Source organism: Hirundo rustica, chromosome 5, assembly GCF_015227805.2.
Source record: "Hirundo rustica isolate bHirRus1 chromosome 5, bHirRus1.pri.v3, whole genome shotgun sequence".
Taxonomy (NCBI): domain Eukaryota; kingdom Metazoa; phylum Chordata; class Aves; order Passeriformes; family Hirundinidae; genus Hirundo; species Hirundo rustica.
In genome coordinates this window covers 35122959-35244854 of record NC_053454.1, presented here as the reverse complement: position 1 = coordinate 35244854, position 121896 = coordinate 35122959, and the positions used below count along the sequence as shown (strand labels likewise).

The following is a 121896-nucleotide window of genomic DNA, read 5'->3' as shown; positions in this document are numbered from 1 at the left end:
ATGGAATGTAGATTTTGTCCTGCCTTCACTTGTGCCCCTCTCCTTTATAACCACAAGTACATTTTTGATCTGTTAATAAGACACCTGCTCACTTAGGCTCTGTTCCTGGTACCAGATTGGGTTTGTCTTTCTTCTGCCTCTCTTCTGTATTGGATAGTGATAGAAATTTAAAATCTTCACCTACCAGTGTGGTGTGGTGGTGTTTTTTTGTTTTTGTTTTTTTTTTTTTCCCCTCAAGTCTTTATAAAACTATAGTGGTTTTGGTTTGCCAGTTTGAGTCACAGCAGTAATTCAATCTGTTATATAATTATTTCTTAAGGTATTTTAGGCTTCCTTTAAGCAGGTAATCTGCAGAAGTGGATGCTTGGATTTTTTAATACTGAATTAAGTTTGATCATTAATCTCTAGCTGTTATGTTGACATTGTCAATTTAGGCACTGGTGATTTGCATTGACTACTAACCCTACCGATGGGAAGTGTGAGTTGTTATAACAGCTGAAGTTGTACATCAATGTTAAATTGTCACCTACATTTCTACCTGCATTTGATTGCTGAAGCAATATAGTAATAAAGACATTGTTCAGTCTTTCCATGCCTAAACTTCACCCTGTTATCCTATTTGGATAATAAATAGCTGGCCTCTTAGGAAGAACACTGAGCATAGCAGGCAGACAGTGGTAAGTGTGAAGTCTCAAAGAAATTTCTCATCCTGTAAGACTGCCTCAACCCACGATGGGGACTGAGTAATCAAGAGGAACTTTCACTCAGTTTTAGGAACTATGAAGTACAAAAATTCTAGAAAAGCATCCCCTCCTGGCCAATGTCCTAGAATGTAATACTATTTTAATAATAACTTTTTAAGAACAGCTGTTTAGATCCAGCACAATTATTTTTACAGATCTGACCACTGCTGTCACAAAAATCTCACTTTGTAGCTTTGCTTATTCCACCCTGCACCCAACAAAGTTTCCACAAGTAAAGAATTTCCTTCCAACTTCTGATATATTTTAATTTTGAATAGATTGTCCCTCCCATACAAGTTAAAAATCTTACCTTGTTTTAAAACTGTAGATGTTTGATTTCACATTTTCTGAAAGAGATATTTTTAATATAGAAACTGTGCCAATCCACAGCAGACTGGTACAAGTGTTTTCATGTTCCCATTGGAATATATTTTTTTCCCTTTCAAAATATGTTTGCATCTGTATACATTGATCAAGAAATCTGATCGCCTACGTAAGGGTAAAGCTCATCAAAGCATTTTGAAATATTAGCTGTAAAATTTATAATGTAGCCTGTAACACTAAATAAAAAGCAGTGTTGGTATTTCTACTTTCATGCCAATAATCTTGAACAGACATAATTTTATATTTTTCCTTGGGAATGACACCAAGAAATAAAATAGGAGATGAATATATTGGAATGTGAGTAGTTGCTGCTGTGCTTTAAATATAGTCCTTACACTTGGCCAATGTACAGCATCTCCAGTGTACTCCTTGTTATTGATGGTACCTTCTTTGCTAGTTTCAGTCTAGAGACCGAAATACCACTGGCTCACAAAACCCTCAGTATAACGGTACTCCCAAATGGCAAACACAACAGGTACAAGAAAATGTCTGCAGCCTTTCTTCATAAAAGTGCTTTCTCCTTATTGCTTCTTTCCCTGTTAAGAATCCAGAAAATAGAGCTGCATCTGAGTTCCTTTTTAGACAGATGATTAAACATTCTCACCATTATATAATACGATTTCCATTTTATTTTAAACATATTTTGCATGATATAAAAATATTGATCACAGTGAGCTTTAACAATTGTTACTGCTATAAACAGAAATGCTGCACGATGGTTTTAGTGGAAATAAATTATATAGTCATTATCTCTTAAAAAAAAATCACAAGAAGGAGAACCTAGGCTGTTTGGTCATTGACAGAAAATAAGTCCTTATTGAGTTCTTTACAAAACGTGAGCCCCAGTTGTTTTCTACATTTGCTTTCCCCATCTTGAGAAAAGCACGTGTCTGTCTCTGAAAGCCCCACAGGGTCTCTGGTGAACATTTAATTCCAAATATTAGCAAAGTTTCTGTTGTTCTTTTGTTCTAATGGAAAAATGTACACCGACATGGCAAGTAGTGCTCTCGTTGCTAATTCATAAGTGGTCTTTTCCAGTATGTAGGTACACAGCGGCACACTTCTTCACTAAAGTAAAATCCAGCGTCGCAGCGTTTCGTCCGCACTGTGCACGGAGGTCTGTAACAACTAAAGAAAGGGAAAAGAAAGTGGGCATTAATATAACGTGATCATTTATATTTAACTGGAGCAGAAATTTGTGTACCTTCACATCGCCATTTCTCAATGGAACATTTAATTCCTACAAATACGCATATTTTAACTTTTTATGTTCTTGAATTCATTTTAGTTGAACTATCCTTCACGAAAGACAATGAAACAATAATGAATGATACTGAAATTATTCTATTGCAACAGATACATATGGACTTTTTTCTTTAACTGCTGGTTGTAGTAGCTTTCTAATCCTGAGTAGTATTTTTAAAAGTTTTTGTTTAAGAATAGGATATATTTCTGCACTCAAATTGTTTTGTTATAACCTACTGCATGCTGCAAAGGTGGAGGTGGCAATCCAGAGTCAGGTGATAACCAAATCTATCATCCTTCTACCCAGGCCTGTTTCTCATCTTACTGACTACTTCAATAAGCCTGAGAGAGGTTTGTCTACATATGTTACACTGTGGCTCTAATCTCGAAAATGAGAATATACTTCCTTTCAAGTTGCAAATTCCCACAGCCAGTCAGAATATATCTACGTTCATACTGCATCTGTGTGCATCCTGAAGAAAAATCAGAGCCTATTTATCACATTTCTGATACATGTTAATGGAAAAAGAACAGAATTAATGTCTACCCGATTAAAACAAGCTTAACAAAAATACAGCATTGAACCACAAATCACATCTCCTATGCAGCAGCAGAAGTTTTCCTCACCAATTCCTTGACTGGAAAATAGAACTTATACAAAGATAATATCTCTGGTTGTCCCTGAACCCTTCCTTTTCCTATTTAATTTTTCTATTAAAACAAGAACTTGACCCAAAATAACCTTACAATAACAATGCTAAATACTTTCTGGTGTATAATGGAGACAAAGTACAAGTCTGTGATTTTTTTCAGACACTGGCAATGAGTCAAAAGACAAAATTATATGCCTTGAATTTCAGCACAATTATATTTAAAACTTGTACTTAAATAATGTGTTCCTGTTTGTGAAACACTGATATTATGATTTATTACGATAACTCTTACTTACATATATACAGCATGCTAAATTCTGCAATGTCACTCTCCTCTTCCCTAGGTAGTTCTTATTTTAGGCTTGTGGCTACTCTAATTGTTGTTGCAAGTAAGTTAGTATGTTGTGTGCTTGTTTTGGATACTAAGTTACCACTTTGCAATCATTTGTTTATGATATGAGGTCTGCACTACAGTTACATTAATTCACACCATCTAGTTCAACCAATGAATATTGTTATGAGGAAAGAGATAAGGAATGAGGAAGACTGCAAATGGGATATTTATTAACTAGTCACATCATGTTCAGTGTTTTCAATGTCATTTATCATAGATTAGTTCACCACTGTGGTCTCTGTAATTAAGGGCGTAACATTATTTTTAATAGATATTTGAAATCAGTGTAGCAGCTCATGGGACTCTCTCAAAGCCCTACTGATCTATTCCCCCAAAAGTTTGGAAATAGCGGTAAAAGGCAACAAAAAGGTTTGTGAAAGGATCTAATATTGTGAGTGAATAGGGAACCGGCAGGAGATCTGTTCTGGGAAACAGGCACTCCACAGAGATGCAGTGGATGAAACACTGAACTCACATTTTGCTGTCTCTGCCATGAAGTTCAGACCACTTCATGTACTGAATGACGGTAAAATTAAATAAGAAGAAAAAGAGGGAAAGCCAAACTCTTCTACACACCCTAGGACTGTACACAATGAAAAGCAGTCACGCAGACATTAAGCATGAGGAGTTCACTTTGTTTAGGAGCCATGCCTCCTTCAACTTGCAGCTGGGAGTGCTATACCGCACCTCTCCCATGTGAGTTTGTGTCTAGCAGCAGTCAAGGTCAGGTTACTTCAGTCTTATCCTTATTTGGGACACTTCAACATAGCAAGAAAGTCCCTCTCCTCTTCTAAAGTGCTTAGCAGATGAAGTTCCTAGTTATCTGGCCCAGCCAAAACTGACCAAAATAAATTTTTGAGGTGGTAGAACAAGGTGAATAGCAGCAGAGTCATTGTAACTACATAAATGTGGTTTCCTTAGGAAACTGCTGAACAATAGACCAGGTCTTTCATGAGATTTGGTCTGAATGCTGTTTACAGAGTGGTTTCGTGTAACAGAGGTCTGTTTCAATGAGAATAATCTGAGCACGCTGGAGCTAAGACAGATGTTTAGTCGCTACTCATAGTGCTGGGCAAAGCAGCAGCAATTTTCTCTTTCTGGTCAATAATTGTGGGGGTTTTGCTGTGCAGAATGCCCAGATTGTCACTGTGGGCAGCCTAACAACTCCACAGATGAAATAAGTGTAAATGCTACTTCTTGGCCTGATAAACAGCATAACACCTTAAAAAGCAGTATGCTGAGAGCTTTTTTTATTCCCTTTCCATCCTGTGCTTTGTAGATGATTTTGTGTTCTTTTCATCTGAAGCAGGGTGTAAGACTAGAGGCAGAGGCATTTTAGGCACAATGCATAAAAATATTAGCACTTCAAAACCAGAAGCTACAAGCACTGCTTGTAGGACAGGCAGCTGCCTAGGACATGACTACAGGATAATGCTCACATCTAGGGCTCACAAGTCTAGCACAAAGCAAAAGAGAGTGGTACTTCTATTAATTTTTAATAATTTTGTATAATTATTATATTTTCTATTTTTTATTATACCAATTAAATTGTATAATTTATGCTGTTTTAAAGGAGCAAGGGATCATTCAGAGATAAAAAGGATGTTGCAGGATTTTTATTCCTTTTAGAGACAGCTTGTGCTGGACAGAGCCAAAATGTGAGAAACCTATACTAAGTTTTTTTTAAGAAGGAGAGATTGTCCCCTCTGTTTTCTTTGACAGTGCTAACATCTACAGGGCTATTGGCACTAGAGGTATAAAGAAACAACATATATAAACCTTTCTTTGTGCACTCAAAGACAAGAGAAAAACAGCTTAGAAAAAAGGTAAAAACATCCTCTATCATCCTGTCCTTGGAAGCGAGAAAGTGATTCAAACTCTATCGTATTCAACCACAACACAACAGAGAAAGCCTGGACTTAATTTCCTCCCTCAAATACAAGGTCTTTAAATCAACAGAGATATTGAAATCAACATCAGATATCTATTATGGCATTTCTTAGCCATAATTCTTTCTTAGCTTCTGCCTGACTTCTCTAGTTGTGAATATTTTAAAATGTAGGTGGTTTATATTTGTAGCACTGCTGGAAGTGAAACCTCTAGTGCAAAGGCTTTGCAATATGTAAAGCTTATGTAACTAGCCTTGTTTCTTTACCTTCACAAACATGAAATTGAAATTATTTGAGTTGAATTATAGAGAAGAAATAATTTCTGATGTTTCTAACAACTCTTCACTATTTCACTTAAAAGGCCAAATATTGGTAAACAAGTAATGCCAGTTAATAATCTTTTCCTTCATTTTACAGACTTAAACACAAGTGTCACTACTTATATCTGACATTTTTCATTATGAAGATGAACAAATGTATATATATACATCAATATATTTATTCCAACTAATTACATTTTAGATTAAATATTACATAAGGTTTATTTTTGATAAGCATCATACACAGATATTTAAATATCCCAATTTGCTATTTTCCATTTGCAGTGCCTGAATTGTCATTTGTCAGTCATATAATAGAAATACTTCCCCAATATTAGAAATAAGTGATCTTTCTACTCCAAATGGCATTGTTAAGGAATTTAAAAAAAAAAAAAAAATTAATTGAGAAATTTGTTCAAGAAATTTGCAAGATAACTTTACAGGAAATCTTTCCTCACATAATATACACAGCAAAAATAATACTATTTGTTTCTCAGAACTCGAAGTCATTTACATTTTTATACAGAGACTGCTAACGCTATGAGTGTAGTCACGAAATAAAAAACGGTTCTGGGGTATATAAAGAAATTGCAGAATTTTCTTCCTGACTAAATTTTATTTGAAATTGTGAATGTGGACAGTCTGTTTTATAGTTATGTATCATCCAGAGCTAGGTGATACCAAAATTTAGGAGGTGGAAATGAAAGATGTTATTTCCAGAACTAAGCACTGAAATCTAATTAGGAATATTTGAATTATCTGGATATTGAGTTACTTGAATTGCAATTTTCAGTTCTTGGAAAAAAAACAGAGTAGAATTTTATATACTATAAGACACAGGGAGCTTGAACTTAAGAGTTCATTTTCACCAGGAAAAAAAAGGAAAAGGAAGAAAAGTTCCAGGAAGCAGTCATAAGAGTACTAGAAACTAAACATGCTTTAGAATACTTACTACGCCTAGTAGCTTCCTTTTAGCGATTATAGAAGTCACAGAAGTCACAACTGAACTGACAACAGGCTTACTGTTGGCTTAAGACTACAAAGCAACTCAACGGGACAGCTAATGTCACAACCCAAATTTTTAGGCCCTGAACACAATAAAAGAAATAAAAAACTGTGGTTTTACCTGCATGTCTGGTGATGGAACCTTTTTCCTTTCAAGAAGCATTTATTGGGAGATTCTATACATTCACAGACGCATTTTGCAGGATTTAGTGGCTGATGTCTAGGACAGGTCTTTTTACATACACACTGGCACTTTTCTTCATCAAATTCCTTGTTGGGCCCGCAGGAAGCAGGGATAAGTTTGTTTTTGCACATGCACTGACACGATGATCTGTCTAATTCTTTGTGAGGTCCACAGCTCGAGGGCCGCACGCCTCCTTTGCAGACACATTGACAGGTTTCTTCATCCAGCTCCTTGTTCGGTCCACAAATATGGAATCCTTCAGATGTGTCTAGAAAAGCAGCAGAGAAGTTGCACTAGTACCAGAATTTTGTGTCTACTCTCTCACCTATTTTTATGTGAAAAAAAGAAGCAAATCCATACCCCTTTACGGCGTTTCAAAAACAAGCATATGTCAAAAGGAAGGCACCAACCAGTAGTAGCATTGATACAGAACAAGACACAAATAATTACTAAAACTTCTTGTCATTAGAATGACATTTGATGCTTTAAGGGAAAATGCTTACCAGAATCTCCAGGGTAAGAAGAGAAACCAAAATCATGCTGTGACAAACATCTGCAAATTTGATTATTCCAAATATGATTTTTCGGACAGGTCTTGTTTGCCACATGACACCTGTGAAATTGAAAAGGCTGTTGATATACTACCATAAGAACTCAAGAAGAAAAAAAACCCTATTTTAGCTGTTGATTGCTTTAGTTTCTCTCCATTGCAAATATCTTTCTAAGAGTGTCCGTGCATACATAATTTTACTTTTTATTCCTTTCAAATCTGTGACTGAAAGTTCTCCCCACTACAGAGATGTTCAACCATTCATTGAAGAAACCTTCTCACATTTTGAGTTTTAGCTCCACCTTCTAGAAGCTGATATTTGTACTTTGCTGATATTGTTTGGAAACAGACATAATCCTAGAACATAAGCCTCATATAGAAAGGTATAAAAATTCTTTTTGCACGCCATATACTAGTAACAGGCATCATTTTCCATGGTTTTTTTTAATTACAATTTTTTTTTTCAAATTTAAGAAGTCAAAAGACTGCAGATAATAGTTTCTGAATGAATGCTATAGGCAAAACTTAAAAAAAATAAAATCTGTTTAACAGATTCCGTTCCACTTCTCGTGAAAGTTATGTGCTATTAGCTGACACTTCCTCATCAGTCACTTATTCTGGTCAGCCTTCTCCAACCTAAAGATTTGGACTTCAGCAGAGATTCCTCTTCACTTTAGAAATAAAGACAGTAAAGAAGTTTAGTTTAGTCCTCTTTTTCTGCTACAGTTTGCAGCCAAGGTAGTGGTAGCAAAGAAAGCAAAAAATCCAAACAGCTGCTGTTGCCTTTTGAAAGAATGAGTGAACTGAGCTATCTGGTGAATCACTGATAGAATATTTATGTGTATTATCTCATTTTCCTTGCTCGCAATTTCTTTATCACCACAGCTGACATTACATCTTTGAACAAGTCAAGCCTAACTTCATGTATCCGGGCTCTGTCATTTATTCATTGTTTCTGTTCTAAAATCCCACTAATCTTTTAAGACAACACCTATATTACACACTTGATGCACTTTTCATTCCCCTGAGCACCATTACTCACACATTCAAAAATGCAGGTGCGGGGACATTCTTCCATGATCATCACTCAAGCAGACCATGCCCCTTCAACACAGTAAATCACTCAGTTTGTAAAGACTGCGGTGGTTTAACATCACCTTGCATTACCTCATGTTTTATCAGACTGGTGTTTCCTGATTTCACTCCACTAATGATCTCACTCTTGCTGCCTCACTTGGCATACCCCTCCTTTAGCCTGCCTTCCAATTCCACTTGAGAGATAGTACGGATAATTTACAGACATACTATTGTATTCTGTTAAGAAAACCCAAACCAACCAAATCAAACCAAACAACAACAAAAAAACCCCAAACCTGCCTGCCTGTTTCATTGTACAAAGCCATAGATTCTAAACTTAAAGACAGTAAGTAACAGTAGAGAAGACCTTTATATATTCTGATCTAGTATTATGTTGTCTTACCTCTGTGGAAGGAAACAGCACCTGTGAGTGCTGGTCCAAGTCTGGTATCTGTATTCTCACCTCCCTCAACTACAGGTAGCTGTTTCCTGGCTAGAATAAACTCTTGCACGCAAATTAAAGAAGGATATCTTCAACTATTTTAATAATTTAAAATCAGTTTTCTGGTGCCAGATTGTTCTGTGACGTTTTTCATTCAAAATAACACACACAAAAAAATCAATATGCTACTCCTGTGGAATGCCAATTAACCCTTTATTTTCCCCTTTCATTCTATTTTATGTGTACCTCTGGCATATGAAGATGTCGAAAAGATTTGTAAGTTAAAGAGTCCCGAAAAAACAAGACTTTTTTAAAAACACATTTAAAATCAGAAAATACAGATTGAGAGAAAAATGTTGTCTCTTAATTATTTACAAACACATTTTCAGCTTTTCTTTCAAAAAGAAATTTATTTTGTTGATGTTTTCTTTAAGCTTAATTAGATTGTAGCTCTTCCAGCAAATCCCACACACATTATTCTTCAGTTTTAAATCATATCTCTCCAGTTTATCTACTTGGTAAAAAGGTGCTGTTAATTTAGTAAAATTCTCTTTGTGTAAAATAACGGCAGCTCCCTTGCAGAATGTATTCTGCTACTGCTATGCACAGTTTGCCTATCCTAACTGTGAAAACTTCCCAGCAGTATTTTAAATCTGAATTACATAGGCTTGCTCATAATGTGAAAGGAAAGACAAGCCTCATACTTACTGAGTTTGTGCTGCTGGCAAGGAACGTCTTATGATGGAGTGGACTTGTCTGTAAACATCCAGCTTGGACATGCACCGGCAGGATGTGTGGTTGGCAAAACTGACCGTGACGGGCTTGGGGCCGTGGGACAGAGGTACCGTGATCTCAAACAGCTACAAAAGGCAAAGCAAAGCAAAAAACTTCTTTTACAGATCCAACTATAAATGTAAGGACATAGAAAAAACCTATCATGAATTTAAGTTCAGATTTTTTTGTTGTCTTCCAGCATTGAATTATATTGCTAAATAATTATTATGTTCAAAATTAATATGATAGCTGTGGCATGACAACTAAGATTTTTAATGTTAAACTCTGTTATGTGCCAATTTGCTTACTACAACATTTAATATACAAGAGAAAAATATTCAAAGAACTCATTTTTCTAGAGGCGACTTCAAATTAGCAGCATTAAAAAAAATTCCAAAATGAAACATTTGGAAGGTGCTTCAAAAAGCTAAATATCATAAAGAAGACAGTAACGAAGACCTAATACATCAGTTGCACAAATACAAAAGCTTAAGGGAAATAGCAGTATAGTGGACTTTGATCAAACCACTTCTGGATAAATAATGCTTGAACTACAGTATACTGCGTTTTTAAATTTTTCATTATTTGTATCTGCATGAGTTATATGCCTATCCTGATGGAATATATACTGAACTATTATTTTTTTCCAAAGTATTAAGAAATATCCACTACTGATAAAATAATCTGTATGTGAACTAACAAAATCTTAATTTTAGTGGGAATTATAGGTCGACTTATGAAAAAAGTCAACTTCAGTGATACCTTGTAGTAAAACTGAACAAGTGATAACAGAAAAACAGAGAGACTCATTTCAGTTTTCAGTTCAGGACATCAGCTTTATCAAATTAGGTAGGCTTTGCTGTAAAATGCAAGTCTCAATAATCTCGTGAAAAGTTAGGAAAAATACACTAGGTCAAAGTCTTAAAAACTGTTTTTTGATAGTGTTTAAGAAGGGAAACATTGCTGCCTTTTAGGTGTTCAGTCTTTCTTCCAAATACATTTAAGAACATTTCTGCATCTTCTGGGGACTTTACTACCTTTCAAAATGGTAGCTGGTTTTTATTCCAGTTCCAGTTGGTAAGATTGTATAAAAAGATTAATTTTTAGGTCAGATGTATTTGCAATGCTCTTTAAAAATCTGAAACTTTAGAGTATGCCATATACGCAGCATGCAAATCTAATCAGAATACTGGTAATTTTAAATGCTTCGAAATATAAAATACAGCATTACAGGATAAATTCACCTGCTTAGAAAGCTGATTCTTGGAAGATATCCATGAATCAATGGACAGAAAAAAGACTATGAACTTCATTACAATATTACACACATAAGGAGAATCTTGTTTTTTCTGTTATCTCGTGACAGCATTAACTTGTTTTTCTGAAGCTGAAATAAAGATCTGCTACAGAGAGAAGTGATGAATCCTAGAAAATGAAACAAGCACGAGTCTGTGAATGGACCTAAATGCAGCTGGAAAACAAGTGTATGCTCTTCCCATATTCTTGCAGTAGATCAATTTGCCATGCTGCAAAGCATTGCAGACTCCAGAGCACTGGAGATGGCAGCACAGAACAACTGCTACAATTCCGAGGTCCCGTCCCAACTACTGTCCTATTCAACTCCAGGAGATCACACTGATAGAAAACTGACACAAAAACCAGCTGAGATGTATCAATCATGGTAATAGAAATGGAAATGATGGTGAATATGAATTAATCTTAATTTGCATTTATCCCTCTGTCAAAGCTGTGAAAGGTATCAGTTTGGAGATGAATATTGCAAACAACTATTCTCATCAACACTTCAGTGGTGCAGTGAAAAAATATAAAGGTAGATTAGTTTCCTTGACCTCCTCAAATTTCCTTCAGTTTGTTCATATAAATTCTCTTAATAGAAATATATTTTACATCACCCAGGAGTTGCTACTGTTTACTCAGTGAAACTATTTAAGTGAATAAACTCTCAACATGCATAGGTTATGTTTGAATCTTCATCTAAATAAAACATTTCAGATTATGTAAAACCTGACCATAAGCAATGCTTTATGGTTTTGATAACATCCGTAATTTTTTTTTGCTCTCCTTCCTCATCCAACAGAACAATAAGCTCAACATCTGCTGTCACTATAGGGTATGTCTGGCAACACTTAACAGCCAAATATCAATACCTAAAAATGATATTTCTGTGAAAAATGCCGCGTAACATCTATATATGAGTCTGGTTCTCAGTTCTTTTTCTGGCACCATTGTTGGCTGTGGCTACTATTGTTGGTGCCCATGTGGCCCAAACGGGTAATTCTTGGAGACCAAATGGCTTATATTTCGGTTTGATCCCTTATTCCCTAAAAGACTAGATTTACTGCATTCTTAGAAGCCCAAATCTTCTCTTCCTTTCCAACTTTAAACTAAAATAAAAAACAGCCTAATTCACTCTAAAGGGAGAAGCCATTTCCTGCAGGTACCAATGCCTAAAGACAGGTATTTAGTAGCAAAGACTACAATGAATGAATGAGTCCCAGAAGAACATAGGATCTGATAGCAGTAGGGATTAGAGAAGTCTTCAAAAAGTGGAGAGCTTTTATTGCTCTGAAAAATGTTAGTAGTTATAATAAATAAATCAGCAATTTATGCCTATTGCTCCAGTCAGAGGCAAATAAAAGAAAAAAATAGCCTCAACTTGCCCATGCTGTCCTGTACCTTTTTGCCACCAATACTGTATTGTGAGGAAACCAGTGGAAAGCAACAACAGAAGCAATAAGCGATTGTATAACTAAACAGTAATATATATAACAAGAAAAAACCCAATCCCCCCCCCACTCCCCACACATAATCACAAAGCTCTATCTTCCTTTTTGAGAAGCTGCTAACTCTAAACATAAATCGGTAACACATTGTTAATCTCAGAGTACAGCATATAATAACAGAAGCTCTGTGTAATTGAAGAACAATTGAAAGCCATGAATAATTTATGCATTTAATAAGAATTCAACACCTGCAATTCAGCCAGTCTAAGGCTGTTTTATCACAGAAATCCAGATGGCAGGTCTTCCACTCTTTTGCACTATTTCTAGGGTTTCTCTTCCAAGTACTGTCCACAACCTAGAACTTCATATTATTCTAAATGTAGGGAAAAAAAAAAAATCTAACAGAAGATGGGAATCTCTGAATGTGTTGACAAAAAGTGCTAAAGGAACTCTTGAAAAAGCTATTTTGCATATATTCCTTCTCACTGATCCTTAGAATCATAGAATGGATTGGTTTGGAAAGGACCTTAGAGATCATCTAATCAGAGCGCCTCAGCCATGGGCAGGGACACCTTCCACTAGACCACGTTACTCAAAGCCCCGAAAGGCATGTAATTTTGAACCATGGCCCTGATGGCTTCTTCTTTACACTAGAAGGGTTTCATAGCGTACTTAACAGAAAAACTGAGGCTTTTTGTACAAAGTGTTTCTTTGCTTCAGTGACTAAATTAATCTATTCAGCACTAACATCATACGTGGCAATATCCATTGTATCAGCACACGTAAAATTATTATGCTCGCTGACTTCTGAAACATATTAAAACCATTATTATGTGGGAAGGCCATCATTCTAGGTATTTTCAAATACAGGATTTATGTATGTTTTTTTCCTAAGATTTAGATTAACTACCCCACGTTCTTCTGATGGCCCGTGGTTTATTTTGGCAAGTTTCCCTAAAACTGATTGAGTCTAAGTTTCCATCACTTGTGATCTTTGCACTTTCTAAAGTGTCAGTGAGGCCAGCCAAATATAACCAGTGTAACACAGTACAGTGTGTCTAGAGAGATTTTTAAACTAAGGACATAAGTCTATTTTCAAAACTAAACATCTCCATATTGAAAAGAACGAAAATAAACTATTTGAGAAATGGCACATCATCATTATTTTACTGTTGAACTTTCTTGAAAAACTATTTCACGGCTTATGTAGGATGTAACAACAGGTTTGATATAATAAATTCATATTTATTTAATATGCTTGGGTTCCTTATTCTATATTTTTCTATTTTAGTCCCTTTCTTTTCCCATAAATATTAACAAAAAACATTTGGAGCTTATATACCTCCCACTATTAAAAGTACCTACATTATCACTGCAATAATTAGTCTAACAGAAAAATGCAAAGGAAAAGGTAGAAATGGTAATGTTGAAAACAACTGAATATTCTTGCGGCATATCTCTGAATTGTGAAAAAGAGCACCATGTACAAACCAAATTGGGCAAGCAATTTCAAGATGTTAACTTGTTTCCTGTGACAAAATCTCCTCCAAATCTAATTTATATCTGCTTGGATAGATGTTTTCCTTTGAGGGACTATAACTGTAACCATGTAACAAGATGATTTAGGACGTTTACAACAAGTGATCTAAAAGAAGCTGAAAAAATGTCCTTCCTGACAGCCAAGAGGGAGAATGGGACGAAACAGCTCTTTGACATCTGCTCTCTGCTTCCCTTCAACCTGTAAGTGCGTCTAGGTGGGACATAAAAAAGTGCTGCTGAGGGACAGGCTACAGCTGCACCAGGTAGTTCCACAATGTTTGCAACCACTGCTGAAATATTTGTGACATGGAAACAGAGAACGGCTGTTTGATAACAAATCAGAGAAAAAACCCAAACAGCCACACCACAAAATGAAAACCCAACCAGTCATATTTCCACAGATCCTTACTAGCCAAGCCACCACTTACAAACTGGGCTACCACAGTCAAGAGAGGATCTACTGCGGTTTTTGAATTAGCCTAGGGAGTCTTCAAATATTGTCATAGATCTTGTACTGTATCTTAATTAAGAAGTTGTCTCATATCTCAATCCTGGTTGCAAAATCCCCTAGCAACTACAGAAACAGGTTTTGGGAAAAAATGGTATTAAAACCAAAGCAGAATAGTTTTCTACTTTTCTCTCAATAAAGTTAAGTAGTTAGAAAGGAGGAACACAGCCTGAACTAGAAAGCTATTGACCTTGCTCTGGACCACCACTGTGTTCCACAAGGCAATCTGGGAACATCTGACCTGGTCCATTCTCCTGGAAATCAATGATTTGCCCCCTATAAAAATAATTTCTGTACTTAGTTCTTTCATTTTTAATTAATTTTGATGAAAGCTGATATAATCTTTCTTTATGTTTTAATGTCTGGAATGCTAAAGATTGCCCTCACAGTAAGAACTCCAGCTGAAAAATTAATTTCCCATTAAGCACTTTCTCTGCAGGATGAAGAGTATGAAGTTATCTTACAGAGTTTATGCACCAAAAATAAAGCTAAAAAATGGTTAATTACGAGAAAACTATTTGTTCTTATCTCTTTCAGGAAAGGAGAGGAACTGCGGTAAAAATAGACATGTAGGGCACCCGAATTCCACATAAGATCTTGAATCCAGTAGTTTTTTTCTTCCTAATTCTCATCTGATTTGGGGTAAACTGTGGTCATATAATTTTAAAAAAATTGAGGTGGTGACAGAAGAAGAGATATAGCTATAGGTCTATTAAGGGTTTTTTGAAAACTGCATTCCATCAAGGATCAGATAAAACTGGAAATCAGAAGCAAGACAGAAAACTCATAGATACAATTGCTTGCTTTTACAGATAAAATAAGAAAACAAAATAGTGTTATTGCTTCTTCTTTCAAGTAAGACCTTTAAGATTTTCCTTTTCAAATCTTTAACTACTACTGTGTCATATAATCATCAATAACATCAAGAATTTCAAAAGGAAACTTAGTGCTAAACATTTTCTACTGGGTAAAAAACTACTTCACTCGATCGATGTGAACAGTAAGACGGAGAGAAACATGATTTAGCCCAACTGACATACTGCCCAAAAACTAGGAAATCTAGTTTATATCGTTATGTGGAACAGCTCTCTCTGTGATAAAATAATCCTTTATTTTGGTAAGCTAAACTTTACCAATACATTAAAAAAAAAAAAAAAGTCTCATTCCTTGGGTTTTAAATTGAAAGTTATATTTGCATTTTTCAAGCAAGTGGAATTGAGACAATAGTTTCTCCTAATAATGAGAGAAACAGTAAGGCTTGAACAAAGTCATTGTGGTAGTTGTCCTAATTTAAGCTATTTGAGCTACATTACTCCTGTCCTGTGTGGCTGTCTACCAATAGCCTAAATTTAGGATTGAAAATTCTTGGAAGGATATACCATTTCAGACAGACATATTGGGTGAGGAATAAGGGAAGAAAATGCACTCTACAAAATTAGTGGGTTTTGCTGTTTTCTTTACATTCCCTTTTCCTAATTTCCCCCAAAAAAGGCTCAGAGCACTCAGAAGTTTTATGATAAAAGAGTGACATTTCTAATGGCTTAAATTTTATAACTGGCTATACAGTTTTTGTTCTTCATTATATATATGTCCTGCATCTTCAGCTAGATGAATCCTCTCGAAAAAGGAAGCAAGATTTACACTAAAAAGTGAAAAAGCCCACAACAACAAAAACCCTAACAAGTACTATAATACCAGGAAAATACCCTAGGAAATGCTTTTAAGTATGATTATTTTTCTTGATTTTTGAGGGAAATGTTGAAAGATAATTTTGATAATTCCTGTATCTACTTAGAATAATGTAGTATATGCTGTTTTAAAGGCACCTCACAGGCTCCGTGCATGGTCTCTGCACACTCCTATCTGATCACTAACCCCAAACTTTAAGAAGAAAAGTTCTTTCTTACTTACTGTGCATACACCTGGAAGAAGATGCATTACAACAAAACAAATAGGTACATAATGCTAACATGTCTTAACATAGTAAAAAACCCTTCCTAAAGGGCTGTATTTGCAAGGAATACATGAACTGGAATAAAAGAGTGAGAACTTACTGTCTTGCTGATGTAATTTGTGCTGATATTCATACACTGAAGTCCTTCACTATTGCAGCAACCTCCACATCTGTAGATGGATACACATGGGGGTTTAAAGAAGGTGTTTGTAGTTGCTCCAAACTCTTTTCCCACATCCACACACACTTCACGTGGCATGCACTGAGTTTTTCTCCATTCAGTATCAATACCTGCCAAGTTACAGGGAATTTCACATGTTATAAAGTAACTGTTTAAAATCAAAACTATCCTGACGTAAATTAGGATTAGTTTTTAAACTTCAAAACCAGAATATGAATTTCTAGAGTCACACCATTCAGCCAGGGAAACACACTGTTACCTTCTAGCTGATTTTTCTTCTTCATCGGGACCTGACATATTATAATGGAGCAGATGAAAAGTCACAGTGGAGCTAAAAGGGAACCTAACAGGCAGAGGAGACCTTAAAGCATAGAATCATAGCCTGGTTTGTGTTGGAAAGGACCTTTAGAGGTCACCTGTCACCTAGTCCAACCCCCTCGTAATGAGCAAGGACATCTTCAAGCAGATGAGGTTGCTCAGAGCCCCATCCAAACTTGAATGGCCTTGAATGTTTCCAGGAATGGGGCATCTACCACCTCACGGGGCAACTTGTTCAGTAAATCACCATCCCTATAGTAAATTTTTTCCCCCTTTATCTAGTGTGAATCTACTTTCTTTAGTTTAAAATTATTACCCTTGTCCTATCACAACAGGACCTGCTAAAACCTCTCATCTTTCCCATAGACCCCCTTTAGGTTCTGGAAGTCTGCTAGAAGAACTCCCGGGAGTTTTCTCTTCTCCAGGCTGAGCAGCCCCAACTCTCTCAGCCCATCTTTGTAGGAGAGGTGCTCCAGCCCTCTGAACATCCTCACAGCCCTCTTCTGGACCTGCTCCAACAGACCCACATCCTTCTTGTGTTGGGGGCCCCTGAGCTGGACACTGTGGACACAGCACTGCTGATGGCATCTCACTAGAGCAGAGAGGGGCAGAATCACCTCCCTCAAACTGTTGGCCAGCAGCTAAAGCTGCACGTGACCTGGGGCAAGTCTCACCTTGAGTAAAGTCTGCACTCCAGCACTGCTCACTTCTGCAATGTAATTTTAACCAGCCCCACACAGTACTTCACTTGGATATATTAGAAATGTTAAAATTTATATTCTTAATGTGAAATTAATTTAAATACATGTTTAGTTTGTTAACTAGAAGGGCATAATTTAAAGCAAAAGCTTATTATTTAGCAATTATGTACAGAATGTGATTCAATCTGATGGATGATTTTTGTGCCCAGATTACCCACAGAAATTTGGGCAAAGACTTTGTATCATGTTATACAGCATTTTACTAAATATAATCTTGCACTAAACAGCCCCGAGACTTGCAGCTGCACAGGTCCTTTATTCCCTTTCGGCAGTAGGTTTTGGTAAGCTGTTCAACAAAAAATAGAAATTTTGCCTTATGTGTACTCTCCATTAAGGTACATGATTTCCAATATCATGTGAAAAAATACACCTGCTGCTATAAAGCCTGCATTTCTCTACCTACAAGCACTTGCTTAAACTGTAAGTTATTTTCATCCAAGCTATCTGAAACACTGAAAGGTATTCAAACACATTGGTTTGAAAACTGTTTTGCTTGTTTTAGCACAACCTCATTGAAACCTCATTCCTCTTGTAATATGAAAAAGTTACAAGTGGAATATTTGGTGTTCCAAAACCATAATGCATAAGAGAAGAAAGCATTACCAGCTGTGATGCAATTGCAGAAAATGTAGAGAAATAGTTAAATGAATCCAAATATTAGCATCCTCTTTGTTTTCTGCAAAATTGTTACAGCCTCTATAAAGTAGGATTCCTTATACATGAAGACAAACACTTCACTTTCTGTACTGAGCTGAGGAAGCACTTTCTTACAATGGACATACCTAAAATATGTCTGCAGAGTGATTTGTTTCATTATGAAAGGCTGACTATCAAAGATGTTATATCATAGACAAGACATCCTATCAGACTGCTAAGATTGGTTTACTGACAATGCTTAGCTTTTAGAATATTTTTACGCAATTAAAAAACCTTCAGATTTTCATTCATTGTGTGTTGGAACATGGATTGTGTCCTGTACTTACTTTTCAGGATCTCTGCATTATAGTGTGCTGCGGCAAATTTCAGGGAATCATCTGATCTTGTGTCAAAGCTGGAGTGTTCCCTGTTGTGTTGCCAACCTCCTCTCCTCAACTGACATTTGAACATTTTCCAGTATTCTGGGTAGAGTACTGTCATGAGTTCATCCACACTGGACACAGACCGCAACTGCTCTTCCAGGTCTCTGCTTCCATGAGCCTGCCAAAGTAACGTGCAAGATTAATTACCTTCTCTAACACAGAAGGTTTGCTGGAAACTGGTCTGAAATGCAACTCAAACATCGTAAAATAAAGGGATTCTCATAATAAAAACTGCTTCTGTCAGTCAATGCCAACATTACTATATTAACAAATAATGAAATGCTTTGCTTCTTCCAACATTTCTTTATTAGCCTTGCAGTTCAAAAGATCTCTGTGAGAATGGAGCTATAGAATTAGACCTATGCAAACAGTTTGCAGATTATTAAAAAAAAAGTATTTATTTTTATCCTGGAAAGATAGGGGATTTTTTGAATGCTTAATCCCCAAAATATTTAAATTATGTTCATATTATCTAATATCATATACCCCTAAAGTAACACCAAGTTTTTCCCATTTTCCCTTAGTTCCAGAAAATCAAAAAACCCAGAAATGCAAAAACAGGTAAACAAACAAACAAACAAACAAACCACCAAACTAAGAAACTAATTTATGCTATTTAGCACCTTTCTAGGGAAAATCTTAATAAGCAAATTCTATGATAAAGCACTAATCCCCAAATCAGCAGGACACGAGGACTTTGGTACCTTGAAGAATCTAAACCTCACGCTCCCTTGCTGTTTCAGGCGTAGCCTCAAACTCCGTAATCTTGCTTTCTTATTCTCTGGCCTTTATACAAACTCATCGCAACTGCAGTTTTCTAAACAAGTGAGATTTACTGAGATTCCAGTTTATCGTTTATCAGGAAGATTCCTCTGTTTCTCTTAGATGAAACATACTGCATCAAAAGACTGGTGTTTATCCTCTGCCCACCTTTCTCATCCATTAATTGCTGACTTCCCAAAGGTTAGGGCAGTATGGAGAAAGAAGAGTATTGAAGAACCTTTAGCCACCTTCTCAGCCTGCATGGCCCTTAGATGGCAGTATGAGACACAAAATATAGAAGTACACCTTGTACAAAATGCATCAGCTGGCTGGAGACTCCACAGCTTACTACAAAACTGTCGCTCTACTCAAAAAACAGGCTCTACACCAGGCTGTAAGCATGTAAAACATATCTAAATGCAGAAATACGAAACTACATGAACAGAAATTTACAGTTTCTTATCAGCCTCAACTACTAACAAAAAATAACTCTTTCAGTTCAATGATCTTGAACATTACGCGAGTAAAACAGGTTCAGAACTAGCCCACCTGAATCAAAACTGCTCCTTGTCTCACAAACAACAAGGGTATAAAATGGTTGCATTTTATGGTTACATCTACTCCCTTATCCAGTGTCAAGTACAGCAGAAACACCCCAGGATAAGGCAAATTCACAGAACTCATTTCTGTAAATACAGTTATATACAGAACCGTGAAGGGGATGAGGCACTGGAATAGTGCCACCCAGAGAAGTTGTGCATGTCCAACCCCCGGAATTGTTCAAGAGCAGGCTGGATGTAGCTCAGAGCCACCTGGTGTAGTGAAAGATGTACCTGTCCAAGGCAGGGGACCTGGAGCTGGATGATCTTTAAGGTTCCTTCCAACTCAGGCCATTCTGTGATTCTAATATTCTAATACCAACTTTAAATTTGTTTTGACAAAGCATTATGAAGTCAAAAAAATATTTTCACCGAAGCCTCGCTAACCACAGTGTCCTTGCAGACGACTGTCCTGGAAGGTTTCAACATTCAAGCTATTGTCTTGGAAATGTGTCCATGCAAGGTCTTCATCTCTTTCCCTTGCCACCACAGGAAGAGCCATCCCTGACCCAAGCCACGCATCAAGAAGTTTCTGAGAGATTTGCCTCCAAATTTAATGGTAACACTGAGAATTTTACTCGTCATCACCCCTGCTCTCCTTGCAGGATGCCACTCAGGCTCTCAATCAGTGGGTCACAGACAAAAATCCAAGCTTAACAAACAACTAATTAGGCTACTCGCTGCTTGCACCTCCTGAGAGGTGAGAAGTGCGAGATTTGTGCAACCTCGCTCCTGCCAAACTGTTTCCTGAGGGTGCTGCAGCACACGGCCCTTGAGTAATGGGAAGCAAGTTGCTGCACCGGCACAATGCCAGCGTCGCAGATGCATGTCTGCCACGTGATGGGAATACGCATGGCACAGCGAGTAGATCCTGTCACAAGGCTGGAAGCCAGTCTATTATGTAAAAGGCACAGGAACGAAACCTGTGGTTAGCCATCCAGTAGCTGACCCTAGGAAGTTCTAGCAGATTATGGGGGTAACATGGAAAGAGAATTCAACCAAAGCTTTGCACTTCTGATGAATCCTTAAAAGCCTGTACAGCTCACAGTAGACAGAACATTGGCTATAGCTGCCGCAGATATTCAAAGTACAGGCCTAGAGCATCAGGAAAATTAGTAATGAAACTCAGTATCACTTTGTTGATAAGAAGTCAGGCATGGAGAAGCAAAGTGAAAGTTTTGAAAATAATGCATGCTGATCAATTCCTCTTTCATCAGGCAATCAAGTCATGTCATTTCAGCTGGACACAAAATTTTTTATACACGTATTAAATATGTACGACTAAAACTTAAAATGTGAAGAAATTAATGGCTTTAATTAAGCATTGCATCAAATGTAATAAAGCAATGTTTTACCCTGGACATCCCATGGGCCATAGTGCCACATGCCTACAACCTTAGACAAGGCAGCCCCAGCTGTGTGTATTATCTTAGGGACAGAGAGGCTGGAGAGCAGTGCAATGGTAAGCTGAACATGAGTCAACAGTGCCCTGGCAGCCAGGAGGGCCAGCCCTGTCCTGGGGTCATCAGGCACAGCATCACAGCTAGGAAAGGGGAGGGGATTGTCCCGCTCTGCTCTGAGCTGGCCGGCTCCACCTTGAGTGCTGGGGGCGGCGCTGGGTGCCTCAATATAAAAACCAAAACAAACAGGCTATTAGGGAGTGTCCAAAGGAGGGCCTCAAAGTTGATGAAGGGTCTGAAGTGACTGAGAGCACTTGGTTTGTTCAGTCTAAAGGAGACTGAGGGGAGATCTCACTGTGGTCTTCAACATCCTCACAAAGGGAAGCAGAGGGGCAGATATTGATCTCATCAAAGACCAGTACAGTATTTGAGGAAATGGCATGAAGCTAAGTGGGGGGAGGTTTAGTTTGGATCTCAGGAAAAGGTTCTTCACCCAGAGGGTGGTAGGGCACTAGAACAGGCTCCCCAGGGAAGTGGTCACAGCACTAAGACTGAGTTCTAGGAGTATTTGGACAATGCTCTCAGGCACATGGCGTGACTCTTGGGGCTGCTGTTTATGGAGCCAGGAGCTGGACTTCAATGATCCTGATGGGTCTCTTCCAACTCAGCTTATTCTATGATTCTATGAGTACTTACTTAATACAAACAAAATGAAAACAATTTCTGGAGCAGATATATAAAATTACTTAAAAGAAAAAAACATCATTATGGCCTCTGAAATATTTTCTGCTCAGCTTAATAAAGCCATTTGCTTGTAAAGATGGCTTTAATTCAAATTTACACTGTGGGAAAACAATTTGATCACTAGACAACTTTTGTTCTCTCCCCTCTTCCAATTTTGAAAGGAAAGGAGAAGGAAATTCATATATCTGTACTAAATACACTACACCTAGTACCCAGAGTTAGGGAACAACAACAACAACAACAAATTGCGTTACATATATTATAAATATATGCTTACAGTGCTTGAGTTACAGATCAATGATCTCCTCATGTACGTCTACATATTTTTTAACTGCAGCAAATTAATCTCATCTGTGAAAAGCTGTTTAGAGGAACATTTGTTTAAGGAACTTAAGATTTAATTTTGTAAAACAGCCAAACATCTTGTTGACATGAACATCACATGAAATCTTAAGTTCTGGATCATTACAAGAGTGTGTCCTGCATATAGGATAAGCATCAGATCATTAGGGCTCTTTAGAAAGAGTTTCCTAATTTTTAAGGGAAGAATGAATCTGCTTCTATAAATATAATAGTAGCCTGGCAACGTTTTTGATTTTGTGCAAATTTTGGTAATTTCACAAAAATATACTGTTCTTGGTCCATATCTTTTATTCTTTGCTCTTTCCTTACTATGCACTGGCTTGTAGTGTAGGACGCTGGATTTCTATTGCAAAAAAAATTTTGAGACTTAAACACATATTTAGAACATATGACAACACAAAGTAACATCAACAAAAATGTACTAGAGATCAGAGGAGCTCTCATTTTTCATTTTTCTTATGCAAGTGCAGATTAGTGAAGTTCAGAAAGAAATATGGCTTGTAGCTGCAATTACTGTCACCAGGCTAGCAATTCCCAAATGTTAAGTTCAAAGGAAGAAAAAAAAACCCCAAGTAATAGAACATTAGAAAAGGTTGTAATAAGAGGAAATCTATGACTTTTAAGACTGAAGACAGCTTTTTGATAAATTTCAACAGACAGTTGATTTTCATATAATTACAGAGCACTCCTGATGAAATCGTGAACCAACTGCTTAATGTTTTACTGGTAATGCATCCTGGGATCTATGTTTTACATTAAGAAGGAAGCAGGAAATAGTGCCAAGAGTGATTGCGCAGTAAAGAGTTTTCTCTATCCCATACTTTCTATATTCTTGGCATTTTTAACTCATTTAAGGGATTGGGGTTTGAACTTTTATTTTTTTTTTAACCAGCACCACTCCCTTCATAAGTGTTTAACTCAATCCTCTGGCTGACCATTCCACTATTTTTTGTCATTTTTACCTATTATCAGTGTTATCCTGCATGAAAAAAAAAAATGCTAGAAGGCATAATCTGGAGAAAGATTCTGACTAATCTTTGACTAGCCAAATTCTACAAGATGATAGGTGATATTAAGCAAAATAACAACTTAAAAATACAAGTATGAATGGAAAATACAATAAAGATGCACTTCTCCATTACATTAATTTCACATTTTTCATGAGGAACACGGGAAATGACAAACACAAATAAATAAAGGTGTAAAGCTGATGACAAGTACTCTCTTGCTATTACTTACCTTCAGAACATTTTGCTCTATCAAAGTATGTTTTTCACAGTGTGGCTTTCCATTACATGGTATGTCCAGCTTTTAATAAAATTTTGGCTTGCAAGGGAAAGGGCAGGATACCAAATAGGCTCTATACCCATTAAAGAAGTCAAATGTATAATAGATTTTCCATGCATTACATTACTTATCTTTCATATGTCCCCAGTATTTGCGTCTATTATTAATAACAAAGGTCAGAACACTTAATAGTTGGCAGCATGCTTGACACATAATTGATAGTGCAATGTACTTTAATGGTAACTTATGTACCCAATACAGTTGTCAGCTCATTTCATTTTCAAGGATTTTGTGAACAATTCTTAGTAGGAAAATACTGTCTATAAGTGTCTTTAAATAGAGGGGTTTATATTCTGTATTTATTGATTGACTGAAATGGATTAAAATCAGGTATTTAAATCTAAATGTTGAAATTGCTTGTAAGCAAATGGAAATATTGCAAGAGAAAGTATTTATAAACACTTCACTTGCATAATAATTTATTGCAATTTTCATATATTTCAGTGCTAGTTTTTTTCAGAAGTTGATGCCAGTAAAAGAAAAAAATCTAATAAAGAATTGCAGCTATAGTTCAGAATTAAATTCAAATTTTATGCCCATTTATATGGTCTTACTAGAAAAGCCCTGACTGATTTCGATCTCCCATGCACCCATTTGTCACCAGCAAACTCGGATGACTGGAGTTGCAAACTTTTAAACTACCATTCAATAAAGTAACAAAACAGTGCCTTACAGAAGCCAAACAGTAACAGTGAACATAAATTTTATTTCACATCACTTCAAATAAGTAGAAAGACCACTGCAGTTAATGTGAACTAAATCAAAACATCATGACAACAGCAGAGATTAGAATCAGTCTCTGCTCCAAAGAGCTTACAAAGCATATCAGACAAACATAAAAAGTAAGAATAAGGTACAAAATAAATAAATAAAGGAGTTTGAACTATATTATGTTTTAAGTGATTTCTATTTACTATGGCATTTTAAAAACTAAGAATAACATCAGGGAAAGAAAACAAATAAATAGGAGGAGTGAAAGGAGAGAATGTACAAAGTAGATAGGCAAGGAAAAATAAATGAGTTTGGGAAGAATTTCAGAAGAGAATTTGCTAAGAAGTATGAAAAAGACATTGGCTATAAGGATAAATTTAAGACTACAGAAGTTCCACTTCTATATTATATATCATGTCTTCTTTTGACCATTTTTTGAGAAGAAGATGCATAAACTGCTAGAAAATCATCCTATGCTTATACTATTTAATATTGCTCTTCCTGTTTATAAGTACAAGTATTTAAGCTGAGGCAGCAGGTGATGTAAAATTTCCATGTTAAGGGAAATTCAATTTTATGCACATCAGCATTTTTAGGGCACTATTTTATTTATATAATCTTAGACAGTGCTGGAATATTTATCTAAGTTTATGGATCTGCACAAAGGTACTTATATTAAATCCTTTAGTCAAACATTTAGCTGCTGTAGACGTTCTGAAACATGCTTCTTGGCTGGTACTTGTTCTTCAAGTACCTGCATTCCTCAGTGGTTCTCAACCTTCACTAAAAAAATGCCAGTACTTTGATATATTCAATGGGAATTACTTATGAAAATACCCTCTTTTTAAAATCTCAGTTTGAGTTCCCTAGGAAGCAGAGAGAAAAGCAAAACAAAACAAACAAAAAAATCCTAGTTGCTTTCTAGAACAACTCTGTAGGCTGCTGCCTGATTGCTTCAGAAACTCATTTTGGAAAGCCAGTTCTCACAGCTTTCTGACTATAACAGAGAGCAGCTTTCAGAACAAGGATTTGTGGCACCTTAGCTAGACACCTTGTTTGGAAGCAATTTCACAACTAGGTTATAGTAACAGGAAAGGTTTTGTTCCCACACACTTCAACCTGATTTTTAAAATCTGCATTATTCCAAAGCAGCTCTTCAGTGTTCCTAAATCCCTGCAGACTATTTCTAGGAGTACTGAAAATTGTAATTGAAAAATAAAATACAAAAATCAAACCCATTATCAATAGACTTAATTCACTATTCGGGAGCTTTCACTAGATAAGCCCACAAAAAGGCTGAAGTCTGCAAATACGTGAGATAACCGTTTGCTGTCTAAGTGCAGCTGCATCTGGATTGTTTAATTGATTCAAAGGCTTGTACTGAAGCTTCCAGCTGGCATTACAGATAGATTTGGAATCAATAAGGATTTGGATTATTGCTGCTGAAAGGCTTACATGCGATTAAATCTTGGAGACATCAGGCAGTGCAATCTGTACCAGATGAAATCTGTGTATTATTTTCTTGGTCATCAGCAGCTCCAGTGACCAGTGGTGACAAATGTGCGGATCGCCATGCATGACCAGATGCATGACTAGAAGAAAGAGAAGCCCTTCGTAAGAAAAAAAACATTTGTAAAGTGAAAATAAAGGACAACACTGTGATGACTGCTGGGATATCAAGGTGATTAACAGACACAGAACCCTGCCAGAAAGGGGACAGCTAACAGAATGAGAATGCCAGTGCCCTCTGCAACGCAGCCACTGCAGCCACAAAGGTTCTAGTGCTGATTGTGTCTGCTCTGTCTTCAAGACATCTGGGTTGCAGCCACATGGCAGTTCTGTAGAATTTGACACATAAGAAAAACAATATGTTCATTTTGAATACTTTTAACCAACTTTTACCTCACGTTGACAAAAGCAAGGCACACAATTCTGAAAAGAAAAACTTGCACTCCTACTAGAAATCCTCCTCATTATAAGATCTTACTCTCTCAGAAAAAGATAAAATGCCAGTTTAGCTTTTTTTCTCTCTCTCTTTTTTTTTTTTAATATAGTCTGAATATTGCTATTCTTTCAAGATACCCTTCAACCTCTTGTTTTCCTTTCAGCAGTCACATGTATCCCATCAAAACCAGTACAAAAGAATAAACTATCAGGCCTTGCAAAGAAGGTTGCTTATTCACAATCTTTGCTTAGCTTTCACTGGCATTGCTTTTATTATAACTACCATTAGCTTTGTCAAAAAAAAAAAAAAAATCAAACAAATATAGAGTCCTTTTTTGAAGAAGATTATTAATGTGGTAGCACTGCAATGAGCCACCATCACCTGAGCAAGTGTAACACCAGCAGTGAGAATTAAAAACTTCCTCAATATCAAATTGAGAGTTACTAAGTGGAGAGGTAAGGGGCAGCCCCCTCATTTTAATGTGAATGCCAGCACATTCTGAGACGCTGCTTGAGCACAGTACCTGTGCTACATGAATACATCCCAGAGCCTAATTAGTCAGTGAGTGGGAGTTCTGGCTATGTATCAAGGGACTGGCTTCAAGAAGGCAGTAGGTAGTTTTTACGTCATGTTTTCTATTCAACACTTCAATCGTTCATTAAAAGTTTCACCAAGGGCAGGAATAATAAATTGCACATTTGTAAGAACACTTCTGAGTTATGCTGAACACATTCATTCTCACTGTGATGAAACTATTTAGTTTTCAATTCAACACTTTTGCTTATTCTTGAATTTTTGAAAAAGTAGTTATAGGAGGGAAATATTACATGAACACATCGTGTCTTATCATTGTTGCAGAATTTCTCTCATTACTAAGTAACTTTCCTTTTCACCAAGTTTTTAAAATCACTATTTGAAACACTGAGCAAACATAATTAATCCATGGTCTAAATATTTAGCAACAGGTCACAGAAATTTCTTGAATTAGTTATACTTTTAAAATGGTTCATAAAACAAATAATTTCACAGGCCATGAAACTAGATCATTGATTTTCAAAGACAAACTTGAACTTTATTCCTAAACAAATGTCTTAATCTACAAGGACATGATTTCTGTTTTTTTAAACAAATCTTGCGCAGTTTACAGATCTGTACAGAAATATTAATTACAAGACCACCTACTTTGTCACTTTTTAAAAGATATTCCAGCCATAAACACAACACACTACTTAAAATTCAACAAAACAACTAAAGAAAAATGAGCAACTTATAACACAGTAATTCTATTTTAAAAAAACCCTTAGTTTTAAATTATTACAAAAAGGTTTTGTATACATGAAAGAGGAAACACGTAAAGGGCCTCAGAAACCTGTGCATTTTATTGAGTGTTAGAGTTTTCAAGTATACACCATTAAAATTAAATTATTATTGGTTTATGCTATTTAGCATCATGTTTTTTCAGTTCATTTGACACAAGTCTATTTAATAAGCCAAAGTAATACACCAGACTAACATATCAGACAGGAAACCAAGGTATTAAGTTGTGGGATTTCATTAAAGAAAAAGTACCAGAAGAAGTTTGTATTTTTGTTATCGAGCTGTTACTTAAATATTTTATGTAAAGGATCTTTGCTAATCCAGAGAAATGAGAGATCACCTGAATTTTTTTAGCCTGAGTAGGTATACAATTCAGAGGACCTGCTACCCACAACCCACTTGTGTCTAACCCAATAATTTTTACTGGAAATTTGTTCTGCTCTGATTTCTGTGTGAAACATCCTTTGGACCACAATTTGACACCAGTTACAGAGAAGTTATGCAGAGACAAACCCACTTGTTTGGACATTGAGCCTGTAATTTTATTTTTTTTTTCCTTTTTGCTTTCCCTGATTGGCTAACTTCATTGCAAACTACAGTATAAAAATCAGTGGTTCTGTGGAGCTGTCACATCTGTTCTGAATGATGGGCAGAAAAAAATAATAAAAAATAAAAGGGTCTTTGATCACGAGAAGATAAATCTTGCTTGTGTATCACTGAAGGAGAAAGCTTATTGTACCATGTAAAACCTGACAGGTACGAAGTGATTTGCCAGCAAGGCATGAGAGATAGGGAAAGGCAAATGAAACCCTGAGAACGGCAAATCCAAGAACTAAATTGAGACTTGGTCACAATTCCCTTTCATGCAATTAAATCAGGAGAAATGTATGTTGCCCGTTATTTTTGGCTTACATTATTCTAAATAGTGCATTGTACAACAATGTTACTTAAAAAGGATCAAGGAACATCAGCAGTATTAACATAGATGCCAATTTATACTGACAGGACATAGAGTAATCCAATGCTGAACACAGTACACTATCAGAAGAGTTTTTGAATGAGGCAAACTTGACTGCAGAATGAAGTTATTGCATGAAGCGTGCCCTGAGGTATCAACTTCTATTGAATGGCAAGAAGACACCTCTGATGAAAGATACAACATTTCATCTTGAAATCTATTATAATTGCCATTCGTTGAAACTTGTCCTATACCACCTTGCTGAGCTGTCTCCATTCTTATCCAGAAAATAACGGAAAATAAAACAGATTTATATGGATTATATATATTAAAAGGAGGTATACAGAGAGAAAGAGAAAGGGAGAAAGAGGATCTAGTTATTCCAAGTCTGTGGAAAGATGTAAGGAAGATGTTTAAAACTAATTTTTTTATAAGCATAAACCTTACTGTTGTATTGAAATATTTACTCATGTTAAGCTTTTCATCTGCTCTTAGAAGTAAACAATATTTAATTTTTAAAAAAAAAGGGTTTGTATCATTCCATTTTGTAGTCACATGGTCACAAAGTCTTCAACAGAAGAACTATAGGTAAAGAAACCTAGCCAGGTTTGTGATATGAAAACAGGAATGGGAGAAGAGATAAGGGAGTTAAAGTGGGTTAGTACTATGACTATGCAACACCCAACTTGGAGCACCCTGAGATTTTATTCTTCAGCAGCGAAGGCACACATCTTGAGATGACAGGTTCTGATACAAAAAGAAGGGGAAAAAAAAATTATAAAAGCCTCTTGACTTTCTGAAAAAAAATAGATCCTACCATTTTCATCATCTTCAAAATCAAATGCTCTAGAGGTTTTCTTAGATTTTAGCAGAAGAAAGTGTCAAAGCACGAGAACTCATGCAGAGATAAATTTCAAATTCTCCAGCACTACTGGCAATCCTTCAGGAAGTGTTTTTCCGAACATACGAAACTACTTCCTAAAGAAATTCTGGAGAGATTACTTATAATGGTTTTCATATAAAACCGTGATGGAGTCATGCACACACAAAAATAACGCAGTAGAAGGATTCCTTTGACTTTTTTTCCCCAGCAGCTTATTGCACACACATGTATTTACAGGATTGCAGTCCTGGACACTGGAATTTTGGACACACACTTAGTAATACCAAGAGCCCATTGTAGTCACTGAGGTCACCATTTACAGGACCAGACCATGAAACAACTTCTGTTTGTTCTTGAATGTTTCTAACATCTCTTTTACAGAGAACTGCAATTTCCTTAATACTTTAACAGCAGCTCTTTTCAAACAAAGTAGATTCAGACACAAGGAACACGTCTCATTAGAGTAACTGGCAGTGAGAATGACATTTCTGGTATGCCGAATTAAATTTTGCTTCAAAAGGAAGTGTTTTGTTTATTTTCAAATTTATTTGAACCAGGATCACAAAAGAAAGAAAAACATAAATGGATGAATTTTAAGGATATTTTGTTTCATACTGAAATAGTTCTAAAACAATTTGGAGAGCGATTATTGATTTAACTTAATAAACATGTACGGCAGATGCTATTAGATATTTTTATTAATTTAACTAGAGGCTGTTTCAGACACCTCATACAATATTCTCCCATGCTCTTACCTTTAAGAAAAGTCAAATAGCTGCCACTCTCAATTATAAGTGGCAAAACTTGAGCAGTATCTATTAAATTTCTGGTTTTCCTGAGAAGGAAAAGAACAAAGAACACAGAACTTTCTGTTTCAAAAGACTAAGATTACAGATGTGTTGCCTTAATATGTCTCTTCGCAGTTATATGCATTTGTCATTTGGATCCATTAGAACTTACACTATGGCATAATTGTATTTCATTTTCAAGCTGTCATTAAAATTGACTGTGCCTTTAAACAAATGTGCCCAGATGCTCTGGGTACAGCTAATCACAGGCACAAAGGCCCAGTCAAGGTCAGGCTGCAACTTTGTCTCTAATTGCCTGGTTATACATTCCTTGTTCACGCAAATCTTCTACCGACTTCAATGGGATTTTTGTTTGGTGAGGATTACGGGATTCAGCCTCCTAGCTTAACTACTGCATCTATACATCACTGTGTGTAATATGCTCCAGTCCCTACGGTTACAGTAACTGTAGTTTTACTAGCCCTAAATATCATGTTGAGATTTTTAAGATTTTTACCATTTACCATTCCAAAGCCCTAAAATGCAGTTTCTGGTTTATCTCTCTCTCTCTTTTTTTTTTTTTTTTTTTTTTTTTTTTTTTTTTTTTTTTTTTTTTTTTTCTCCGTACATGGTCAACACTATTGGAATTTAAAAAATAGATACCTGGAAGCACATCTTTGTCTTACTGCTGCTGTAATTTTAATTTCAAACATTCTAATTTGCTTTCTAAACCTACTGACCTAACTACTATATCAGCCATTCTGCCAAAACACAAAGATAATATGTTTCCTACGTCAAAGTCTTTCTCTTAAATTCTTGGTTATATTTCAGGTCCTTATTAAAGCAATCTGGTGATTTTTACATGATCTTACCAATGCCCATAATAGCTTTTGTTGACTTCTCTAAACATTTTTGCTTGCCACAGCATATTTGCATGATTAAGTCTCAATTCCATTTTTTTTTTTCACATGTTTACATCAGGTTGCCTGCAGTCTTCCTAGTTCATAGTCTTCCACGACATATGTTCACAAACTGTTGGGGGTTTTTTTTGGTGTTTTTTTTTTTGTCATTATGCACACGCTACAATCTAGACAAAGCGCATGCCGTAATTTTTTATCAGTCCAGCTGTACAACTGAAAGACAAGCGTGTTTCTATGTTGTCAGTTCAGGCCTGTTGGTCTCTTCCTCATCCAAACTGAAGACATGAGGAAACCCAGACACAGCTGACATGACAGTTCACTCAAGCACCTGATTCTAACAGCACAAAACAAAACACCATGAGCTTGTCCCCAGCACAGCCCAGCTGCTCTAGAAACAAAAACACCCTTTTGCCACCTCTTGGGGCATGCAACCTGCAGTATCACACTACACAAAAACTGTTCCAATGGGCTGAAGCACATACTTTGACAAATGGAAATCCAAAATATACTCGAAAACCCCAAGAAAACCAAGTTTCTTTGAACTGTTGGGCCCTCCAAAGCAACAAAAACAGTAATTATGCCTCAGAGACATTGAACAGGAGCTGAGGGTACTGACAAAATGTTCTGATGTGTGTGTGCTCATCCTGCTCTGGGCAGCATTGACATTGGGACCCAAAACCAAGGGGCCTGAGGGCTCGAGTTTGCTCTCTACTACAGTCCACAAAGCCCACCTAGATGGAGAGTTTCCTTTCTTAAGAAATGCCGTGAACGTGAGATACATTTGGTGCAACACTTGTCAAAATCTTGATGAACTCCTAACACCCAAAGTAAAGCCTGGCACACAGATTCCCTGGAAAGTGAAAACAGATCAGTGAAACTAGAGGACAGCATATATAATTTACAACTCAGTAACTTCCCCATGCAAGTCGTATCACAAGGAAGCCAAGCAGCTTCAGGGGGATACAGTTTAAACAGCTTTATTGATGCATGTTAAATCCCTGTTGCATTTGTGTATAACTTTTTAAGATAAAGTTTTAGGAAATGGGCATTTCTCCATACTTCCTCCCCATGCAAGGTCTGTGTGGAAATGTAACTACCTCAAGCTCTCTGGCCCCTGTATTCTAAACTGTCTGCTAGATAAAAGAAAAAAGCATTTAATGCTGGAAGACCCTTTACATCACAAACTTAGCCTCTACCATTGCAAACATTTCAAGCAAAATACCAAAAATAACCCAAGCAAAGTTATCCAGGTAGAAAGCCAAGCACTTACTGGTCTGACCATAGCAAACATACATGATTGTCTCACATCCTCTGAACTCCACATTTGTAATGTTACCTTGGGTCATGTTATCTGTACTCATCTTCTCAGTGATATCATCTCTATTTTTGTATCACAATACTTTTGATAGAGATGTAAAAAAAAAATCTTATGTTAGAGAAATACACGCCTCTTTAATACATCATCAAGAAAAATGTAACTATGTTTTATTTCTATTGATTAGAAAGATGTGCTGGTGAGCACAAAATATTTTTATGTTAAACATTTAGATTTTTAAATCTATAGACTTTGTTTCTACCCAGGGCCATAGTCTTTAGTTGATGCGGGTCTTTGGATAATTTCATATGTCTCTGATAGCCTCAATTCCAAATATTAATTTCTGACTCGTGAGCAATATGTCAACTGTGAGCCACAGACTGAGAATCTGAGAGTTCACTGACTGATTTTTGTCTTATGAGAGGCCAATACTCCAACATGCTTTTAACAGCATTTTACTATAATTTGAACAAAATTTCTTGAGCAGCAGATAAAAGATGAAGAACTGCTTACATGAAGATCAGAAGCATAAAGTGACACACCGGGTAAAGCATATTCATTTAGTTAAAAAGTCTCTAGGGACTAGCAAGCAGCAGCAAATACATAATTGCTGCCCAAGGTTTGCAGTTTCTGCGACATTACTATATGAGTGATAAGAATACAATTTAATGGAGTCCACTTTCAAGGTTACCTTATGTACCAATAGAGTTCGAAACAGTCACTGCCAAATGACATACAAACTGTATTTTTCATGCTTGAAAGGCACATGCTAGTCAAAAGATTTTATCAGCTATTTACTTTAAATGCAAAAGGGCACTTAACTCCCACTGACAAAAAAGGGATGCAAACTCAGTAAGTTTAGGACACTGCTAGCAGGTGCTAGACTCATACGCAGAAAGAATAGTTAACTTCTGGGGCTCGAGCACCAGCCTGACCATCGTACTCTTTTCTTTCCGGTATATATAGTCGCCGTAAAGAGCACAGCTAATTGCCAGATGAGGAACAGATCAGCCTGTGGGCTTTGCACAAGGACTTCTTAGTCTTCTTCAGTACCACTGTACTCTGTCCCATCAAATAAGGGAGGCTGGATAACCCAGCAGAGTGATGCAGTTCAAAGTCTAGACTGCCGTAATTTAAATGAAAGTGCTATCTCACCATCCTCTCTGTAAGCAACATGAAGCACACACATGGAGAGTATGAATTAGAACTGGACAACCCAATTTTGTAAGGTAACAAAGTGCATGTTACCCAGCCAATAAGCACGTGTTTTTAAACTAAACTCAAAACCATGTCTTTTCTGTGAATTGAAATTCTTGTGTGTCTTATTTTGACCTTCTTTCAGTAAAGCCTGAACTACGTCATGGTACTTTGCAGCCTGCCCTCAGAACAGAAAAAAATTCTCGGAAGTGTCCAGATACATAGTTTCCATTCTCAGCCTTTTTCAGATTTTCAACAAATACTCAGTAAACGGATGGATCCCTGTTCTCTGCAACCACATGTGGCTGGCTTCCTGAGCTCAATGCCAACATTTCCTTAGAGCATTCCTTACGTGAGTTGCCTAAAACTTCTCACCACCATCTTTAATACCAAATGACACATCCATTAAATGACCCGGCTCCGACTGTCAAAGTTATTTGTGCTTACTGATTCTACCCACAGATAGACCCCAGTGCCACCAGATTCAGCACCCTTCTTAAGGTAAGTGATCCCTCTTAGGGCTAAACACACTTGAAGGTAGTTTTGAAGAGCACAAGGATGTTCCTTATATGAACATAAATATTTCATTGTATTTTCCCTGTACAAGATTAGTACAAAATTCACACAATAATCACATTAGTACAGAATCACACAGAAACTGCAGGAAACACATGGAAAGGGGAGCAATAAGTCTTCAGTTCCTAGGGCTTTGCCCAGTGCCAGCACACACTAAAGCCCCATATGAATTCTTTGAGCTAGCCAAGTTGGCAAACATCACTAGTAGGCAAAATTATACCTATTTTGCAGTACTTCCAAATTTAAAGCCACAGAACTTCCGGGGAAAACAGAAAGAGGTCCTTAACTGACTATACCAATATTCCTGACAAAAGGCCTTATATCCACTAATAAAAGGTAGCAGATACACATGGTATCATACCCTGAATCAGAAGGTATAATATATAAAAAAGATGTTGATTTGCCATTATATTTGAAGTGATTGCCTCAGGATTTATACTTAATCTGGTTTTCAGAAAACATGTGTTATTCTAGATAGAAACAGATGTCAGCAAATGCATTGGCAGACAGAAAATATGGCACTTTATTCTAAATAAAAAGCTTGCTTATGGTTTTTTTTTTTTCCCAAAGAAAAATTTAAAAGACAATGCAGTGTAGTCACATCCAGCAAAGGTATAAATGGCATAAAAATAAAGGGGAGAAGGTGTGGGGTTTTTCCCTCCCCCCCGTGTTTTTTGTTTGTTTGTTTGGGGGGGGGGGGGGGGGGGTATGTTGGTGGTGTTTTGTTGTTGTTATTGTTGTTGTTGTTGTTGTTTTTTGCTTATGGCCAACTAGCACTAGTCACTTTTTAATCCTCCTAGAAAAACAGATTGGAAAGGTCCCCAACAGCCATCGAGTCCAACATCCCTATCAAACTTATAAAGACAAAATAATTCAGTCTCTCAACAAAACTAGTTCTATTTCTTAATCATAGAAAATAAATTTTTCCCCCTTATATCTTTTGGAAGCCTCTCCTGTTTCAACATATGATCATTGTCTTTTGTTTTAAGTCTGTGAACCTCAGTGAAAAGCCTGGTTCCACATCTGAAGATCACGACTTGGTCCAGTCCTCTCAGACCCTTCTCACAGGGCAGATGTTTCAGCCCATCTTGGTGGCCTACCACTGCTAGACTCAGGCAAATTTATTAACATTTTTCATGGGTTTTTTTTCCCTTTTTCCTGAAAACCAAGCACACTATTCCACATGTGGTTAAACAGTCAAGTAGAGGAGAACCACTTTGCTCAATTTACTGGCCACGTTCCTCTTGAGGGAGCCCTGGACTCTGTCAGTCTGCGTGGCTGAAAGGGCATAATACTGGCTGATGTTCAGCTTAACTGCCCACCAGGAACTCTAAGCCCTTTCCCACAGAGCTGCTTCCCAACCACTGAGCCTCAGTCTCTACCATTGCAAGGAGCTCTTCCATCCCAGGCTTGCATTTGTCGCTATTGAATCTCATCAGATTCCAGTCAGTTCTTTTTTCCAGTGTAGCTGAGTCCCACTGAACAGCAAACCTCCAAGGAAGTCTGTCAGCTTCACTGCCTCCACACCTCCAGTTTGTAGCTATACGAAAACCATATGAGGGCTTTTGTATGAGGTACTCTGTCTCACCACCATGTACCTTCTTCTCCTGTAACTCTCAAGGATATAAAAGGTAGTTAGAGCACAGTAACACCAAAGTTGTGTCTTTGATACCTGTATGGGTCATTCACTTAAGAGTTGAACTCAACAATCCTTGTGGGTCTCTTCCAACCCAGAACAACATGTGAATCTGTGACTGTAGTAAAACAGGACAAATCCCAGGAGAGGGCTCTCATCAGCAAGCCTAGTAATTTCATCAGAGATTGTGATCAGATTAGTCAAGCATAATTTACCCTTGGCATTCACAGTCTGACTCCAAAGATATCCCATTTACCAGTTCTCTAATTAAACCCAAAGTTGGTTCTTTTCAACAGCAGGATGATATTCTGCTACTTGAATTGCTCACATGAGCTTCAGTAATTCATGGTTGCTACAAGCCAAGGCTGTCTTTGATTACTGCCTTCTTGGCCAGCTCTTTCTTTGTGAGGACTCTCTCACTCAGATATATTGCACCCTCATTAGCATCCTTTTGACAGTCTCCAGAAACATCCTGGGCTGCTTTTATGCACGGCATTTCCAGCAGGCAGGAGGGAGGCTAAAGTCTATCCCAAGAACAAGGGTCTCAGACTTGCTTAAATATGTTATCCTTTTCTCATATTAAGTAAGTGATCCCTAAAATATGCTCACCATTATGTCACTTATACCTGTGCCTCCTCTGATCCTAATTAACAAGAAACCCATCCGCTCAAACGGCTACTTGCAAAGGAAAACCCCCACTCCTTTCTTCCCTGCCAGTCTTCTTCCATCCATTCATCATAGTTGTTCCAACAATGCCTTATTGATGGGTCTGCATGCAGAGGTCTGTCTCCTCCTGATTGATTCCTAGGTTGTGTGCATCTCTCTGCAGGCAATTCTTCCCTGACAGTCTATAAACCAGAAGATTTATGTTTTGCTTTGGAGTTGTTCTTACTCAGATTTGACCATCTGCTGATAGCACTTCTCTGTCATCCAAATTTTGATTTTTTTTCCAACAAATTTCTTTTCCTTCTCTTTAAAATCTGTGTCCATGCCTCTCAATTCCAGTAACAAAACATTAATTAAAAAGTGCGTACAGACTATCTCGCAAAGTTTGTCTGTCAGCTATCACACTTTCAAATTAGCACTGCTGTTTCGGGAGAAGCTGTACTGCTGTAAATTAAAACTGTGAAAAACCTGTAGAAGTCTATGCAATAACGTGTTCAATAACAGTATCACATACGTAGGCATTGGGAGGAAAAGTTTTATCCTAACCATACAGGATAAAATCTCATCTAACTCTACGAGTTTATATACCAGAACCGAATACAGAAAATATTATCTGGAATTGAGCAAACAGCCACACAAGTACAGTTATCTTGCACTGGTACTCCAACCACCTCCTTTAAAAGTTACCCTAGGAATATCTACAGATTGCAGAGCTGAGACTGCCTAACTCGATTTCATCTGGCATAGGATACACTCTATGTCAGAACACAGGCACCCTAGCTGGGAGGTGCAGTTGACTCTCTTGATGGACAAGAGGCCTTGACAGAAAACATTTCCTAAGACAAAAAAAATCAGCAGGGCCTCAGTTCTGCTGAGGATATTGACCAGCAAGACACTGAAACATTAATCAACAGTGAGGATCACCGGCCTCGCATCTTGAACTACAATTCCACTTCCTTGGCTAAGCCTGCAGAAGAGCTTTAGAGAACAATAATACATGCTACCATTCGTAAGAAGTGTAGGCAGTTTCTCTACCAGCAAGTCAACTGACTGATGGTAATTTAATATTTGTTTAGCAAATGGAAGTCACTTAAAAAACCAAGATGTCATTGACCCCTACAGTTAGTTCAAAAAACCTCTGAGAAGATGAATAGACACACAATTTAATGTGCTGGAAAAAAAAGTGTTAATGTTGACTACTGAATGAAAACTCTTACCAAACAACTCCCACTGATGGGTTATTGCTATAATACTGTAAAACATGTAGATCACTTGCAGTTCCTCCTAAATAAAATACTCACAACCCAAATTTCCAGTTGAGAATCTTCTTTCACCCAGACTTGATTCTGAGCACATCTTTTTTTAATTAAACAAAGGAGATAGTCCTCAACGTAAAAATAGGATGATAAAAACATCTGTAGGGCTGGAGTACAGATTAGTCTTAATTTTAAATTTATTTTTGAAAAAAGCTTTCTATTACTAGGTGACTATTCCTATATTTATACAAACTCTTAAGCAACACCATGTCTAGTGTAATTTCCTATGTATTGCTTGGTTAGGGAAACTTTTTTTAGAAGCTAGATCACAGCACAGAAAATGCTACAGAAAAACCAAAGATGTAGGACCAAATAGGCTGTGTTCTTCACCATTCCACGACGGCTTTTTTAGAAATGCAGACAAAAGAAGGCTGTGTTCATCATAAAATTGCTAGACTAAAATTAAAAATGTTTCTATAGCTAAGTTCTGTCCATTCTTAAACCTGGAATGAAGAGGCAGCCCAACCCCTTTGCTAGAAGTGCCTGCAAATCAAAAAACATAATTGAAGGAGCTATTCTATCTTTCCGGCTTGTTGTGACCAGAGCTACACTGATTTTAGTGGAGTTGAGACTATTAATAGCAGCTGAAGATCTGGTCTTACAATTTAAATTCTGTCTTGACTTTGAGTAATTCTGTTGAGGTCACTAGAACAGGGTTACTCAGGACATAAATTTGCCCCAAGGGCTTTTGTTGCCTGAGATATATTTATATTACATTAATGTATAAACAGAAAATGCCTAGCAAGTTCCAGTAAAGCAATTAATGTAATTAGTTTGTAACTTGTGCTGAAGTCTCTCAAGGGTTACTGAGGGTCAAATTAGGGAAACATATTTCTGAAAAGCTCAGGTCCTAAAATAAACAAAGTTTCAGCTTACATCTCTAATACAGGTAGCACCTCTGTATTTTGACATCTAATAATCTTTTTAAAGAGTAAACAGATGCAAATGACAGAATAAAATACATCTGAAATGATGGAATGTCATATTTAAAAGCAAATTATACTTTTGTGTGTTTCCAGAAATAAAAATTCTTTAGTTAATTTCTATTTAAACTCCAGAACATTATAAAGATACAAATGATCACAAAAGTAATTTTTTATATATTCTATAACAGAAAAAATCAGGTGCAGACAAAAAGTGAGTATTGTCTACTTTTTACTATCTGTAACCTTTCCTCATCTGGAGTTTAAGGTTCAGTAAAACTTGCACACACAGAAGTTAGCAGAATTGGGCCTCAACATTAAACATCAGTGGACCACAGCAAACTGTTTAAGGAAACTGATGCCACTTGTCATACACATGAACCGAGCAGCAGTGTCTTTTACAAGCAGCAGCATGGTTTCATTAAAAAAGACAAAAGTTATGTAACTTGAAGGTTGAGAGACACTGTAAGACACTCATTATCTATAGGAATGTCAGGGAGAATATTTTTTTAATTAACTAAACCTGTCTGAGAACCCTAAACAGCCACTAAAATATAATTAAAATAAACTATCAAAGGTCACCATGGACCATTTGTTCATTTGGATAACAACACAGGCAGATAGCAGCCACTGATAACTTTCATTTATTGAATTTATTAACAAGCCGCAGGAATGTGCTTGTTGCATTACATGACTATGCATATTGAACAATTGTTTTATTTCAACTTTACTTTCTTCCATTTTACATAGTCCACAAACCTTTACACTATGCAAACACAACATTTTATTTTTAGATCCTGTTATGTCACACATGACATTTATCAACATATCAACTAGTTACAGAAAACTGAAAAGAAAGAGTACAGAAACTCTTAAGGGCTAAAGAGACCAGGTAAATCATGAGTTTATGACAACTACTTGTAGAATGTAGTTCACTGCATTTATTTGACAGTAAATCAAAATAATGAATTTTTTCAAGCCAAATATGTAAATCAGTTATTTAACAGTTGCCAACAAAGCAGGAACTTTCAAAGTGGAGATAAAAATGAATAGAATAGTTAAGTCTGTTTAAGTTCCATTAACAAAAACATGATGCTTCCATATACAGCTAGAGTACCAAGTGACGTGAGCAGCCAAAACCACATCAGCTTAAATGGAGAAAGACAGAAATACGTATTTCTGAAGCATGGGCACAAATGGAAAAGTGCTTTTGATCTAGCACATGAAGGAAAATAAACCCTGACAATACACATCTGGGATGCTGGTCTCAGGTTCCATTATACTATTACAGTGCAGTGTTTCTAATTTGTTTGTATAGATATATTTCTAATTTGTAACTGCAAATACAAAGTCCTTTGAATTAAAAAGGAATTCAAGCAAGTCAGATAGTTCACACTGAAATAAAAGGAAATATTATTGTTTCTGATTTACAGAGGAGTAGCAGCTGGCACTTATTATGCCTATGTACTACATCAATCACCAAAAACACAAACTCCAATAAATCTACCTTATGTCCTTATAAATATAAAGCTGTTTTTTCTTTCCTAGACCAGATTGCTAGCTTATGTAAAGTGGTACAGCTCTAAATCCAGCCCTCTATCTTATAATCAGTTCAAATTATGCACCAGACACAAATTTATCTAGTTTAGCTTTTACAGATGGGGGTGGATTTTGGTCTTTTTGTTGTTGTTGTTTTATGGGGGTTTTGTTTGTTTCTTTTTTTTTTAAACCAAGTGATTGACTTCCACAGAGAACACGAGACATGGTACCAGTAAATCAGAGTATCAGCATGTACTGTTGGTTGTTTTTTTTCAAAGCTCCATGTGCAATAGATGCCAATTTGTGCATCATTATCTCTAGTACAAAATGTGTTGTTTTTAAACAGACAATCCACTGCAACTGGATAGTGACAAGAATAAAAAGAATAAAGGCAGTGGAAAGAACGTTAACCACAGAAAGACGAGTAGGACTTGGCCCCTCATGATCCAACCACCCAATGTATGGGACATTAGTACTGAGAAACAAATGTCTTTTAACTCCCTTCTGACAAAGAAAGAATGAAGCAGAACAGATTGTCCAGCAAGCTTCTATTAGGTGCCTATCACAATTTTCTGTACAGAGGATAGAGCAAACCACTAGAGAACAAATATTTCTAAAGTCTACTCAAACTACACAGGAGGACTTAAGCCAGACTGTGAAGGAAATAATTTTCTATTAAATAGAGCATTGACCTTCAAAGGAAAGCAGAACTTCTACCTAATCAGGAGAGGAGCAACTTATAGACAGACGGTGATGAGAAGACATATTTATGTCTTTCAGCCTTTACATTCAGGTTTAAAAAAGGTCAGTTGTAACCAGGCAGCTGATACGGGTGAGAGTAACAAAGGGCTTCAACTACAACAGGGAAAGCATTTTCCTATGTGTTAATCCAGATGATTTAAAAATCAAATTATTTTGTCTAGTTTTCTCTAAGATACTTTCAATTTTGTCAGAAGGAACAACAGAGCTATTACTTGCCATCTTTGAGAACAACCAATCTGGAGGACTGGTGGTTTCAGGAGACTAGAAAAGAAAACGAGTTCCTACCCCAGGCTCAATTCCAATTGCACAAACACTAGAGCAAATGATAAACAAACAAGTTATTTGCAAGTTCTTAGGGAGGAAAATGAACAATCATCCTTATCCCTTACCCCCAAGAGATTGTAAACATCTGTTACAGCTGTGCAAAACACAGCAATCACATCAAATTAGTATCATTATCTTTTCCTGTTATGGCAGGGAAATGGTTCCCTGATAAGGAAGAAGCAATATGGATTAGATGAGTTAGGATAAACCTTCTACATGGCAATAAGCAGCATTGTTGCATTGCCACATGAAAAAGAGCCATAAATTCCCTCTACTTGCCTGCAACCCAGCCTCACTGCACCCAACACCCTTCTCCCAGCCTTGCACCACCTCTGCGTACAAATGTGGCCACAAGGCAGATCCAGATAGCCTCTGCTGCAAGACAGATCACACATACTTTTAAACTTACTATTACTGCAGCTTAAATAAAGTCAGAAACCAAAACCTGATATGGCTGCATGGGGTATCTGTATAACAGCTCCCCCAGCTCCTGCCCCCATGAGTGATATTGAGAGGTTCTGTGGTCAAAGGAACCCACTAAAAGATACTGATTAGCAAACTTGGCCCTTCCTCCAATGTGTTACACTGGTTAAGGACTACAAGAAATACAAACAGTTGTCATGGAGCTGCACTTCCTCTTACAATTATTCTTAAGGAAAAAAATCCGTGTAATTTTTTTCTGCCAGCTCAGTTTTCTTGGAAAGTTTGTGACCTCAGTGTAAATTACAAGTCACATCTTGTCCACTCTGTAATTTATTTTGACTTTAGTAAGGCCTTTTCCTTGATATTCTAAGACACAGGAAATATGTTCTAGAGGAAGTTACTACAAAGAGGGAAGCAAAACTGCTGGAAAACTGTACCCTACGTTGTTTGTCAATGTTTCACTGTCAAAGTGAACACAGCTGTGTTCTCCGTCAAAGTTAACACACTTGTTGCTGTGCAGTTGAACATACTCATTCTGGATTTGGGTAGCTGAAAAAGGGAGATGCTTACCAAAATATGCTTCCAACTGCTTAGTGGTATAGGACATAAAAAGTTTGGATGACAACATCAGAATTCAAAAGAAACTGTCAATATAGGAAATGCAGGGGGAGAAAGATGATGAGATTTTGTTAGGATACTCCTACTCTTCAGAATCTTTTAAGTTCAGTCCTTAAGCAAGAACAGTCAACTGGACAAACACAACTGAAGAAGTTCTAATTTTGTAGCAGCTCTCCAGTAAAGCCATCAATTAATCACAAGCTGAACATGTGTTAAAAACTAAAAAGAACACTCTGGAGACCAGTGTTTAATCTAAAGAAGAAGATTTTGGGGGAAGTTAAGAGCAAAATACAAGGAAAGGAAATAAGTAATATTCAATATCCACATGATCTTGGACAAAGAGTAACAGATTTACACTTACAGCATATACCATTTACACTGGATATTAGAAAAAAAATCTGCTGAATCAACTTCTTTTCTAGAGATTTATATGGGAAGCTGTATTAACCAAATTTTCCTTTTCTCTGTTAATAATCTCCCTTTGCTGTTCAACACAAACACTTTTTTTGAGGCTTTTTTTTTTTTTTTTTGCTTTGAATCTAGCCAGCATCTTGGATTCTGCCAGTCTTGTTATAAAACAGTACTGCCACAGCGGAAGTCGGGAAAGCAACCAAGACAAACTTCTCTAATGGAACTAGATGAGCATATCTCATTAGCAATTGTTGTAAATATTCCAAGTATATGCAACAAAATAAAGACATGTTGATTCAAAATTTCTTTTACTGTGCAGATCCAGTGGACCAAGTAACTCCTTCAAAATTCATGTGGACAGCTCTACATGTGAATCTAATTCCAAGAAAAAGTGTCCTTTTGTGCAGTTATATATATATTAGAAGGAAAACACGGTTGGTTGAAAATGCCCAAGAAACAATCCAATAGACTGATTTTTTCCTTAAAGGTGTTGGATACAACCAGTCAACAAAATCACCTTGTGAAAATACATAAAGTACTTTTAAAGTATTACATTGTGTTGCAGTTATAAAACAATCTAACAAATGTTGTTTGGACGTCTGTTCCAAAATCTGGACACTCTCTACCATATTGCCACCCAGTAGTTTAAGAGGATGGGGGAGAGGAAGGGAGTAAAAAGGAAATAGATCTTTTTCTGACTAATGGATCAACTCCAAACACTTTGAAATGCCAAAGCTTTTTTTGTTTTTTCTTTTGTTGTCTTAGTAGTTGTGCAAAATTTACAATGACTTTCACACAAAATACACTTCAACCTTGTAAGGCCATACATATGTCTATATAAAAGCAAACATGAAAAAAGGCAGAGACCTAATTAGGCTTTAAGGAGACAAGGGGAGTCACAACAGAAAAACACAATCTTTCAGTGAGCAGGACACATTGCTGACTGCCTTCCCCATTCATGAATTCAGATACAAGCCATCCATCCCTGCACTGCATCCATATAAAAATCAATCTATGGTTTAGCTACAAAACCTCCTTTGTAGGTTTGCATCATGCATTCACCAGAAGCCAATCCTTTGCGTAAGAGGCACTTGATCTACTTGACATGGTTGATTTTAAACCATAATTTTCTAATCAGAAAAACTGTTTTAAAGTTCTAAAATTTAGGAGTATGAATTAATCCCATCAAAACGTACTCAGTACTATATTATGGCTTTAATCTAAAGGAGGACTATGGAAATCAAATCATCAGTTTATTTGAATTGCGTGACAATTTACAGTAGGAGTCTTTTATAACCATAGAAGTCATAAGAAGCTGCAACATTTGGCTTTTCAGGAAGAATTTCCACCTATAATAAAGACATTACCATTGCAGCTTTGACTGAGGTTACATTTATGTAATTGAGCTCAAATATGTTTCTGTTTTAAACTACTTAGTTTTAGGGAGAATAAAAAAGAAAATTACTACTGGTCCCACTTTAAATACAGTTCAATTTTAACTTAAAGCAATTGCTAAAAGTTTTTAACTTGCCCAAACTCTTAAATACACAATTTTACGTTATCTCTGAAACAGCTCCATATTGAATCTTAACCCTAGCTAATTTCTAAATAAATTAAAAGATGAAGTTCCAAAGACTAATCACATTTTCTGCATATGAAAATGCTATTTTCATTTCTAATAATTCTACTCATAAAAACCTACTAGGTTTTGACTAAGCAGAAAATAAAGTTTTCTTAGAAAGAAAAGAAAATTAAGTCAATTAAAATGTGTGATGTATACCAGTTGCTTGTGGATATTTACTTGGCATGCACATAATTTTGAAACTAATTCCTGCTATTATTGTTTTGACTTTGGAGAAGCTGAAAATTGTTACATAACTCGTGATATGGGATGACTGAGATTGTAGGGGCAATGAGCTCTCAGAAGATTTATGCCCATAAAGATTTTTTTCTGAAAAAAGTAGAGATATGAGAATTTTAAAGAACAGAAAATGCAATTGGATCTGCTAGCTATCTACAAAAAAACCTCCAAAGAACAGTGATCAAAATCTCAGAAACAAATATACAGACAAAAATCTGATAAAATACATTAACTAAAGCTGGTTTCATGACACACTAAGGTTAAATTAATGTTTGCATTAGATACAGTGTGATAAGTCCATGTTGCAGCCTGGTTTACCCACTTCTCAGGACGTCATCACGGAACAGAGAAGAGTGAAGGAACAGAGTTTCATAGCAGAATGGAATTTTGAACAACTACAGCTCTACCTCAGGAAGAAGGAACTTCCATCTCAGCAGCCACCCGTAAGCAGAGAAATCTTGGCTGCCCTCTAAAGCTTATGTAATGGGGAGGAATTGAAGCAGAAAAGAACATGGTGAGGGCTCTCTAATAGTGCCTCATCTTTACGGGGTTTTTTGGAACCCAGAATTCTTAGAAACCTCCGTAAAGCCCCAAGCTGTTCATTGACTCATTTATCTCAGCTGAATTGAATAAATGCCTGTGAAAGCAGAAGTTTAAGCTACTGGATGCCCAGGGTGTCTGAAAGACCTGCTCTAAGATCTGAGAAGGGCAAGGCAAGATAAAGTGCTTCTTCAACCTACCTTGATTAACAGAAACCTATGCAGACTCATCATAGTGAGATCCAGGAACAGCAAATCCATGAGTAGGGGATTCTTAAACAAGAAATAAAAAAACCTCCAAACCTCTGCAAACCCAAACAAATAAAAAAACTGATCCAAGTCATGAACCAAAAAGGTAGTATTTTTAAGTATGCCTCAACAGAAGCAATGTAGGAGATAAATTTGGCCTTTATTATCAAAAAAGTGAACAAGTTAAAAAAAAAAAAAAAATATCCAACATATACATATATTCCACTTCAGGCTCTAGGTAATCTCAAGTTTCCCAATGCTTTAGTCCATGCAGAGAGAACTTCCAGGGGCTAATTTAGAATTTGCATGGGTTTATCCTTTGAAGCTGCTCCCTCTCCCTGATCTCTCACAACAGCTTTGGGTGACCAAATTTCTAATACAGCACATGGCTAAATGCCCACAGATGCTGGACTGTGTTCAAAATGCCATTCAGTTAACAAGCACACTAAAGTCCTCCAATGGTAATAACTACTCCTTTTCTCACAAACTTGCAAATCCCTCATTTTCCAAAGATTACTAAGATTTTTTAGACTGTGGAAAAAAGTTGACACCACTCACTTGAAATTATTCTATACTGCCTTTTACAGGATACGAAAAAGAACACAAGTAGCTTAACATACTTTCACATATCCCTATGTAGTTGTCTAAAAACATAAATACACTTCAGTCTTTAACTGGGTCTTATAAGTAATGGCAAAAGAACTTCTTGGCAGTAATTTTTAATTTTTTTAAGATCTTGAAGTACACACTTTATTCCCACTAAAATAACTATTTATGTGCACCAGAACTAAGTCACGGCCTACTAAATCCATTGTCTTTTGCCAACTTCAGAAACAGAATCAAATCCTGAACCTCATAACTATCAGAGAGCTCTTAATCTTCATGTACAGGGACATCAGTTCAAAAATATTCAACACAGAAATGGAGCTAGTAAACTCAAACTGGGGATATAGATATCAAAACCACGACCGCTAGCAGAAAAAAACCTGACATTGTCAAGTTGCAGTTTGCATAGCCAATGCTACATATACAGAGATAAGAAGTACATTTCCACATTTATGCTATTTTTTTTGGAACTAGAATTCCAAGCATCTACCCCAGCTGTTACTCAATACCTGAATATCCAAAGTAGGTCTTCAAACCAGTAGTGACACAGCCTGTCACTGTCTTCATGCTACCTACCATGCATTCAATCACAGCACTCATTTCAAGTTCAAACATTAAATGAAGGTAGTTTGTGATGATGCACAAGTTAACAGCAAATTAGTTACCTAGTGAAGGCACTAACAGGTGAAGCACTAACAGTGAAGTGGCTGTTTCTTAAACAAGGGTTCAAAAACAGGTGTCCTCTGATAAATTCAACATACTCCTTTCTAAACTTCCCTTCCCACTGTAATCCTTGACTAAAAGGTTGTTGGAAATTACAGAAGCAAAACAAAAGTAGTTTGTTTGGGTCTCCACTTTCTGTAGCAATTATTATGGCTTTATATATACACATTGAGCAATGAAGCAGTTTTGGGGGTTTGTGGTTTTTTGTTTGTTTTCCATAAATAAGAGAATTACACCAACTCTCACTACCATGTCCATGACTTCTCCAAAACTAGCTTCTTGCTTATTTCAAGTCTCTGGCTGGTGCCCATGCTTCCCAAAGAGGGACTTAGTCTGACCTGATCTGCCCTCTGTACATGACACTGCAGCTGCATTCACAGGCTGGGAAGGGAACTCAGGGGCTCTAAGAAGCATTTTCTTGAGTAGAAGTGTTTTGTATGAAGTGTTACAGGTTTTTCTAAGTAGAGCCTCTTAGTGAGGAAATAAAAGAAGGAGGAAAAATGCCCACAGAAGAACTTCCACGCCACAGTTACTGTGGCCTGAAATTTGGAAGCAGCTCTAACTCGCTCAGCAGGCTGCTGCACAGCCTGGTAGAGTGAATTAGAGGTAGAGGACCTTAAGGCTGGCCATTACCCTCCATCCATGTACACCATCTCTGTGCTTCTGAAAGGGCAGAAACTAAAAATCCCTCCTAACAGTTCTCTTCTGATCTATGATCAGCAGCAACTGACAGAATGAGAGGACACAGTCTCAAGCTGCATCAAGGGAAATATAAACTGGATATTAGGAAAAAGTCTTTCACAGGAAGAATAATAAAGTACTGGAATAATCTGCCCAGGGAGGTGGTGGAGTCACCATCCCTGGATGTATTTAAAGAAGACTGGATGTGGCACTCGGTGCCATGGTTTAGTTGAGGTGTTGGGGCATGGGTTGGACTTGATGGTCTTGGAGGTCTCTTCCAACTTAGTGATTCTGTGATGATAGAAAATGGCGTACACCAAAGATGCACCTAACACACTTCTATCACATGCCACACAAAACAGCATTCCATCTGGCTGTTTACAGGGACAACAAAATGAACTGAAGATGCAAATTCTGCCTAACCATGCTCAATACCTGAAGGTGTTTCACCACACCCATGCCTGCTTACCAGCTTGAAACAACGGCATGTCCTAGCACCATTTGCACACATTAAGTTTTTTGGGACTCAAAAAGGAGGGTTGCCAAGGAGAATCTCCTCAGGAAGCTGATCACTTTGACACACTCTGAAAGCTTGAGCTTTGTGCAAAGTGCAACAGGTCCTTCCATCTAAAAAGCACACTTAGTAGAGGGGATCACTCTTTATGTAGGGTCTGGTAGCCTGAATGCTTTCCTCAGAAATGGGTATCTGTTATCCCAGTAAAGTTTCTATCAGAAGTTTAAAATAGCAGCTACCCAATCATCAGGATGTCTTGCTTCACACTGGGCAGCCTCCCAGCATCTTGGTGCCAAGAGGTCAGCTGTGGATACCCAGAATGCGGTCGTGCTGGATCACAGGATCTGGCCCTTAGCAGCTTGTTGCCCTTTTTCCTCACTTTGTTGCCCTTTTTCCTCACTTTGTTGCCACAAAGATCAGAACCAAAAGTATAACCAAGGGTAAAGACTTGAGGTTTGTACTGAAGATCTTGGCTCTGTATTTTGTTTCTTTCTACGTGTGGATCTGACATAAGTCTGCAGATTGGGACAAAAACATGGATTGCATTCTGTTTCCACATAACTGCAAGCCCAGAGTAACTACTGGCCTAATATGCTTATTTGGGATATAAAACTGAGTAAATAAGAGACCATATGCCAAAATAAGTCTAAGATTTATAGATTTAACTTCTTCAGTTTATAACTTTTATACTCCTTATCAGATCAGAACAGACACATATTCTTGATATGCAAAATGTATTTCAGGTTTAGCATGCTCAGTTGAGGAAAAGTGCATTTATATTTAATTATAAAATAAATTATCTCTGTTCCCTAAATACATCGCTTGAAAGCTTTTCTTTTCCTGTTAGCAATATTGCCAAAACTCATTTCCATCTTCAAAACAGAGCTTTTACTGTTTTGTGTAAACTCTTGGAGGCACAATTCAAACTTCCACATATGTTTCTATACAAAACCCAGCAATGACAAAAAACTCTAAAAAATTATATATTTCTTCCAAGGCCAGACAGATCATTTGGACTGAGATGCCCAAAATTACTGACTGGATTGACTCACTAGAATAATTCCTTCTGCACGTAGCTACAGCTTCCTCCATCCAGCGCTCTTTTTCAGATACTTCAAGATGTAAATAAGGGCAAGCTGAGGCTGCGTGAATTACTCACACAGCTTGCTCCCTGTCATAACATTTATGGAAAGATCACAGCTCTTCTCTCTTCGCTTAACTAGAGGCAGGCAAACCAGGATGATACTTGCTCTGGTTTATTGATCTATGATGGATGAATGTGAACTCGCATAAAAGTAGCATGTGTGCTTGTAAGAGGACGGTAATGGACAAGAAGGACACGTAAGAGGCAGCACACAACCTCCAGTCACATGATGATATATATTATCATTAGAATGAAGAGCAACACTCGTGTTACTCACTGATTAGCATATAATAGGGCATATAATAGGGCTGAAATGATGTTTGGATGCATCACTTGAATAATACTGAATGCTATTACCAGCTGTTTCAACAAGTAATAACTACATTTTGGTCTTGTATGATCATATGTCATTAATTGCCCACTTTCTCTTCACAAATTTCACTAATCAGATCCCCCCACTTCAAAATGTGAAGAGGATCTGACAAGTGAACAGTAAAAGACAAGAAAAACAAGGCATAAACCCCAGTGTTTCTGTATGAGAGCTGTAACATAAAAATAATATCACAAAGAGTGGCACAAAACCAATTATACAATATTTATTACAAAACCAGAACTGTTTGAAATCTAGAAAAGCAAACAAATAACAAAGTAATGGGCGTGGAGAGGAGACTTCAACCTCCCTTCCAAGACTCAATTACACGATGCAACAAACTCAATTCTGTGGAGGCAACAGCTACAAGCAGCCACAACAAAGGAATTCAACAAACTTGGGGGTGGGTGGTGTATGTATAACTGGATAACAAACTTGGTGGGCTAGCTACCCTGGCTCAGGCCTTATCTGCTGCATGATGGAAGCCAAAGGATAAAACTGGAAAAAATTAATCTCCACGTTAGATGCCATCTTTCAGTATTACCATCACAAGCAGATGAAATACCAACACAGACACACTTCATCATGGTATTTCCAAGGCTTTTTTGTACTTGTCATCACCCCACAGAGGATTTTGGCCTGCCATACTAAAAACATTAATACAAAGGTCTTCTGCTTGGAGAGCCAAAAACACTAAAGGAAGTCTACTCCAACCTCTTGCTTCCAATGACCATTTTCATCTATGTAATCTCAGCACTGAATCAAACATCTTAAAACATAAAGGCTCCTTAGAGCATCTAAACTCAAGGACCAGAATATATGTTAAAGTCACCATTTCCCTTGACAGTTCTTTTCCAAAGGTTAGTCATTCTCACATAGTCAGAGTTCAGAACATAGTTCAGTCATAGTTCAGAACAAAAAAAAGCCACACACCAATGTCTTTGGCTTCAATTTTATGCCTTCTGCCATATTACATTTTCTCTTTTTCAAGGACTTCTATATGGTTTACCCAGTCATCTTTTGATTTGAAACTCTTTAAGCTCTTACTAGAAATTATTTCCCTCTCTAATATTATGCATCTCTTTCCCCAAACCCAGTATTTCAATTCAAGTTCATCCGTAGACATTGAAATTGGAGACAGTAGCTCAGTACCTGCCTTACTAAGTGCCACGTGCAGAAGAGAGAAGGATACAATTCACTGTTGTTCCCTTTTATATGCATGAGATTCTTATGATCCTGTCTCAGTGACAACACTGAAATGAAGAAAAGTACTTAACTATGGCTTTTAAATCCATCTTCTAGTACTACTTCACTTTTAAGGCAACAAGTATATTCAATCTTAAATACTAGAACGCAAATCACAGTTTTATTGCAAGTATAATGAGTTTAAAGTTTCCTTATTTTGCTCTGCTGTCACAATTTTTCGCATTTGGGGGCGCTGGTATTTTACTGCAGTGGGTAAAAAAGGGTTCTCTGTGTGACGCAGCAGATAACAATGACATAGGAAGCACTTCAGCAGCAGTGACATATGTTTGTTTACTGCTCTCCCTATCTCTATGGGTTGTTATTTTACAGACCATATAAAACACTTGCAATTTATTAGTAGGGCCATTTAAACTAGCATGGTAGGACAGTTGAATCATTCTTCAAATCACCATTTCCAGGCATTCAAGAATACATTTTCTCCAATCTTTTGTTTCTGTCAATGAACATTAGCCATCATAACTATGGGACAGACGAGCTCAGGATTACCAAGTTGAAAAAAAAATCAAGGTACTCCACTGGATCCAAGATAAGGGTGTTAATTAATTCATTTTTGCTTTCCTTTCTAATGTAATTAAACAGTCTTTTGCCATAAAAACATGAATGGGAAATATCAGGAACTGCATTCAGTGTTCCTCATTTGTCATATTTTCTATGAAACTATCACTTGGAGTGCTGAGGCAAGAACTGCATTTTACCTACTAGTCACCTGAGTTTTATTGTAATCACAGTCTACTGACAGCAACTTTTTTTCTGTTTAAAGCAGAGAGATACATTACATTACACTTCATAGTTTGGGGTAAACATGATAAAAAAGTGAGGCGACTATGAAACGCTTCTGACTCAGGTGAAATCAGTGTGAGAGAGGTGACTCAGCTCTCACTATCCCACTCAGAATAAAACTTTTAAAGAGAGATGAAGATAAAGCAAGAAGGTAGGAGAAGGAGTGAATCAGACCCCACCTTTGGCATCTGAGAACACAGGTAACAGTTTCATTGGCGCTGCCACAAGAGCTTCTGAGTTCATCTAATGGTACACTTGTGCAAAGTCACATTTAGATATGAACAAGTTATAGTCATGCATGTACTTCACTCCATGCAGATCAGGGAATAAAGACCTGGAAAACTACTTAAAAGTATATCATTAATAAAAGGAAGATTAGCAAATCAGTTGCTTCTGTCTTGTGCATCTTGATCACCTTTTATGCTATGAAGTGATAAAGAAAATAATACAGTACTTTAAGTGACAGCAGTCAGCCTTCTATTCACCCAAATCAGATAGCATGCGCACTGTGATTTGACTGTATGGTGAGTCAGGCAGCTAAGAATTACATAATCTTTTCTAAAGGAAGACATGATTTTGGCTAGAAAATTTGTTTCATTCTAAATATGAACAGTTCTCCTGATAATATAAATTTGCTGCATTTTACCACCCTGAGATTCCAACTGTCAATGAATATACGGACTTCAAATCTTACGTCAATAAAGTATTAACAAGTATAAGAAATAAATATCCTGGAGTCTTAACATACACCTAAGATATGCCACAACTGCAACAAGTATCAGCACGAGGTCCTGAAAAACAACTTATTGATCTGCAATTTGAGTCTCTCTTCACCATTTAAGAGAGTCAGCATCCTACTTTCATTTGAGACAGAGTTAATTTCTTCTTAGTAGGTGGCAGAGGGTCATGTATTGGATTTGGTATGAGACTGACACGGAAAACACACCGTGTTGCTGGGCAGTGCTCATCCTAAGCCAAGGACTTTCCAGCTCCCCTTGCTCTGTCAGCAAATAGGTGCACCAGAGGCTGGGATGGAGCACAGACACAGCAGCTGATCTGAAGTGGCCAAAGGGGCACTCCACACAAGAAAACATCACAAACAGCATAGAAACTGAGAGGAGCCAACCACTGCTGGAAGATGGGCTGGGCATCAGGTGGGAAGCAATTGTGTTGTGCATCACTTGTCTCTCTTTGGTTTTAGTCTTTCTTTCTCCTTTCCATTAGAATTATAGTTGTTATAATTCAACAGTTCAATTATTAAACTGTTCTTATCTCAACCCTAGAGTTTTACCTTTCTTTTTCCAGATTCTCCTCCCCACCCGATTAGGAGTTGGGGGCAATGGGGGGCGAGTAGCTGTGTGGTTACTTAGTTGGCAGCTGGGGTTAAACTTTGACAGTCGATACACATGTTTTAGGTATTCTGTAAAAATAGACAGTTAAAAAAAATCTAAAATTTGGAAGTAAATACTTTTTTTCAGACTATTTTCTTTTGAAATTTGGTTTTGGGTTCTGTATTTTCTAAATTGCAACTGACCTACTGGAAACAAAACCATAAACTTAGAAGAGATTCATTCATGGGAAAAAAAATAGAGTAATTTTAATTCAGCTATAGCAGAATTGTTAGCTGACAATTTTAAATACACATTTAAATATGTATTCTTATTTTCAAGTTATTTAAAGAATCTATGTGTATATATAGATGTAGACAAATTGTGAATGTGCATGTGTGTGTTTTTGTGTCTATACATAAAAGGGTGGGAACAGCATGATTATATTCTATAGCTAAATCTAAACTAAGCAACAGCATCCGGATACAGAACAATACCTTAAAATAAAACTATATGATCTCAGGAAATTCCATACTAAAATTATCTCTCCTTTAATTCCACTGTATTAGCACTGAGTGTGAATCAAGACAACAGCTGGTGCTAGGAATCAGATGCATTGATCTATACACAGGGGGGTTTTTAAAAAAATTCAAGCATGTTTTAGACTCTCTCAGCATAGTGTATGTCATATAGCGATCCTACTGACCTTAGTTTCTGCATACATGTTACTGGAGCAGTGGGAATAAATTGGATAGCGGTCCCCATCTCTTCATTGCTGCCTTTCTTTATCCCTTTCAAATTCTTCTTCAGCTACTTTCTACATATAACTCAGCACCAACCAACGGGATTTAAACACTGAGCAAATGTTCAATACTGCAGAAACCTGAGCTTGATCTGAGGACAAAAGTTTCACACACTTCAGAAAAAATCCCTCAGCAATTTCACCAAAGAGACTATGAGAAACACGAAATGCAACTGAAAAGAGTTGCTCTAGTTACATGGGATAAATGTGCAAGTGCACATTTATTTAACTCCCCCTCAATCAGCCTGCCCATTTAAATGATGCAACTTTTGAAAACTGAAATTTGTAAATGTACCTTGAAACTGTGGTTACTGAGGCCATGCCATGTATTCCTCATAGCTGCCAGTCTCTGTCTTGCAGCTACAGCACAAGACCAGACAGCGTGACTCAGCTGCTTAAACTTTGAGCAGTTGAAGTCCAATAACCACAGATGTTTTTCAAAGAATTACTGCCTCCTTCAAGGCATTTTCTGCTCTAGGGTGATTTTTTCATAGGACATTGCAAAGTGAAAAGAAAACAGGCCCTCACAGCTGGGTTAACAGTACCACTGTGATCTAAGTTATTTATCAACAAATGTCCTAGACTATCACAAAAAAAAAATCTCGACATCCACTCTTTCTATTCCCAACTGCTGATTCAGGCCCTCCCAAAAATTCTTGTCTCCTGGGTAGACACAGGTGCACATGAAGCCAAGAAGTAAACCAGACTAAAAAAAAAAAAAAAAATCAGTTCAACAGAGTACTCCTTAACCCTCACACCCTCCCCCCAGGCAAGCTGTCACTCAGATCATGGTCCCAACTCAGTTCCCCACATACTCCCAGTGTCACTCAGGAAGGGACAGTGCAGGTGACAAACAAGCAAGTGGGCAATGGGAATACCATTTGGGCTATCAGCACCAAACTAGGCAGGTTCTGGCAGTTAACTTCGTCTGGAACTTCTCCAGTTTTTCCACTTGTAAGACCTTGTTTCCCCCTGCTTATTCAAAGGCTTTGACAGACTTTAACCTGAAGCTTGATTTCCCACTGAGGAACTGTCCTAATGTCTGTTTCTTGTCCACATTAATATAGTGCCGCCTCCCCACTGAAGATGTGCAACACGTTAAACTGACGGGGAAGTATGATATGGAGCAATGACAAGAGAAAGAAAAAACCGAGGGTGCCTCAGGGCCATACTTTTAAAATCTCCAGCAAAATTAGCCAACAAATAAGCATCACAGCTTATGGATTTCCAGTAGACTTTGGCAGATTGCACTGCTAAAACACAAAAAGGTTAAGGAACAGTGTACATTCCCTGCAGCTGCTGAACAAGACCTGCTGTGCGGATACAGCTTTGGTCTGCAGCAGGTTATGAAGTGACAGCAGTGAGAAGAATGAACTTCAGTGTAAAGAAACACAAAGCAGAAAAGGCTCAGTCTGTCCTGAGAATAAAATGAGAAAAATAAAGGACACAGGGAAGAGAGTCTGTAGCTGAAACCTGGATCTCAGAGAAGAGAGTGGGAGAAACACGAAAAGAAAGCTGTGATCTGAAGCCAGTGAGGGAGATGGGGGAGAGACACACACTCTATGAGGGACACGGGTTGGTACTAATATGCTATGCAGAGAAAAAGTGGAAAAGGAATCAAAGACCTGTGACAGCCTAATGTAACCTCACTGCCATTTATTCACATGAGAAAGGGCAATTAAAAATTAAAATTTAAAAATTATGATAATGGATACAAAGAAGAGAAGGGAGAGATCAGATTATTTCACAATTTGGTGAAGAGAAGCAAGGTGTAGAGAAAACAGTGAGAAACTAGAGAGATTTAAAACACAGGAACTGCTCAAGAACACAGAAGCCTGAAGGACAGAAGCCTGCTGCCCCCTCAGCTATTTCACTATTTACACAAAGCAGCCTTGAATGAGTGAAAAATGCCCAAAAGTGTTAAGACACACATGCTTCTGTCTCTTTAGCTGGATCAGTTTATGTATCAATTCAGAGTCCTCAAATAAGGCTCAGCATGTAATTCAAAGCCTGAAGTAAGGGAGGCAAGTAGAAGCACCACTTGGGCTGATGCTGCTTCCCAGTTCCTCATATACAGCCCAATTTTGTAGAGGACTGTAGGCTGTCCTCTAGACTTGGACAATACAGCTACAGGCATTTTTGTTTATCTTTTCAAAGTCCCTAAACATCAGGTAAACCCAATGAAGAAGTACATGAGAAAAATAAGGTTTTAACATTAGCATTGTCCAACTCCTGAATGTTTTATTTTTACTGAAGTAGCAAGCTAAAGTGTATATACATATACTTCATACATTTGTGATTGCAATGCCTGTCAGCACTACCAGATTTATCTTGGCTCTAGTCTAACATATTATTTATGTAGAATGACAGCAAGGCAGTGATAATAAATCTTCGTATCATAGCAAGAGAAAGATTCCCAGACACCAAACTTGTGTTACTTAAAGTCCCAGTACAAATAATATTTATATATCCTTCTGGTAGTTTAGTTTTTTCTACAGAAATAATTTTGGACAACTATCTTCACCCAGCATAAGTAACTCACCAATGGACAGTCTTGCAAATTGTCAGTGCAAGTTTAGCTGCTCATGAACTACATGGAATGTGTTACAAAAATTAACCTGCTTACAATTACATTATTAACCAGATCATTTTCTCACTACACAGATCACAACCACAGTACTACCTAATCACAAAGAAACCTGAGTTGGTGCTTCATAGCTGTTCCTGAGCCATGTTCTGCAGGAAGCATAGCTGACTGAATTAGCAATCAGTCCAGTATTACCAGCCCTCCACTTCAATACTGCTGAATCTTATGTGTATGTAAAGAGGGAAAAAAACCCAAAACACCAACCCAAATAAACAAACAAACAAAACATTAAAAAAAAAAAAAAAAAAAAAAAAAAAAAAAAAAAAAAACACCAACAAAAAAAAAACCAGCAAAATTAGTTTGGATAATAAGAACTTTATTATCAACAAGGATTAAACGAAAAATATAATTTTATTAGAACAATCTGTTCACATTGATAGTCATGGCTCATGAGGATGAGTTTGTGAAGCACGGCATCCAGGTACATGACTATTCTTACTTAATTTTGCTACACAGTAAAGCAAGATCAGCCACTAGAAGTTAGTTTACCTGAAGTATTCATAAGTAAATTGTTGCACAGTTACTGTAAATCCAGCATAAGTCCATGGTGCTACCAAAAGGAGTACTTCCCACTACAAGCTTTCCAACACAAGTAGAAGGAGGAGAGAGAACTAGGAGAACAGGGACTGGCTTCTGACTGGAGCACCTCTTCTGTCAAATTAAGTACAGTCTTATTTACCGTAACTCACGTGCAATATAGTTACTTGTTACTCACAGATACTACCTTCTTCAACTCTTAGGGCTGGACCCAGACAGATATGGTCAATTACACCTTTCTATCAGTTTCACTTATAGACCATGATTATAGTAGGAAATTAATGTATTTCGGACAACTCAAGTAAAAACACTGCGAACTCAGTAAGAAAAGATAATTAAATAAAACAATTTGTCCTTCCAAGGTACAGCTCTGTCAGAGCTGGCATGAAATATAGTGACCTTAAAGTGGGTGCTAGAAATTTCTGAAACTGTTGTGTTCTTCACTGACTAGAGTCAGAGATGTTGTGGGGTTTTCTTCTTTGTTTTCTTTCAGTCTCCCATAAGACTTTGAAGCCACTGCTGCAGCCCAGCTAAAGCACTTACATATCAGAGTATCAGGATGCTGGTTGCAAACTAATTCTGATTTTATGAAAGCAGACGGGAAAATTGGTAAGCAGTGGATTACAGCAGTTCTGCATGAAATTCAATTACTTTAACGATTACCAAAATCATGAATTCCATTTTTCTTTCAAGATTGCTACTGAGTTATCAGTGCAAGATAAGCAATTAATTTCACATCTTAGTAAGACTTTGCATTTACTTTTAATCCTTCAATACTGCACTAAATCAAAGTGAAATGGAAATTCCCATTCTGATTAAACTAATTACCTAATGAACACAACCTATTCTAGATCAGATTAAGCTTTTTTAATAGCTTCCTCATTAGGCAGTTTGAAGGTAAAAAAAATATATACATCGTGATGACAAAAATTTAAGTCTTTACAAGAATACATGTAAATAGGCTAAGTTAGGGGCTTTATGATAATGCATGTAGCAAGGTTTTTGAAAAAGGAAAGAATCAAAGCTAAATGCAATTGCATTGTTTTCACAATTGTAATAAAATATGTGTAACAATAGCAGAAATCAATAGGTTGGCACAAATATGAAAAATATTTAGAATTTAAAAATGTTGAAGAACTTCAATTTTATTCAATATATCACTTGTTAGATAATATCTCTATTACAACAAAAAGGATTTAAACAAATATGCCTCAATGGGACCTTTGGCAAGATGCATAAATTCCTCAAATACAGCAGAACATGGTATTTTCTAGTGAGGCAGAAGAAAAAATGTCCCAATATCACAAAGCAGAAGGAACCACCAATGCAAGGATTAAAAAAATAAAAAAAAATAATAAAAAAAAATTCTAACCCTAGATGACTTAGTCTTCTTCAGAAGACTATAGGTGTTTCTAAGAGGGTAACACTTAATGTCTACTAAAGCTCACATCATTTAATCTTTATCTGAAGGGCTTCTCTTAATTCCCTTATCTTCTCCCTCCTCCTAGAAGATGAGAATAGGGAATTAAGAGAAATTTGTGACACAACTCCACCACCTTCCTCTAAATACCCTTGCAACTGTTCCTGTACTTTTCTATGGAGTAGGGCATCACGAGAAAGAAAGGCTCTCCTGGATTGCCCCTGTACTCAGCACTGCACTACTGTTCATCAAATGGCATTTGGAAGATGGAATTTCCTACAAATAAATCCGTAATAAGGGTTTCAGGCACCATAAACACCTCAAAACAGCTGTAGATTTTAATTCTGACCTGGAGAGAAAATATTTCCCCAAGCTGGCAAAGCCACAGGCAGACAGCAACTAAAGAGACACCACACACGTAATAAAGGTCTGAAGATGAAAATAAAATCAGTCTCTTAACCAAGAGGGTGAGAGAAATCTGACAACGCACCCAGTCACTCTGACTGGGCAAAAGAGAAGCACTAATGAAATTTGTATTTGATTGAAATACAGAATGAAATAATTAAATGACATTTATGTTTCTTCTTTAATTTGGTCTACAAAAATTTAAGGAAGTATATCCCAGACCCTCAAATTAAATGCCTTTTTTTTTCCTCAAGTGCTGAAAATAGCTTTTGTGCCCATGTAACATACAAGGTTCAAATTATAAATGTGAATAACATTAATCAATATTAATTGTAGAATAAGTCTTTACACACATTGCAAGCCAACAAAATCAAAGAAACTCCACTGCTCCCAAACCAGCACCAAATCCTGGCATGATGTAGCTCAGAATCTACCAACTGCTCATAGCATCCTCAGCATGAAAACAGACCACACCCATGGACAAGACATCCTTAAGGAGATCCTGAAGAGGCATGTCCCCTAATATCCTCAGCCTCACAACTGTGGATGTGAGGTGAGTAGGAAGGGAGGGAACTGCAGAAACTGATTAAGTCCAAATATTCTCCTTAAACAGAACAGCACATACTGCTGACATGACAAAGGCCACTTGCCTGAGCAAACCATTAGTTTGCCCCAGTGGGGTATTTCCTATATTCTTATGCTTAAGGCTAGGCTTGACATTTACCTAAAAATTTGCAAGCATGGGCAGGTTTTAAAATTCGCTTGGTCATATGCACCTAATTAGTGCACAAACCCAAGCCCCCACAAATCTTGCCTGACAGTAACATCTTATTGTTAGCAGGCATAAACAGCCTTTGCAAGACTACTGACATATTTCACAGATCACACAGAGACCACATCACATTTTTAAAGAAAAATCATTAAGGACATTAAATATACAGCTCATGGTTTAAAACTCAAAAGATAGCTAGTTCCGCTAAATCTCTCACTGTGCACATGTGGCAGGCAGAAAAACATATTAAAAGCATAATGAACATAAAAGTTTAAATAATCATACATCATCTTGAAGCAGGCCCCTAAAAACAGCTTTTATGTGATTTTTGAGGAAGTAGTAATAACTATGAAATGCTTTCCCCCATCCTGTTCTTCAGTATAAATATGGGTAGTTCTTTAAAGAAGACATTTTAATCATACTCAGGCCTGACACGTTACAAAATACTGGCATATTAAGACACACTTTAAAAACAAATACCCAAGTGGACTTAGGAAAGAGAAAAAAACAGCATTATGTCCCTACACACATCTGTTGTATCCCACATATGGACTCTTGTGTGCACTCCTGGCTCTCACCTCTCCTTGTTCTGCTGTCTTAAAAAGCATTAGGAAGGTATGAATTCAGGTGATCAAAGGTAAAGAACAGTTTCATTTCAAAAAGCAGGTTACATAAGTGAAAGATCTTTAGCCTGAAAAAGAACAGTGGAGAGGGGAACTCAATAAAACCACAAGTGGCATGGACAGAGTTGCTCCCTGCCTTGTCCAGAGTAGGGACTCTGGAAGTGTCATATTTAATCAGCAGGTGTCAGAACCAATCCTTTTGGTTGTCTTGAGCCTTTGTTTGCTTGTTTTTAAATTTGCTGTTATGAACATCCACTTAAAGGCATACTTGTTGATACAGAAAAGCATTGATGTGAAAAGCTTCTGTGGGCTCAATAAGCACCTGGTGAAAAGTCAACTGAAAACTATTAAAGAAAATGAAATAACACACACACATACCATCATTTAGGGCAAGGAAGTTCACAAGCTGTTGCCAACAGCCTGTCAGCACGTAGTGACACTTTCCATTTCTTTGCTCAGAAGGAGGTTGTCAACTAGATCCTGCAATTTGGCAACGTCTTGGATGGTAAGGGCATAAATTAAAAGAAAAGAAGGCCAGCCAAAGAAACTAAGAGGTACTGGAAGACCAGAAGAGTGCCTTTAGCCAGGTGCATGTTGCCATGGTTGCCCTTTCACAAACATGATGAGCCTGGGGATCCTGCAAATACCTGCTGCTGGGTTTTCTAGATGAAGTCCTCAGCTGGCCAAGGAGTGAGCAGCAGGTACACGCTGACACACCAGATACTTCTCCTGAATGTGGTCTGTGGGATACAAAGGTGAAGGAACAAAGTGGAACAGAAATCTCCCAAGCCATTTCCACCAGGTGGTTTGAGGACAAATCTGATGGATGTTGTGCAACAAGCTCCCCACAGGTGAATCAATCAGGGCAGCTCACATGATTGAGGATAAGAAAAGAAACTTTTGGGGGCAGGACTCACCGGGTACTGTCTTCTTGCAGAAATAGACGTGGCTGTGGCTAAAGCACAGCCTTCACCTGGGAAAGAACTGGGGAGAAGGGTGTGTCGGGGGAAGATGTGTCAGATCGTCTCTCATCATGGACGGTGCATGAGGCTTCCAACATCACTCTACAACCATCCTCTGCCACATCAGTGGGGCACAGGGTGCAAGTTCAGTGGTTATGCAGCATGGGCTCCAACGAGATTGTTGAGAATGTTGCATAGGGCTAATCAGGCATTTAGTCTGACCAGCTGACTTCAGAGGGCCGGGGGGCTCGGGCCAGCTGTCACCCCAGCCACACGGGTCAGGAGGGGCCATTCCTGCACTGCAAGCACTCCAAGTAACAACAGAGAGCAGGGCTGTTTTCTGCTCTCCTGGTCCTGGTTTCCTCGACGCCTAGGTACGAAGCAAGAGTCAAAGAAGGCTCCCTCTAAAGTGTTTATTCTTCCAGATGGTACTTCAATACTCCATATATATAGCATAAACCAACTAATCATGGAGTAAAGCAGAAACTTACAGGCTCAAAGTAAAAAGAGAGATCATCCATCTGTCATATGAGATGAGGATTTGAAAATTTCATTAATTTTCTGAAACTGCTAGCTAAGATATTCAAAGAGTTTCATTACTACAAAGAGCCTTTTTATGCTGTTAATCCAGATTAGTAGTGACTGTTCAATTTAGAGTTTGCCTAAATCTTTAGTTCTACCTGATGCAATAGAACAGCCTAATTCTTCCTTCCTTTGAAGCATGGCCCTGCCCTCTGAAAATTCTTCTCTGCTCCTTCCCCTACTTCCTGTTCCAAATTCATGGTTCATTGTGCTTTTACTGCTTTACAGCCTATCCATAGATATTTCAAAAAGAAAAGTACTTTAGAGCTCTTCTATAGATTTTTACGCCTTTATTTGTTTTTAGTGACTTGATCACCTGCTGGCCCAGCCACATGAAGGAAAACCAAAAATTATTAATCTTAAAGATCTTCATAATTTTCATAACTGATAGACAGAAATCAACAACTCCTCTTGGATAAGAAAATTAAAAGCATTTTATCACAAAACACTTTACAACTTTTAGCTGTACAGCCTGGCTTTCATCTAAGTTGAGCACCACAGTCTTGGAAAGAACCGTAACTGTAGGCAGCCCTTTATCAACCAGTTTGCCACTCTCAGGTGGTCTGATCTCAGTCTGAGTCCAGATGTTAATTTAAACTACCTCCCTCTGCACACAAACATTGAACCCCTCCCAAGAGGGGACCTTCTCACGTGTCCAGTACTATTAACATGGCATTCCTGGCAGCCGAAACAAATTGCACTGAGGTAGCCAGGAGCTGCCCACCTGCTGGGCTCTGCTGAGCCACAAAAGCAGCCCAGACCACTCCAAACCATGTGGTCAAAAAAGTTCTCATACCTCACGGTGTGCCTGGGAACACACGGCAAAAGGCACAAACAGTATCACTGACACTCCAGCAAGCGAGGAAACCCTCAGAGAATTTGATTTTGAGTCTCTTGCTTCTGTTGTCTGGCAGTTTAAATGAAACTGAACTTGGAGACATGCCAACACCCACTGTATGGGGCCTCACGACAGTGGGACTTTTAATGTTCTTCTGAGAGCTGCGCCCGGTGGGCTGCACAACAAGGTTCTTGGCATTTCTAAATGAACCAACATTTTTTGCCCTTCTCTAACCAGCCAGAAAAACATCCAACTAGAAAGTCAAATTAAATGTCCTTCCTGGAAAAAAAAAAAAAAAAAAAAATCTCTGTATTTACCAAATCTACTGTTCAAGCCTGCTTATTAACAAGATAGTCTCTTTTTTTTTTTTCCAAATCACACAATATTTCAGTACTAATGAATTAAAGTAAAACTAAAAAAAAACTCCTTGTGGCAAAGAGATACTGAATGCTTAACACGAATATTTTGACATTTACAAGTCAAATGAAACAAAGTAAATTGTTGTATTTGTACTGCAGCGGCTCTCTGCCCGTTATGCAAGACGTGCTGGAGAGCAGGCGGGGTGAAGAGGAAGTCCTAGGCTTTGAATTTGGAAACATCTGTCCCTAGGAAAGGGATGAACGTCAATAAGGCATCATCTCGCAAGTTTATTTCGCATTTTCCTTTCAGAGTTAATTGCACTGCTGATAAGTAGCAATTCTATGAAAATTATACAATTATCTCCACCAAGACTCCTGATTATTATTACTTTTACAAATTATGTTTCTGTCAAGTGTGGGTGGTTACAAATAGGTAGTACTGGAATGACTGAAGTTCCTTATTTCTAAGAAGAAATAGGAGTGGTGTATTCCAAGAAACAGTGAGCGTGCAATTAAGCAGATTCTCTCCTCAGCAGCACACCAAATAAAGAATTATCCTTTTAGGGGTTCAAAATACAAGCACTGTCTTTGATGTCCAGTGAAATCTTATATTCTGGCATCCCCATAGTCTCCAACTCACAGCAGTCACAAAGCTGTCACATAGTGTGCAACACCTCGCAGTTGCTAGTCAAGAAGAATGACAGTTCAAGTCTGGTAAATTCACAGGGCTCCAAAAGCAAACATTTTAAAAGAAAATAGATTATTTATGAAATCTGAGAAACAAACAAACCCCAAAAAAACAACCCACCAAACAAAAACACAAAAAAAAACCCTCTCAGAATTTCTTCCAACACTTGAGGCAAAAAAACACTTCTCTTTTTTTCTTTTCTTAGGGAACAAAGAAAACCAAAGAGACTTTTCCTTAGGCAAACTGGAGAGTTTACCTATCAGCTGTAACTTTCTCTCTCCCCCTCTGAAACAAATACACCCATCAAACAAACTAACTAGCCCTACAAACATTTCATTGTCTACACAAACATGAGTAAGTCAAGAGCAGATAAGGTGTACAGCTTCACTTGGCCTGTTTTTCTCTTGGCTCTAAATATTGTAACTGATGCCACAAGTACATTCTAGACAGCTGGAACAGTTCACCACAAATACATTTGGCCAGCTGAACTTGGCAGTTGGGTAAGTTGAAGGACAACAACAGTAGTTTTGCTTCTTTTAAACAATCTCAAGTAGAATATAGTATTTCAGTTGGAAGACACCTACACTAATCATCTAGTCCAGCTGCCTGACCACTCCAGGACTGACCAAAAGCTAGAGCATCTTGTTACAGGCATTGTCCAAATGCCTCCAAAACACTGACGGGCTCAAGAAGATTGTTCCAGTGTTTGATCATCCTCTCAGGAAAGAAATGCTTCCTAATGTCCAGTCTAAACTTCCACTGGCGCAGTTTTAACCACCGCCATGCGTCCAACCAGCGCACCTGAGGGAGAAGGGATTAGTACCTCTCTCTCTCCTTCCTCTCCCCAGAAAGCTGAGAGAGCAGTGAGGTCACTCCTCAGACTCCTTCTCTCCAAGCTAGATGGACAGAGACCTCAGCTGCTCCTCACAGGACATTCCTTTCAGTCCTGTCACCAGCTTTGTTGACCTCCTCTGGCTGCATTCAAGGACCTTCATATCCTTCTCAAATTCTGGGGCTCGGGATTGCAGACAGAACTCAGGGTGAGGCCACAAGAATGCTAAATACAGCAGGAGAGCATGGTATCTACTGTTTCTAAAAATCTTTTGAAATATGAGAAGTTTCCACACATGCTTGTGGGGTGTTGAGGGAGTTGCTCTGGGTCATCTTTGGGGAAAAATATTAAGATAGAGCCAATTGTTGCATCTGTTCTCAGAAGCTGTCTCTTCTGCTTAATTCCACTCTTCTCTCTTTTTCAACAGAACACAGATATTGAGTAAGGAAAGTCAAAGAATTAAACTATATAATGGTGTAAAGGATTTTGTTCTTCATGATTCCTGAAATTACTTTTCTCAGTGCTGCCACAAGAAGGTAGGAGAAGTAACACAGGTGACGTCACACTTGACACCAGACAGAAATACACAGCGTCATTTGCTCCCCAGCAGCCTTCTGGCATCTTCTTCCAAGAACTGTCCAATTCTTTGCCAAAATTTTCCCTTGTCCAGTATAAAAAGTCCTGCTCAAATCAGTAAGGAACAAGATATTAAATGCTTTCAACACTTTTTAAGCTGAATTCACAAGGTCAAGCTATCAGAAAACTGTCACTGAGTAGGTAAGGTCGTTATGTGAACAGTATGAAGTAACACAGAGTTCAGGGTGACAGCAGTGCCAGGTAACTAATGTCATTAACTTCCACAAGCAATCATTTTTCATTGAAGTTAACCGTAACCAAGATCCCAAAAGTTAGCTGCAGATGATGCATGGCCTTAATAACAACATGAAGAATGATTACATGCTCATCTACACTCAGTAAGGACTACAATACAGTCAAAATACACCAACTGCTATTATTTTTTTTTCTTCTCCTTATCAGAAGTTTTCCCCAATGTTTTTTCCTCCTCCCCCAAAGAACACCATTTCTCTTGGTTACTTTGCTAAAAAGGAGCTTCTTTCTAGAGTATCTATTCCTTCCACTGGCAGCTGCATTCTCTAAACACTTGTAAAGAGTCACAGCTATCTTAGACAAATCAGGAAATGTCAAAAGAAAAAAACCAACAAACTACTACAGAGCTAGAAGGATTGGTTTTATGATGATTACAATGGAAGAATAGAAGAATAAATGACTTACAGCGCAGCTATTTCCTAACTAAAGTCTGAAATGCATCAAAGAGGGAGTGCAACACAAATATTGTCACCAAAAGAACTTCTGGAGACAGACCAACACAAAACAAGACAAACAAGTTAACAAATTCAACAAACAATCATCCATGCTCCCCTAAGTTACCAATGTTTTAAATTAAAATTCTGGCACAATTTATGCAGCCATTAGTGTCTTTGAAGTAGATGCACATTTACATGAAGGGTAATTTGGTATTACATTATCACTCTGAATGGAACCAAGGTGAAATTTAAAGAGTAATAAACATTTATCATACATAAGGAAAACAATCATACCTATCCTACTCACAAGGCAAAATTCAGTACTTTACCAAATAAACCTCCTAAGAACCGAGTCTTAGAAATTCCAAGCAAGATTGTCCCTTTGAAAGTTACAAGCTTGTTCATATAACTCATTCTACACACAGCTGTAACCTCTTTTTTTTTTTTTTTTTTTACATTAAACGGTATATTAAATTTGATAGGAAACCAGTTTAGTTGGATTTCCTTTTTTCCAAGGATTTTTTTTAATAAATCACTGACCACATTCAAAAAACCAGCAGCTGAACACAAAGTTCTCAACACACTTTCTATCCTGGATGCAGGGTATCAGGGGGAGAATATTATTACCATCACTCTCAGCTACAACAGCCCGAAGTCTAAGTCCTGGTTTATTTTTACTAAAATAAGTGGATACACACCCTTGAAAAATAGGCAAGACTTTGAATACACACAACCTAAGTGAGCATAAAAATAATACTTTTGACGGGATGTTTCTGTATGCCTCTAAACACTGCAGTTAAAATGACCTCTCCAATTTTTCTATAACCTTCATAAAGGCATGGGATTGCTGCTGACAAACAGCTGAAGTCCCTCCCAGGCACACCAGCATGCCTTACACTAGACACCCAGGAATGCACTCCCAGAACTAGAAAGTGCAGTGAGCTCAGTACTGTACTTCTCACACAAAGGCTAGACCAAGGTTTAATATCCATGTTTGCAGAAGGATTGCTTAGTCTGTAAGATTAATTACTACTGTAAAATTAATTACTACTACCAATGTCCATAATGTTGCATCTGCTACAAATAACACTTCTAAAAAAACCAGCATCTTTTTGTGTTCATGTGTCTGAAAAGAGAGTGGCTACACACATACACACAAGAAAACTTGCAGCAGACTAAACAGCAGCAGGAGGGAAAAATAACATTCTCCTTACATGCTCAATTTAGCAGTGCTTCAGTACGGGGAGTGAGGTGTGTGCTGTTTTCAGAATAGACAAGGCAGTCTCATCTCTCACCTGAGCAAGGAACACAGAGTGAGGCACTTGATAAACTTACAGGTGACCATAAAACTGATGGGTTTGAGATTATGCCATGGAGATACAGTGAAACCCTGACAGGAAACCCTGGAAACTGACACACTGCTTTTCCTCACACTCCCACTAACTAAGAGTATTTAAACTCTGTTAGCCATCAATGAGCAGCACTGTATGATTAGGTCAAATTTGGAATAATTTTCTAACAATAAAATTGAAAAGGTGTATCTCAGGTAGCATCCAAGAAAAATGCAGCTCAAGTAAGCATATGCATTTACATTGAAAAAAACCACAGAACACAGAATCACAGCACAAACTGTTCTGTACTTTATTGCTGTCTATGTAGAGGCCCCAACAAAGTTTTCAGGGATGCGCTTTAGAAGAGGCAAATATGTTTTCATTTGCTATTCCCACTCTATTACAAGATTAAGAATCTTAACGTAAATATAGTTTTAAACCTTCTCAAACTACATAGGACAGCTGACCAATATTGTTTTTGCGTAGTCGCTTAATTCTAAAGACTGCACAACAGAATGATGGTGCAGCTATGGCAAACTCTGCTAGCTGTGTGGTTTGGTTCCAGGTATTGTTATCGTAATAACCTATTCCTACTATTGTTGTTACCTCATTGCCATTAATGACGTCTAGTTACATGCTACTGCCACACCTTCATTTCAATAACCTAAGACGTTTAATTCCCGCACAGAATGCCCACATAGTTCCTTCAGCTCATTTTAAAACTTTCAGCAAACAAACAAAAAGGAATTACTTATTTATTTTAAATAACACCCTCCCAGGTAGACAGTGTATACTTACCCCACGTCCCCTATTCAAAATTAGCTAAAGAACAAAAGCCAGAGTCCAAACATACTATACGAGTTATTAAAACACTCAAAGACAGTAGAAGGAGCTAAAGTTTCAAGCCACCCGTGTGCCAGAACAGCTCACCCTCCCCTCGCCGCAGCTGCTCCGAGCATCCCTGCGGGGCGGCGGCTCCCTGCCAAACGGCGTGAAATCTGGGGCAGGAGGGCTGATCCCCCGGGCCCGCCTTGAGCAGAGAGGCAACTGAAGCACCAGGCTGCCTCCCGCAACAAGCCACCCAGGCGGAGAGACGGGCCCGGGCCGCCCCGCTCCTGCCCCGCCGGGAGGGCGGGGTGCGGCTGCGAGGGGGTCAGCTCGTCGGGACAACCCCCTGTGCTGCGGGAAATCCGCAAGAGGTGATTTACGGGCGGGGTTCATCCCCATCCCACTGAGCTGACAGTTCAGCTGAAAAGTATTAATCTGAGCTCTGAAAGCTTGTTAAATAACGAACTTTACCCTTAGGGCGAAAAGAAAAAAAAGAAAAAAGTAGGGGTAGGGGATAGGAGTGGAGAGGGATGAGGCAGTGTTGCACAAGCTTATCAGTGCCCACTTGCTGCAGAACATGCCCTTGCAAGAGCTGTGTATGAAGAACTACTACTATTTATATCTGTAACACTTCCAAGTTGCTGCAAATCTCTAGACAAGTTTAATACATGAAAATTACCTGCTTAAAAACACAATACCCCTATTTTCTGGAGAGCTTTTCCTCCTATGCTGGAGGAGTCTCAACTTCATTCAGATTTTTTAAAGTGTTTTCTAAAGCTAAAGCTCTTAAAATAGGAGAGGAGAGAGAGAAATAAATATATTGTACAAAGAGTTGACCCAAAGGCCTGTATGACCTGCACCCAGGCACCAGTTTAACGTGCATCAGCATGGCATCTTGATGGGAAGTAAAAACATAACATCTATGAACTCCTCTGAAGTTAACAAAGTTCAAGCAGATGACTTTATACTGTGCAATCACATTTTCCTTGAAACAATTATTTGCAGTTTACTTATTTAATCCTTTCATAATTACTTAAGATAGTCACCTCAACATTCACAGAAACAAATAATGTGCAGTACTCACTCACTCAAACAGTTCCAGCAAAAGCAACAAACACAACTAAAGACTTCCAACGTGACTAAGTCTGCTTGGATCCAGAATCTTTCTCTACTTACTACTCAGCAGTAGTCAGGCACAAAAACGTTTTCCTATTAACGTAATCGCTTAACACATGCTATCCCACTCCCTGGTCTCTTGACCTTTCCTTCTTTTGGTTTGCTGACAGTTCCTCTTTTTCCAGGGAGCACTTGCACTTATACACAATGCACTACAGCAGCAGCTCCCAAAGACTTCGAGGTTTTTTCAAGAAACAGAGTAACTTTCCACACCATATGTATGGGAACACAAAGCATCACCGAGGAGAGTACCTTCACTACCAGCTGTTCTACCTCAGCAGTCTAAGTACACAAAATATGTGTTATGCTCCAGTTTGGATTCTTTCTACCTTTCCAGCATTAGCTGTTCTGAGGCTTTACAACTCAAATGCCAGTTTCACCCAGTAAATAACTGACTTACAGTCATGGGTTGGAAGGAGTTGAGGTATTTTTACCCTCCACTAAGTTTTGACCGTTTTGTTTTTTGGGTTTTTTTGTTTGTTTGTTTTTCAGTTTTAATTTTTATAAATAGTCTAAGTGGTAACAGTGGCTAGCTGAGTTGATTTTGTGTTCCTACTTTTAAATTCTTAAGTGTGAAAAACACTTTATAGACTTTTAAGCAATATGATCACAGTGTATTAGCACTCAGAATATTGCAATGTAAGCATTTGGCTTTAAAACATTTTAAGAGAGACTACAGCATCATTGGTAAACTTTTCCATACTTTGTCATACTTTGAAAAGTATGACTTTTGTAGACCATGCATTTACGGTCTACAACAGTTTGCATACCTGGGGTGCAGCTAACGTATACTATCAAAACTTCACTTCCCACATAGTTACAGTAAAATCTCCCTAACTTTTAATCAGTAAAGCAAACAGCATGGGAGGAGAAAACAACGCAGAATATTAGTTTAAATTTTAATCCACACAGCTCCCTCCCTGCCCCACACTGAAATGAATAATGAATGAGCTAGGTCATGATTGCTTTCAATAAGTATGTCAGAACTCTTCAAAACAATGAGATGAGAGTGAGACAGACATCAAAGGTCCTCCTAACAATGCCACATGCTTATACAACCACATACTATGCATCTTTTTTATGCATCAGCATACCAGGAACCGCATAACCACAAGTACCAAAGGTACTTGAGTTTTATATTACGAAACTTAATACGCAAACAAAAATTAACCGAGAATTTTAAGTATTTGTGTCAGGAATCCGAGAATTTCAGCCCAACCTTCACCATGCGTCTGGGCAGAACTAAGGTTTTCAGACCGGAATGTCACCTTACACCTCCCGTCAACTCTGTCACGCAGCAGTAGCTCACGCAAAGCGTCAGTAACTCCCAGAGACTTTTCAACAAATGGAAAGTCTGGGGTTTTGCTGTCATCGTCCTCCCACGCCTCCCCGGCCGCTTCGTTCTCGTGCCCAGCTGCTCTCCCGAGCGTTTCTCAGCCCCTGGTCCCTCCGCGCTCCCCAGCGCAGGAGCCCGCTCGGAGGCGCCTGCGGGGCGCGCCCCGGCTGGGGCCGGCATCCGCCGCAGCCCGAGGGCCGCTGCGCACGGCGGAGCCGGAGCCGGGGCCGGGAAGGTCCCGCCGGGCAGCCCCGCTCCACGGCGGGAGCGCAGCCCGTGGGCCGCCGCTGCTCATCAGGTGTTTCGCGTCTCTCTGTAAACGCAGGTGTTCTCCGTGCAACCCAGCCTCCAGCAACAGCAACCCCGAAAACTCAGACACTTCTAAAAAAAGTTCCTTCCTCACACTTTTAAGGAATTCCCCCACTTCAAAAGGCTTCTCCCACATCTTTTCCTTGGTGGAATTCCCGAGCCATCCATTCGAAGGGACCCGCAGCCACACACCCAGAGGGGCGAGCTGGCATCTACAGCGGGGGCACGGGCTTACCTTTGCCTCCCCCGCGTCGGGCTCCTCCTCGTAGTAGCCCTGGCCGGACTCGTAGGCGGCGGCAGCGGCCGGCTGCCGGGGTCCCAGGAGCACGGCGCCGGCAGCCAGGCAGCAGCTCAGGGAGAGCACCTCCAGCAAGTGCATGGTGCAGGCACGGCAGAGCGGGTGCGGAGCGGGGCCGAGGGGCAGTCGGAGAAATGCAGCCAAAATTATGAGGCTCCTTCTCTTCCTCTCCCCCCTTTCTTTCGCTGTCCTCTCCCCCTCCCTCCCCTCGCAATATCCAAGGCAGTAAAATCCGTGGGATGAAGAAGATGCGGCGGCAGCAGCTCCTATGCGCCTGCAGGGGAGTTCCCAACTTTCCCAACCGCTTTGCAAATTCTCACCAAAGTTATCCAGAGTTTGCCAGGTAAAAAACCCACCAGGAAACCGGACATCCGAGGCTGCGCTCACTCAGGAGCAGGGGAGGTGGAAAGCACAGAGAGGAGGAGGAGAAGGAGGGAAGGGAAGGAGGGAGAGAGCCAGGGAGCAGCAGAGCGGGACCGAGCGCCCGGTCGCACGCGGGGCGATCCCTTGGCGCGGTTCGGGCCGGGGCTCGGTGCCGGGGCTCGGTGCCGGGGCTGCCGCTCCGCCGCGCTGTGCGGACGCCTGTCAGCGGCGGCGCGGCCGGGGGGTGCGCGGCGCCTGGGGCTGCGCGGCGGCGGCGGCCGCGCATGGCGAAAGCGCCCTCTGCCTGCGCCTCGGCGCGCCGAGAGGGGCGGCGGCCGCCTTCCTCCTCCTCCTCCTCCGCCGCCGCCTCTGCCTCCTCCTCCGGCCGCCGCTGCTGCCGCGGCAGCGCCGCCGGCCGCTGGCGCCCCGGGGAGCGATCGCCCCGCAGCGCGGGCGGGAGGCCGCCCGGGGAGCGCCGCGGCTCTGCCGGGAAGGGGAGGCCGGTGCGCCCGGTCCCGCGGAGATGGGCTCGTCCAGCCCCGAGCTTCGGCTCCGCGAAGATGAAGCCGCGGGCAGGTCCCAGCCTCGAGGAAAAAGCAAAGCTCTCGGCTCGTTTCATTTGGCTCGGAAGCCAAGGGGTGAAGTTTGGTAAAACTCACACAGAGAAATCATCCAAGAAAATTTTTGTGAATCCTAATCAGTTACTTGTTGAGCGGCGTTGGCAGCTTCACTTAAGACAGCATGCAGCTACTTTTGGCGGCAGGAAAAAAGATTTTTGCCATGTTAGAAACAGTAATCCAAAGAGCTCCATAATTATTTGTAGCCTTCCTATCAATGACATTTTGGAGCCGTCTTCAAAGAGAAGTAACACCCCATTCAGAGCCCTAAATAAAACTGAGCACAAATCCTGTGTTCCAGTTACACTGTGATTAAAAGTTTAAAAAGAATGCACGTTGCTATCAAAGTAACACTCTACAGCCCGCTCAAATCTCAGCTATGCAAAAGGAAAATGTTATATTACCTATACTCTTAATTTTTTGCTTGATTATTGAACCTTGCGTAAATATTAAAAAAAAAAAAAAAACATTTAATTTCTTTTCTGCATCACTTGTGTGCATCTTTTGGTAATTAAACTGTATGGGAACCAACTGTGGGGGCAGACCCCTGACTGCCTTGGTTAGATGCTGGCAGTCTGCTCATGTTACACTGCTCTTATTCTTTAGGAATCCCATTATGTTGCTGTTCTGGGAGTTATATATAAAGGTGTCTCTAGCAGGCTCTCAAGTACCTCCTTATTTATTTATTTGTTTGTTTGTTTGTTATCATTTCCAAGATGGTATTTCAGCATACTGATACACAAATACTTTGATGTTAGAAAGTAATCACTTCATTTGCAATCAAAATGAAATCTAAAGTTTTTATAGAGCTGTATTTTTAGAGGTTGTATAGTCATTAGAAAGTTATTGAAGCACTAATGTTTTTCTAAATACTTTCAAGACAGAATAAAGCAATGAAATAGACGGAGTAGAGGTTAAGCAGAACAGCTATGAAGATACAAAATAGCTTACATAAATTAAAGAGACCATTGTTCTTCACCGGACCCTTACAGTGCTTCAGATCAAAGCATAGGATTAAAGCCTAAAGAGCATATTCCAGGATGCAAAATCCATCTAAATAGAAATACAGCATTACTGATTTGAGTTTAAACATATTAAAAATCTTTCAAAAGTACCATGGACTGGTATAGAGTAGAAGTTCTTTTGCAGGACTTTACTAAAACCTGCCTGACAAATCATGCACAGATAATATTTCAGTAAATGAGTGCTGTGCAAGGAGAAGCCGCGTAACTAAATCGCAAAATGGGATGAAACATACCACTCCCGCTGTGCCATCATAATATCAGCTGGCTTCATTATTTATTTCATTCATTTCATTCTTCCCCCCACAATTCATAGAACATCCATCATGGGATCAAAGGCTTTTATGTAATAGAGCATTTCCACCAATTGCCCTGTATAGCAAGTTTAAAGTGTCATAATTGAAAGCTAGTAATCATAGTCATAGTGGCTCAAGTCTCAGTCTCATCAACGTTTTAACAAGAAAGTGGTTGAAATCTATGATAGCTTATATGTTCTGTGTACAAACATATAAATATTCCATTGCCTCTGGGACATGAAGGTTTTCCTTAATCTAGACTGTATTTCTCTCCATCCCATAAAAGATGGCTAATTTAAAGGTTTACAAACTAAAATATATTTTGTACCTTCTCTACCACCTAATGGTTAATATTTCTCCTCCTGTTTTCAAATTAAGTAGAAATCAGCCTACAGGACAATTAATTTAAAATTCTAAGTGACAACTGTGTACGCTAACAGTGAGCTGACCTTATAAACACAGAAGACTGAAGAGATATCCTAATAGTGAAAAGACACAGGTCTGGATCTTGCTGTTCTATATGCTTCAATGACAACAACAGCTACTGTTGAAAAATAAAACCAGTTTTTCTGTCAGAAGAAAGATTCTTTCAAATGAATTCTTTTAGTATTTTTTTAAGAATGAGTTTTAAAAATCCAGGCCCCAATCCCTTGTTCAAGTTGGTGCAATGTACATCTGCCAGGTACGCTCCTCTCCTGTATCTAGAAATATCCAATGTGCTCCTTTCAGATACATTCTGCTTCTGAAACACAGATGCATTTCAATGCCTGCTTCCTATCCATTTGTTAGCAGTGTGAAAACTCACTGCAAGAAATGTGAGCCAAGAATGGGAAATAGAAGATAGTTAAGAGCAGCAAGAGCATTGTTTCATAATGAGGTTTACTTGCTTAATGTAGAACTAAATGCTACCAAATGTTTTCACAGAATTTAATTTCCATTATTTTTATATTTAAATTATTTTGTTTGTTTTAAAACAATATCCTTTTCATTTTCCTATTAAACAGACAGAGATAAACCTAGAAGTTAAAATCAGATACCACGGTTCGTTTTGGTTTTAATACACCTCAATCTTACCAGTAAGTTTCAGTGGAATTGATGTTTAACGTAAATCTCAAAGGTAGAAATCATTCCTCCCTGTGTGCAGCAACTCAAAAAACAGTGAAAGTGACATTCTGGAGTCATCCCAAAAGATGAAGGCACTAAGTAAGCTTCCTTAGTTCCTTTACAGGTGGGACTCCACCATACATCCTCTCACGCTTTAAAAAAAAAAAAAAAAAAAAAAAAAAAAAAAAAAAAAAAGTACTGATCCATGTTTAAAATATCAGTGTCTGGTGTAGATACTGTAGATACCATAAATGTTTAAGAAAAACAAACAAACAAACAAACAACAACAACAAAAAGGGGGGTACAGTGGATTTGAGGCTGTAGTCCACTTCTCTACATTTCTTATTTGTATAAAACATAATTTATCTAGGAGTAGTGACAGTTTTACTGATTATAAGAGTGATGTCTTTCCTCACTCATCAAAAGCACATTTAAAACCCTATTTTTTCTTGGTACAGACCCTCATTTAGTATTTCCTTATATAACCCTAGAAAAGGATCTAAGCATGGTGGTTAAGAGATCATCAATAGCTACCAAAATATTTTCCTTGGCTTTGATCAGATAGCCACACTTGTAAAACCCCATGGGAAACTGTGTCTACACCAAACTTCCAGCTAGGACTTCTGAAATGTAGTTTTATCCATTCATTTCCATTATTGTCAGGACAAATAACTTCATTTCAATGGGAAGCACTCATCATTGCTGCGAGATCATTTTCTGTAATGCTTGACCTAGCAATCTGCACTTTGTTATCTAGAAATTTCTCTTTTATTTAGTATAAAATTTGGTCCCTTTTGAAAATTAATTAACAAGACAAGAATCCTTAGAATTCAGCTTTTTGACACCAGTTGATATTCAAGGATTACAGGATTATTGGGATTTCTTTGTTCTCAGGGATTCCCTTTTTAAACTGTTAAAATCAAAACCATTGGCATCTAACATTAGAACTTCTCTGTGTTACTGACTAAATGACGGCAATAGCGTAAAACACTTCCAACCCTTGCTATAATAAGGGGTTAGTATGATGCAAAAATGAACTGCACCAGGCTGCATCTCAAGAAAAGTGTTTGAATTAACCAAAGAAAATTACATATCTCTAAAGCTTAGAATGGAGAAAGCCCTTTCATACATTTTATTCAGCTGACTTAGATGATGATTTTTCTCTTTACCATAGTTTTTCTTCTCTCTTGTGATGTAAGGTCTCACAGAACAACAGGTATCCATAGAATATTAATTTATCACCCTTTAAACTGATGATGTTCATTGTTATAACCTCTGACTATAAACAATAAAATGACTGATTGCAAATTTATGCTGCCTCAACTGAGAGCTGTGCACAATCTAAACTGTGTATAGCTGAGGCCGTGTCACTAAATAAATAGTCTTAGATTCAACAAAATATTAGGAGCTAATGGCACATGACCACTAAACATACAAACACATAGCATGATACATACCTTCCTGCAGTAGTTTTCCAAGTGACAAGCTATGAGATAGCATATTCAAAATCTTTTTCTTCCTAGTTATACTTACAAAATTTGGTACTATAGCAGGGCAAGACGGTCCCAAATCAATTCAAGAGACATTCCTATATAATTTCTAAAATGATGGCAGAAATAATTGTTTCTTTAAAGAGATGCATTTTCCCCCAATTTTGCTCCTGTATACCTCCTCTTCACTTCAATCTGCTGCATTCCTTCTCTTTTTCTTCAGTGCTTCATACTTTCTGTTCAATATTTTGTCTATTCTAGAAATTACGAATATGCTAAGACTACAAATGTAAAATGCTGAAGTATTAAAACCGTACAAAAAATTCAAACAGTGCTGAGACCAGTTCACTTCCAAACCCAGAATAGCGTAAATGCATTATTGGAATGATCCTCATTTTTTCTTAACAGGGTTTCTTTTAAAAAGTAAATTCTTTTCTCCTATTTAAAATAGCATTTTACAGATTTAAACACTTACCCTTCCTTACCTAATCTTCTAGTTTTAAGCTAAATAAGATCAGCGTTTTCAGTCTTTATAAATTTTTGTTTTCCAAAGTTATAACTGTCGTTTGAATAACATTTATCCAGGAGTTCATTGAAAGATGATACTCAACACTGAAAAAAGGTACTTCAAAACTGACTGAGTTTGGCAGGACAAAACACCCCAACCCATTCTTCTGCATGTACATCCCCAGGTAGTATTTGCTTTTTAGGCAAATTCATTTTAAGCCTGCAATATGATATAATTCTTGTATATTTTTTGAGGATTTTCTATCCAGCCAGATGTTCCCTTTCCTGTAGTTGTAGATCTGGCTCTTCCAACATAAGTGGAACACTCGCATTTCCCAAGAGAAAGGTGTCCTCTACCTCCTTGGGTTTTTTGGTTATTTTTTCACTTTATGAAAATGACTTCCAATTTTAAGCCTATTTGTCTTTGCTGTCCTTGCTCCCTAGGCCCCATCTTTACATATAACAAAGTAGAGGTACATTGGTCCTGTGCTGCAGCTGATTCCTTGTGGTCAGAAAAGGTGTTGTTACTGACCTATTGCAAAGTTTAATTTAAGACTTATTCTGTCCTGGCTTTCTGATCCACACTGCAGGGTTTGCTCCAGCACATAATACTGATTCACAAACCATAAACACCAAAATGTGGGGACATTCAGGTCTCAGATTCTTGCATAAGTCCTACTTCATTTTTCACATAGTTGAAAATAGTCAGAGATGAATTTAAAAATGATGAAATAGAGATTTTTGTTTGGGTTGAATACTGGTTTCTGTTTGTTGGTTTGTTAGGTTTTTCTTTTGTTTTCCTTGATATGCCATGTAGCAAACCTCTAGAATTTGTTGTTAGAAGAGGTTTAAACTGTGAGGTTGAAAAATGCATCAGACATAGTTCTGGACATGGGGACCATAAAATGATTTTTAAGTTAAAGGGAGATGGAGGGGTGAAAGGGAGTAGTCCAGCGTTGGATACTTTATTCAATGAATACAAATGCTGCAAAAGCATGAAGGAAAGGGACTGCAGTATCAGACACTCACTATGCTCTCCTTAAATAGTATATTCAATTGTAACTTTTGGAGACACATACACACACACACACACACACACACAAAAAAAAAAAAGAAAAAAGAAAAAAGAAAAAAAAAAAAAGATTAACAATCTAAACAGATGGTTTGTCTAAGCCAATAGGACATATCTTATATTTTGAGGGAAACTGAATCAATTTCTCACTGATTCAGGTCCAAACCACAGAGTAAATTTGTTCTTGTCTTGCAGTCTCATGTTCAGACCACTATACTTAGTCATAACAAAAATATTTATTTTTACACATCATTATTACACCAAAAGTCAATCCAACAGATACTGTTGAAAGGAAGTACACGGGAAATCAAATCTGTAAAAAAGTCTTCATAATTTTCAATGAAATGAATAAAGGTACTATTGCTATTCTCACTGAAACCAGATTTAATCATTCAGTCAGGAAGAGAAAAAAACCTAAACCAGACTCTTTGTATCAGCTTTTTGGATACATCCCACAGAAAAATAGTAAAGCAGCAGTTTCAGATATTTGATTTCCTTTTTTTTCCCTTGTTGTAGTTGTTGTTTTTTTAATAACAAATGAGACAAAACAAACCTGCATACCAACTTTCAGTCAGAAAATTACCTTTACTAAGTTTGAATTTGCAGCATGCTTAACTTGGTTACTAAGAAGGTTTTGTTCTCTTCTAAACGATTGCTTAATTAAAAACCATAACATGTTCCCTTCAAAAAGTTGTATGTTTTGTGCTGAATCAAGAGCATTATTGTTGCTATCAGACCTCAGGATACATCCTGGGCACAGACCTAGAAGGATGAGGAACCAACATCTTTAAGAATTCAAAATTTAATCCCTAATATTTTCATTTTTCAAAAGCTGCTAAGAAAAAACAAGCAAGCAAAAGCAATGACAACAAATTAAAGAACAAAGGTACACTGATATGGAGATTGCATCATAGGCCCCAAATAATTGTCTAGCCAGAAAATTTCCTTTCCCTACACATTTTCTCTGGCTGGCAGAGGTCCTAGCTCCCTGTGATACAGTGAAAGCCATGCTAATTTCCCCCATTATCAGTAATGAATTTAAGCAATAAGACAGGCTTAAACCAGTCCTTGACTGCTTCCTGCTTTCAGCACAAACTCTTAATCTGTCTCTGACCAGAGTCTTGATGTTCAACACTTCAGGCTAAACTAGGCAACTGGTATGAGACCATCACTGGGCAAAGCAGGCTGTAGTAGAGCACATCCATCGTCCCTCTGGTTGCTTATCTCTTTCTAACTTGAATTCAAGCAGCTACTACTGACCTAAAAAGCAGGTAGCATGCTGTGCCTAATCTATTTTTTGAATTCCTATCCCATCATGAACCTACAGCTATACTCCACAGGGACACTTCATCTAATCTGTCCCAGCATAAAATTCTTAAGTGCAAAGGGTAGATCAACAGACCACTTTCAGGAGCAGGTTCCAGCTGTGGAACTCAACCTAATCTTCTCTATTGGTAAAGAACGTAAGCCTGGGTGTATTCAAAACTAAAACTAGCTCCAGCTTCTTAGTAAGACTCCCTGCAGTGATGGCATCTTCCCAGGGTAACCAGCTGATCTGGAGAGAGGAGGAGGAGGTAAAGAGATAAGCATGTATATTAAAAAAAAAGCTAGAAATTGCAAATATTTTGTTAAAAAAATTAAAAAGTATAGGTTTCAAAATGTGGATTATTACATTAAAATAATTTTCAGAGATGTACAGATGTTACCTTTGCTTACTTTTTCTGTGTTATAATTCTGAGAGGTCAAGAATTATCTTTTATGTAATTGGATGGCCACTCATAGATCTCTCACTTAAGCAGGATAGAGCAAAGTCCAAGTCATCCTTCCATCATACTTTTCTGTTCCCTTGAACTGTCCTGAGCAGTCAGGAGCAGCCCCTCTGCTATAGAAGGACTCTGGGATGAGGGAACATTCTGGTTTGGTGCTGGGTTCTGAATTGCCCCAGCTGAGGAGGTACAGAGCAGGTTGGGCTATAAGACCACCTGACGTTAACCCACTTTAATCTGTTCTATGGACTAGTATACAGTCAAGGACAACCTCTCCAAGCCCATGAGCTCCGCTGCAAGCAAAGAGAACAACAGAGACAGGATTTTTGGGGGGGGATCTGGCCATATTAGGTAAGTAACCTGGGGAAGTTCAGGGAACCCTAACTACATGGTGCTGCTGCTGAGACTAGAAAGACAGCCACAAGAGAAATGAAACAAGTTATGCTATTGTTTTAAAAGCATTTTTCTGCTTCCAAGACGTCGCAGATAGCTTCACTGCACTGTTTTGCTCTTGGGTTACTCCTAGTAAGTTTCTAATATTTTAGAATGAAATTGGTGTTTATTAGTGGATCTCTGGAGCTCTAGCATTCTCGTTGATAAAACTATGTAAAAATCAAAATAGTCCAAAGAAATATTTGTTTCCACACAATTCTGAAACTATTTACCTTACAGGCTAATGTTTATAGCCCACGATTTTGCAAGGAAATCTTTAAGGCAACTGGAGAGTATTAGGACCCATAATTAATTATAATAATATCCTTTTACATTGTAATAGCCTTCTTTCAAATCACATCTGATTTTCTTTTTCCTTATTCCTTTTCTTTCCCTTATTTACATATGTTGATCACCTAAGCCAAAAGGGGTAAGACTCAAATGAGAAAGAAATATACTCATGTAGATATTCACAGCAAGGCTGTTAATATTCATAGGAGATCTTGAAAAGTTATTTTATTTGATTCCCTTTTTTTAAAAAACAGAACTTCAAAGTCTAGATGTACAGTAGATTCAAAAGAGTTTCTGCACATTGTATGACTATTGTTTAGTTAAACTGTGTAACAGATCCCTTGTTAAATAATATTCCTACCGAGTGCCAGTAGGAATAAAACAACTTTTTGAGTTCAATCTACTCTCAGTCAAGGTCAAAAAGAGCTGGGATCAAACTGAGTGAGTTTTCAAAAGCTAAATATACAATATCAAAGTTCAAAATTAAGAAGACGCATTTCATCAGTCAACTTCATGTTCGCACAGCAGTGGGAGTAATTATAACCCAACTCGTTTTTTCAGGTTGGCTTGAACACTTGACCTTATAAGCAAACTCCTTTTTTTGCCCTTCCTAAGATGCAAAGCCAAACCATTTGCTTTTAACAAAACAGAGCTGTCTGTTTGACATTTCAAAGCATGTTTAAATGCTTTCTTTCATTAAAAAGATAGTTTATCTTTAAAATAGATATTTACAGGCTATTTCTACTAATTTTTGCCATGCAAAGATTAAAAAACCATTTCTGTTTTCTTGACATTTCCATAAGGTCATCAGTTGAACTGTATTTGTTCTAGCCTTTAGAATACATAGAAATCTTCAAATCCAAGCAAATGCCAGGATGCCTCAAGGGCATGGTTGCCTTGATATTTCTCTTGCATCATGCCAACATTTACTTACCAAAGAATGTGAAATCCAAGTGGAGAACTACAACTCTTTTCAACAATAGTCATGTGTGGGCAGATATTCATCAAAGCTAGCTGTACACAGAAAGTGTAAAACAAATAGGAGAGGATCTCATCTCCCTTCTGTCACCCCAGAATTAAGGCTCCAGTCTAAAGCCAAGTGTCTGATGGTTGATTGCAGTCAATGAAAAAAAAAAACCAAAAACCACCAGGCTCCTTCCAAAGAGGAAGTAGTTTTCCATTTCTTTGGCACTTTCTTTAGGACATGTGCTAAAATATGTTTTCTCTCAGTTAGTGACAGTAGAAGGCTATCTGCTAACTTTGAGATCCCTAAAGTTGCAGAAAAGAAGTCTAATGTTGAGAAACTACATTAGAATATCTGTCCCTGGGGAGAACCAATTCCATGAGGGGATGCCCAATAAATACAGGTAGAAAGAGGGACAGGAACTTAGGCTCCAGCATGGCCATTTGATTATCAAAATGGAGCAAACATTATAATGGCATAATTGATAAAATAAGGGGAGTATCTGACTGTTGACTGATAGTCCTTTCATATTAAAATCTGTGTATTACACATCTTTTTAGCTCTCTATAGAACAAAAATTGAAAGTTGTGACTAAAGGTGATTAGACATGGCAGTAGGTTTTACTGGAGTATTATCAAATGAGTGAATGAAAAAAATTCACATTGCAATTGATTAAGTCAGACTAAAAAGTTGTTAGGTCCTTAATATTTTCATCTCATTCATGGAGTGATTTCTATTAAATTACTTTGATTTCTATCTGAGACATTTGGACTGTCAAAATCAAGCCATATAGAAATAGGAAATTGCTAGATGATCTGACATTCTGATTGAATTATGGGATGCAGTCATCTGTTGGGAAATATGCCATTAAAAAAGATAAGTGATCTGCAAAGTGTGAAAGTAGACTACTGATTAAATGAAATTTCATTTGAGACACAGCAGGTATGGAAAAAGTTGAGTTAGACCAAAAAACATCAAGAAGATTCCAGGTCAAAAAAATTTTATCTGATCATTATGAAGTATTTTTAAAGTAAACTTAACCAGAGTAATAACTTTACTGAGTCAAAAGCGTCTCATTTAATATTCCTAGGCCCAAAAACCCCTGACATCTCCCCACCCCCAGCATTTCTTTTTCTTGCCAATCTTTTTAACTCTGGAAACTAAAAACCAATTTGTCACTTTCTAGTTAAAGACCTCTCTTATGGAAGTCTACACTGTGAAATAAACTTGCTAAGATTTTTGGTGATCTGATTAATCTGTTATACATAGGTGGAACTGACTCTTTCATGGCTCCTTTGGTATTTCAGTAATCTGTTCAAAGTATTGTGGTTACCAATATGAAGATATTGCTCTGTAGAAGTTACAATTTTATCAAGTATAAACAACATTTAGAGGCTCATTGCTTTTTGCCATTAGAGAGAGCATGTAATTGTTTTACCCTTTTTTCTTTGCACTGCAACTACTAGTTTTTACAATTTGTATTTTTGATAATCATAACATTTTGAAGATTTTAATATAACAGCTGGACTCTGTATTTTTTTTTTTTTAATTTTTTTTTTAGTCAAGTAGAAGAGATTTCTATAGAACTGTTATGTTTTCAAAGAGTATGTTAATTCCTGGAATTGCTATTTGCATCATGTTATACATACAAAACATACTAGCTCTGCCATGTAAAAAAGTGGGCAGCTGGGTATTTTAAATTTCCAATCTTATTGCAGATAAAAAAAAGCCTTTTAACAAAATCTCACACAAAGTCTCTTAGGTTTCATCATGGATGACTAACATACCTATTAAGCATTAAAATCCAATATTACTTCATTTCCTCTCTTCCAAACTAGATTTAGAATTCTGCTCCCAACAGAAATGAGAAAGGTTAAAAAAAGCCCCCAAAACTGGAAAAAACAAAATAAAACAACCCTGCTTGAGGAGGGGAGAAACATGAAGCATTTTACCTAAAATTATGAAATCTTCTGAATTAGAAATATAGATACCTGAGACAAAGTGCACATCTACGTCTATCTCATTGCAAAAAACCCTCCTCTAATTCAAACCCTAGGTCTGATCGTAAGAGATCCTCTTCCAGCTATGCAGGACTGATTACATGTCCAGGACAGGTTTTTGAAGACTGTTGTGGAGTGGTGGTTTCAATAAGGGTCTCAGGTCTCCACAAACTCATGGAGAAGCATGCAGACTTCCCTTACTCACATATGACTGCAGTAGTCCTAACACTCTAAATGTATTATGAGATGGCTTTTTTAGCAAACCAGATGTGAAAACTCCCCACAAGTGGATCCATTCCTTCTGTTGGAACTATGTTTATGGTTATAATTTAAACAGTGCTATTTTTCCTTTGTGCATGTCACAAGAATTAAATGGCAATGAGACAACTGTGTATTCAGGTATTCTTTCATTTACAGCTAAATTTCAATAATTCTATCTGATTTTCAGAAGTAGCACGTTTTATGGGCTACTAGATTTAGTTTATCTGAATGCAACACTTGATTTTTCTAATATTTGAGACTCAGAAAATTTTTCCTAATTTCTCTATAAGCATTCTCATTGCAAATGGTAAATGCCTTCCTGGGAAAGAGGAAATTCCATACTTATTCACCATAAGCTTCTTGTGCAGTAAATCCAAATTGCTCAACTGAATTAACAACAGGCTAGAAAGAGAGCACCAACCAAAGTACGATTTCCACATGAGAGACTTGTTCTTCAGAAGCATTGTACTATTTTTTATCTTGTATATAGACTGCTGATTGTCTTTTACAAAATTGTGAACAGATAATAAGTAATTCCACTGCAATTTTTTTGCCTGAATCTTGCCGGTCTCTTCACATGATTTGGGTTTTTTTAATGGTACAATGTATGTAGCCTTCAGCATTACATAATTAGGAAAATAAAGTAGCATTTAATTTTCTCTTTTATTAACTACAGAGGCTTCTGCTTGCCTTTTATTTAAAAAAGGAAGAGGTAGTTGTCTTTACCTTTTTTGCTACGTATTGGAGGTAACAGTTCCAGGAAGTTGAAAAAATTATGATTACATTATGACATTCATTATGTATTGTAAGAAAAAAATTGTACAAAGTAACACGTCCTATTAATCACAGAGATTTGAATCCATCTAATCTTTTTCTATAATTTTGGCCAGACATCTATTATAATGTCAAATACTATTAGTGAAGCTTTAGCTACTCAATATATGCAACACAAGTTCTTGCATGAGAATTGACACAACAGAGCTATAAGACAATAAAAGGGCAGCAGGGCCTGTGGCCTCTGCTCTCCAATTCTGTAATGTGAAGAAAAAGTGAATTCACTAGGAGCTGTCAACTCTAAAACATCTCAGTTCAACGTGATTTCACCAAAGATCAAATGGAAAAGGCTAATCTTGTTTTCTAGACACTTAAATCCCATTTTCCCAGGCAGATTTACCCCAGGTTCATCCAAATGTGTCTTAAGCAGAATATCTTATTCTGAAGTGTCTTTTTTTTCCCAAATATAACAGGCACAATAGCACTGAATACATCAGTGTCACAGTTATTGTTTCCAAAGATCAGGCAGAAGGCCACAAGACATCTATGGAAAGTAGAAAGCATGTCACTAACATTCTTACAGTATATTTATATTTTATTAAAATTTATACTTGCATTATACTTATATATAAGTGTGTGTGTGTGTGTGTATATATATATATATATATATAATTTATACTTGCATATCAGAAGTTTTCAGCTTGGTATCTTCCCATGCTTGTAATCATCCTGTATTGGTGGAAAGCAACACAAACTTTAGCAGTTTTTCTTAGGGCCTTTAAGTCCTTTTTTGGTTTTGTTTAAATAATAGATTGACAAGAATGCAATTTACTAATACTTGTTTTGAACATGAAAGATATCCTGCTGCTCAGTCAAATGCATGCTACCATAATAGTTAAAATGAGATGAATAAACCATTAGCCAAAATGTTGCATAAGATTATCTACAGAAAAACAGCAAAGATCCTGCAAATATGGGATTTTAAAAGGTATTTTCCCCTTTTGGCATCCAATATTTAACTCTGAAAGAATTTGTCTTACTTTAAAGATTTGCTGTCTCCATTTCTGTGATTTTTCCCATTTCCTTTAAGTAAGATTTTATTTTCAATTCAAAAACCAAAGTGTTAAAATGAAGTAACACCTATGTTGTACTTATTTAGCAGAAAAATTTACTAAGTATTTACCTGCAAATCTGCCTCAAGTCACAGTGTTGAAAAGTTACACCTTGGATATAATTTAGAGCCTTGTGCTCATTATTTGCCTTGGGGATGGGGATGAGGCGATATTCCGGTAGTAATGAAATCCAAAATTTACTAGAAATCAATAACAAAATTTTCCACTATCCTCAGTGAGAAAGCTTCATGACTAGTATTGTGCTTTTTAGGCAGAACAGTACACGATAAAGAAATCTAGATACACTTTGGGTTTACAAATTGCAATTGGTCTTCACAAAACTGATAGCAACATAGAACAAGTGGTTTGTGTTGCAAAACCAATCACTAATTCTCCATCAAGTTCAGTCCTGTATTGAAAGCAAGGGAAGTGTTCCTTTTCCAACTTGGCATACTCAGCAACATATCTTTCTATTTCTTCATTCTATAGGAATGAAAATGTAATTTAAGGACAAGATGAGGCTTACGCTAAGCTGATTCTGTCATTACAAAAGTGCTTTATTTTCTTTTTAAAAATTAGTACTTATTTTGAATAAAAGAAAACAAGCCAAGAATCTTGACAGTTTGTACTATTTTAACAAACAAATCCCACAAGAATACTTCCTTTTAAATTGTGGAAACTTACAGGTGTGTACATTGAGAAGTGGAGGGCAAGGCTTAACTGTTCTCCCTCTGCTAAAAAAGTACTTTTTTTCCTATATTTCCCCCCTGTAACCACAACTGATGGAGCAGGGAAAACCTCATATACCACTGTACGCCTCTGGAAACATTTATACCTACTTCTGAAAGCAAAACAAGAAAACCACCAAAATATTCCTCCTCCCTTAAATAAAACATGTAAATTAATGTTTTGCAACTTTGAAGAAGAATAGTAAAAACAAATGCTATACTATATGGGAAATTTGCTAAAACCCCAGGATTTTTCTCTTCAGATACCAAGTATCGGATTTTTTTTTTTGTTAAAAGAAATTTAATAATTCCTTCTTGAACTTTGTATGAATAAAAATTTGTAAAGGTGATTTAGCAGGGTTTGCAAAGCCATAAAAGTCCATCAGAAGCAGGGAAATCTTGCTAACCTCTGTAAAACTCCAACAATACTCTTAAAGATGACTACTGGGAACTCATAGCAAACCACCATAGAGCATGAGCCAAAAACCAAAACCTCATATTTTCTTTTTCTTGGTATCACATAAAATGTAATACAGGAGTTTATAAGACTGACCATTTAGTTTTAAGGTTGTATATTAAGTAATTTTAATTACACTACTTTGACAAGGAAGAGAAAAATTGTGACATTTATAATTTAGTGTTGCAAAGAAAATGCAATCCTAACCAAGGAATTGTCCATGTGACTGAAATTGAGTTCTTTGAAAGGAATTTGCATTTGGGACAAAAATCCCAAGCTTTCTGGCTGCAAAAAATAGAGAAAATGCCAGAAACAAACAAATAACAAAGAAACAAACAAACAAAAGCATTTGTCAGAATAAAGAGACCTAATGAACTAGTAAAGAAATGAGTGATCTCAGTTAAGACAAAAAAAAAGAAAAAAACCAAAACCCAAGCTCTTAAAAGATGAAAATATCTTTATTTTCTCCATTAAAAATAAAAAGCAGCTCTTTTACCTCTCTTATTACTACAGTATTTTAACTTAAAAAACTATAGAATCAGAAATAAGTAATCAAGAGAAGAGGCAAGAATAATAGCAGCACTAGATTAGGCAGCATGTATCAGACTAGATGAATTATTTTGCTTGTAGGTGACAGACAGCATTAGAATTTTGTTTTATATTTTCTACTTTAAAAAAAGTAAATATGAATATATTGTTGTCCAGTCAGAATAACTATGAAAACGTCAATAAAGGAAACCAGTAAGGACGTAAAAGAATCTGAACACGTTTATAGAAGATGCAAAATTCTCTCTGATGCAATGTATTAGTCATTTTAAAAGTGATCAAATCGATATATGATTGTCTTTGTAGATGATATTGCTCATATAGGTTAAGTGAGAAATAATAATTTATTTGAACCAAAAGTGACTGAGAAGCAATAAACATGAAAATCATAAAGCCTTTTTCAAGCAGCTGTATCCCCAGAGGAGTGTTTCTTTTTCCGGGAAATATGACATTTTCTAGAGGTAAACTCTGACATACAAAATGCTTTCCTCCTTTCTGTTTTCTTGTTGGGTACCCTCAAATATTTCTGGAATAGATGCAGTTTGTATGTTGAGTGGAAATACTGGGGAAAAAGGGTTTCTCTAGCCTGCTGTCTTGACCCTTACAGTGACCAACAGCAGGAACCTGAGGAAGATGAAAGCAAGCACATGGCTATACTTTCTCAGAATATTATCTAAACCTCAGCAAGATGCAGCGTAAAAACTTCTTGAGCAGAAAAAGTATCTGTTTTTCTATATAACAGTTCTTATTTTTCTTCCAGGAATCTGAACCGTCACACTTTGAGATCCTGTAGATTTTCACTATCCATAAGACCATGTGGCAGCTCACTAAGTTGAATACTCTGAATATTACTAGTTTTATTTTATGCCTCTTGTTCTTATGACAGAATTGAAAGAAATCCTTATCCACCTTTCCTCCACACTTCATTTTGTAAACTTCCTTCCACATATTTTTAGTTTTCTTCTTTGGGAAGAGTCCTAGCCGGTATGCTTTTTGCTCATGCAGATGATGGTTTTATACATTTGATTATCTTTTTCAACCTACTCTAAACCTTTTTTCTTGCATAACTGAAATTAGTAAAAAAAGAATTGTATAGAGTTCTTATATGTTTGTTACAGATAACAAAATCACAATGGTGTTTTCTATTTAACTTCTTTATTACATTCCTAATAATTTTCAACACTGGTTTATTCCTTTATTACTAATCATTAAGTTAAAAAGTGTTCTCCATATAGTTACAAAAATTTTCTCCTAAAGAGCAATCTAAACAGACATACATTTCCTTTCATATTGCAAGTCATACAGCTTTTTGTGCCAAGTCTATGACTCAATTTTAAAGTTACAGATACTTTACTTAAGATCTAAAGTGGAAATCAAGCAGTGTTTGGAAAAAAAAAGTGCTCAGTTTGCTAATATCACAAAACCTACCCTTGCTAAGAAGTAGAGTTAGCGTTTCCAGGACAGCATACTAATGCTGCAATAACCTGTTCTTCCTAAAGTCTTATCTGACTCATACAGACCATCCAGAATGTTCTTAAGAAATGAAGACACACTAATACATTCTGGGGGCAAGAAAAGTCTCAGCAATGCACTGTAGCACCTGAAAGGGACTCCAGTGCTATTGCTGCTAGAATAAGATCAGGATTAAGATCAGGCACTCTGTTAGTGTCACCACTCATGAAGCCCATAGCATTTTTCTATGTAATGGAGAGCAATTTATGTTAATGCCCTGTGTGAGCCAAGGCTTGCAGCAGCAGAGTGATCTTCTGCAAGAGCTGCTGATGTTTTATCAGTCAGTGCATCAGAGGCCGTTTTGCCCAATGAAGCAACTGACAGTGACATCTGTCACTGTCATTCAACTGATGGTCATTTCTGGAAAATTACATTCATAGGAAAAGATGTGTACATAGGAGATAAAATATTCAGTTGGGTTGTGGTCAAGATGTTTCCTGCTGCCAGCTCTCAAAAGATTTAGAGTTTTCAGTTTGTTTTCTATTATACAAAAAGATAATTTAAGGTGATCTTCTCTCTGAATTTAGGGTAAGTTAAAGAGCAGAAAATCTTAATAGACAAGTAAAATAGTGTCTTGTCACTATGTTGCCTTTACTTCAGACATTTAGCTCCAGAAAGCTTAAAATAAATGAAAAATCAATGGTAGAAATGAGAACATTTAATGTAGCAGAAAGATAAGACAACCAACAAACTAAAGCAAGTACAAATAAAAAGAAGAGATCAATTTATAATCAGTGAGCGCAACACTCATTGAAACAAACTCTTACTACAAGTCCTCTAGTTAGATCTAGATATTTTTGAAGACATGTTCTAGGTTACAGAATTCACGCTAACAAATTCTTACATATGGTGTTATGTTGGTCTGATCAGCTTCAAAACTGGGGGAAAAAAATAAAAAAGTATATTATTCCTTTCCCTTTTCCAACTCCCCATAATGCTTCCTAGTAAAACAGAGTATTTACACACCAGTGCTATGTGCATTTTTTAATCAGATGACTTTGTTCTCCAAGCCCACAAAATACAAAATGTGTGGCAAGGATCTGAAAGGCCTATTAGCCTTTTCTCAGAAGGTAAAGGTATGAACATGCCATATCTATTAGTACTTTTTTGGCATCAAAAATACTTGGAAAGAGAGGCTATAAACCAGAAATCATTTGTTGCTCTTCAAGCTCACAGCACCAAAATTTTTAAGTAATATAGTCTCTGAAATATCAGTACAATTTTAAAGTGCATTCATTTTGCAAGTCCTGTGCATTTCAGGTAGAGCTCTTGTGGTACAAATTATCAAACTGCCAGTTTGGGCTTCCTGTACTTCCACTTCTCTGCTCCTCCTTAACAATTGCCCAGCATGGAACATCCATACAAGTGCAGTTCAAATGACATAAATGGATCCATATGCACTGGTGAACTCACAAGCTAATTTGTCCAAGTGGATAGTGACCATAAAGTAGGTCATAAGCCTCATTTTTGCTTTTTTTTTTGCTTCTTGGTTAGTATTTGCAGTGTCTCTGAGGTACTACCTAACAAGAAGAGTTCTGAAATAAATACTAAAACTGTGAACTTTATAGAAGTGAAATATAATGAAAAAGAAAAGTCAAGAGGTTCTTTTTGGAATACTCTGACATAAGTTGCTAATATATGTAAGCATATGTTGAACTATATCTTATGCCACATTGACCACTAGGTAAAATGTTTTATGATAGAAATTATATCTGTGGCCATGACTGAAATTAAGGGGTTTTTTTCCACTCATTTATTCTAATATAACCATTTAAGAGTAACTAACAGCTGCTATAGAACGAAAATGCTCAAGTAGTGTGGTCTTCCAAAAATTCATGTCACAATGAATTCTCAGATTACTGTGTATTGCATTCTGCTTGCATATTTTGAGTGTTGTTCCAGAGGAATTCCTGTGTTACAGAGACATGATTGATGGTACAATATGGTGCCCAAGTGGTGGCTGGGATGCAGAGAAACAGGAGGTATTCACTCCTACTAAAAACAGAGAAACATTACAGAATTATATTCAGGATATCATCTCCTAGAGATCTATCTCTGCTAAAGCAGGACAGGAAATTACAGTACTCTTTTGAAATGGATGAAGCACAGGTCAAATACAAAAGAAAATGCAGCAGTCATAACAGAGGAAAGCAACTGTCATGGTTGATTCTGTGCTGAAAATAATTCTTATGTTTGATAAACATTATCAAAGAGCTGGGTAGTGTATGGTCTGCAATAAACAGAATAGAAGAGAGGACTGAGTACAAGAGTAGACAAGACTCTGTGACTCTGAAGTTGCCTGCCACAGATCTACAGGCAGTAACACGTGCGTGCTGGAACACCTCACACACACATCAGCTAGAGGGACTTCACAGATGAAGACACATTGAGAACTTAGTGTAAGAAGGAAGTCCTAAAATTCACCTTGAAAGTTCTCTTTCTGTAAATACAAAAAAACCCACAACAACAACAACAACAACAACAACAAAAAAAAAAAAAAAAAAACCACCAAAAAAACAAACCCCAAAAAACACAAAACAAAAAAACCCAAACAAAACTAAAAAATCCCAGTCAAATAGGAATTGCTTTCTCCCAAGTGCCTTACCATTTTTTCCAAGTTCTAATGGGAAAAAAAAGTGTAAGATGAAGGCTCCATTATGCTAAGATTGATAATTTGTCACTTGGACACAAAGCAGAACAGCTAGAAACAAATCACAACCTCAGTGCAAGAGGTGGTAAGTGTAATACAAGTAAGCATAATAACAAAGCTACAATTGGTGAAGCACAGACTCTCTCACATCTCCTTCTCATTTTCTGTTTTCTAATGCTAGGAGTTTCAGATAAGAACTTAAAATGGGAAGAAGTGTTTTTCAAATCATTATAGTGAGTTTATTTACTCTGTGTGAATCATTAATAAATATTTTAAAAAGTGATGGTAACAACATTAAGGAGAAGGCATCCAGGAGAAAGCAACAAAGTACAACACTGTTTGGCCATGAATTAATGAACTTGGGTTTGCTGGCTGTAGCCTCCAAAAGACAAAGAAAAGATGTTGTAGGGGTCAAACCCAAGAATTAGAATGATTTATTACTTTAAGCATCTATGATATATAGGGTAAAGGAGCTATCACGGCATTCAAATTAGGTTATATATATGCTCAAATCATGTACAGTAAATCATTAGAATTTCTACAAAACCTAGATAATTTTCTAATACAAACAGAACGGGGTCCAACACACAATCTTTCCAGGAGACTGCAGCTTAAACACTGAGCCAGAAACTGGTCACCTAGGGACCAGTAAGGATGGCCCACTTACATTATGGATGAACAGAGGACATTTGCAAGCAACACCCACTCACTCATTCTCATGTATCACATACACAGTACATTGAAAGGGCTCAATGTTCAAACTCAGTATAATGAGCCAAAGTTAGTAGTGGAGTGGTAGTACTGCTCCCAAGAGACACGGAGTGTTTATTTGCTATGTGGGCCTGGGAACTTAGGTCATATTCCTAGTCTTAAAATGACAAATAGCATTACAATTATGGGCATCTTCCGAAGTGAAAAGCAGCCCATGTGGTCTGCTGACTACTTGAGTTTCTTTAAAAATAAATGGTAATTTAAAGTCAGCACTGACCTGTAATTCCCCATCTCTTCAAGGAAAATTAATAGTTGGCTCTAATCTATGAGGGACTGAGATCCATGTACGAAAGAGATAAAACGTTGGCAGCTATAAAAATTAGTTAAGCTGTGACAATCAGTAAAGGCAGGAATGCCGTGTCTGTCTCAGAAATACAATAAACCTGCTTATCCTAAGTAACTTACATTTTCCATGTAAGACTGCACTAGTATCCACTGCCAAAACGTGACATGCTATGCAGAAAAGATGTAGCTAGAAAAGGATATTATGTTCCTATCTTCAGCAGTTTTCTTAAAAATATCATGAAAAAAATGTAATAGCAATGTGAATAATTTATAAACTGCATATGGAACTGTATCCTAGTTTTCTGTTGTCATCCTACCTTTAACAAGCTCAGACACAAAAAAAGCTTCAAGGAGAAAATTTAAAATGAAAAAATACATTTAACTCCATTGTTTGAACTAGTTGTGTAACTTCATAAACATCTGTCCAATCACAGGGTTTTACACAAAAAAATAATTAAAATAATGAAATTAATTGGAATATTTTTTCTAATATTTACTTGAGGTAACTGGAGCAAAAAAATAACTGAACCACTAATAATTCATTTATAACAAGATTCAGTCTTCAACATATTTGCTTTACATAGACAACTGTTAATTATTTACAGTCAAATTTAAAAGCGATGTTTTTTCTCTCTACTCTTGTCCCAGCCTTTGAGAAGAAAATTTTAAAACGTAAAGAGTCAAAACAGGTTTTTCTCGTCTCTCTTTCCATAAGAAAAAGTTGTAAAAAAAAAGGGAAGCTTGGGAAAGTTTGAGAAGGCAGTAGCTCAGAGATTTACCCTACATAAAACCTTAAGTCAAATTGAATAATTTAATTGGCTTACGCCTTAGGTCAGCTAAATGAGCATGTAACTGGAGCAATATTGACATTTTATCCCAGCAAAATATCCATTAAACACCAAGTCTGGGTGACTTAATCTAGAATTGCTACAAGCTCTCAGGTGTAAACTCTTATCCTAATTGCACTCCACCATCGCTTGCCTACCGCATGTCCTGATGTGTCATCTGTACACAGCTAGAGAGATGAGCACAGCTGTGTAAGAGAAGCTCTTTGCTGGGGTAATGTCAGGGAGAACATTTCTACTCAGCATTGAAAATAAATTTGTATCCTGAAAAAATGTTGAATAAAGAACCTTGCTCTTCCCATTAACCCACAATTTGCTGCTTTACAGATTAATCAAGTTTTTGCTCTTAAACCCCTATTTTGTTACCAGCTTCCATTCCTTAGTGAAAAGATCTAAAAATTGGAGACCTATAGATATTTAATTGACCATCCTCAGAACTATTTTGCCCCAAAATAGATTTAGGTTATTTCTAACAGGTCTCAGTGGCATAACAATACTCAACCAAAAAAAGGAATGTTTTGAAAACACTCAGCCCAAAGCAGGAGACATTCAATTTTGTATGAAAACTCATTGTCAAGAACCTTTAGAAATCAATACACCATGCTTAGGTAATTTTAAATAAAAAAAATTAAAATATTGCTGAGATCACACTCAGGACTGGGAAAGTGACTGTACTAAAATCCCTAGTTTTGTTCAAATTTTTGTCACATTTTTGAATTGCTTGTAGGTGCTTTATCACAGCAGTTGCAGTGATAAATTTCAGATCATTTGGCAAAATCTTTTCTTCATCTGAGAGATACCTGAAATCAACCAAATTAAGTTCTTTTCTTAGGTAACATGTGTTATTTATACATAATGTATATTTGTAAACTGAGATTTTATGGAAGATTAAAAACCAACAAGGCTAATTACCATACCCAAAGCTGCACAGTAATTAAAACCATGGAGATAAATACTGTCTTTGAAATCACAATTTAAGCTTCTGTTTTCATGGTAACCTAAGGCAATAAATGCTTAAGCAAGTATATAATTTACTCCCAAAAGCTCAAATGTGACAGGGAATGTACTTTTTTATTCAGTCTGGGAGGCCAAGCAGTTCCTGCAAGATACTACTTTTAAAGGAATTTTTGAAACAATTGCTGTTGAGAGCAGAGTCACATAAAGCTGCAGGGGCACGGCAGAGCACAGGCACATTCAAAAGGTTTTGAAGTGGCCAAACTTTATGTACACAGAAAGGCTAAACATTTCTTGTTTCTGGGTCACAGGCAATTAAGACCTTTGACCTTCAAGCTATAGATTTCTTACGCGGGCAAATTACTTACACTGCAATACTTCATAAACAACAGGAGCCCCATGTGTCCCACCAGGCATTACAAATAAGGTGAGGTTACACTCCCGTTAGATTTGATTTGGATGGAAATGAGCCTCCCTGGGAAGTCTGCTTAAGCCTTTTAAACAAAGCCTGATCAATGGCATGGCAATTTAGTTTTAGAATTGCTGATAATGATTTGCTATTTTAAGGACTTAGCTGGTATGAGTCAGCATAAATAATTTTTTTTTAGTTGGAAATATTACACAGTATATGCAAAGGAAAATACATCCATTATCTATCTCTAATATGCTTGAGTGATTTTTGCTTTAGACAAATTCAGCTGCTTTCTCTTTTATGTGCATAAATAAATATTTAAAATATGGTGTGGAAACAGGAGAAAAATGCAAATTAAACTGGCAGTTTGTCTGGGTATGCCCAGTTCTTGTTGCCAGTGAGTTCCATGCCTTCGCTTAGTTTTATGTATTCAGAGCCTAAAACAAAACAAAACAAATGTTTTAAGGGGCAACTAGAAGCCCACACTTCCACCAGAAGAAAGCTCTAATTATTTCACTTTACTCCATCAAATAGCATGCATATATAACCATGTTATGTTTCAATAGATGTTAGAGTGAGAAATGGAATGGTTCCTGTTGGAATGATGACTTTCACCCTTCAAGTTGCATTATCTCTTACTAGTTTCTCCTTTAATTGTTTCTTTAGGAAGCACTTTAAAGTGTCAAGAATTAAGAGATGTGTCAACATCCAGTACTCCATAATCAGAGGGAAAAAGAGAATGAAGTCACAGGACAACTACCCGTGATTCAGTAGCACTTTGCTCAAAATGGAAAGAGTGAGCTAGGGTAAAAATTTTCCATTTTTTCCCCTGCTGTTTTAATGCTTGGTATATGATTCAGGCTGTTAGAACACTAGCAATAAACAAACATTTAGGTACACTCCAGCCATATTAAGCACATCAGTATATGTGGAGTTGTGGTCATTTACCCGAGATGCAAAAGTCACACGATTTGTCCTTCCCCCCAGGAGACTAATGAGTAACCAAATTCAGACTATAATTTCAACTGTTTTTTCTAGAGCTGAGAGAGCTCCTGAAACAACAGCTAAAGAGTTATTGGATGAAAACAGGGAACAGAATTTTTAAAAAACCTTTTAAAATCTATTGAATGGAAAACTCGTTTAGGATGTGGGAAACTGACCTCATTTTCCTTACTTTCGAGGCTTAGGCAACAGAAATCATGTCTTCTCCTTGGGCAAGTAATACAAAATTAGATACTTTAGAGTTACAACTCATTCTTACTTCAAAAACACTTGGCTTTTTTTTTTTTTTTTTTAAGAATATTAGAGTTGTTTAATGATATAATAACTTTTCAGGATTAAGAAATTCCCTCTTTTTTATTTAATATCAAGTCCCTCTCTCCTTACTGCAAGAGCAAATACATTTGGACCTACTCTTCTGGTAACCTTTTTTCTGGTTAAAATGTTTGGCCAAAATTTTGCCTGTGCATAAGCTCCCCTCCCAGTCTGTTGGGCTGTACAGGATCCAATAAAAGCACCACAAAGCCTGACAAAGTAAGATATAACATTTTGCTTCGTTGTGATCTCTTTCATTGAACTTTAACTTTTCCAGGAATTAGGGGTAGTCATTTATCAGAAATCTGATTGCACTGAACAAAATTCAATATAAAATTGCACATCAAAATAGATCTTAAAAAAAAAAATAAAAAAATTAACCATACCAGTGGTGTTGGTTAATTAGATGCTAACCAGCCAGTTGTGCTGAAGGGGTAGGGAGGCAAATAAAAGTACTACTTTCTGTGTATTCTTTCCCTATGTTTAAACTTTACTCATGAGAAAAGAGAGAAAAGTCAAATTACAGGTTACTAATTAGTATGTTTTACACATTTAAAGTTGTCTTTTTGTAGTGTGTTTACTATTGATTGTTCAAATCCACTGAGTAAGGAACAAAACAGTAATTACTTAGACACTCAGGTCACAAATTTTTAGAAAGAGTAGAAAACGTAACAACAACCTAAAATGAATTATCATCACTACAATCTCAAACTAGAAAAACACCTTTCTAATGACCATTTTTCCACTCTGAGAAGAAAAAAAGAACACTTTTCACAGGAAGATCTCATTTCATTTAATTTTTTCTCTTCACTTGCTCCATTCGTTTTCCTTCAGTTACAGATTGTCAGCTGAGGTATAGTTTCTTTCATTTGCCCATCCAACTCCTCTCACTTTAAAAAAAGCAATCCACTAGCTAAAACTAATTGGGGCACTCAAATTGCATTAGAAAACATCTGCTACACCTATTGAAAAGTCTTTAAAAGAGAAAGTGTATCAAAGTAATATGATTGCTTGCATTTTTTCCCAATCACCAAATCCCAGAGGATTAACATAACTTCTCACAGTCCCAGAAATTACCCTGCATCTTATTCTATCTCCCTCCTAATTCCAGAAATATATTCACCAGTTAAAAATTCACAAAGCAACTAAAAATTTACTTTCACAGTCTCTGTATGGCACCTATTTAAAACTGGGTTCCATTTGTAAAATCCTATTTCTGTAAGAACAATCTCCATTAGTAAATTATGTAGGGTTAGACATAAGAAAATAGGAAGACTCCTTCACTGTGATGAAGTGGTTTCAGTAACAGCTGTCTGGCTAAGAAGCTGGACAAGGTAACAAGCTTGAGTGATTTTGGTGGTTAGGAAGAGAAAACATAGGCCAGGCTGTGAAACAGCACTTGTCACAACAACACCAGAGCTGTTCTGAGTTTGTTTACAATTTGTGGTATACAAATAACAACATATTCACTCCTGTTGATCTATTTAATATTACTGAAACATTATTTTTTCAGAAATACTGAAATAGGTTTCTTTCTAGCATAAATGTACTTTGAGTTTGTGATCTTAATGCTATTTTTTCCGTGATTTCTGTATTTCATGCTGTTCCCTTACTTCCCCACATAAAGCTTCTGTGAAGTCAACAAAGCTCTTCCTCAGTAAATGAGAGAAAAAGTATTCAATAAAGTATTATACATAATAAGATTTACTCCTAGTCAAATAAGAGCTTTACTAAAGTGGATAATAAAAATCAGGTGTTAAATGCATATGTGTGTGTGAGGATGTGCTTCCTTAAAAATCTCCAGACTAATTCCTTGTAAGCTCTTCTAAACTCCTTTCCTACTCACTACCGCAGAAATTTCATCATCAAAAAAAATAGTTCACATTAGTTCATAACATTAATATTACATTAATGATTAAAAGTCATCTGATTTAGAACAGTCTTATATAGATTAAGCACAATTTGATATTCTTCCAGGGACCAAATCAATTTCCTTTTGGAAACAAGAAAATACTGGCCAACCTTTTTTTTTTTTTTTTTTTTTTTTTTTTTTTTTTTTTTTTTTTTTTTTTTTAAATTCCATGTTTTCTGGCCACATTTTAATTTAAAATTAGTATGAATGTCAGCCATTTCTGCCACCATAATTTCTCTCACAGAGACTGTTGACTTGTTACCTTTTATTTCTGTCATTCCAATTCCTCTGCTATAGAGAAATGAGAATGCCAATACTGAAGCACATTTAAAGTGAAACAGGTATTAAAATTCTTTACCTCACTTCTACTTACTCCCTACAGCTTCTATGTTATATAGCACTGTAATATTAAAGGAAGTTAATTTTAGTTAAACACAGTGACAAGAGTCCCTAACAAATTAGGCTTGTTTTCAGGAAACATAAATTCACCTATGTGACTACATGCTTGAGGTCGAACAACAAGTTTTGATACAAAGAAGTAATCATTTAATCTAGCCTTAGGTGGACATTAATCTCTCCTTACATGGGTATAGACTGTCAGAAACCAAGAAAGACACGACACAAAATTTGTTGCATTAGTCAAGAAACGAACCAATGGATATGATGCCCAACGGAAAAGCTCCTGGAGAAGCGTCCTACCTTCACCTCATCTGGACAGCTGTGCTGCATCAGCACACAGGAACAAGGAGCAAGTGTCAACACCTGAATTTTCCTTTCCCTGCTGCTCAGGAGAACCGTGATTGACTAGAACAGCAGAGAAGATTAAAGACAGCTGGTTCTTAATTCCTTCCAGAACAGAATGAAAGTAATAACTTTGCATTGAAACAAAGTTGAATAATACAGATCATCAAAGCTATTATTTTCTTTTTATTACCCCAAAGGAGTATGAGGACTTCTAACATAGTTTGGTGATGCTGAGGAGTTCCCTAACAGAAAAATTTATGCCAAAATGGAGAGGAGAAAGATGATTATGACATTACCTTTTAACAATTGCTTTGATTGTTTTATACCTTTTTAATTAATTTTGTTATGATAGTAATGCTGATTAATTTATTTTGTTTATTTCAAGCATATGAAGGATGTTATTGCGCTAACACAGACCTACTAGACAACACTGAAAAAAAGGTAGAATATTTACATATTTGAAGTTAGCCATTTTTACAAGTCATCTCTTTGTTTTATGGAGGCCACACAGACTCCACTGGGATTAAATCCCTCATATGGACGTTCATGTGACTTCCCTGTGATCTCTATTTCTCACATTATAGAAATGGCTCTGCAAGGCAGACCACAAATGCTTACAATGTTCTTCACAACTTCCATCTCCCCCAAAACTGGGCAAAGTACACTCTTCCCTTTGCTGAGGTGAGCTATTTCTTAACTGGAAATTTCATTTTCAATAGCAGTTTCAAAGAATTGCACTTAGTTCAAAACAAAATGTCCAATTTCTATGATGAAGTAAGGGTTCTTCCCGTGTTGTATTAGAACTTCTCTAGAATGCATTTCTTTTCATTATGAGAGTAACTATATCCCCCGGAAAGCCACAAGCATTATTCCACCTTGCTTCAAAGGACATGTAAGCAAGCACAATTTCATCAGTTATCTAGCATTATTTGCTTTACTAGATATGTTCTAGTATGTCTAGGAACTAGGCTGGACTGGATTCTGGCTTGTTGCTGTAAGCCTTCAGAGGCTTGATTGCCAGTATTTCTAGGTTAGATAATATACTTTGCAATGCTTCTTTATTACATTAACCTTCATGTTCCAACAGGGACCTATCACATTAGGAAAAAAAAAAAAAAAAAAAAAAGTTTTTTGTCAGTGATTAGTACATATTAAAAACAGAATAAGTCAACTTGGACTTGTAGTCTTACAAGAGGGTGACAAAACTGTGCTTCAGCAGTTTTGAAATAAAGCCCAGTGAATCTTACCTAAACCTTCAGGCTAAGTCTGTAGGAATCTACATGGTTCAAATTTGGGATATGAGACCAAGTCATGAAAGGAACAGTCACTGTCCTTGCCCCAGTTATGTTAATTAGCTTCTCAGTTTTGGGTAGCTCAAGAGTTTCTGCACAGCTTTCCCTCCTTCAAAGTTGATGTGAGACTTGTGGCACAGGACAATTAATAACTTGATCAAACCAGCTATTATTTTTATGTGACACATCAGCAGAATTATTATGGCACACATATTTATGGTTTTCTTACTTAGGTTTCTCCAACTGTTTTGTTAGATTTTTTTCTTGGAACTATTGTCCATCATCTAATGGTGATTTTCTAAATTTCATTAACTGGAAAAAAAAAAAAAATGCAGAGTGCAAAACCTTCCTTCTTCCATGGAAAGACTTTCAGCCTTGGTTTCATGCCCTTGGGATACTTCATGTGGACTTAAAAATTTCAAGCTCCTGAGAAACTTGCACACGAGATTTTTTGCAATCAGTAGGGAAACTGTGAGCTTTTCAATGAGTCAAGACAAAAAAAGAGCTGACCTAAACCCATCAGTAAGATCCCAACTCCCAAAAAAACCACCCAACTCCCCCAAAAACTAACCAAACCAAAAACTCAACACAAAACACCCCAATGCAAATAAAAAAACCTATCCAAATCCACCCCTACACTCCTCCTAAAAATAAAACCAAAACCCATCCAAATAACAAGCAGAGAAGAATACTAATCTTATAAATATTTGTCCATTCCTTTTGAGAAACATTAGTTTTATCTAAATTTTAGTTTAAAAAAGTGAATTTTCCTTGAGACCTATAGAAAAACCTCTAAATATCTTATTATAAAATCTTAGACCTGCAGCTTCAGCTACTGCTGAGCACCTAAAAATCAATTTCTCTATGGTTATTTGCTGCTTAAATATTTTTAAAATCTATTTCTTTTTTGCTGAAGCAGACATACTGGCAGTAGCATCCACCATACAGTAATTTACCTTCTGTATTGGCACACATAGGAAAAGAGCTCTCTCAATTGTAGAGGACTGACATTCATCTCCTCCCTTTTTCTGAGCATTAGCCCAGGTATCATGGCTCTTTCCAAAACTATTCCATTTTCCGTGTCAGACATTGCTGTGTTCTGTAAAATCAGATATCTATGCTATTTTTATCCCTGTGAAGCACATTACGTGCTGAAAGCAGCCCAGTGTGACAGTGTGAGGCAAGAGTGCCTGCAGAGGGGTGTTGAATGTTCATAAACACATACTTTGTTTTTCTCATAGCACCTGCCCAAATCCCGTTGCTGACGTGTCAAGAGGTGGAAAACATTTGAGAGCATAACCCTCCAGTACATCTCTCTTCTTAATTCTCAATGAGTCAAAGAAGTTTTTGATTGTTTCATAAATGTTTCTGGGCTCATACAACATAGATATTTTTCATGTCTCTTTAAAGCAACCAGCAATTGTATCTCCCCTTTATGTTCTTCTAGCCAATCTGTAATTCAAAGGGTAATAAAATTGTTCAGCTTTTATCATAGGTCAAAAGCAGTTTTCCTGGGGGCATTCAGACTCCTTCAGGTTTCTTTAGACTCATTATAAATATTTCCTGTCTTCTATCTGAGCAGCAAATGTAATTCCTAATGAATTCATGAAATGGACAAGGTTTTAATAAAAAATGGGTACTTCTGACTACTTTTTTTACCCCTCTAACATAACAGAACTAGCATTTTATAAGGATAGTGTGTAGTAGCTTCATCTAGAAAAAACTTAATTTCTTCCTTCTTTTCTTCTCGTTGTGGTACATGTTTGAAAATATGATGGCTTGCCTACTTTATTTATATGGGGAGTAATGTACAGAGCAGATTGCTGTATATAACTCTTGGTGCAGCAGGAGTCCAACAGATACTTTGGAAATATGACTTCAAAGAAAAAGAAAAAAACCTGCAAAAATGTGCTTGTTTAGGCTGAAGAGAAAAACAATGGTGGGCATAGAAACAGTATTCCGTTACATAAAACAGGAAGGGAGTAACATATTCTCTGTATAGGCAAAAACCAAGGAAGAAACAAGGGATTTTCATTTGTCATTAGAAGAATCCAATGGCAGGTCATAATTAAGGACGGAAACAAGTTGGAATGTGAAAATACATGGGATATCTGTCTGGAGATGTTTAAGGCCAGACAAGCACCTTACAGGAATTACATAGGATTAGTTGACCCTGTTTATGCAGAATGGTTGAGCCTGGTGAGCTTCTAAGATCCACTGATCCAATGATTCCATCCTTGCTGCCTTACTTTAACAGTTTTCAGTAAGTTGGATAAACACCTTAAGTTTTTCAGCTTAGTCACATAGCATGAAAAGTATAAGCAATTTTTGAATAGTCTCCATATTCCCTAAAAGCTTCAGCTTTTTGCTCTTTTATTTTTGCATTCAAGGATTTTACATATCGATTGGTTTATCCCTGTACCAAATGTTGTTCGCATTGTATGTGATCTGAAGTAACTAATCTTTCAGGGAAGAAGGATGATTAGAAAGATAAGTATGGAAGATTCAGTGTAAACTTCTACTCAATCAATGCCAGCTATTAGACCAAAACTATTCAACAGAGAATTTTATTATTTCTTGTACTTTGAGTTAGAAAACTGTAATCTCTGCTGATCCTCCTTGGAGGTGGGCTTTGCCTCCACTTACAAAATCTTAGCTTTAGCTTGACCTAACTACATGACTGAGGGATCATCTTAAAGCATTTCTGAAGCAATATATATAGTGAGATTTTTTTTCATTCAGTGAAAGAGATTTGCTAAGGGAAATTACTGTTGTTCTGATATGTCGACCTCAATAAAATGCTTTCTTATTAGCAACATGTTAGAGATTATATATCAACTTCGTTCTGGAGTAAGGGTACAAAAGAAGACCTGACTGATCTGCTGCTTAGCTAAAATAAAGTCTCACTCATTCAAATAAAATACAATAAAATTACAGCACACAGTCATAGCCCCGGAGGATGACAAGAATGAAGAAACCTTTGTATCAGAAGTTCTCAACATAGAACACGACTGTCTTATATTGAAAAGATAGGAGGGGGCATGGTATTTGTATTTTAAAAAAAGGGGTTTTCTTCCCATTCTTCATCTGAAATGCAAATTTCTCAGGTTATGAAGCTGTAAAACAAATATTGAAGCCAATAGCAAAAGGCTAGAAGTCTTTATTTCTCAGTCCTGTCTTAGAAAGGGAAATAATAAATACAAATGTAATGTAGTGCAAGGGATGTGAATTTAATTGCACTAAAAGAATTAACTTTAAACTGTAGCATTCATTCAATTGAAATATATTAGATAATGCTAATAAGAAAGAGCTTTTCATTATGTATTAATTAAGAACACTTCTTGTTAAAATAAGAGTGAAAACTCACTCCCAAATCTCCCATGTACAGACGGCCTTGGGCATTTTTTTGACTTTCATAATCCTTGTAAAGGTCTTATAATGCTATGTACACCACTAATGAAACACATTTGTTATAATATTTTTTAGAAATATGAACTCAGTGGCTAAATATATGTTACAATTCTGCCAAGAGTGCTGGCAACATTAATCATAATTCCTTCTATCTTCCCTATGGGAGGAAAAAAATATGCTGAGGCCTTATTTGAGCAAACTCTCATCTTTTTTTTTCTTTTTTTTTTTTTTTTTAGATAATATTTATTTTTACTATGAAAAAGGATTTTGCCTAGAACTTCTGCTTTAAGTATCATAAAACTATTTTCACCCACAAGTCTGTATTCACAAAGAACACAAATTTTTTTATTTTAATGAGTCAATCTTTGCCTACAAATTTTAATTCAGGTGTTTAGGTGGATATTTTGCTTTTCTCTGTTGTGAACAATAATGCCATTAATTCCAAAGGTTTGTGGGTTTTTGTGTTGTGGAGGTTTTTGTTTGTTTGTTTTGTTTTATTTTTATTTTGTTTTGGTTTTGTTTTGGTTTTTTTTTGTTTGTTTGTAGTTTTGGGGTTTTGTTGTTTTTGTTGTTGTTTGGGGTTTTTGTTTGTTTGGTTTTGGGGTTGGTTGGTTGGTTGGTTGGTTGGTTGGTTGGTTTTTTTGTCTTTTTTTCCCCATTTGTAATGGGAATAGGTGAATACCTTACACCTTAAGTGTACAGTTTGGCATGTTGTGATATTCCTTATGGTATCTGAGGGACAAAGTAATTTATCTGAGACCTAGGAGACTGTAGGAATGCTTGCCTCCTAGACAGTACTTTGCCTTTCAAAAGTAAAAGTCAAAAATCTGCTTTGGGAGTTTTTCTCAATTTCTTCTGTTGACATCCTTCTGATCCGAGAAAATAACTAAGCAAGTTGTAATAAAATGTTCCACACTACTGTGTTTATAGTAGGCTTTAGAATTGTAAATTACTGATTTAACTTAGGAATTTCCCACATCCATTTTGTCTCTACCAGCTCAATTTCTCCCTCTACTCTGTTCACTTCTACCCTCATTAAATGCTGATGCCCCTGCTTGGAGAGTCATGCTGTAAACTAGATCACTGAAAAAACTCTGATTAACAACAACAAAGATAACTACTTAAAGGAGCTTTAACTCAATAATAAAACCCCCATCCTTTATGTATATTTTTAGCTATTCTGCACTAACCTTGGGGAAAAAAATACTTTACCCAGCCAGATACATTTTTCCATAATGAACCGATACTACTTAAAAGATGGGCAGCCTAGAGAGCTGGAATAGAAATGGCTCTACTTCCACAAGCTTCTGATCAGCCTTGCCAGGAATTCATATAGCATGGAGATTTCTCTGTGAACCGTGGATTATTTTTTAAGGTAGAAACCAGGTAGAAGCAAGATTCAACATTTGCTTTTGAAAGACTTTTAAAGCTAGCAAAATTGATGGCAGAGAAAACAATAGGAACCAAACATGCTGAGTTATAGTCCTCTTCAGTCTTGTTCTCTGGCTAGTTTACAGGGATAAAGATCCTGAGAATAGAGTATTGCAACAGACAAGAGAGAACACAGATTTATGACTTTTCGTACTTCAGTATCCCACAGTTTTCAATACTGTTGCAGATTTATTTTAGGTCTTCTGTGGTACAGTGATGTTTCTTCACGATGGCTTGCCTAACTTCAGAGGTCGACTGCTTTCTGTGGGATTGCATGGCTTAGAAGGTCATGGGTGCTTTGTGCTTGGCTAAATCTTAAATTGCTAATGTCAGTGAGGATGAAGGGAATAGCTGCAGCTGGTATGCCTTCCTTGTACATGTTTTCAGACAGGATCCCTCTATACATTCCATAAATGCTTTCAAAATCGGTTCCCATTAAACAAACCAGCATGTGCTTAGGGATTTCAGTAGCTGGCTAAAAGTAATTTTCTTCCAATCAAATCAGTTTTTAAAGGGTATGTGTTTCCTCTATTATAAACATTCTGTTATGCTTTGGAAGACAAAGCCCTAGTTTCCCTCTCCCTGCTGCTCCCCCCCCCTTCTTAGAGTATACTGCCTTGCTCTGGAATGCAAGACTTTTTATTCATGTCTTCTTTCATTCCCAAGTTTCCAGAGTTATGCCACATTGGTGGGAACAGTGAAATCAGGCGGTGTATCGTAACTTTCACTTAACCATAGCTCAAAGGAGAGAAAGATACAGGGTGCAGGATTGTTTCTTGGAACCAGGGAGTGTTCAAAAATAGTCTGTCTTCCTTCTTGCAACATTAAGCCCATACTGTAAGATTTTTTAAAAGTCATGAGATAATGAGTAGAATGATTAATAAATAATGAAGAGAAAAAAATAATTTCTTAATTTATGCTATGTAAAAACTTAAAATTTGGCGAAAATAAAATTACTGTAATTTTTAAAATTAGAATTATTTTGTCCTCAACAAAACAAGTTAAATGTTGTAGAATTGCTATTTATAAAAGTACCCAAGTGAAAACAAAATAAAAAGAAAAGAGAATTTAGGAACTGGGATGCCTATGAGTTACTGCAGTCATATTGTTTAAAGAAGCACCGCGGAAGGTTGTTTTTGTTTTTTTTTTTCCCTCATGACCCGGTTTTTATTCTTCACAGACTTCTCATTTGTATGAGAACCATGACACTCCCTGAACACATGTCTAATTTGGACAGTAGTGCATGCCATAATATGTCCCAGCAGGAAGATGTAAACACTGCCATAGAGAGCAGTTGAGTAGAGGTTATGAAGTAACAGTTTATTTATGTTCCAGATCATGGTAACTTAAATACTCTTCTTTTCACGTTTAGTAGCCCTAATGATACCTCTTGCTAATATTAGTGTGGTGCACTGCCAACAGCTGGAGCGCTTGAGAGTTCAAGGACAAACTACACAGTACAGTGCATTTAGGGACCAAGCTTTATTGCCCATTAAATGGCTATTAAGCAGCACAAGAAAAGTGAATACTTTTCATCTATGTGTGTACTGCTTGAGGTTAAATTTCAGTTTTAAAAGAAACTTCTTTTTATTTCAAATAGACTGTACATATAATCCCTCTAACTGAAAATCTAGAGCTCATTCTGATTGGCTATGCGGGGTGGGAAAGATGTTCATACTTATTTCAGATTTACGATCCTATAGTACATTTTTTGCAAGATAAAATTTTTAAATTTTCATGTATATCTTTGAGACTGATTATTTTGAATTTAGCGGATTGGTTTTATTTTGATTAGAATAAAAAGTCACCTAAGCAAGGATCAGTGACAAAATCTCAGTTGCAAAACACATATTGACAACTACAATTAAAATTCATACTTCCTCAGGCATATTTTAGGAAAAAAACAATCTCCTTTTCTGTTCCATATACTTCACAGAATGCCTTCCTGAATTGTTGAAATTGATGTAGTCATGAAATAATTGTACTTAACTTCTCTTTCTCCCATGCAGTTTCAACTGGTGAAGGATTCTTTTCATCCTGTTCTAAAGCACTTTGCTGCTGTTAAGTTTAAGAGCCACTAAATCCTCTGGGGATAAAGGTAGCTATTCAAGTGCAAGGTCATTAGTCATTAGGAAAACATGAAATTTCCCAGTTAGTTGTTGTGCCTCCTGTTAGGAAAGATATCTTTAAAAATGTTTTTTAAGAGCCATGAAATCTTAGAGGCAGCAGCCAAAACCCAAAATTGAGTATGTTAATACTGATTTAATGGCACAATGGAACCTCAGTTCCAGACAGAAAAGCAATAAGGTAAGAGTACAAAGAACATGATTTTTTTCTAATTCAGAATCGATGATGCAATTACTTAAATTCATTAATTCCTCTGAGAGCTCTTTAACAGTCACAATTCTCTTCTTACCAAATTTGATTTGGTACACGAGTGGCAATTACCTACATTCTTAATCACAGTTGCAGAAAATGTCTGATTTCATTCAGCAGTTGCTAGCAGATGGTAACACCTCATTTCGTTCTCAAGAAGCATCGAGGCTAGAAGAAATATTCATGAACAGTCCTTAGTAAGAAGGCTGTCCGAATACTCACCCTGCCTGTTACTAGTTTTAAGAGTTACCTTCATCTTCCACTTAGTAAGCAACTTCCTCTTCCCAAACCCTTCGAGTGAACACTTAGGGAGTTATTATATTTTCTTCTTTCTGCAAACTAAAAGTCTAATGAACTCAACAATACAAGTCATTAACATAAATATTCTCCTTGCTGATAGATGCAAAATGGTGTGAGAAAAAAAATCTTCAAAAAATGTATTCCAAATTACAAGTAGTTTTTTTCTTTAGATTTTTATGTATTGCTATAGCAGCATTCTGAAAAAACTGAATAGTGTTTGACTTTGGAAATTCAGCATCAGATCTTATTTTTACAAATTCTTGATTCTTTTCTGAATCAGTGAGCTTCTTGTCAGAATACACGCTGTTTCTACAATCAGGTTTATACAAAAAAAGGTTTTAAAAAAGGTTTATAAAACTAATTACTTTAGCAGTTGAGTGAAAACACAGGATTCAAACTGACTTATTTTATATAAAGATCCAAATTGCACACAAAGTGCCAAATTTTAGTACTAGCCTTTGGCAGTAAATAGCACATTATTAGAAATTACTCAAGTATCTCACAACTGGTCAGCTGAAAGCTGTATTATACTGTTAATACAAGAAGCATTGAAATAGCAAAAAATCTGTTAAATTTATAACAAGATAGTAAGATACAAGTGTATTTGGAAAAAAAATAGACATGAAAGGACCTATTGTTCAAGCTTAGTGATTCTCTTTGTGTAACATGCACCTTAGATCTTCAGTATTAACTTAAACTGAACCGACTCGTTCGGGCTGTATCAATCAGATGTGTTTGATCTAACCATCCTTGTAGGGTGTGAAAAGAATCATGATGGACAAGGACCATTTGTTTTGAATTCACTCCTGATAATCAAAATTGGATCCGTCCTGCAAAATGTTCCTTCCAATATCTTGTATGAAATCTGGACTGCCCTTCACATGGTTGTAAGATGGAGGTTACTGTGATTTGCTTCACAACACAGAAAGCAGACACAGTGCCTGTCTTGAAGATCTTATAGATATCTCCAAGATACTGAAAAACCAGGCAGTTCTCTTCCTCCAAAGAAACTTTTTATTGAAAGTGACCAACTACAAAACCCCCAGGGGAAAGTAATGAAATAATAATAAGCCTATATAAAAGGCAGACCCATTATTATCGAGTGTTAAACCTACTACTGTTAATTGTTTGTATTTATAGGACTCAGAAAAAAAATCAAAATGTGAGAATTCATATGAAACAGTAAGGCTGAAGAAACTATTCCTATTCTAAGAACAGCCTTCAGTAAAGCCCTAAGTGAAAAGTGAAGTGTGGGAGAAAGGGATGGAAAACGGGTTGATGGAATGAGGGTAACAATGAAGCACACTCATGAACAAGAAAAAAATTACATATGGTTGAAGCTTGAAGAGACCCTTAGAAATAAAGAATAAGTTATCAAAGAAAAGACGGCCATGCTGCATGTTTATCAAGAAGTGAGCATTAAATGTGAACTCAAGCTGTAGGTGCCTCAGTGAGTGGAGATGAAGGATGTAGCAGTGGGATAGGTTTGGTGACCGGTGACAGTCACAGTCAGTGTAATAGAGAACAAGGTTGTAGCATCTATTCCAGTTATAAGGATGCTCCTGAATAGCAGTGCCCATTAAAGGATCTACAGCCAGCTTGTTCTTTGAAAGTCCATGCTGTACCCCTGTTTAGACCAGATCACCTATGGTTTGTGCTTGTGAAACTCTGGCTGGCCTGACTCCAGAGTGCTGGCTTTACAGTGCTACCAGCAGTCATTATCAACTGCTATCTATGCGATGGTGATATCAGTGTTTGACTCCAGCACTGTCCTGTTTCGGAGGACTTGTCTGTCTCGACCTGTCAGTATTTGCACTGACATTCTGCCTGGAGATGTACTAATGAGCTATTACAGACACCCTAAATTAGACACTGATAAATAACACATGCTGAGTGTGTCAGAAAATTTATCTTTTTGGATGCTCTTGAAAGACAAAATCAGTTTTTCTGCTGTAAAACTAGCAATGTTATGGACTATACAAAGCTCCACTAATTTCCTTTCTTCACTGACATGTTTTTATATCATCATGGATGATATAAAATTCAATTCTAAACGTGTATTTCAGTACATGTTTAGAATTGAAATATTCCACAATTTAAGTAGAAGAAAACTGAACAAAAGCATATATGACAAAGTTAGCTTTTCTCTGACTTCCTCTGAGTTATCATTTATATAATTGTATCATCAAGGGTCCAGTCAGCTGTGTCCAGCTGTTTTTTCAGGACACATCATTAGCAAATTCATTACATCAGTGAAAAAAATGTATCTGTTTTCTTCCATGTTTTAAAGAGTTTTGTACATGAAAATAGGTTCAAAATATGAATAAATGCTAAAGAACTTTCTTTTCATGTATTACCAAACATAAACATAAGACTGCTATGCTACTTAAGTAAATGTACTTGATATATTTAAAGTAAACACAAAACTATTAAAAAAAAAAAAAAAAAAAAAAAAAAAAAAAAAGTGTTCCTAGACTCCTGCAAGAAACAGTTTCCTTGTTCTGATTTCTCCTCTGCATTCACACAAACCTAAAAGGCATCTCCCTGAAAGTATTTTTGGCTAGATAAAAGGGTTTTACAGCTCTGGGGAAAATAACCTCACTATTGCTCTTAACTATCCCCTTGATACTTTCATAAAAATGTTAGACCAAACAGAATCTCTCCAGGAAATTCCTAAACTCTAACCTTTCGGGGTCAGAGAATGCAGCAGACAGTTTGTTGTCTTGAACAGTGACCTCAGTGCAATTCTACTCCAAACAAACTTTTAGATGCTATCTATGTATTATCTCAGGGGAATTCAGTGCTAGCCCTTAGAGATCAACAGTAGCACTTTTTGTACCACTTTCTTCACTTTCTACAGAGAATGAGGAAATGACTCTCAAATCCATTAAGTTCCAAGTATGTTGTAACTATTTGTTCCCTCAGAATAGTCCTAGTTAGGCATAAACTCTATATTGAAAATGATTTCTGAGAAGATAAAATGTGCAATAATTCAGTCATTATCATATGAATAATTCTCAAACCAGAGTCAGTTTTATGTATTTAGGATAGGATAGGACCAAATTAGATTTTCTGCGTCACCGAGACCATTTCTGTTGTAATACAATACATGTTGTATAACTTCTTTCGCAAGTGTAGGAAGTTACACCTTAAAAGTGGTTTGTAAAGAGTCATTTACCTACTTTGTATAAGCCTTTATCAGACAGAACTAATCTCAGGATTCTTAGATGAAGCACAAATTAGAAAACCTCACAGAAATAACTTAGTTCTTTTGTGGAAATAAACTTGGACAGAAAAATGCATGTTTTAACATCAAAACTTGCATATTATTTACTCTTCTATTAACATTAAAATTTTCACTTTAAAAAGTTTTGGCCTTATATTTAATAATTCTAAGTTAAGAAAAAAAATCTTGAAAAAAGATTATATAGGGAGGAAATTATTCAGTGGGTTTGTCAAATACACTAAAGACATCAAATTAATAAATACTGTTTGGATAAATTCATATAATACAATAATTGTATGGTTCCATTACTCCTTTTGGTATAATTGAGTTTTCAGTCAACCAAAAAAAAATGTTATTTTAGAGAGACTCCTGTCTTGGAGCCCCTTCTTGGGGCTTCTCAGGTCAGGATACATTCCAGACTTTGATCAATCTTTTCTGGAAAAATTGCTCAGTGGCATTTCTTGCTATTTTACCCACTACTTTCTCCCAGAAGGCCAAAACTCAAAGATCTCTCTATTGCTCCAGCTGTAAAAGCACATCTGTCAGTTTAAATTAGATAGACAGCTTCCTATAGTCAAGGGGCAGACTAATGCCATTAACCTTCAAGCTTTACAAGAAGTTTTTGGTGTTCAGTTTTCAAACGCAATGCAAAGCAAAAGCATGTGAAAATGATAAATGCTATGAAGAGTCAACAAACTACATGGTATTATTTTGTTTTATATTATATGGGTTTTACGTTTCCATAATACTTTAAGTGTTAATATAAAATTATAGAAGTATTAATTTACCAAGTAGTAGATTTTTAAGGAGAAAAATGTTCTTTGTGGTTTCCTGTAGTCTTGTAAACCACAGATTAGATGGCAACAGTATTCAGTTGGACAGAAGAGAGCTCTCTTGAATCTTTAAACCTTGCAGCGTTCGTTTGCAATAGTAGAAAACATATCTATGTCTTTGTGGAATTCTTACTTTGACAGACATATAGAAAGAAGTGGGAATAAAAACTCCCTTTTCACCCTCCAGATTATAAGGTGTGTGCCTGAAACATCCCAAACGAGGTAAGAACAGATTGAGTGATCTGGGTAGCAAGGAAACTTTTAGTACAGTAACAGCTGCACAGTACTAGATAAGATTATTACGCATTCCCGTGTCTTCAATACTTAAATAAAGTTTGCTGATCCTTTCTGTCTGTCATTTACATACCTGTACATCCTCATTAACAGATCATGTCTTAAACAACAAGAAGTTTATCACTGTTACATGTAGCATAGCTCTCATGACAAAGGTGGTTTGTTTTTTTTTTTTAAAGATACATGTCTGAGATAATGCTGAGTGCAGATAAAATCTACAAATTGCCTGCTTGGGAAAAAAACCCTTGTTTTTGCAGCAAAAAAGGAAACATATAATCATAAGCATAGGTAAATTTAATAAAATTGGAGTTTAGATGCGATGTTATAATGCAAAATATATCGAGAAATAGAATACAGAGGTTCAATAAAATCAGTGTTGCAACCACCACTTCTCTAAACAATAACAACCTTTTGAAACTTCAAAATAAATAGATTATATACACTCTTCTTTTTTGCATTTCACTTTGCACTTAAGTTGGATGTAATAAACACTGAAAACAATGAGCTCAGTTTTAAAAGCATCTGATGCAATTCTGTGGAGTTCAAAGAACACAATCCCCATTCCCACTGACTCCTGTGGTGTCTAAGGATATTCAGTTATTTGAGTGAGACTTAATGAAAGAAGTGAGACAGACAGCTTAATGCAGAATGTCAGAAAAATTGTCCTCAGGGAAGAACACCCAGATGTGTCAATGGATATAATAAATTTTCAGTTTTATGAATCAGATATAGTTAATTTCTGTGGTGTGTGCTTCATTACTCAAACCTACCTTTTGAAATGGAGTCTCTGGTGGAAGAATTCAGATTCAATAAAGAGTTGTCAAAAATCTTTAGGTAAAAGGCTTAAGACACTTTAGACTATTTCCATGCTATTAATAAAGTACTGATAGGACTCTATCTGTCAGATTAATCTACTGTTCCCAACAGCAAAGCTATGCTTGAGTGGAGATTATTAGTTATCAGCAGAAAGTAAGTGAGCATTAATTGAAAAATATTAGTAGAGAAAGATGAAAAAAATTATATAGCAATATAAATACCACTCCATGCTAAAGACAGCATGAATCAAAATACCATGATTAAAAAAATATATTTTTCAGGCTTTTAAGAAACATCTAATATAAAGTGCCAAATATTTCCAAGTTAAAAAAATGTAAGAGTAAGAAGCTGATGTTCTTTTTACCTTAAGACTGCTGTCTGTAAAATTTTTTTTCTTTCCACCCTTAAACTTCTCATTGATGAGCTCATATGTTTTGTAGAATAAACTTAAGAGATCCATAACAGTTTGGTGAAGCATTATCACTAGAGCCTAAAGAGACAGTTTGAATCTATCAAGAATCATGGATTCTCACTTATTTTCAAGATGCAGTGTAAGTGCAGTTTCTGTCTGTGATTTCTACCCATATTCTGTAGAGGCACATATGACTCTAAAACTGTGATAAACCCAGAGTACAGTTCACTGCTGTAGCTTCTGCGCTCCCATTATAGGCAGTAGACTTTCTTGACAAAAGTGGTCAGGTTAATGGAAATAGGGAAAGAAATCTCTTCCACAGACAACGGAACTCGGGATCAAGTCTTAGCAGCAAGGCTTTTATTACCTTGCTGCCTTTAGCTAAAGACCTTCACCAGTAGGCTAGAAGGCCTGCTTTCCTTAGTGACATTCTGTGATCTAGTTAATAACTTTTTTCTTTTTCCCTCCCTCTAGCAGAATAGTTAAAACATGTGAGGTAGAAACTGTACTTATCTTTTCATGAGCTTTATGTTGGTCATTAGAAGGGAGATTGAAAGGCTAAAGGAACTTTGTTTTAATTTTCTCAGTCAGATTAGTGTGCTGAGTCTGGGTCTTTGTTACCTTAAGAGAGTGCTTTAACCAATAAGGTAGTGTATAACAGCAAAAGTGAGAGGGCATCACTATCACCACTTGTACACAGGTCTTGAAAGAGGGGATACAGGCAGCTATCTGAAGAGTAGAATTTGAACTGTACTGTTGGAATGGGAGGCATCCTCTGCAGCAATGAGAAAAACATCTAAATATAGGATAAGGGTTTAAATTAAACCACATTCTCATTTTCAGGATTAGTTGGACCAGCAAGAAGTGCTTCTCTGCTCAAACTGTGGCTGAAGAGGTCCTGTGTACTGTGTAGAAACCGGGAGCAATGAAGTGAGTTAAGCACAAAGCTGCTCAGCACTGCAGCATCAAGTGTGTTTCTGTTTGCCTAGTTTTGTTCATGTAGCCTTAAATTCCATTCTAGATATTCCACAGGAAAACTAGTAGCACCAGAGACTGAATGTGTGTCTGCTGAGTCACAGCTCCCTGCCATAACCACGAGACTTGATGTTTCTAATGAGGAGCTACAGAAGACATGAGTCACTGTGATTGTGGTTCTGCAAAGTAACATTTTACTTTCTCATTTAATAATTGTCACATTGTACTTATGTTAATTTGTACTTTTGAATAATGTTTTGTATTTCGTTTATATATTTTCCTTAATTTTGTTTGTTTCAGAGAAACTGCTAGTAAAATTCTATTCCAAGTAAAAGATATTTCTTATAAATTGTATATAGTACATCCAGAAACAAACAAAGCAATTTCTTACACTTCTTACATTAACATTTAAACTTCATTATTCTGATATTTCAAAATATTACCAGTATTGCATAAAGTATATACATGCAAGTAGCCTTTTGCAAGAATACTATTTTTAAAATGTTTATAAAATAGATGCTGAATACTCACAGCATGCTAAAGTTTGGCTAGATGAAATGACTTCTAAAGTCAACATCGCACAAGTTAGACAAGAAGTTGTCAGTGACCTAATATTATTATGTGTTTTGTTGTTCATTTACTGATGCTGACGGTTATGCTCTATAGTTTGTAATTTTTCTTCCCATTTTGAAGATGGCATGTTTTCCAAACACAAAACTCTTGGAGAATTTTCCTAGGTACTCATTTATTAGTACCACATAAATACCACTAAGAGTCTCCACTAAACTAAGAAAACAGAGATGATTTTTTGATCAGTTAAATATTTGGACAGCTCAGCTGAACACAAAAAGTCTGCGTTTACCAAGTCAGTACACAGTGGTATCTGAAATAATGAAAGGGTGAAAGGCATTATCTTAAACCCCACAATGTGGTAACTGTTGGGAAATGTGTGTTTTTATAAGTAAAGATAGCTGACCACTAGGCACTTTTAGCACAGTAGAGACACAGCTGGGTTTAGTCCATACTGAAAATATATTCTGAGTTAATTGAGTTTGGTTGTAAGCAAACATCTTTAATTCGCCTGCTAACCAAAGCAGGAATTTTTAAGTGTCTGTTACATATTATCAGTAATCTTTAATGGAATGTCTTTACAACTATGTAATCTACAAGAAGTGCCAGAGAAACCTGTCCTTTTGCCCTTTTATTTATACCTGATTGCTTTAGAGTCATTGCCTACTAATAATACTAAAAACTGTGGTAGGTCAAACTGGTACAAAGCTATTCTAGTATCTCTTTAAAAACACTGTAGAGATTACCCTAAAAAAACCTCATAATTTCTTCTAGTGAAGACCACATTGAATCTCAGAAGAAAATGAAACATGGAAAATAAGTTTAGTGAAATTTAAAAAATCTATCCAAGAATTTGCTACTCAAATGATGTTTCAGGCTACAAATCAATATCTGTTTTTCAAGAAGGAAATCCAAAAAAGTACTTAAAAATAATTCGTTTCTATATAGTTAGAAGTCATCTGCAGTAAAAATATATTTTTTTTTGTTTCAGAAATATTTTTCAGTCCCAGTCTGAACAGAGCTTTGATGTACAATGCCATCTGTAGAAATAAAGTGTACTTTCTGTACTTCAAATAATTTTAATATCCGAAGAAAAAGAACAGACATTTCAGAAGTGACCTAACATGCATAATAGAAAAAAAAAGCTTCCATACTATATAAATGAGTTTCCTGAAGTTGTTCGCTATATTCAGTATCCTTTCCCTTTCTCTCCTTTTGTTTACTTTTCTCCAATGTTCATATCATTTGACTATGGAAGAGGTTATTTTTATACTAAATTTTTATTTAGATAGTGTCACGCTTCTACATTACACTAAAAATGAAAACAAAGCAGACTCCTGCTAATTGAATCCTAAAATGTCCCAGGATACCACAAAGGCCAGCACTGCACAAAAATGACTAAGAAGTTTAAACCCCACACATTCCAAGTGCTCTCAGACCCTATTTTTTTTTTTTTTTTTTTTTCTTTTGCAGATGTACAAGCAAGCAATGCATTTTACAGTTCATTGTATTATCTACTATATTCAGTGCATGCAGTAGTTATGTGAACTGTGGTAAGAGAAAAGTAAGCAACCAGTAGCATGCTCCAAGCCAAATTCAAGCTTCGCCAAAAATAATGTACATATTTGTACATATTTCAGCATATTTTGGCTATACACCAAATATGAAACAATTTGTACTGGACTGTTATTTGTTGAATTGGTTGTGTGATCCATTTACAGGTTTATTTTCTTTAAATGTAAGTTTGTGTATTTTCTTTTCATGTAATAAGACGATATGTCCTATAGTATAAAAATACCAGAATATAAAATGTCATCCCTTGGTGTTATGTTCTGAACTTAAGAGTTTCTTACAGGAAAAATTCTAGATTGGAGAAAGTGATCTATTTGCTGTAGGAGCCCAACTCTGTAAAGTTGGATTCTGTTAATCATAGCACTCAATGGAAGCCTTTGCATGCAAGATGATTCACATGCATTCATAAATTTCTTATTCCAAAAAGCCATTGTTTCACTGAGATATTGTATATGTCATTAACATTACAGATACATATATAAAGTATTAATTATTAATTTCATAAGGTGTATGTGACATAAAGTATACACAACCTAGTATATAGTTTACAGTGTACAGTATATAGCAGGTAGATCATATTGTAAGTATAAATATTAACATGGATTGGTCCATAGCAGTTGATGGTAATAGTTCCTAAATGAAACTTCTGTTAATAAACTTGATTCAAGGACTTAGATAAACAAGACGTGAATGGTGCTTTGAGGGTCAACAGATGAGAGAAAAGGGAGACTTCATGTTAGAAGAAATCCTTGATATTGATATGGGTACCAGCCATTTAATACCAGACTGAATTCCAACCATAACTGACATTTTGTGAGATTTGTGTCTTTAATATTGGTTAAAATCCAGAATTTAATGCTTGTTATAGCCCACATAAGGCGTGCAAGCAAAGAGAGCAAAAATCATATGAACTATTAAGCAACAGGGAAGTCATAAAAGCAAAAACTCACCAAAAACAATTTAAGAAAAAAAAAAGTTTAAAAAATCAGAAATCTGGCAGGAAAAGTAGGTTTTTTTCCTGGATACACAATGAATTTTATCAAAGAGACTGAGAACCATAACCATCTAAAATTTCTTCATCCTTCATTGACTCTTTCTGAGTGACTAGACTGTTCTACTGCCATGTGAATTCTCTCACAGGCTGAAGAAACAACAAAAAATCTTGCAGCCTTGCAGCCATAGGTCAGCCTGGTAGCTAAGCTAATTACAATAAAGCTTACGGTTGCATATGTTCAAAACAACATTTTCTGTCTTGAGATATGGTGCGGCACCTAATATAAGTAGCAAGATTTAAAAGTGACTGGACAAGTATAGTATCTACCAATTTACTTTTAAAAACAAGTAAGAGCCACTTCTGCCCCTCCATTCCAGTCTTTATTTGTTTCTTACTTTGCTGTCAAAAATACCCCTAGGTGATTTTCCCCTGATCACCAGTCAGGAATGGTCACAGATGGCTCATTTTCCTTTTATTAGATTATGTCCTCATTTTTCTCTTCTCTCAGTTTCTGCCATAGCTCGTGCTAGCTGCCTCCTGGAATTAATGATCTAGCAGGTACCTTTGCTTTGGCCTTGGTTCCTGAGTGCTGCTCTAGAGTCGTGAAGAGAAACTTGCAATACCACTATCCCTGCCTTTGCTCCACTGTGAAATAATTTGCCTAAGTGTTTCATTTTTGGTACAGTTCCATGCATTCAATCAATCCATCCCTCCCACAGGGCATTCTCGGCTCTTGCAGAGAAATGCAGAGAAAGGAGTAATGTCTTCTAATGCCTATGCAGTCCTAGATTCTTTCTTTCTTCTGGTGCTTGAGGCAAACTACCCAGGCTGTACAGTCTGATGAAAATTTGTGTGGGTTGGTGATTTACACATTAATTTACAGTTTAAGAGGCAAAGTTCTACTCCTAGTTGTGTTTCTTGCTGTTGTGTTGCCCTGAGAGTCATCGCTGCTATGAACGTGTGTTCTGCAAGCTGTAGGACTGGCATTTGCCACTGAGGTCATTTGAGCTGTGTGGATGGACAGTTATGAGGAAGAGCTTGACATTAATAATGGAGTCAAGTAAAACCTAACAAATGGATTTTGCCAGGATCAAAAGACGCTACTGTCAGAGTGCAGACTAATAACTGGCAACGTGCAGCTGTGGGAGAAAGTGCTCAGTTCATGCTAGGAATATTCTCACAGACATCAGATATTTTAATTGGAAGTATTATTTTGTATTTTACTGGAAACTTTACCTGAAGAGATCGTAAGAAAGGTAGGAATATGAAATCCCACTGACTCAGCGTGACCTCTGCTGGCCAAAGTCCTGCATTAGCAGAAAGCAAATGGACAAGGGTCATTTAATACCACATAAACTTGTAATAAATTTCATACCTCAGCTGAAAATTTCTGGTACTTGTTTTATAATACAAGAAAAATTGTTAGTAAAATGGAAAGTAAACTCTAACCTGAGAAAAAAATAATTTCTACCAATAACAAAGAAAATTGCTTTGACATCTACAATTGGTAATGAAATTGCCTAAATGAATGAAAGCTTATGGGTTTTCAATCCTCCTGCTCTTTCCTGCACTTAAGACTAATTGGAAAAAGATAAATAAACAAAACATTAAAAGACATAACAAGAGTGAAATCAGTAGCTTCCAACTCAATATGAGTTTTATTAATTACTGAAAGATAAAATGTTATTTATGGGGTAGATTCATCAAAAGGGTATACAGAGATCACAGATGGCCTAGTTGTGTATTTAAACTTCTTTTGGTTCAATTTTACTCCAAACTTTCAGCCTCAAGGTCTAACCCTGAGGGTGCCTAAAATCACTGAATGTTTAACTTCTGTGAGTAAAGATAATTATGCAGTGAGAAATTAGGGCTTTGGGACACTTAGAAATGGCCAAAAATGTAATTGAGCAACCCATAGCTTAGGAAGCTGGAAAATATATAAGTAAACATGTATTTAACATCCAGGAAAGACCTTTTTTAGCTAACAAGCAGTGGAAAAAGCAGTTTGTGAGCATGTTTTAACTTCAACGTTAAGCCTCTGATGTGTAGTCTCACTGAGTTTTTGAGCATTAGGCATAAATTCCCTTTTAAATGAGAACAGCTCAGGCCCCCTTAAATGCTGGAGTTAGTCCAGACGCTCTTCTAAAGCAGCACCTAAATTGTGGACCAGATAAGAGAGAGATGTCTTCTAAGCTTTGCATCTGTGAATGTGCAGTGCCTTGCAGTGTTATTAATTTGTATGTCAGAAGCAACAGTATAGTGCTGGGAATAGTTCAGCACCTGACTTAACTAGTATGATTTTTTTTGTAAATTATGGGACTGAAATGAATATTCTTCTTCAGGTATGAGTCTACCTCTGGGAAAAATCCCTTTTCAGGATGAAAGCAGCCTCAACCATCAACAGAATGGTCTCTGGTGTTGCCATTTTTCCTTGTGTAGTCTCCTATGCAGTGAGAGTGCTGTAACAGTCCTGTTAGGGCCCCTCCAGGAGCAGCTCATATAGGTAACAAAACACAAACCACCAGGAATGCAAGCTTTAGGACATGCAAGAAAACAGCAAGCTAAGGCTTTGGGAAGAGTGTACACTGGCTGCCGGCATAAGATAAAGCATATGCTGCTCTCTCTTTACTATCATTGATAGTCACAGTAGCTAGATATGATAAAGTATCTTCCCAACTTCATTCAACTATCTGCCTACAGTTGTTCACCTAATTCTGCATCATTAAGTAGTATTGGATGTGTAACAGATTCTAAAACAGCTGGGTATTTTGACATTAAAAGAAGAAATGCTTAAAATTTTCCAGATCCAGACCTAGCTCCACAACTGTGTTGCTCATACATCAAGCATCTACCATCAAATATCCCAAGCCACTTTTTGTAAGTCAAAAAAATGTGTGTTTAGTACTGAGGTCCATTTAATCAATTTCAAGACAAAAAACCCCCCGTCATTTACTAGTGAAAGGTTAGAGTCACATTTAACTAGTATGAAAACTTGTAAACTAAATTTCAGTCTGTTTTATGCACTTGACCAATTAAAAAAAATTGAGAACTTAAGACCTTGATAAATTACAATGAATGCATTTTATCAGTAAAAAAATTCAACAATTAGTATCCAGAAATGAAAATATGAGCATGCAGCTGACTGATGCTTGGGTAATTGGGTTAAAGTTTTGCAGTGGGGTTTTAAAGAATGTGAGAGATAGTCTTTCCCTTTTAAATCATCTTGGAATGTCGCGGTGCTGTCCTTCGCGCAGGTGAGCGCGGCCACGGGCTAGCTCAGTTCCGCACACCACTCCAACGTAGGTAGGCCGGGGTGGCAGGCTGGGCAAGCCACCTCCTCCCTGTGGGGCCTTGTTTCCCCCACGCCAGCGACAGGCAACAGATGGAAAAGACGACCACGGCAGCTGAATGAAAGGCGACTCTACTGAGCAGGGTGCAACGAGGTTTTATTGGGGGGAGAGGGAGCACGGAGCTCAGCACTCTCTGTCCTGCTGCCCAGAAGAGCCCCGAGAGCTGGGGTGCAGCAACTTTTAAGGGGGGGTGGAAACAGGAGTGGCGACAGCCGGTCAGCCAATTACAGAACTTGGGGGTGTAACCGGGGGGGTGTAAACCACAGAACAGGGGACCAACCACAAAATGCTGGGAGGGGATTTCCAGGGCCCCAGCCTATCACTCAACGCCCTCCCTGGAGCTTTCCAGAAGCCAGGGAAGGGTTCTGGAGTGATAGACAGGGCGCCCAAAGGGAGAGAGAGAGGATTGACAACTCGGTACAAGGGGGAAGGGGTGATTGACATTTAATGAACTGGGAGCACTTTCTAGTAAACAAGTCCAAACCAATACCAAAATAGGGGGGTACATGGAACGAACCAATACAGAAATTTGTATAAAACAAATAAAACAAGTTGCACACCACCACATTGGAACATAGGGACACTAATGTCATACTTATCCAACAATTTGGTTCTTGGTAGTAATTAAAAAGACTTTTCAGTTGCTACTAAAATTAGTCATGTTTCCAGTTATTGCACCTCAGCTATATGCCCACGTAACTACGTTGGTTGATGTAACAAGAATTATAGCTCTCATAAAAACAATTGCTCTTTTATATCACGATATCAAATATATCTATTTGACAAAAAAATTCATCAATGCAATCACTGTAGCCAAGGGGAGGTGATGGGCTGGTACTTAGAAAAGTGACGGTGCAACATATCACTGCATACACAGGAGGAGCAGCCCATAATGTTTGTTATGATGTCATAATGTCAGGTAGGCAAACAAGAGTGGTTCGGCTTGACTGCTTAGAAAATTCTGTCCTGTGTCTCACCACTCTTTGTGACAGAGATGTTTATATCAGGCATAATTAAACATTCACATATGATGAATAACCTTAATCAACAAAACATTATAGAAATTGCCTGTGTTGAGCACAGTGCAATATACGTTACTCTCACTGGTCAAAATAATTCCCTGGAAAATAGAAGACAAAACATTTAACCTAAGGTAGATATTTTAAAGTTCATATAGCACTGAAGAATGAAAAATTAAAATATTCTCTGTTGATCCAAGAATTGCAATGATCTTATAACTTTACCAGTTGTTTCATATGCCTAAGAAGCAAAGCCAAACATCATTAATTAATTTAATTTATAACATTATTTAATTTAATAATATGATCAAATCACATTTGTAATCCAGTCATTGCAGCGATATTGCACATTCTCTTGTTAGTAGGATTTTGTTGGTATAATTTTGTCTGTAACACTTGAATGCTTTTCAGTACGTGCCCATCCTCTCCTGTTAGGGCCCCATCCATTAAAAGCAAATATGCTTCCATTAATGGCCTCTCTCTGTTGTACACACTTCCTGAATAAC

The 121896-nt window shown here is 37.0% G+C and overlaps 1 protein-coding gene across 1 annotated transcript; it reads right to left on the bottom strand.

The window, feature by feature from the left end:
- Positions 1-1729: 1729 nt before the first annotated feature.
- Positions 1730-71839, bottom strand: VEGFC (vascular endothelial growth factor C). The gene is made up of 7 exons (XM_040064663.2): positions 71256-71839; positions 18649-18862; positions 16506-16696; positions 9595-9746; positions 7321-7430; positions 6755-7085; positions 1730-2255 (listed from the first exon to the last, which is right to left on the bottom strand). The coding sequence occupies exons 1-7, from the start codon at positions 71397-71399 to the stop codon at positions 2141-2143; spliced, it is 1257 nt and encodes a 418-aa protein (XP_039920597.1). The 5' UTR covers positions 71400-71839; the 3' UTR covers positions 1730-2140.
- Between the last annotated feature and the right edge of the window lie 50057 nt (positions 71840-121896).

What these genes read in the sequence shown, in the direction of transcription:
- VEGFC (XM_040064663.2), bottom strand. Translation starts at nt 71,399, where the DNA reads ATGCACTTGCTGGAGGTGCTCTCCCTGAGCTGCTGCCTGGCTGCCGGC. An exon ending in CAAATTACATCAGCAAGACA is followed by an intron (nt 9,747 to 16,505) that starts GTAAGTTCTCAC and finishes TGCCTTTTGTAG; the next exon opens with CTGTTTGAGATCACGGTACC. An exon ending in TTGCCAGCAGCACAAACTCA is followed by an intron (nt 7,431 to 9,594) that starts GTAAGTATGAGG and finishes TCAATTTCACAG; the next exon opens with GTGTCATGTGGCAAACAAGA.